We start from the raw sequence: 144179 nt of genomic DNA, 5'->3' as shown, positions 1-144179 counted from the left end.
GACTGTCCCTAAAACTGATGGTACCTCTCCCCACTGGATTACACTTCGTTTTGTTTCCTATCGTAATATAGAAGTCCATCTGCTGCTCATTGTAGCTAGAGAAATATTCTCTAACCCTTCTCATGTGAGCTAGCATTCCACTTTCTATATACTAGACAACCCATGAAGCTGGTCCTGATAGGAAAGTAAATTCGTCCTCTAACTTGGAATACAATTCGGAATCGCTCTGAATATAAATTTTGTCCATGGCCATACTAGAGAAATTACTGAAGACTTCCTGAGTACAAAGCTATGTGTTATTTCTCTTCCATCTGGCACTGATTTTTCTCTAGCAAATTGCTACAAAACCCTTTGTTCCTAGATAAGAAATATGATCTGTGAAAATCTGAGCTATTAGTGCTCCCTCTAGCTACTGGAATCACTCACTCTGGAAAGTCAATTTTTTCTGCAACCCTACACTGAAAAATCGAACTGCCTAGTAATTCGTATTGCTTACATAGGCACAACCCCAGACAATTCGTCGTGTTGCTCCCTCTAAACAACAAATTTTCTATTCTCCTCCTCTGAGCTTTCCATCTATCGAACCTTCTTTGACACCATGTGAAAAATTCACTACTGAAAATTTTATTGGAGCAACTAGAATTAATTATTCTATTTGTAAAATTAATTGTGTAGTTATTGTGACAACAACAAGGAATTAACCACACTGCAATCTTCACAAATAAAATACAACAGAAAATAAAAGCGCTGGAAACTGAGAAATACTAGCACACGCACATAAAAATGAAATTGTTGTTTTTGGACAAAAGCCCCTGGAAAAACCTAATATGGGAAAATTGATGCAACATTGAGGGTTTTTATTATTACGTAGCAACATAATTTATGAGTACAATAAAAATATCACCAAATTGGCGATTCTACCCAAGATAAATAATAGAAAAATTATATTGATGGATTTTATTCTCTCCAAATAATCTCGAAACCTGACTGCCTCTGAAAAGCAAGTTGTCCACCCTGCTCTTTACAGGCCCTATGTCACCCTAGCACAGTCCCTCTCACGCTTAGCCTGAAACTCTTGAAAATCAAATTGTCATGCCTATTGATGACTCAGAAGCTACCTTTTCAACACTTTGAAAATAATTCCTAGCCTCTTGAACTGAAAATGAGCATTTCCTTAGCTAAATTTAACTACTCAATTGAGGCACTACACTGCCCCTACGTGGCTTCCTTGTAGAAAATTCTACAAATCAACCTCTGATACTATGTAGAAAATCCTATAGATTCACAAGCTCCTGCAATTTACTAAAGCACAGGACAAGAATATACTTCTACTTTCAACCAGTGGAAGCCAATGGATCGATGGAAACAATATGAACACGAAGAAGATAGATCAATGGCACATAACACAATAAGTATCCGGGGAAAGCCACAACTCAAAACCCCACTATCCATATTACATTAATTAGAAATACAAGATAATAATACAATGCCTGTTCTCACAAGAACAATCCCAGTACTCAGTAAAACCAATCTCCAACTCACAAGCAAGCTCTTGGCAAACACCTAGCCAATTCTCCAGCTCTCCAAGTCCCTATTTCCTTGCACCCTTGGTCAAAGAATTTGGATGAATAAAGTATGCTCTGCTCAACCTTGAGCTTAACCTGCACAACTATTTCCTATCCTCCTCCTGATGACTTCCTTTGGCCAATACTTAGCCAAATTTCCAAGCCTCCAAGCCTCTAATTCTTTGTACAATTCCTAGGAGGATTAGCCCGTATTTAAACTGAAATTCCTCATCCATAACTACGCAATCCAAAATTAGCTCCTTCTCTGATTACATTCATCGTCTGTACAACTTAGAAAATTATACAACAAATAGTACATTGTCCCTACACTCTAGTATCAACTGGCTCTTTCTCAAAATCGACATGAATGAGTTTCTGATGAGGGAATCTTTAGTTAATTGGAGTAACACTAGTTAATGCATTAGTGTGCCAATTGACTGTTAACTCACTATTAGTTCCTCAAATAGTTTGGAACTAATTTTATTGGAATTAACTCAGTAAACTAAGTTAACTAATTACAACTCATAATTAACTCATCCTGGACCCCTATAATATAGGGAGAACATATACATGACTTCAAAAAGACTTCCAACTTGAAATTCCTAAGTTAACTAAGTCAACTCATGTAGAAAATTTCTACATATCTAGCTCCGATACCATGTAGAAAAACCTGTAGATTCATAAGCTAATGCAATTTACTAAAACAAGAGACAAGAATATACATCTACTCTTTACAGCGAAAGCACATAAATATCGAGCAAAACAATTATCGACAAGAGGAAGAACATCAAAGGTACATAACACAATAAGTATCTAGGGAAACACACAACTCAAAACCCCACTATTTGTATTGCATTAATAAGAAATCTAAGATGATAATACAATGCATGTTCTCACGAGAACAATCCCAACACTCAGTAAAATCAATCTCCAACTTGTTAGGTTCCTATACCAATAGGAGTCATAATTCTTGAATGGCTGAGATTAAACTTGTAATATGCACATACCTTTTCTTTCTCCAAATGTTTTCCATATTCAAAAAAATTAAAAATGTAAAGAGGGTATGTTTGAAAAGAAAAATCAAAGGACAAAAAGAATAAAAAGGTAAAAAAAGATAAAAAAATATGAACCCCAAGAAAAGAAAATACCATGAAAATGAACAAGTCAAAATACCACTCCTAGTTACTTTTATGCAGAAAAAATGATTGTGTGCAGCTTGTAATCTTTGCCACAATCCACGATAGTCAAAATGTTTAAGCTTGGCTATTTCATGTTTTCAATTTCATGTCTATAAATAGAGAATAAAGATCTGACCAAACAATGTAATCTTGGGAAATTATTAGATTAGGTAGAGTGAATAAAATGAGCTCAACTATTTAATCTGAGCCCTTGGATGTAATAAGGTTAGACTTAGTTAAAATACCATTGTAAAAGAAAAGAAAAATGTTTTGACAAGGGTTTGCCAGCTTAAGTGCACCCTAATAAAGAGAAGTAAAAATGGTAGGATGAGTAGATGGGTAAGTAGTAGAAAGGTCGTAGAATTGTGATGATTGTTAAACAAAAGCATATTTATCACCCTCATCATGAAAATTCCAAGTATGAATGAGCAATTGGGCATGCATTAAGCTTACAAAGTCAACTGATTAATTTCCCCATTCATTTCACCCTTAATTTTACTAATTTCCCATAAGCAAAGTCTTAAGTACCCAAAATATTAAGTCAAAGGGGCTCAGAGCATTTCTCTGACTTCTGGAGGGACCGGACCCTCGGCCTAATGATTTATAGATCTTAAGTACTAAAAATACCCTCATAAACATTCCCCCCCCTTCACTTCCCCTCATTTTCCCTAAATAAACCCCTTTTCCTAAAGGATAAAACTCTATTTTCCTTGGAAAAGAAATTACCCCCATGTAAACCCCTTTTTCTAAAAAAAAACCCAAAAAAACACTTTTAGCCTAATTTATAATGTATGTATGCGAAAAGCAAACAAAACACAAAAACACATTATGCTCACTGCAATTCGTTCTCCGCCATTTTCATATTAATTTATAACTTTATATATAGTAATTCCTATAAAATACCCTCTCCTGTATGTATTTATTAAATCCCTTTAATTTAAATATCCCTAGACCTGGTTTGAAATATAAACTATACTATACCTAAACCCCGACAAAGGACACAATTAATCAATCCATGATTAATTAAAGTCAAACCAATCAAATCACGCACGATGCATTAATCCCCACCTTAACCCCTCATTAAACTAAAACCACAATGATTAATTGCCCGCCCCTCAATTACCCTATGTGAAACTCTTGTGCCCGACTAGTGTACGATCTTCCCCCTCTCCATCCGACGACCCACATTGATTTCGGAAGGGCCCGAAACCTGAACATTACCCGCCCGAAATGGGTTGTTTTCCACCGGGCCCCCAAGGCAATGTGGCACTCGATGAGTGGAATCGAGCGGCCTCTCCCCAAAAGCACCCAATGCCCAAAAGTGGTGCGAAGAAAACCACATACCACTGCCCGCTACACGACAAACCATCTACTGTTCACTTTGCGCCAAAATTCAAACAAATCAGACGTTTACTTGTTTAAACACAAAAACCCTAGTGTTGCTCATTTTCGCTTGTTTGTGCAGTAAAACCCTGTGTAACCTTTTGCGCCACCTGAAGCCTCTGCTAACCAATTCAAACATGGTTTACCTCCTGAAATCACTTTGGACTCACTCCATAGACCTATAAAGCTCAATAAAGCCGTTAATGACCCTCCCTGTCAACCCAATGTTTTCCTAACAGTTTGTTTTGTTTTACAGGTGGTCAGAAGACCACAGCCTTGGATAAACAGTCTTAATACTAGTCATAAGGCCTGTTTACTCCAATATTGTTATCAAATCTATTAAAACAAAGATGGAAAATAAAACATACACTTAAAAGAAAAGCAGAGGAAACATGAAATTAAATGATTTACTATTGAAATAGACAGTAAAAACTTAAAATATACAGTGAAGGTAAAAGGACACAGTAAAAAATAGTCAAATTGTATCAAGGTTAAAGAGTATCAGAATGAAGACCAAGTCAAGTAAAGCAGCTAGCATGAAGACAAACAACATGGAAGACAGTTATAAAGCATACTGATTCATGTCAAAGTGAAGATAGATGAAAAACCAGAGCGGTAAAAATAAACATGGAGGCAGTAAGGGTTAAACAGAGATGAAAACACTTTCACCAGCAACAATGAAGTTTATCCAAAGTAAAAGTGAAAAACAGTTAAAAGAAATTTAAGGTTAAAAGATGAAATCAGAGTAGAAATGGTACATTCTTCAGAAATTTCCTGTTTAAGTCATAGTTTTGCAGAAACTATTGTGGCCAATACAAGATTCATTTGGAGAAATAGAAGGATATTTGTGTTCCTAAAAAGCTAATCTACAAAAACCTATCTCACGTTTTACACAGGTATTACCAAAAGTGAGATAAGTGCATGTCTTCACAACCTATTTTTCGGACTGTGTAAAGTCCTATTTTTGACATCTTTTTGCAGAGAATATTGTGAACAACTGGAGCTGCATTTTTGGAAACTGAGAGAGGTTTATCTCAAAAAAATACTTATCTACAATAACCTCTTTCACTTTTTACATATCTATCACGTATTGAGATATACAAAGGTATCAATGGACCCTAATCTTGCAGAATTGCTGGAGCAGAATGCACAAAGAAAGGATGTAGTTAGTGACTGGGATGTCTCATCATGAATTAGGAGTTGCTATCAAATTAGAATTTCTCTTCTTTGTCACCATAAATCCATAAAAATAGTGCCAAATAGATTCATTAGTTTTGAATGTCCTTTATTTAATTTCTATTAATGTAAAACAGTTTGAGATATTTGTAAAACCAATCTTGATATTTTTTCAAGATATTTCATTTTAGAATTTGTATAAATACTTCTTCATTTGAAGTATTTTGGGTGGATTCAAAGACATTTCTGTATACATTTTCCTATCAAGTTAAAGTGTTGTTGTATCAAGACTGGATTGGCTTGCTGGATCAAGGAATAATGTAAAGAGATTTCATAGGATTCTTGTGTAAAGCAGAAATCAAATAAATATTTTCTCTCATGTGTATTATTGTTTTTCTTTATGTTTATAAATAATCATATTTATTTCTATAAAATCTGAATGGTAAACTAGGAATGATATTTCATAGCTTTTTTTAATGCACTCTGTCTTGACTGTTTACATTCTTAATGTTTTCTGCTAAACTATCTTAGTTAGGGAATTCTTAAATGCTCCCTTACTTCCGTAGTTTCCCCCTCGATCTATAGTAAACGATTCTTAGTTGCCCTTTGCTCATGATCACTTCCTGTTCTTCATCTTGATCTCGGTCTAAGGATTCTTCATTGCCCTTTCACCTTGGTTAGGACTATCTCATCCATTGAACCTGAAGATTTGCATTTTGCTTTGCTAGCTTGCCCTGTGAACACTCCCTTTAGTGATCTGGTCCAATTAAGCTATCGTTTTCTTGACTCCATAGCCCAATGGCTTGAAGAAGCTAGCTCTATCCATCTGTTCCTAGAATTCCACCACCCAACTTCAATTTCAAAATCAAAATCCCATGAGCACTAAGAACTAGCCTAAAATCCCATAAAAAACAAAGTTAAATCATAAAGAGAGAGCCCTCTCTAGACTTAGGTTGGCTAGAGCCTAAGCCTAAAATATTGGTTTGTTGTTACCTCAGAAATTTCTTTCTTTAACCTTGAGAAAATTCTGAGTGATAACATAGTGGTGACCATACTAGGGAGAACTAACATTTTCTTTAGAATTGTTTTACCGGTTTAGATCTAATCTATGATGGTGGACAGTGATCAGACAAACAAAGGTTAAAATCATCCACCTGGCGACTCCAAATCAATTCCACAATCAAGACTCCATTGGAGGAATGAACTTGAAAGAACTATGTGAAAAGATCAAGCTTTTAACTTGGATTGTTATCCAAGACATTATGTTCTTTCTCATTAATAAAGTTTTTCGATGTATATTGTATTTTAGAGAAGATTTTAGATTAATTTTTTAATTATTTTCCTTTGAAAATTGTAAATATATATCCTCCTTATCCGTTTAAACAGCATCCTTCTGAATCTTATGATGATCACTTTCCAATCAAGAAGCCTCAAATAATCAAGACTCCACTGGTAAAAGAATCCAGAGTTGTTGAAAACCTATGGTGACTCCATTCTAGCATTGAGTGTTTTCAAGATGAATTCAAGAATACAACACAGGTATGCTCCTTTGGACAGGTCAAAGGTTCCAGGTTTTCCAAATCCTATGCCCAATGTTGATTGGTCAAAGAATATTCCATTGTTTAAAGATGAAATAGGAGATGATGCTGCTTTACATTTATTAAGGTTTCATATGCACATCCGAATGTTTAAAGTCAAATTCCATTAAGATTGTCTTATGAAAATATTTATGGCAACTTTAGAGGAAAAGGATAGATCTTGGTATGAAAATTTAACAGCCTCTAGCATATGTTCTTTAAAGCATTTTCATATTGTATTTCATGAAAAATACAAGGAAAGTTATTCATCTCTATTGCTAATTCAAAACTGCTGTGACAATTTTGAAAGTTTTATTCAATATCTCGAAGATTACTATGATGATGATCAGTTCATGGATGATGAAATATTAGAGGCTTTAGAAGAAAAGTCTTTTAAAAAAGTAGAAGCCTTGCTTGAATTATCTTCTCCTCAGGAAGAACAAGATGATGTATTTTGTTTAGAGGTCCATGAAGTTTCCCCACAGGAAACAATTCTTGCAGCACAACAAACTGATAAAGAAGAAATTCAGTTCCCTGAACTTGCTCAAGTAGAGGACAACAGTGAAAATCAACAATAGTCTGGTGATCTAGAAAGAGAGATGGTAGAGCTTAAAAGTATTGATCCACAAGAGCATCTTCAACAAGTAGTGGTTTCTTCAGAAATTAAAGACCAGTCAAATTTATTTGACGAAAACCATCTCTCAATTTTTTTCTCCTTGGATGTAAATAAAATAAGACAACATACTTTGATAGATCATGATCTTTCATATGAAATTAATGAGAGTTTGCAACTCCCTTGCAAGCTTCTATATGACAAAGATAATGATAAGGACTTCCCTGTTGTATATGATATGGTTGTTATATTTGATGAAGATCAAGAGCATTCAGAACACTTGGTTACAATGGATAACAAGGAGGAGAAACAATTGGCTAATCACTTAAATCAAGCAACAATTTGGAATGAGGTTTGTTTTCCTATTACAAATCATCCAGAAGATCTTATATGGCAGGATTACCATTATCCTTTGGTAAATATATTGTAGTCATCAGTAGAAGAAGAGTTTTCCAAGTTCATCAATAGAGCTATTAAATCTGGTGGAAAAGTTAAAATGCGATTTTCTGAATTTACTTTTCTACCTAGAAAAGTGGAATGCAAACTTTTGTTAAGTATCCATTTAATTGCTTGGTTGCATTGGAAATTTGTTATTACTTGATATGGTAGTACTTTTATCAGACTAGAGTAGGTAGACGAATGCAAATAAGCTCAATATTCTGAGCAAGTGTTAGATTTCAGTTTGTAGAAAAGGGTGTATTTTCAGTTCAAAATTTTTAGTCACAAAGATTATACAACATAGCATATACATGTGTGGGATTGGCCCAATGGATCAGGCTACTAATCGATGGTGTTCTTGACATTTCACAAGGAAATGCCATCCCCAAGTGGAGCCACTGTTAGGTTCCTATACCAATGGGAGTCATAATTTTTAAATGGTTGAGATTAAACCTGTAATATGTACATACCTTTACTTTATGCAAATGTTGTCCATATTCAAAAAATTAAAAAATGTAAAGAGGGTGTGTCCTAAAAGAAAAATCAAAGGACAAAAAGAATAAAAAGGTCAAAAAAGATTAAAAAAAAAAATATCAACCCCAAGAAAAGAAAGGACCATGAAAGTGAGCAAGTAAAAATGCCACTCCTAGTTACCTTTATGCAGAATAAATGATTTGTGCAGCTTGTAATCTTTGCCACAATCCATGATAGTCAAAATTTTTAAGCCTGGCTACTTCAAGTTTTCAATTTCATGTCTATAAATAGAGAATAAATATTTAACCAAATTGTGTAATCGTGGTAGATGATTAGATCAGGTAGAGTGAATAAAATGAGCTCAACTGTTTAATATGGGTCCTTGGATGTAATAAGGTTAGAATTAGTTAGAATACCATTGTAAAAGAAAAGAAAAATGTTTTGATAAGAGTTTTCCAGCTTAAGTGCATCCTAATAAAGAGAAGTAAAAATGGTAGGATGAGTAGATGGGTAAGTAGTAGAAAGGTTGCAGAATTGTGATGATTGTTAAACAAAAGCATATTTATCACCCTCATCATGAAAATTCCAAGTATGAATGAGCAATTGGGCATGCATTAAGCTTACAAAGTCAACTGATTAATTTCCCCATTCATTTCACCCTTAATTTTACTAATTTCCCATAAGAAAAGTCTTAAGTACCCAAAATCATAAGTCAAAGGGGCTCAGAGCATTTTTCTGACTTTTGGAGGGACCAGACCCTCGGCCTAATAACTTATAGATCTTAAGTACTAAAAAGACCCTCATAAACATTTCCCCCCCTTCACTTCCCCTCATTTTCCCTAAATAAACCTTTTTTCCTAAAGGATAAAACTCTATTTTCCTTGGAAAAGCAATTACCCCCATGTAAACCCCTTTTTCTAAAAAAACCCAAAAAAACACTTTTTAGCCTAAGTTATAATGTATGTATGCGAAAAGCAAACAAAACACAAAAACACATTATGCTTAGCGCAATTTTTTCTCCGCCATTTTCATATTAATTTCTAACTTTATATATAGTAATTCCTATAAAATACCCTCTCCCGTATGTATTTATTAAATCCCTTTAATTTAAATATCCCTAAACCTAGTTTGAAATATAAACTATACTATACCTAAACCCCGACAAAAGGACATAATTAATCAATCCGTGATTAATTAAAGTCAAACCAATCAAATCACACCCAATGCATTAATCCCCACCTTAACCCCTCATTAAACTAAAAACATCGTGATTAATCACCCACTGGGCCCCTCCATTACCCTTCATGCAACTCCCACGCTTGACCACCGCACGATCTCGCCCCTCTCCATCCAACGACCCACGTTGATTTCGGAAGGGGCCGAAACTGAACATTAACCGCCCGAAATGGGTTGTTTTTCGTTGGGCCCCCAAGGTGATGTGGTGCTCGATGAGTGGCATTGGGCGGCCTCCCCCCAAAACCACCCATTACCCAAAAGCGGTGCAAAGAAAACCACATACCACCGCCCGCTACACAACAAACCGTTTACTGTTCACATTGTGCAAAAATTCAAACAAATCAAACGTTTACCTGTTTAAACACAAAAACCCCAATGTTGCTCGTTTTCACCTATTTGTGCAGTAAAACCCCGTGTAACCCTTCTGCACCACCTAAAGCCTCTACTAACGAATTCAAACATGGTTTACCTCCCAAAGTCACTTTGGACTCACTCCATAGACCTATAAAGCTCCATAAAGCCATTAATGACCCTCCCTGTCAACCCAACGTTTTCCTAACAGTTTGTTTTGTTTTACAGGCAATCAAAAGACCGCAGCCTTGGATAAACAGTCTTAATCCTAGTCATAAGACCCATTTACTCCAAGATTGTTATCAAATCTATTCAAACAGAGATAGAAAATAAAACATATAGTTAAAAGACAAGTAGAGGGAACATAAAATTAAACGATTTACTGTTGAAATAGACAGTAAAAACCTAAAATATACAGTGAAGGTAAAATGACATAGTAGAGAATAGTCAAAGTGTATTAGGGTTAAAGAGTACCAAATTTAAGACCAAGTCAAGTAAAGAAGCTATCATGAAGACAAACAATAGGGAAGACAGTTACAAATCATACTGATTCATGTCAAAGTGAAGATAGATGAAAAAATAGAGCGTAAAAGTAAACATGGAGGTAGTAAGGTTTAAACAGAGATGAGAACACTTTCACCAGCAACAATGAAGTTTATCCAAAGTAAAATTTGTTAGCCCACTAATTTGCTCCCTTTTGACCATTTTTCCCTTTCCTAAATCATGACCATATACCATTGTTTTACCTCTCTTATACACCCTCATCTTGCACTAGTCCAAGAACGATGACATATTTCACATGAACTTTATATTTCATATTTTTAACTTAACTTAGCATTAATTAATTATTTATTACGTGATTTATTGCTTATAAACACTCTTGTACCTTATCGATATATCCAATGTTGTTTGATAGTCAAGTGCTTACCGTGACTGTTGATCCTAGTGCAGGATCAGATCTTGCACCAATGCCAGCACAACGAATCTTTGCAATAGATTTAGACCTCCTTGATCATCACCTTGTTTTGCGCCGCTTCAGTCATGACAACAGGTTAGATCTGAAGGTAGCTGAGCTCCAGCCACGATAGTAAGGAAATCCAAAGGTAGCTGAGATCATATTTATGAAGAACAGACAGCTGGACATTGGCTATGGCCAGTTTTGTTAAACTGCATAATTTTGAAGGCCGAAAGCTAAATTCTACATATCAATTGTGTAATCAGTTAAACGATCCTTTTGGCCTTCGGCCAAGGATCTATATAACGAGGAATGTAAATAGGACGAGATAGTTCTTGATAAGTTTGCATAGAATAGAGATATAACTAGGAAGGTGGTAACAGGCTTGTATTCTTTTGTTATCGCCCAAATCTGGGCTGGACTATGTAATCACACATGTATTTGCCTCTATGAATTAATAAGAAGGGAGCTCCACCTTATGTATTCATGGAACATATTTTTTTTTGAAAGTTGATGAATTGATAAAGTGTTGAGAAACGTTTCTATTTGAAAGGGAAACGCGCTGGTTGGCTAGGGCCCAGCCAACCCAACATGTTTACAATATTTTATGTTCTTGTAACTTATGTTTATACTGCCAAGTGTGATTTAATGTACAACACATGAATTCCTGTTTGAGTGAAAGCGGATCCACAGTGTGAAGTAGTTAGAATTTATTTTCCTGCATCTGATTTTGGATTGGTTTCCCTGCCTGGTCCAAGCAGGAGAAATAACCTTGCGCCAATGCACGTTGGTGTGCTATTCATTTCCTACAGTTTTGATTGATTTGGTTTTCCCCGCTTGCTCCAAGCAGGAGAAATAAACCTGCACTAGTGCATTTTGGTGTGCTATTCATTTCCTATAGTTTTGTTTGATTTGGTTTTCCCCGCCTGGTCCTAGCAGGAGAAATAACCTTGCACCAGTGCACGTTGATGTGCTATTCATTTCTTGCAGTTCTGTTTTATTTGGTTTTCCCACCTAGTCCAAACAAGAGAAATGAACCTGCACTAGTGCACATTGGTGTGATGCAGCAAGCCTTTTTAGTTTACTTCTAGCAGTTTCTTGCTTTCATTAATGCTTCATGACAGGATAAATTATAAGGATTGTTTCTTTATTTCTGCACTTTTTAAAAATCAGAAACATTCATTTTTATGTGTGCAATTTGATTTCACAACACTTGCAGTAGTTAAGCTCTTATTTCAAGAATTAAATAATAAGTGTAAGAAGCTCTGATTTGGTGCAAGAACTAGTTTCTTGTCACGGGATCTGAGTGCTCTGAACTTGAGAATGTTCAAGCCCTTGCACGAAGGAATTTTTTTTTAGTACATACACTATTTATACCCTCTGCATAAACTTCTATTCTTGCACTAGTGCAAGCAGACTGCACCAGTGTAAGATAGATTAGTGCAAGAAGGAAATCTCTATATAAGCAGGTTTGAAGGGCCCATCTATTGAAACTGCTAAAGTGTCTCTGCTAAAGAAAAACACACACTCAGTAATTAATCAATAGTTAGCTAGAGTGATTGCTCTTTTATTTTTATATCTCTTTTGCAAATGCATTCTTCCTTGTTCCAGTCTTAGATCATTTTGATGGTTCGAGTTGCTTTTTTCTTTCTTTAGTTTGATTATGCAATCTTTCCTTTAAAGAAAGTAGGGATTGACATTAGAAATATTCATACCATCTCTGACATTGACTATGCTTCGTCTCTAATTTTACGAATCCCCTGGATTGACAATTAAGTGTTGAGGAGTTTGCTTAAGTGCAATTCCTGCACCCAACATTTTGGCGCCATTACCGAGGAGGCAATTTGATTTGGTAAGAATTTTCTGATTATACTATAGAGGTAATTTTTCCTTCATTTTTGCAGTATTTTTTTGGAAAATCTTCTTTGAAGGAATTTTACTGGTGTTGATTGATTTTTGACAACATTTTTACTAGAAATTGTTTTTCTTATTTTTCATTCTTTTTTGAAATGAATGCCTAGAAAAGGTAGGGGTTCAAAGCCCACTAAGGGCCAAAGGAATTCTGAAAACCATTCTCATATTGGGTCTCCTTCTGTGAGTAGGAAGGCCAATCCAATTCAAACCCATTACGCAGGAACAATCCACCTGGATTCTGGTGACAACAGCTTAGGTGTGGTTCAGTTTGTTGGGAGCAAAAGGGAAACAATGGCAAATTGTGAAGATCATGGGGAAAGGACTGATGAAAACCAGGTAAGTGAGGAACAATCCACTTTTGTGTTTCCAATTATGGACCCCGATACTGTGGCACAAATGAAGAACATTGCACCATCAGCTCTCCCTCATTTCCATGGTAAAGTTCATGAAGATCCTGACTCTTTTCTATTCTAGTTTGATATTTTGTGTAGAAGTTATGATTATTCAACTGATGCTCAGAAGCTAAGATTCTTTCTTGTTACTCTCAAGGACTCAGCTTTGTGCTGGTTTATGGGGTTAGGAGGAAACATTATAGCTTCTTGGGATCAGATGAAGAGAGTGTTTCTATCTAAATATCAAGAATATTGCAAAACTCAGGACATGCAGGATGAGATTTTTACAATCATACAGGACGATGATGAAACTCTTGAAGACTATCTAGAAAGATTTTTGTATATTTTACAAAGGTCAAAACTTAAGCTTGGTTCCAGTATTATTAGAACCTTGTTCTTAGGAGGACTTACTGATAATGCTAGAAATAATTTAAATCTATTAGGACAAGGTGATATTTCCCACCAAACTTTTGAACAAATTTGTGAATTATGCAAGAAATTTTCCAGGAATCAGTATAGATCCGGTAGAGGAACTGGAAATAGAAATAGAAAAACCGAATCTACTGATGCAACGATTATTGGACTAGAAAATAAAATGGAAATCACGAAATTTGATATAATGAATACTGTTACCAAATAGTTGGACTCTTTAAAATTTCAACAAAAGCTCATGAAGGAACAAGAGTCATTAAGTATTTTTTTTCCTAAATGTAGAGACAAGCATCCTCCTAAAGAATGTCCTCTTAATTTGAAAGAAGCTAATAAGTGTGTTATTTGTGCAGAAGACCATATCATAGAAAAATGTCTCTCTATACCAAGACTTAAAGCTATATTTACAAGGGGATAGCCTGAAGCTGAATACTTGTATGCTATGGGAGAAAAAAGAAATTGGCCTCAGGTAGGTGCAGGTATGGCTCCTGAATTTTCTCCACACTATTTTGGTTATAATTCACATGCATATTCTTATCCTAACAGTAACCAGCAGTTGCAGTATGGAAACCAATATAAGCATGGGCAACCTTCTCAACCATGGCAAAAAGGTTGGAGAGGGCCAACTCATTCTCCATATTCCTACCAGCCACCCATGCAGTCATATCCATCTACACATGCACCTTATCCAATGCCTCAACCTTCGAGTCAGTCTACTCCACCATTACCCTTACCTCCACCTTTTCGACCTCCTCAGTTTCCTGCTTAGCTTATGCCAAATCCTAACAATAATAAAGCAATGCAAATGATCTATGTAACAAACCCACCCTTATTCGAGTACCAATCTATTCTAGTTGGGGTTCATGATATTCAATTAAGATTAGGAAGGATTGTAACATTAGAAAATCATAAGCAACCTAGAGTGATTGTTGAAGAGAAAGAAGAAGAGGAAAATCTTAATCATTCTCCAAAAGTCATCACTAAGCAGCCCTTACCCTCTGAATCCTTGCCACCTTCTTCCAACCAGCCTCCCTTCCCGGAGAGGCTAGTAATGGAAAGAAGTGAGCCTATTTCTGAAACTAGTTTGGCATCAGAGCTTCAGAATCTTTTCATTAAGATACCTTTGCTCCAAGCCATCAAGGAGATCCCTATTTGCACTAAGATTATTAAGGAAATTTGTCTCAAGAAACTTGGGAGGAAGAGATTGGAACCCCAAACCATTCAATTTGTTGGTAGGGTGGCAGAGTTGATGACGGGATGTGTGTCTATGGAAAAATACACTGACCCCAGAAACCTTATTGTCTCAATTCAGATTGGTAATGTCCTTGTCTCTAATGTTCTTATAGACCTGGGGGAAGCCATTAATGCCATGACTAAGCAAACCATGAATCAACTTCGGTTATCTCATCTTTTCCCTACTCCCACTCTGCTTGAATTAGCAAATGGATCTAAAATTAAGCGAGAAGGAGTACTGGATGATGTGATCATATTATTAGATTCTTGGGAATACCAAAGAACCCAATAGGAGGACATCCTTTGATCTTGGGTCGACCATAGCTTGCTATAGTAGATGCATATATTGGATGTCTCTCTGGTGATATGTATATTTCACATGGGGAAGCTAGGAAGAAAGTTACCTTATATCCCCCTGCCAGATCCATTCAGGACCTTCAAGATACTTTATGGTTAGACCAGAGCAGTGACAAGGAGACTCAATCCATTTCCTTTATCCATCAGCATATTGGGTCTTCACAAGAAGATGAGATTCAAGATTTCTTGAATAATCTAGACACTATGCCTAATTTTGAGCTATTGAGCCAAATCTTCAGCCTAGATTTTCAATATAACCATGATTCTCATTCTTCTGTGCAGCTACATCCTGCCACCCCCTTGAGTAATCTTGAGCCTGATACTAGTCTTGTTGAGATTAGCCCTGGTAAATCCTTGTATATTAGTTCATATTTGGACTCATCTCAGCTAGAGTAGCTTGTGAATTTGTTGCAAAACCATCGTAGTGCCTTTGCATGGGGCTATGAAGATATGAAGGGCACCCCCCCAAAACTTGTACACATCACATCTATATTCAGGAAGGAGCCTGACCTATCTGACAACCCCAAAGGCGAATGAATCTAGCTCTAAGAGATATTGTGAAGGAAGAAGTACAAAAACTCTTGGATGCTGGGTTTATCTATCCTATTTCTGACAGTTAGTGGGTCTCTCCATTAGTGCTAGTACCTAAGAAAGATGGAAGATGGTGTATTTGTATTGATTATCGAGAATTAAACAAAGCCACTCTCAAAGATTACTTCCCTCTCCCCTTCATTGACCAGGTTCTTGATACCCTTGCAAGAAAGAAATACTTTTCCTTTTTGGATGGCTTCAATGGTTATAACCAGATACAGATTGCACCTGAAGATCAGGATAAAACTACTTTTACATGTCCATGGGGTACATTTTCTTATAGAGTGCTCCCCTTTGGTTTATGTAATGCCCCGGCTACCTTTCAAAGGGCAGTCCTGGCCATTTTTGCTGATCTAGAATTTGTAGAAATTTATATGGATGACTTTTCTGTGTTTGGTGATTCTTTTCAGGAAGCTCTCGAAAATCTGGAAAAAGTACTACTTCGCTGTCAGGAAGCCCATCTTGCCTTGAGTGACAAGAAATGTAGATTAATGTGCAAAGCGGGAATAGTACTTGGCCATTTGATTTCTGGTAAAGGTATCCAGGTTGATCTAGCAAAGATCGAAATCATTCTGCATCTTCGTGCACCCAAAACTCAAAGGGAAGTAAGAGGTTTTTTAGGACATGCTGGTTATTATAGGAGATTCATTGAAATTTTTTCTAAGATAGTTGCTCCTCTTTTTCAACTTCTAGATAAGGATAGTGAATTTTCTTGGACCACAGCTTGTCAACAGTCTTCTGAAACATTGAAGGAAAAGTTAGTTCATGCACCAGTTTTAAGAGGTCCTAACTGGTCTCTGCCTTTTCGTATTTCCTCTGATGCTTCAGATTTGGCTATTGGTGCAGCTTTAGGACAAGATGAAAATAAGCAATCCTATGCTATTTGTTATATTAGTAAGAATTTGTCTTCCGCTGAATTAAATTATACAGTTACATAGAAAGATTTTTTAGCTGTAATTTTTGCAATTAATAATCTCAGGCACTATATTACAGGATATGAAGTATTTGTACATACTGATCATTCCGCTATTAAATATTTGATGAATTAAACCATTAACTAGCGGTATAGTGACTAGGTGGTTATTATTGTTGTAGGAATTTAATATTACTATTGTTGATAGACTAGGAAAATCTAATGTTGTAGCAGATATTCTTTCTAGATTAGATAATCCTGGTGAAGCAACTCCTGTTAATGATGATTTTCCAGATGAACATCTTTTTGCTATGTCAATAGATTCCCCGTGGTTTGCTGACATTGCTAATTACTTGGTTACTGGGAAGACACCACCCCACTTGTTCGCTTGTGAAAAGTGGAGTATTGTTCAGAAAAGTGCTGCATATTCTTGGAGTCAAGGAGATCTCTTTTACACTAGTCCAAATCTGATTATCCATAGGTGTGTAAGAGAGGAGGAAGTGTTTGACATCTTGAAATTTTCTCATGATGAACCTTGTGGAGGCCACTTCGCTGATAAGTAGACTGCATATAAAGTATTGCGTGCTGGTTACTATTGGCCCTCCTTGTTTAAGGATGCCAAACAGTATGTCAAGCATTGTGATAGCTGTCAGCGAATGGGCCAGCCTAATCAAACCAATGAAATTCCTTTATGCCCTCAAGTTATGATTGAGCCATTTGAAAAATGGGCTATTGATTTTATAGGGCCAATAAATCCAACATCATTAAGTAAAAATCATATCTTGGTTTGTATAGATTTTGTTACAAAATGGGTAGAAGCTAAAGCTGTTTCTTTTGCTACAGAAAAAGTTGTTGTTGATTTTATTTTTACTGAAATATTTACTAGATTTGGTGTGCCTAGAGAAATTGTTTTTAACAATGGTCCGCAATTTATTTCTAATCTGAGAAATACAAGATCTGGCACAGGAAATCCATGCCGTATCACCCACAAGCAAATGGCCAGGTGGAATCCACGAACAAAGTGATCGAGTCCATTCTTACAAAGACAGTCAATATGCATTGGAAGGACTGGGCTGAACGATTACCAGAGGCTTTGTGGGCATACAAAACCACTTGGAGAAATAGCACGGGACATACACCATATGAGCTGGTATATGACAAATAGGTTCTGTTAAAGATTGAATTCCAGATCAAAACTTTCAGAATTGTAGTTCAATTAGGACTAGATCTCTCTGAGGCACAAAAACAAAGTCTTCTCCAATTAAATGAGTTAGATGAATTTCGTAGGGATGTTGTTCAGCAGAACATACTAATTCAGCAACAACGTAAAAGGTGGCACGACAAGTCTATTAAAAAAAAGCAGGTCCAACCCGGTGATTGGGTGCTCCTTTATTATTCTAGATTTAAAATCTTTAAAGGGAAATTCCATACATGTTGGATGGGACCTTATGAAGTGTTTCGAGTATTTGAGAATGGAGCAGTAGAATTTAAAACTATCGATGGAAAAAATTCAGTATTCTTGGTAAATGGACACAGGCTAAAGAAGTGTTTTCAGCCACCTACGAGGAAGGATTTTACACAACAAGTCCAACAACGATTTGGGACGGTAGTGGTGAATGGTACTACCAACCTTTTGAAAACATGAATTCTATTTCTTCTTAAAAATAAAAATAATATATATATATATATATATATAATATATAATAATAATAATAATAATAAGAAAAAAAAGTAAAGAAAAAAATATTTTCTTGTAATTATGAAAATTAGTTCGCTGACATGATTGCAGAAAGATCAACCTGAAAACTAGCTTGCTGGCAGGAAGATCAAAAATCTCTAATAAAAAGAAAATGTTGCTTGATCTTTAGATATGCTAGCCACCACCAAGTAAAAGCAGGTTCAACAGAACCAACTTTTATACAGTTGGGGTAATTAGCATGGATATTTTTACTCAAGTAACGCTTAATTTTCACTATAGTTATTTTTTCTTGCACCAGTGTAGGCAGACCTTCCATAAAATTATTTGCCTTTCGTCATATTCCACTTTCGTAATATTCCCTCAGTTTTCTTCTTCAATCCCAGAATGATTAACCTTCCCAAATTCTTCTAAATTTACCCTATCCGCTTCGAAGAAATCCCACTTTACCCTTGAAATTTTTCTTCCTATCCCACTTCTATTTATTCCCTCTTTTGGTACTATTCCTGGAATCCCTGTAACAGAATTCCTTCCCATTTTGAAAATTCCCCTTTCCCACTTCTTTATTCCCTCATGAATTTATTGTAGGATCTCACACAAAGAGAAAAAGGATATGCTCTGAAGCATCAAGAAAGGGCAAAGCAAATTTTTAGTATAAGTTGAGGAAGTCATGTGAAAATCCAGCCTATATTTTATTTAAATTCTCTATTTTAGATATTATGCTTGCACTAGTGCAAGCATGTTGTCCTATATGATAAAATAAGCAGAAAGGTACCAACAGATTTAAGCGGTGCAAGCAGATCAGTGCAAGCATGCACCTCGTTAGCAACATAGTACAAGTTATTTTTATAGCATACAACATAGGAAAGTGAAATCTATATGAAGTCCTTTCACTTAACCGACAAAGTACTTATGCTATCATACTAACTAGGAGAAAATATTTAAAGTACAAGGTGTTTTTAATTTAGAAATAATGATCTTTTCTAATAAATGCTAAGTTCTTTTCTTGAATTATGAAGGAATGCGGAAATATTTTAACTGTTGCTTGGACATGATTACTCCTCTCCGCCATAATCCTAAATGTCCTTCACTCATAATTATTACCTCACCTAGCCGTTAAACTGCCGCGACAAGTACCAATCTGGCTTGACCTCAAAGATGACATGCAGATATGGTGAATGAACCGGTGATGCGATGGAAAGGATGGTGGACAGTTAGATTTCTATTTATAAGGACAGATTTCCTTGGTATTGCATGTAAAAATTTCAAGACTCGAATGTTCATAGCTGTTAAACAGCAATGCCACATGTTCAGAATGAACCCCTGTCTCTCAGCAAAATAGAGCAGACCGCCAAGTATCGCAATAGTCTTGCACTATTGTGAGACTTGGGTTTTCTTCCATTCTTGTAGAAGTTCGATGGTTATGATAGGGAAGTGGCTTTACAATTTGCAAGGAGTTTTAGAAACAACCGAGTGAGAATTGGGCCTCTCAAATTCAAAGTCGCAGAGGAATTCATAACAACAATGACGGGCTTATAGAACACTAGAGAACAATGGTTTAAGAATCAGATGTTGGAAATAATACTGAGAGGGGGGGTGAATCAGTATTATCTAGCAATTAAATAAATCTTCCTTATTTGATCTTTGAATTATTTTAGCATGTCAGTACCATAAAATAATGAGCATGAAAAACAGATAGTCACACCAAAGAACACAAGATGTAAGGTGGAAACCCAATGTGGGTGAAAACCACCTGCTGCAATATGTCTCTATCTTCTTTCAATTTAGAAACTTCTTTTACAATGATTTTGTACTGGTGTAGTCCTTTACCAGTACGCAGGCTGCAACCTGCAGAGAGCTACAACTCTCTCTCTCTCTCGTTTTCCAGTCTACTCCTGGAAGGGAGCTACAACCCCCTACTTCTTTTCATAAAGCATCAGATAATCAACAAGTACATAACAGATATAGATCACTACAGATATCAGATCAGCAACAACAGAACTAACCCAGAACACCTTATCAATAGAGAAATTCAATCAACAGAACATCTTAAAACAGAGACGCAGTTTTTCTTTCTGTGGCCTGCGACTAGACGCCGTTAACCTTCTGCTACTCTGCGTCCACACGCAGATATCCTTCTGCTCCGCTGCGTGCCCACGCACTGTTCCTTTGACTGCTCTGCGTTCTGTTGCTTCAGGGATGCACCCAAAGATACTATCGCGCCGCGTCTTTCGCTACAGAGACGCACCTGAAAACACTATCGCGCCGCGTCCTTCTGCTTCAGAGACGCACCTGAACCTTGATCGCCCTGCGTCCCCACACAGGTCTCTCTCTACTGTGCTGCGTCTCGGCACACTTGCCCTTTACAGTACCTGCGTCCCGGCGCACTTTCCCTTCACTGAACCTGCGACCCTTTAGATATAAATGATCTGAAGACTTCAGGACAAACCCAAACAATCAGATCTACAGATCTGATCATGCGCCATAGAGATCACAGTCCATTAGAAGATTCGCCTTCTTAGATCTGGACTAGATCTCACCAAATAAGATATACAACCCAAGACAATTGCACAATCCAAATGAACTCCTTTGCTTTATATAGGCAAGCTCCTCCCCAAAACATGGAACAATACCACGAGTCGACACCATAGAAACATAAAACTGTCGGCTAGATACCACACAAGAAACCCCCACGTGCTTTTCTCTGCCTTGAAATGTGTGCACTGGGTAGACGCACCCCCTGAACGGCTGGCCGACGTCCCTGAACGCGGGTTCTGCATGGTATACCTGCGGGGACGCACTTTCTGAACCGATTTCCTGCGTCCTTCTTAATTTTTCAACAAACTGAGAGCCTTACCACTGGAGTTGCCATCAAGTACAACATCTGTAACATACAGTCATACCAGATAACATAATGCCAACAATCTCCCCCTTTGGACTTGATGGCAACCTCAATCTTACAAGCTTCAGCTTCATTCTCCCCCTTTGACATCAAGGGCAAAGGATATGCTCCCCCTTAGCTCATGCTCCTCCAGATCTGCAACAAATAACCAGAAATCCACCATGAAAGAGATAGAGACATATTGCAGCTATTTCCAAGATCTCCTTCTCCATAATGCCAACAATGCATTATGTGCTCCCCCTGAGCCTTGTACCACCAATAAGAAGATGTTCAACAATAAGATGATGCATCAACAACCCCCAGCTTTTGCCTGAGGTATTCAAATGTGTCCCTGGGCAATGGTTTGGTGAAAATATCAGCAACTTGTTCCTTGGAAGGAACATACTCCAACTTGACTTTCTGTTCAAGCACTTGTTCCTGGAGAAAATGGTACTTGATTGGTATGTGCTTGGTTTTTGAATGCATAACCGGATTCTTTGAGATGCTGATTGCACTTGTGTTATCACATAAGATGGGGATAGGTGGTGTACAAGTGATTTGAAAATCCTGCAAAGTCTGCATCATCCAAAGAAGTTGGGTGCAACAAGATGCAGCAGCAACATATTCCGCTTCAGCTGTAGATAAAGCAATCGAACTCTGTTTCTTGCTGAACCAAGATACCAGTCTGGAACCCATAAAGAACGCACCACCACTTGTGCTTTTCCTGTCATCCACGCTTCCGGCCCAATCTGCATCTGTATAAGCATGAAGAGTAAGATCTGTATCTCTAGGATACCATAAGCCATAATTTTGAGTCCCTTGAAGATATTTGAAAATTCTCTTTACTGCCTGAAGATGAGTCTCCTTCGGATTTGCCTGAAATCTTCCAACTATTCCAATTGCATGCATGATGTCTGGTCGGGTACCTGTCAAATATAGTAAACTTCCAATCATAGATCTGTAGGTTGGTTGATGTACTGCTGCAGATTCATCATTTGCACTGAGACTACATCCTGTGACCATGGGTGTACATACTGGTTTTGCATCTTCCATACCATATTTCTTCAAAATCTGCTTGAGATATTTGGTTTGAGATAAAAAGATTCCTCCTTCCTTTTGTTGGATTTGCAAACCAAGGAAATATGTTAGTTCTCCTAGCAAGGACATTTCAAATTCTTTCTGCATGACTGAGGCAAAGCTTTGACTCATAGCTTCTTCATTGCTGCCAAAAATAATGTCATCTACATACACAACAAGTATTAGCAATTTGTCATTTTCAACTTTTATATACAGATTGCTATCTGCTGAACCTTTTGAGAAACCTTGTTGATGAAGATATTTGTCCAACCGGTAGTACCAAGCCCTTGGAGCTTGTTTGAGACCATAGAGAGCCTTTTTCAATCGGCATACAAGATTTGGATCATTTCCAAGAATGAACCCATCTGGCTGTTCAATGTACACTTCTTCTTCCAAGTCTCCATTCAGAAAGGCTGATTTCATGTCCATTTGAAATACTTTGAAGTTTTGAAAACTTGAGAGAGCAAGGAACATTCGGATGGCCTCAAGTCTTGCAACAGGAGCAAAAGTTTCTTCAAAGTCTATTCCTTCTTGCTGCGCATACCCTTTACAAACAAGTCTGGCTTTGTTTCTAATTACTTCTCCATTTTCATTCAATTTATTTTTGAAGACCCATTTTGTTCCGATAACATTCTTATCCTTTGGTCTAGGAACCAGCTCCCAAGTGTTGTTCTTTTCGATTTGCTCAAGTTCTTCATCCATTGCTTTCACCCAACATTCATCTTTGCATGCTTCTTTCACATTTTGTGGTTCAGTAGAGGAGAGTAATGCCAAATAGCTTGAGGCTTCTGCAACTGTTCTTCTTGTTTGTACACCTGCTTCTTTCTGCCCCACAATCTGAGATTCTGGATGATTCTTCTGAACATATCTGGATGGAGTTTTCTCTTCTATTCTTGTCTGCTCCTCTGGTTCTTCTTGAGGTTCTCCTTGGGGTTCTTCTTCTTCATTATTCTGTCTTTGAGGGTAGCCTTCATCTTCTTCTATATCTTCATGATGTACTTGCCTAGGAATATATCCCTTCTCATCAACCACTACATCAATGCTGTCAACAATTCTGCCAAGTCTTTTATTGTAGCATTTGTATGCTTTGCTATGTGGAGAATAGCCAAGAAGAATGCCTTCATCTGCTCTAGGTTCAAGTTTGCCAAGCTGCTCATCAGTATTCTTGATATAGCATTTGCTCCCAAAGATTTTGAAGTGCTTTACCGAAGGAGTCCTGCCACTCCAAAGCTCATGAGGAGTTTGAGTGCTGTTCACCCGGACATTTGTTTTGTTGAGAATAACAACCGCAGCATGTGCAGCTTCACCCCAGAAAGTTGCGGGAGTTCCTGATTCATCAAGCATAGCACGAGCCATTTGTTGGATTGTTCTGTTCATTCTTTCAACAACTCCATTTTGCTGAGGAGTTCTAGCTGTAGAGAATTCTCTCCTTATCCCATGTTCATCACAGAAATCGAAAAATTCATTTGAAGTAAATTCCCCACCTCTGTCGGATCTGAGGCACTTAATTTTGTGACCTGATTCATTTTCAACCAAGGCTTTGAAGGATTTGAATTTTTCGAATGCTTCATCTTTGTGCTTCATAAGTCCTAACCAGACAAACCTGGAGAAATCGTCAATAAATAATATCAAGTATTCCTCTCCTCTAGGTGTTCTTTTCCTGAATGGACCACATGTATCTGTATGTACTAGCTCAAGAGGCATGCTAGCTGATCCTTCTTTCTCTGGAAAGTTAGTCCTGGTTTGTTTTCCAAACTGACATGATCTGCATATGATGTTGTCAGGAATTTTGATATCTGGAAGATCGCGAACTGCCTGATATTTGCATGCTTTCCTTATTTGTGAGAAGCTTAGATGTCCCAACCTTCGATGCCATAACCAGTGCTCTTCATCCTTGCTTAGATAGCATTGTTGTTGTCCTTCTTCAAATATGTACAGATTATTTGGAGTTCTTTTGCCTTTGAGTACTGTTTTACCTGTATCAAGATCACGAACAATACATCCATTTGATCTGAAAATAACCTCGGTTCTTTGATCACACATCTGGCTGACACTTAGAAGATTATGCTTCAATCCATCAACATACAAAACATTTCCAGCTTTGACCTTTCCTTTTAACTGAGCAATGCCTTTTCCTTTTATAGTTGCAGGAGTATCGTTTCCAAAAGAGACTTTCTTTCCTTTTTCTAGAACAGAATAAGATTCAAGTTTTTCTTTATCACCTGTCATATGCTTCGAACATCCACTGTCAATGTACCATAGATTTTCTTGTCCCTCTGCATAAAATGCTATTCCACATCTTTCTGTTTGAGGTTCCTTTATTCTCCATGTTTTGGTGCTTGAGGCTTGCTCCTTTTTCTGCTGAAACCTGCTCCTGCATTCAGATTCTTCATGACCAAAGTTATTGCAAATAGAACATTCGACTTCATTTTCAAGAACCGAAAAGTTGTTATAGGTCCTTTTTGTCATCCCTGTCATACTTCTTTGTTTTTGAGCTTCCCTAGTCATGATTGTTTTATATGCAACACATTGAGCTGCTTTGTGACCAAAATTATGGCAAGAAAAGCATTGTCCATTGAAGAAGCTTCTGCGATTATTGAATCTACCTGCCAACTGATTGTAATTTCTATTTTCATCTATTCTTGAACCAAACTGAGAAGATTTTACCTGTGGCTGGTTGTAGCTTTTGTTCACCCTTAAGATGGATTGCCCCTGATAGTTTATGTTTGTATTTTGTCCCTGCTTTACCTGATTATCTTCATTGTTCTTCTGCTCATTTCTTCTTGCCGCATCAAGATAACTTTTTGAGGTGGATGCTTGAGAGGTTTCTCCATTGTAACCCAAACCTGTCTTGTTTAGAGGAGACCGCTGCACATTGATAATCTCATCCAAAGTTTCAGATCCTTTGACAAACTTAAGATTAATAGCTTTTGTTTTCTCAATTTCTTTTCTGAGACCAACAATTTCACCTTCTAGTTTTTCAAGATGTTTTTCTTTTTCATCAATTTGAAATTGTAGAGTATCAATGATCACATTCTTTTCTTCTATACATCTCTTGAGTCTAGTAATTTCATCATAGAGGTTATTCACATCTACAGCATCCTCATAATCATCATCTTCAAATGCCATTAATAACTTATATTTATTACCTTGTTCATCTTCATCACTGTTTGATAAACCATCACTATCTTCATGGGTGTAGTAGCTTTTCTTATTTGCACTTTGTTTCTTGTTCCATCTAGCAGGTTCCTTTCCTTTATCCTTATAAGGACATTTTGCAGCATAATGACCTACTCTTCCACAAGCAAAGCATTTGAAAGGTAGCTTACCTCTGAACCTTCCAGAACCCCTTTGAAGATTTCTCACAAAATTTGATTCTTCTTCTTCTTCTTCTGGAACATGGCTTGCTTCATAGTAATCTTCTTTGCCTGATGCCTTAAAAGCAGCTTCCCTTCTGTCTGATGGACCTCCCTTTCTCATTTCATAAGCAGTTAGAATTCCATGTAGCTGAGACATAGTGAGAACACAGAGATTTTCCTTTTCTTCTATTGCAGATACTTTAGATTCAAACTTGGGGGATAATGATCTTAGAATCTTTTGAACTACTATAGCCTCTTTTATTTCTTCACCCAAATTTTTCATACAATTAACAATCTCATCTACCCGAAGAAAATAATTAGCAACACTTTCATCATTATACATCTTGAGAGTCTCATATTGAATCCTGAGAGTTTGAAGTTTAGCTTGTTTTACCTGTTCATCTCCTTCATAGCTCGTGACCATTTTGTCCCATATCTCTTTTGCTGATTTGAAGTGCATTACCTTCATGAATTCTGTTTGGGATATACTTCCTAATAGAGTACTGACTGCTTTTGCATTTGTTTCATACTTCTTTTTCTCAGCTGGATCTGTAGGAGTAGCTGAAGGAAAAGCATAGCCTGTTTCTACAATGTCCCAAACTTCTGTACCAAGAGATTGAAGATATGCAGTAACTCTTACCTTCCAATAATTGAAGTTTGTCCCATCAAAAATCGGTGGCCTGATTGATGCTTCTCTCTCGTAGTTGCTCATGATGAACGATCTACCTTCAAGCGATCAAGCTTCTCTGAAGGACCTGCTCTGATACCAATTGTTGGAAATAATACTGAGAGGGGGGGTGAATCAGTATTATCTAGCAATTAAATAAATCTTCCTTATTTGATCTTTGAATTATTTTAGCATGTCAGTACCATAAAATAATGAGCATGAAAAACAGATAGTCACACCAAAGAACACAAGATGTAAGGTGGAAACCCAATGTGGGTGAAAACCACCTGCTGCAATATGTCTCTATCTTCTTTCAATTTAGAAACTTCTTTTACAATGATTTTGTACTGGTGCAGTCCTTTACCAGTACGCAGGCTGCAACCTGCAGAGAGCTACAACTCTCTCTCTCTCTCGTTTTCCAGTCTACTCCTGGAAGGGAGCTACAACCCCCTACTTCTTTTCATAAAGCATCAAATAATCAACAAGTACATAACAGATATAGATCACTACAGATATCAGATCAGCAACAACAGAACTAACCCAGAACACCTTATCAATAGAGAAATTCAATCAACAGAACATCTTAAAACAGAGATGCAGTTTTTCTTTCTGTGGCCTGCGACTAGACGCCGTTAACCTTCTGCTACTCTGCGTCCACACGCAGATATCCTTCTGCTCCGCTGCGTGCCCACGCACTGTTCCTTTGACTGCTCTGCGTTCTGTTGCTTCAGGGACGCACCCAAAGATACTATCGCGCCGCATCTTTCGCTACAGAGACGCACCTGAAAACACTATCGCGCCGCGTCCTTTTGCTTCAGAGACGCACCTGAACCTTGATCGCCCTGCGTCCCCACGCAGGTATCTCTCTACTGTGCTGCGTCTCGGCGCACTTGCCCTTTACAGTACCTGCATCCCGGCGCACTTTCCCTTCACTGAACCTGCAACCCTTTAGATATAAATGATATGAAGGCTTCAGGACAAACCCAAACAGTCAGATCTACAGATCTGATCATGCGCCATAGAGATCACAGTCCATTAGAAGATTCGCCCTCTTAGATCTGGACTAGATCTCACCAAATAAGATATACAACCCAAGACAATTGCACAATCCAAATGAACTCCTTTGCTTTATATAGGCAAGCTCCTCCCCAAAACATGGAACAATACCACGAGTCGACACCATAGAAACATAAAACCGTCGGCTAGATACCACACAAGAAACCCCCACGTGCTTTTCTCTGCCTTGAAATGTGTGCACTGGGTAGACGCACCCCCTGAACGGCTGGCCGGCGTCCCTGAACGCGGGTTCTGCATGGTATACCTGTGGGGACGCACTTTCTAAACCGATTGCCTGCGTCCTTCTTAATTTTTCAACAAACTGAGAGCCTTACCACTGGAGTTGCCATCAAGTACAACATCTGTAACATACAGTCATACCAGATAACATAATGCCAACATCAGAAGCTAGAAAGGAAATGCTGGAAGCGTTTCGTCGTTGATAAAAAGATAGAGGTAGACTAGAAAGTAGCAGTTCCACGTAGCGCCCTGTTGGGTTAGTGGAAAGACCTCCTCTTCATTTTGCAAAAGTTTGTGACCTGCGAAGGAAGATACACCTGCACCTTGGTATATCACTTTAGGATGTTGCAACATTTTGAAGTCGGCCAGCATGTTCGGTGGAGGATGAATTTCCCTTATTTTCTACTCAAAATCTTGGAGAAAATGGCTAAAAGCGTATAGGATGGTAGGGCAGACCAGGCCGACACAAGTTTATATCATCACGGCCTGATAAAAATCTTGGTCCTGAAACAGTTAGAGGTGAAAGGTATGACATGGGAAGCACTGTTAAAATAGCTGCACAAGGGATAGCTGCTGGAAAGGGGATAGAGGACCCCACCAACACAAGAAAGAAGCCGAGCAAAAATGAAAAGGGAAGTCCTTTTTGCACTAGTGAAAAAAGGAAGCGATCTTAACAAGTAGAGAAGGCCTCGCCTTCAAATGAGAGGATGGATAGTGCACCAACTGAAGAGTCCACTTCGACCCCCAAAAATGACAACCTGTCAATCCTTGTAGACACAGCCAAGTTTGCAGAGGTTGAGGATGATGTTCTGTTGGCTGATTTTATCAAGAAGCCCCGAAAAAAGAGTAGAGTCTCTAATGAAGGCAAAGAACCACAGTCCCCATAGGGTGTGGAATCCCCTCTTGCACCAGTACAGGAAGAAGCACCAGTGTGAGAAGAAGAACCATAGAAAGAAGTAGAAAACAAAGAAGCAGAAGAAGAAGAGACAGAGGGAGAAGAACCATACGACGAAGAATCCACAGAAGAAGAAGGAGCAGAATCTGAAGAAGAAAAGGTGAAACCCGGAAAAGAAGAGGCAGACCCTACAGAAGATGAAGCAGAAGAAGAAGAAGAAGAAGAAGAGGTGTAATCTGAAGAAGAAGTAGGAGAAGGAGAGGTAGGAGAGGAAGAATCGGAAAAAGAAGAACTAGAGGAGGAAGAACCGAAAGAAAAGGGACCAGAGGGAGAAGAGTTTCCTGATGTAACCATGGCAGATATGGAGGTCCCTAAGAAAGACACAGCTCCTGCTGAAATAGAAAAAGAGAAGGAATTGGTAACTCCTGCTGCTCAAGTAGTTGAGTTAGAACTTCAAGTACAAAATTTAGAGCAGCTTGTAGCCAAAGCACAGGAGGACAAAGAACAGAGCAGAGGAGAATTGATGGTAGAAATCCAGAAAAAGAAAAAGGAAGTTAAAGTTTGGAAGTACCGAGTTGCACAATGTTTTATGCGACTTAAAAAAGTGACTAAGAAGTTAAAGAGCACCAAAAAGAAGAAGTCTGAAAATTTGTAGGGTGATGACAGTATGCCAGAGCAGGATTGAGCTGGAGTGCTTAAAGTTTTTGAAGTTTTTTGCAGAGGTAAAGAGCTGTGTGAGGACAGACAACAGTTTAGTGATGGGAGGATGTTAGCCCCCTAATTTTCTCCCTTTTGACCATTTTTCCCTTCCTAAATCAAGACCATTTACTGCTGTTTTACCTCCCTTATACACCCTCATCTTGCACTAGTCCAAGAATGATGACATATTTTGCATGAACTTTATATTTCATATTTTTAACTTAACTTAACATTAATTAATTATTTATTACGTGATTTCTTGCTTATAATCACTCTTGTAACTTATCGATATCTCCAATGTTGTTTGATATTCAAGTGCTTACCGTAACCGCTGATGCTAGTGCAGGATCAAATCTCACATCGGTGCCAGCACAACGAATCTTTGCAACAGATCCAGACCTTCTTGATCACCGCCTTGTTTTGTGCTACTTCAGCCACGACAGCAGGTTATATCTGAAGGCAACTGAGCTCCAGCCATGAGAGCAAGGCAATCCAAAGGTAGCTGAGATCGGATTTATGAAGAACAAACAAATAGACATTGGCTACAACCAGTTTTGTTAAACTGCCTAATTTTGAAGGCCGAAAGCTAAATTCTGCATATCAGTTATGTAATTGGTTAGATGATCCTTTTGGCCTTCGACCAAGGATCTATATAACAAGGAATGTAAATAGGACGAGATAGTTCTTGATAAGTTTGTATAGAACAGAGATATAACCAGGAAGGTGGTAACATGGTTTTATTCTTTTGTTATCGACCAAATCTGGGCTGGGCTATGTAATCATGCATGTATTTGCCTCTATGAATTAATAAGAAGGGAGCCCTGCCTTATGTTTTCATGAAACATATTTTTGTTTAAAAGTTGATGAATTGATAAAGTGCTGAGCAGCATTTCTATTTGAAAGGGAAACACGCTGGTTGGCTAGGGCCCAGCCAACCTAGCACATTTACCCTATTTTATGTTCATGTAATTTATGTTTATACTACTAAGTGTGATTTAATGTACAACACATGAATTCCTGTTTGAGTGAAAGCGGATCCGCAGTATGAAGTAGTTAGAATTTATTTTCCTGCTTCTGATTTTGGATTAGTTTCCCTGCTTGGTCCAAGCAGGAGAAGTAACCCTACACCAGTGCACGTTGGTGTGCTATTCATTTCCTGCAATTTTGATTGATTTGGTTTTCCCCGCCTGGTCCAAGCAGGAGAAATAAACCTGCACCAGTGCACGTTGGTGTGCTATTCATTTCCTGCAGTTTTGTTTGATTTGGTTTTCCTCGTCTGGTCCAAGCAAGAGAAATAACCCTGCACCAATGCACGTTGATGTGCTATTCATTTCTTACAGTTCCGTTTGATTTGGTTTTCCCGCCTGCTCCAAGTAGGATAAATGAACCTGCACCAGTGCATGTTGGTGTGATGCAACAAGCCTTTTTAGTTTACTTCCAATAGTTTTCTTGCTTTCATTAATGCTTCATGACAAGATAAATTATAAGGTTTGTTTCTTTATTTTTGCACTTTGTTAAAATCAGAAACATTCATTTTTATGTGTGCAATTTGATTTCACAACACTTGTAGTAGTTAAGCTCTTATTTCAAGAATTAAATAATAAGTGTAAGACGCTTTGATATGGTGCAAGAAATAGTTTCTTGTCACAGGATCTGAGTGCTCCAAACTTGAGAAAGTTCAAGCCCTTGCGCAAAGGAAAACACTTTTAGTACAGACACTATTTATACCCTCTGCATAAACTTCTGTTCTTGCACTAGTGCAAGCAGACTACACTAGTGTAAGATAGATTAGTGCAAGAAGGAAATCTCTATATAAGCATGTTTGAAGGGTCCATCTGTTGAGACTGCTAAAGTGTCTCTGCTAAAGAAAAACACACACTCAGTAGTTAATCAATAGTTAGTTAGAGTGATTGCTCCTTTATTTTTAAATCGCTTTTCCAAACGCATTCTTCCTTGTTCCAGTATTAGATTATTTTGATGGTTCAAGTTGCCTTTTTCTTTCTTTAGTTTGATTCTTCAATCTTTCCTTTAAAGAAAGTAGGGATTGACATTAGAAATATTCATACCATCTCTGGCATTGCCTGTGCTTCATCTCTAAGTTTACGAATCCCCCGGGTTGAAAATTAAGTGTTGAGGAGTTTTCTTAAGTGCAATTCCTACACCCAACAAAAGTGAAAAACAGTTAAAAGAAATTTAAGGTTAAAAGATGAAATCAGAGCAGAAATGGTACATTCTTCAGAAATTTCCTGTTTAATTCATAGTTTTACAGAAACTATTGTGGCCAATACAAGATGCATTTGGATAAATGGAAGGAGGTTTATGTTCCTAAAAATCTAATATACAAAATGCTATCTCACTTTTTACACAGGTATTACCAAAAGTGAGATACGTGCATGTCTTCACAGCCTATTTTTCGGACTGTGTAAAGTCCTGTTTTTGACATCTTTTTGAAGAGAATATTGTGAATAGCTGGAGCTGAATTTTCAGAAAATGAGAGAGGTTTATCTCAAAAACATAATTATCTACAATAACCTTTTTCATGTTTTACATGTCTATCATGGATTGAGATATACAAAGGTCTCAATGGACCCTAATCTTGCATAATTGCTAGAGCAGAATGCACAAAGAATGGATGTAGTTAGTGACTGGGATGTCTCATCATCAATTAGGATTTGCTATCAAATTCGACTTTCTCTTCTTTGTCACCATAAATCCATAAAAATAGTTCCAAATAGATTCATTGGTTTTGAATGTCCTTTATTTAAGTTCTATTAATGTAAAACATTTGAGATATTTGTAAAACCAATCTTGATATTTTTCAAGATATTTCAGTGTAGAATTTGTATAAATACTTCTTCATTTGAAGTATTTTGGGTGGATTCAAAGACATTTCTATAGGCATTTTCCTATCAAGTTAAAGTGCTATTGTATCAAGACTGGATTGGCTTGCTGGATCAAGGAATAAAGTAAAGACATTTCACAAGATTCTTGTGTAAAGCGGAAATCAAATAAGTATTTTCTCTCATGTGTATTATTGTTTTTCTTTATTTTTATAAATAATCATATTTGTTTCTATGAAATCTGAATGGTAAAATAGGAATGATATTTTAGAACTTTCTTTAATGCACTATGTCTTGATTGTTTACATTCTTAATGTTTTCTGCTAATCTATCTTAGTTAGGGAATTCTTAAATGCTCCCTTACTTCCGTTGTTTCCCCCTTGGTCTATAGTAAAGGATTATTAGTTTCCCTTTGCTCATGATCACTTCCTGCTCTTCATCTTGATCTCGTTCTAAGGATTCTTCATTTCCCTTTCACCCTGGTTAGGACTATCTCATCCATTGAACCTGAAGATTTGCCTTCTTCTTTACTAGCCTGCCCTGTGAACACTCCCTTTAGTGATCTGGTCCAGTTAAGCTATCCCTTTCTTGAATCCATAGCCCAATGGCTTTAAGAAGCTAGCTCTATCCATATGTTCCCAAAATTCCACCACCCAACTTCAATTTCAAAATCAAAATCCCATGAGCACTAAGAACTAGCCTAAAATCCCATAAAAAACAAAGTTAAATCATAAAGAGAGGCCCCTCTCTACAATTAGGTTGGCTAGAGCCTAAGCCTAAAAGATTGGTTTGTGGTTACCTCAGAAATTTCTTTCTTTAACCTTGGGAAAATTCTGAGTGATAACACAACTCACAAGCAAGCTCTTGGCCAACACTTAGCTAATTCTCCAGCTCTCCAAGTCCCTATTTCCTTGTGCCCTTGGTCAAAGAATTTGGATGAATAAAATATGCTCTACTCAACCTTGAGCTTAACCTGCACAAGTATTTCATATCCTCTGCCTGATGACTTCCTTTGGCCAATACTTAGCCAAATTTCGAAGCCTCCAAGCTTCTAATTCTTTGCAAAATTCCCGAGAGAATTAGCCCATATTTAAAGGGAAATTCCCCATCCATAACTGTGTAATCCCAAATTAGGTCCTTCTCTGATTTCATGCACCATCTTTACAACTCAGAAAATTATACAACAAATAGTACATTGTCCCTGCACTCTAGTCTCAACTGGGTCTTTCTCAGAATCGACATGCATGAGTTTCTGATGAGGGAATATTCAGTTAACTGGAGTAGCACTATTTAATGCATTAGTGCACCAACTCATTGTTAACTCACTATTAGTTCCTCAAACAATTTGGAACTAATTTAACTAGACTTAACTCAATAAAATGAGTTAACTAATTACAACTCATACTTAACTCATCCTGGACCCCAATAATATAGGGAGAACATATACATGACTTCAAAAAGACTTCCAACTCGAAATTCTTAACTTAACTAAGTCAACTCACTTTAGTTAACTATTACAAGTTGCTATGAGAATGAAATTTGATTTTAATTCTTAGTTCAATTTAAGGACAAACTAAACTAGAATTTCTGGATTCTACTTTTATCATTTCTTGTTGCTAGTTTCAACACTCTTGAAGATAAATTTCGGCCTCTTGACTCCGACTCTTTGAAACTAGAAAATCCTCCAGAATTATTTTATGTTGCCCCTCTTCCACCTACTACTCGATCTACAGACTCGATTTCTCTTGTTGAATTACATGCACTGGAAAATCTAATTGCCTGGATCACTGAATATCTACACTATTGTGTTCTTCATCTGCCCCTCAACCTCTTCTTATAATCTCTAGTTGGGACTCCACCGGCCATGATTAGCACTTAATAGATGGTTGATATCATCTCCAAGTCGATCTGTGTTAGTTTCTAGATTATTCACACCTTTCTCAATTAATTCCTATTGCTTAACCACTTTTCCTAAGTTAGGAATTTTTTTTTTTTTAAATTATGGTCAATTAATTTAATTGAACCATCTCTAGGTGGAGTTTCCAAAACTGATTTCTAGGTTTTGGATAACTCCTATGTTTTAGCCTCTCCACAAAGTCTCGAGACTATAACACCATCAGATGCTACAAAAAATAACATCTTGGTTATATCTAGTGCAAGCCTGATGATGAGAGCTTGCCTTAGTTCTTCCTTTGAAATGCTCACCTCGCTTTGGAGATGACCCACAATCATGATCACTAGAAGGTTGTGATGCACTCTAGACATCTTTCACTATCTAAGACTTGTCGCTTGAAGATTATCTTGTATCTTCGTTTTTGAAATAGCCCAATCCTAAATTTCATGGTAATTACATCACTTGTATGGGATTCATAATTCCTTGGCCATTATCCCCTAGGTCCTTTCCTTCATATCCCATATTCTTCATTAATATCAAAAAAATGTTTGTAGTGTTCTTTCCAAAAGCACCAAATCATCATCATCATGTGAAGTTGACACTAAAGAATTAACAACACTACCGCAGTTGTTGATTCTGAAGTAGGTGAGGATGGCTTTACTAAGCCTTCGTTTCACTTCAACTTTTCCAAGGCCTCTTCTGTGGCTCGTAATTGAAGCTACAATCTTTGCTTCTCCTCTTCTACTTCTTGTAGAATAATCCTCAATTCAACATTCTTTGCTTGAAGCCTTTAGTTGATCTGTTCATTTGAATTATGAGAAGAAATGAAGAAGAAGAATATTCATTTGAATATGCAGATGGAGCATCGTCCTCTGCTCTCTCTTTCTCCTATTCCTCTTTTTCAACTTTCTCCTCATAATTTGAAAATACTATATCTACCATGTTTTACATCATGTAGAAGGCCTTGTAGAGATCTTTGTTCTCCTCCATGTTCCTTCTTGTTGCACGTTCAATCTATGGTAATCATTCACACTCATAATTCTCATCAGCAAGAAGACCGATCTGATACCATCCTTGATCCAGAACTCTCAAATTTACCAACATTAACCAAGATCTTTTCTTTTATGATGTATTCAGAATTGCATGGAAAATTGTATGCATAACCACACATGAAAAATACATAAAAGAAGAGGAAACATAAAGGAGATCATAAAACAATGCACACAAAAAAAATTTGGTAATGGAGTTCATCCAGTGTGGACGACGTCTTTGGGCCTTGGCTCAAGAGAAGGGAGGTACCTTCATTAGTATCTACAAATGAATGATGAGTACATGTAAAAATATTTGTCAACACAAGGATGAAACCCTTATCTCGAGTGGCATGTCTCTCCCAAGAGATGTTCTCATACAAAGAACTCTCACTCACAGGATGTTCTCCTTTAGCATGACAAAAGAATTATCTCTCACAATGTGGCATAAATGGACTCACACATAAGTGGCATAAAATGTACCTCTTGAATCCTCTGATCAGTTTCAAGGCACACTCATCATCATTACATTCATCTCAAAATTATGAGAATAATGGATATAAACATAACTAATTTATGGCAAAATCAATTGAAGTGTCCAAATGCATCAATATACCTCCCATTCTAACGATGGGCTGAAAATTGGCTACTCAAATGAAGAAATAGGTTGCTCCATTGCATTCCTTGCAAAAAATCATGAAATTTAAATATAAATTTGACTCTATACTAAAACTATAAAATATGAGCCTCCAAGGAATCTAAAGGATTCCTTGTAGATTCTCGCGTCAAGGTTCCACCTTCATGGTTCCTATTTTCAATGTTTTGCCTATGGAAAATTGGCTGCTTAGATCAAAAAATCATCTGCACCATTCGATTCCTGGCAAAATTCTGAGCAATTTGAGTATAAAGTTGACATATTTCTGGCACTGGAAAAATTTGTCCCTAAGGAATCTAAAAGATTCCTCACAGGAAATATTCTATGGAATATTCCCCTAGAATATACTCTCCTTGAAAATAATGTCACACGTTCCCGATTCCAGTTTCCTCCAATTCCCCACTTGTGGCTCATATCAGCCTCTGTTGTTAGGAAAATGAAAAAAGTGGGTTTATATATACACTTTTGTTGGTGAATATTTCAAAGCCCCATGGGCTGGTGTATTGGTAAAATACGGAATTTGGTTGGGGATGACCCAAGTTCCAAACCTCATGTCCCACCCATTTACCTTAACATGGAGGGTGGTGATTTTTGTTTTATCATTGGAGGAGTGTTTCATTTGGTTGGCATTGTATTTTATTTGGGTCCACCTGTAGACTGTTTGACGACAAGCTAGGGCAGGTTCGACTCCCACCGGCCCCCGATTTGTGTTGGCCATTGGAAAGTTTTAATATATTTTATATATAATATGACAGTCCATGGGTTGGGAAGGTCCCTGAGGCCCACCCCCTATTTTTTAATATATATATTTTAAATGAAACAAAAAATTGATTGCTAGATTTTGGGGGTCATCAGTAAAATTAAGTAAGCGACATTTTGACCAGTTCTAGATGTCGATAAGTGCCAAATTTTTTGTTTCTTAGTGGCTGCCAAATTTAGCATATTCCTCCATATTTTTTCGAGCTGGTAAATTTAGTGAGCCTCCAAATTTAGCTGGTAACAAAAGTCCTGCTCCTTTTGACTTGAACTTTGACTACTAGTAACTTGCACATACCAAGTCAAATTTGAGTGTTGTATGTTCCACTGGAATCAGGATGACAAGCTCTTTGTTCTCGTCCTAGTTTCAAAAAAATCTAAATAATTCAATTTTTGAGCCTCTCCAGAGCCACATGAATCAATGATTTCCTTCCTTTTAATCCTTCAAATATGGTTTCGAATCACAATTTCTTTAAGCTTATCCAAAGAGACATAGATTAGCTCCTTGCAATGTAGGACTTTGTATTATACTTATGATGTCATAGTTTTAGATCATTCTTTATATTTCAAATACAAATCACTTATGCTTAGATCTCAATAGTAGTTTTGACCATCTGTGGTTTATTAGTAATAGTAGTGCCTCTATTCCAGCTCATATCCTGCCATGGCTTTGGTTATAGATCGACGCGATAAACCGATCATAGATTTATAGCCTAGTACAATCATCATAGATTCATAGGCTATTCCACCTTGGCCAGCATAGATAGGCTGGTAGATCATCACTTTGGTCCCTACATATAGAGATACAAGTAGGGTTACGCTATACACTAAGGACATGTTATCACACCTAGGCTTGATAGCCCATGTTCACTAACCCATAATACAGGGAGGGTATAGAATACCATATATCTATATATATATATATATATATATATATATATATATATATATATATCTCTTCTAAGAGAAACTGAAACACATGGTTAAAATTTTGATAAATTCACGGTATATGTCAATTAACTTCGTTAGGAACACTGAGAACCTATAATCAAATTCATGTGTTAAACTAGGCCTTAACACCATCCATGCCCATGATAAGTCAAGCATCTATTGATTTTTATCCCTATACCACTCTACTATACAGCGCACACCCCTAATTTAGGTGTTACCTACTCATGCTTTAATGCCTACATACTTAGATGGGAAGGAAGTAACCCATAATGTCTTTAGCTACACCACTCACACAACTCCCATAAGAAATCCTAAAGTGGTGCCCCCATTTATTAATGCTAATGTTTTTATTGGTACTCCTTAGGAACAACAAAAGATGGCCCAAATCCTTGCACCTAATCCCAAACGGGATAATATGCAGAAAATGGTACAAAAATGAAGTAATGACATGCTAAACAAAGGAAAGTTCCTTATAACCAACCTCAACATACTACTACTAATCAGAACTAGAAATTCCATTTCCAAAGGACAAATTTACAATGGAATACTAGACCTAATAATTGAGGAAGTGGAGGTTAGATTTAATAAGAACATAATGTCCACTGTCCATATTAAGAAGTCTTAGCAATATTTCATTTTTATCTATCGGCACTTAAGCCAGTCCTGTAGATAGCACACCTTTAGGTAGAGCACTCTACTGACTACAAATACTATCTCCCTCTCCCAATCAATAGGTTGAGTGCGGATCAAATACATGTTAGATACAAAGAAATCTCCCATTCATGTATATTGTAATTCCCTTTGGGAACACATATACATGACTAATTATGAGAGAATATGTAATGGTTCCTTTTTTATTCTAAGCTCATATACTATATTTAATTAACACTAAATTTACATCACATAACAAGCTTCTCAGAATGTCATGGCCTACCAGTATGTAAACTAGACCAATGCAGAATTAACATTAAATTTACATCACACAACAAGCTTCTCAGAATGTCATGGCCTACCAGTATGTAAAATAGACCAATGCCAAATCTTAGGATTGAGCATAGGTCCATCAAAACTATCAAAATATTCATAAGAGGTCTATCAAAACAAAACCAGAGTATGGGCTACTCCACTCTATAGACTAACTTAACAAGAAATGAAAACCAAAGCCCACGGGCTGAGACAAAATGACAACTAGTTAACAAAATTATAACATATATTAGTTTCCAATCCACAACCATTTGTGATTATGGTGACAATTTAAGTACATATGTGTGTGATTTCCATCATGGGATGTTTGAATTATCCTCCTCACATCTCATCAAGGATTATAACCTTGAATTGGCTAGCATTGGTTTGTCATCATCTAAAAATGACCTGGCAAATGAAAATTTTACATGTCTGTCAACATCACTTCACACTATCTCATAGGTGACCCCTTCTATAGATTATATGCATGAACTTATGGCAGGGCATCCCCTTTACCTAGCTTATAATTGATTGTGATAACAAGTGAATAAAGGACAATTAATAAGCATGGGATCACTGTCAATTTGTCCTCCTCCATCCACTCCATAGCGATTTCCTAATTTGCCACTTCCAACATTCTATTTTAGAAATTTGTTTTGGTAGCTAATTCTATTTATAGTCACACCACACCTAGAAGTCAAGGAAATCATAATATATACTATTGAACTCAATGAACTCTATGTTCTTTGTTATTGGACTTTCCAATAAAAAATAACTTAGAGTTAATTGAGTTTAGTAGTGTATATGAAAATTTCCTTGACTTCCAGGTGTGTTGCAACTATCGATAGAATTAGTTGCCTCACCCTCCAATGTTATTTATTTATTTTTAATTTTGTTAATATTTTTTTTAAAGTTTTTTAATATTTTGTTTTAATGATTTTAATATTAATGTTCTAAAATTTTTAATTACTTATGTTTGTTGTTTGTTTTTTTTATGTTTATATATATATATATATATATATATATATATATATATATTTTAATTTAATTTTAGTAGTTTTAAATTTTTGTTAGTTTGTTTCTATTTTTTTTTTTTTTTAAATTAGTTTAAATTGTTTTAATTTTTTTGGTTTTTTTTGTTTAATTTTCTAGTTTTTTTTTTTTTTTTTTTTTTTTTTTTTTTTAATCGGGTTTGTTTTTAATTTTCTTTTTAATAGTTTTTTAAAATTGTTGTATTTTTATAGTTTTTTATAATAAAAAAAATTATCAACCAAAAGAATACATAGAGGCCAATATCTCGTGGAGATCCAAAATTCTTATTGCTCAGTTAAGGACTAATTCTCATCAACTCTGTTGTGAAACAAGGCGCTGGAAAAGGCCAAAAGAAGTGTGGGAGGAAAGAGTATGCATTTTTTGTTCTTCCGGAAAAGTGGAAACAGAAAAACATTTCATTTTAGAATGTGAGGCCTTCAAAGACAACAGGGAAAGTTATGAAAATATGTTGGCAACTAGCTCTTGGGATAATCTATTTAGCGAGGGCTTTGTTGACAACCTGGGAGCATTTACTGTGACGCTTCACAGAAAAAGGGTCAAATACATCAAGCAGATGAAGAAGCAATTTGTCCCATAGGCTATATTTAGCCTCGCGGGCGTTAAAATAATCTCTCTCTCTCTCTCTCTCTTTACATTTTTTATGTTTTTTTTTTTTGTCTTTATATATATATATATATATATATATATATATATATATATATATATATATATATATATATATATATATATATATATATATAATCAACATTTAAAAAAAGAGATATAAGACAACTAGAAAATTTGTTAAGTAATTAACATTTAAAACACAATTGGACATAAAAACCAAAAAAAAAAAAAATTGAAGTGTCAAAAAATGTAACATTTAAAAAAAATATCCATAGTTAATACATTAGAAAATATAAAGTGTCAAAAATAAGCCCTCTAAAAAAGGGTTGATGTTGCATCAACACGTTTCAAAATCAACATGAAAATCACTAACATTTAAAAAAAAATATTTTTATTTGATACATAAGAAAATTTAAAGTGTAAAAAATATACTCCGAAAAAAAAAGTGTATTCTGAATCAACATTTTTCAAAATCGGATGATTTTTTTGCTACCTCAAAAAATGGGTAATCATATCAGTTCATGTTTCAAAGTTTACATTGTTATAAGAGGATCTAGCAACAAACTAGACAAACATGTGCAAACTTTCCTACTTTATATTGGAAAATACAAAGTAGGATAGATGACCTACCTCACTTTGATGCTAAACACCCGTTGATGACGTCCTCGTCTTCTCGCTTCCAAGTTCAATCCTCTTTGCACTGTTGTGGATGAATACCTGCAAGGAAGATCAAACAGAGACAAAAAAAAGCATACATAGCATAATTCATTTTAACATAAATTATATCATAGATCAAGGAGTATCATACTAAATGAGTAATGATTTACACACTTATGGAAAGTAAACACATGATGTATTTATTAATAGAAAATGAGGGAAGCATACAACCACTTAAGCCTTGATGTTGGAAGCCTCCTTTGGATGAGTTTCCAAGTCCTATCCAAGACCTTCAAGCACTCCTTCTCCTTAGCAAAATGGGCATCATTTAGGCATAGTTTCAACATAGGAATGCAACCAAGTAATGACCAACCAGTTGTGGATAGTAGGGATCTCATTTATAGGGAAGGGGAGGGAGTTAACAATCCATAAGAGGATGGAGAGGTTCCACAACTTAAGGGGAATATCCATGAGAGTAGGATCAAGGACAAAGAATGGTAGATCTCGCTCTAATCATCTTCACATGTAACCATCTCATTGTTCTTGAGGCTTATAGTAAGAGAAGCTTCTCCGCCACTTTAGGAAAAACTCCCTGAAGAGGTTCAACACGAGTTTTCCTATAAAAATCCATGTTGGCAATGCTAAGTTAGAAGAGTGCAACAAGTTACTAGCACGGGTCACCAGTGGTGCAAAACACATTGATCCTGAAAACTAGGTTTTTGACAAGTTTTCTTAGGAACTCTTTCAGGGAAACTTTTCTTCTATTCTTTAGGGATGCTTCTATATATGTTTCATGGTGAATACAGTGACAAATTTCATCATTTTGATGCTTCAAGATACGGGATGGGAAGTGTGACAAAATAATGTGTAGTAGATGCCCTGTAAAGCATGAAGGCAGAACAGGGAGTGATGAGTGAAATGCTTTATAAGTCAAGGCAAGGACCCAGAGAAACACTATCAGGAGACTTGAAAATCAAGCATGATACAATATATCTGACATCTCTGATGTAAATTTGCCTAGTAATACATCTCTTAATAGGAATCTAACAATACATGAATCCACGACATGGACACAATCATCCAAATAGAAGGGATCATGTGTATGGATCCACGACATGGACGAAACCATCCGTATAAAAGGAATCATGTGTATAATCATGAATATCTAATAACTCCATGCATCTTGGATTTATCAGATGAAACCCAAGGTCTTCATCTCTATCTCAACCCAACCAAAGTATGAATCCTACCATGTGAATAGACGTGTCAGAGTCGAACATGGTAGAAAACCACTTGATTAACAGTCAATGATGTGAACCGTTAATAGGGACGAGAGGAACCACCAATAATGACAATGGCTCTCAAGGTACAACAACATAATCCATGAGTGTGAATAAGGAAATGAAGTCAAACACTCATAGAATCATCCAATCGAAGACAAATGATGTGAACCTATCGTCGAATGCGAAGAAACTTTCATTGAGGGATGCAAGCTCCAAGGTACTGAAACAGAGTTTCTAGATCATCTTCCTAGATAATGAGTTGAACTAGACAGGAAGTGATCCATCGAAGGAGGTCCATAATGTTTCCCACATCATCGACATGAAACATAGGATTTATCAGAGTTGGTAAGAGTGATTTAAGAATGTTGCAGAAAGTTTAGACAGGGTATAAGTGGTTAGAATTGCAAATGGGACTTCTCTTGAACATATCAGTGACACGAATTCAGATTTTGGCAGCATTGACTCAATCATAAGATTAGAGGTCGTGATGAAAATAGGGTATAATCATATGAAAGGAAAATGGATTCCCAAAACCCAGAAAGGAAAGTGATGAAGTGAGGATAACCTGAACCCGACACGAGCGATATATAAGTGTCATGCTCAAGAGCGACATGTTGTCATTATACAAAATACAAGACATGTTTACTTCCATTTTTCCCCACTATTTCTAGTAAGTACCTCATTATTTTTTATTGCAATCTTGAAGATGATAGCATATTCTTGTCGTATAAGTTCATCTTCCAGATGAATCCATCCCAGTAGTTTTAACGAGCCCTAGGAATCCCAGTGACTCGATCTCATCATGGTGACAAGCCCTGTGTAATTTAAGTTTTACGAGTCTGACGGAGGGCTAACTTGACATCTTTTTCATGTTTACAGAGTTTGAAAAAGAGGCAAAAAAAATCCAAAAGTCCCTTTTCATAGATAGTCTCTCAAATCCAAAAAGGTAGAAAACAATATTCAAGAGAACCTCTTAGCTACACGTGACCAAGGTATTCCTTTTTTGTACAATAGTCTATCTCAGTCTAGAAAAGGGTTAAACTTATACTGAGTAGATGTCATTTCAATTACTTTAATGAGTTTGAAATGACAAGTATTCAACAATATTTTCATATTTCGAGAGTCAGAAAAGAGATGAAAGAAGACTCCAAGGTAGTTCCTTTTTTGTTTATTTTTTACGAGTCCAAAAAAGTGATAAAATAAAACTTGCTAGTTCAGTCAAAATCAATCACCGTCACCATTTATCCATGACCTGTCGCTGCACAAGTGAACACATGTTACCTGTTTCGAGAAAAATATTAAAATATAAGTAAAAATGTGCCCTAAATGGTAAAAATATCTTAAAAAGTTAATATAAACTTAGAAAGTAAAAAAAAAATTCCCATTTGTCAATTGGTAATTTGGAGAGAACTTTTTACCCCAAATTCCCCCGATCTTTAGGCGAGGAGTGCAACCAATCCAGGACACCATTCGATGATCCATTTGTTGCAAGTAAGATAGTTATCCTTCCTCTACATTTCGATTGTGTTTTTAAGTGATTTCATCCGTATAGTAGGTAGTAAGGAGGGCTCAAAAAATTTTTAAGTCGAGGGCGATCAACGTGGGTTTTTCCCATCAGACCCACGCTGCTCTCCCTGAGCTCAATAATGTCATCACACTAGAAGTGCGGAAAAAATTGGAAACAGTCGCGCTAGCGTTGTGGCATAATGTTTTCTTAACTCCAAGATTAATGATTGTTTTTAAAATTTCCTTCCATAGAAGCTAATAAAAACTCTATTTATGGATGTTTCACAGATTATTCACTGAAAAAAATGGTGATTGAATGGAAGGAAAGAGGTCATGAAGAAGAAGACCATCAAGCAGCACAAGATCCAAATTTCATAAGGGCTCTTTAGGCACATGAAATATTCAAACTATTCTGTATCCCTAGGATTAGGAACCAGACTGAATTACTGAAACATTTGGTTGGATGGTTGGATGTAGACTGCCAAGCGTTTATCATAGGATACCAAGAATTGAAGATAGATATTACAAACATCTATTTCATCAAAGTTTTTTCCAAAAGGGGACAACGAGTTTAGTTGTCTGGTTCCCGTAATGGGGGAGAGAGTACAGATATGTTGATAGCTAGACATTTCCCAGGTACTCGAAAAGCAAAGGGTGGGAAAGTACATATAAAAACTATCAAAAATATCCCGTTGAGAATGATTCTTCATACCATGGCTCAAATAGCTAGAGCTCAAGCCCTGCACAAAGTGAGCAAGTCTCACTTCCAGTATGCAGTAGATTGTCTTAGTCCCACAGTATTTAACTGGTGCGAAGGGTTATTGGTCAACATGAAAGACCAACTCACTAAATGTAGGATAGGAAGATTGAAACAATTTGGCTATGGATCGATCTTGGTGACATTCTTCCTAGAACATGTACCATTATTCAGGTATTAGTGGGTAGAGGTAGAGGCTCCAGGACCCAGGGATCCACGACTACTGAGGTGGGGTGAGTTGATGCCTTGTCATGGAGGTGGTCAGCAGATGTCTTTTCCTCCAACATTCTTTAGATGCTTGTGACAATAGCTCAACATGGTAGACGATTGGGCCTATGATGGTATAGATTTTTGGGCATATCCTGACCTCCCACTTCCACCTAGCACACAATGGACTGATTTAAGTAAAAAACTATTTTTAAGTTTTTCCAAGTTTTTTGATGTTTTTGTTTTATGTGAACTGAGATTGAGACTTATGATTTTTATAGATGTTGGACCAGAGAGACCTCCAAGGGTTTCTCCAATAGCGAGGAGGGTGGCACAATAGATTGAGGATGCACCCTATGAGGAGGGAGTTGATCCCATAGTAGAGGTGGAACACAACCTAGAAGCCTTGACAAGAGGCATTCCAGAGTATGTGACTATTGATGAGGTGCCACTGCGGTATCAGAGGCATACCGTAGGATTATCAGCCAGACTGTGTTAGTTATTGAACTGAGTTATCAAATTTGTCTCGTGCTATCATGAACACCATGTCGGTGGATAGCCATATCTATAGCTTTATTTTCTGCACTTATGTAGGCTCAAGAAGCCATGTGTCTCAGAACACAGATTTTGATTTTTTGATGTAATAGACATTTTGAAAACTCTCTCTCTCTCTCTCTCTCTCTCTCTCTCTCTCTCTCTCTCTCTCTATATATATATATATATATATATATATATATATATATACATACATTTTTTACCTATTATATCTAATGTTCCTACTATGTGATGGTTTTCTTTTTACATGCGTCGTCGATGTCTATCTAAAACATGATTTTCCAATGTGTCTATTAATTTATTTAGATATCTCGGAATATGTTGATAGGTAATGTAATAAAAATTTGTTTCCAAGATACGAACATGTAAGTACATCCTTAAAATATTAGGGTTTCTAATGGAATAATGCATGTTTAATTGTAATACAATGATTTGCACGTCATGTTTAACAAATAATGCCCTAATAACAAAGAGCAATAGCTCTCGACAATAGTTCGACAAATGCACTATATTCGAAAATATTGTTAGTTGTACGACCTAGACATATACCCTGTAAACTCGCTAACTCACCATTGAGATTATGGAGTTCCCATGCAGTGGAAGGGAGATTATGTGTACTATGAAAAGTGCCATCAGTGAAACCAACATGAGAAAGAAGGTTTATCGACATCTACAAACCAAGTGGAACATGCGGTAAGTAGGGAAAACATGTTTGCAAAAATGCAAACATACACACCAAAAAATTGCACACTAATGAAACACACACTAATGTGCAAGGCAAACAATGGATTTCAATCATAAAATGTGAAGGTTTTTTACTATCCCTGGTTCAACAGAGATGTCGATGGGCATGGTTGCTGAGATGTTTCCTTCAAACAACACCTCATGATCACTGTGGTAGAAGTTAAAGTATTTAGACAAGTAGGAATCACACCGAGGCTAAGGGGATGATGAGGATGATCATTCCAATGGTTCTTTCCATAGGTCATGATGTCAGTGATTCTTTAGTCGGTAAGGAAAATCTCATCCAAAGGATCATTAGAATCTGAAGAACCAAGCCAAGAAGGTGGTGAATATGAGTCTAGAGCCATACTCAACCGATTATTAATCATAAATAAATCCACGGAAGCCATAAGGACATCTTGGTAGGAATGTTCAATGGGGCTAAGTGGCATGGTATCACCAAAGTTATCAAGTTGATCAGGGTTAGGGATGATCGAAGAGTCATCACTAGATGCGATCATGCTAACTAAGGCAACATTGGAGGGAGGAGGAAGGGAAAAAGTTCCCATTAAGGTAGAGTCTTTGAAAAGACCTGCTCCGACATTTTCGTAAGGAATGTTGGTTTTCCCAACATAAGGCACATTACCTATTGAAGAGTCAAAGGAAAAGAAGGCCAATTGATCAACTGTGACAATTTTCCCTTGGTGGGGAAAACAAAGCACATGGAAAAGGGAAGAAACCACACAAAACATTGCATGAGTCCAACTCTAACCAAGTAGAAGGTTGTAATTGAGATTAGCGTCAACAACCTCTACTTCTAAATTGACCATCTTTCCTTCCAATTGAATGGGTAAGGAGTTGAGAATACCATATGGGCAGAAACCTCGACCATTGAAAGCTTCTAAAGTGTTCGGAGACTAGTTGAGAGGAGGGGAACCAATGGATTTCCAACATGATATGGACATGATGCATGTGGAGGCTCCTTCATCAACAATATTTTGGTGGATAGTCTTGCCCATAACAACAACTTGTATGAGAAAATAAAGTTGAGGTGGTAAGCAAGGAACATGGTTTTCAAGATCAAAAGTAATCAAACTGGAATTTGCAGGATCAATTCCTCCAATAGCGGATAGTAAAGCCTTTTGTTGTGATGGACATGTTTGAAGGACTTCCAAGGCTAAAATCACCGAGGGTGCTTGAGCCAAATCTTCTACGATACTGTAGTCTTGGGTAGCTCATGCATTCAGATTATAGGACGATTTCCGAAGAACACCTTTAGGGGGTGGTCAGTGTTGGAAATAATACTGAGAGGGGGGGCTGAATCAGTATTATCAAATCAATAAAACTTTTTCATTTCCATACTTAGATACATATACGCTACTTTAGTTAATGGAACCCGTGTGTATACGCAACTGTGTCTAATGCAACTAGCGTATATCCAGAATACTTATGATTTAGTTAATCCATTAAATGTTGATCTTTAGTTAGTGCATCAGAACTTCATTAACCATATGTATAGTAAGCAGGTGTAGTAAAACAGAACAGATCATCACACACAAGAAGCACACATGAACACCATGATATAAGGTGGAAACCCAATGTGGGTGAAAACCACCTGCTGCAAGTCATCTCTATCTTCTTTTAATAAGAAACTTCATTTTACAATAGTTCTGTACTGGTGCAGTCTTATACGAGTACACAGGCTTCTACCTGTAGAAGGCTACAACCTTCTCTCGTTCTCCAGACTCTCCTGGATGGGAGCTACAACCCCCTTAGCTCTTGTACTAGCTGATCCATTTACTACTACGTAGGTTCCTGCCTACTGAATGCTCCAATCTTCACTTGTTCTCTAGCTGCTACTGGAAGGGAGCTACCACCCCCTTTGCTCTTGTACTAGCTGATGTACTAGTACGTAGGCGTCGGCCTACAATCTCCTTTCATCCTCTAGGGACCACATTTCATACATTTTCAGACTGGATACTCCTGAAGCACAACACTATAATCTGAAGGCCACGTTTCATCAAATTTTCATACTAGACCCATAAATATCATTGAAGCACAAAACAGTCAATACTAGCATCATCAATTTCTGAATCACTTAAACACTGAAACCCTGTCAACAACACAGTCACCAGAACACAGAGTAGAACACTGAACTCTGCAACAATATTCAGAACCAACTGTATCATCAAAATCATGCATTAGAGTGCATACGCTACTTGGAAGTGCTGAACCAGCGTGTATATGCAACTTCACCAAGGTGAACCAGCGTATAGGTCATCAATTGCTTACTTATAACTTGATTCACTTCCCGTCTTCAGACATATCCAGATTATTACATATACAAGGATAATATGTGTGTTAGCACCAAGATCTAGTCCATTAGATCACATAAATATGAGTCATTATGATCCTGATCCAATATTAGTTCTCATCCATTAATACTGAAGCTAAACACAATCAACCAAACAGGATATGCAGAATACTGACACCTTTAAACTGTCATTAGAACTCATCAACAACCAGAACCACCTGTAAATTCAAACATCATAGCTCAAATGGTATATGCTACTACCATGAACCAAACCCGCGTACATACGCACTTACACCAAAGCCAACCCACGTACAGGTCTGTAAATATTCAATCATGACTTGCAGCGATTTCAAACTTAAGTTATACCCAGTTCAGATCGTTATATGCATCAGAATACAGATTTAGAATAAACATAATCAATCATATAGAGATAGTTCATTTCAAAACATTTGATCCCGATCTATCCTTAGATCTTGTTCTCCATCAACCGGTGAGATCCCTCCTTAGCTCAGATCAAGCAATGCATCATCAACCCGTAACCTGCATACTGGATCTCATCATTCATCAGATATTCAAGACTTTTTCGATGCACTTGCCTAATGATCTTCTTCTCCTTTTATAGTCTTAGGCCTTGCTCAATACCATGGTCCAAAACCATAACAAATCAATACCATGGACCCAATACTTGAGATCAACACATCTGACGAGATACTATGGTTCAAAACCATAGGTTTAAATACCAAGGACTAACTACCATGGACCAAAAGTAAGTTCTCCAACATATACATGCTTTTCCTTGCATGAAAGTGCGTGTATACGCATACGCGCCTTTGTAACGTCTAACCCGCGTGTATACGCAACTCTATCACGATGAACCTGCGTATATATATTTTCTCTTCATTCTTGTAGTCTAATCATCAAATCCTTGCTGCTGAGATGCTGCACTATGATCTATCATCTGTGTGATTTGCCATCAAGGACAACACTTGTCTCATAATACCAACAATCTCCCCCTTTGGACTTGATGGCAAAGCTAACTTGTCACACTTAGAACTATCATCTGATTCCTTTGAGTTGTCCTGCATCCCATGCATTCAGTCACATCTGATATCTCTTCTGAAGATTCTTCTAGTTATAACTGAGTGAGATGTTCTTCTATCAGTGAGTTTCCATCAAGTACAACACATGCATCATGTTAGCCTCCTGTTGCAACAGGTTTCATATTTCATGATTGACATTTTTACATGCCAAATATGTCATCTTTCTTGCAGCAAGGTTCCATATTTCCAGAGAAGAAAACCAGAGAAGAAGTAATAAAGTGTGCCAATTCAAATGCCACTACTGTTTCCAATTTTGATGAGTTGTCCCAGTTTTGAAGAATTTCTTAAAGGGAGGTCCAGACAGTCTAATCCTGGCCTCCCTAGGTTTCAATTTCTTGTTTTAGAATATAGAGAATGACATCTATCCAAACAGTTTAATCTTGGCAGATTTGTAGATAGGTAGAGAATCAAAGGGACCCAACTGTTTAATCTGGGCCCTGGCATAAATAAGTGCAGATCTAGATAGGGAAATTCCAAAAAAAAAATTGTGAATCTGGGTCTGCAAGTCTAAGTGCACCCAAAACAGAAAGAAGAAAAAATGTTAGGATAGTAGGCTAGGTAGGTAGCTGTTCGGTGGCAGAGTGATGACTAGTGATCAATTTTGTATCTCACAATGTCTTATCCTTTCAGATCACAGTTGGCAGGTAGTTTTCATGTGGTGGAAACTCAGGCTGAAATTCTCTAACATCCCCCTTTTCTCATCACCCCAAAGTCACTTACTAACATCCCCCAAGAGGTCAAGATCTGCTTGAGCCTCTTAGTTTCACCATTTCCATGACATGTGCCTTGGTGAGGATCTTCTTCACTCAAGGACTGCTCACTCACCATCTGTGAGCCTTCTTATCCCCAAAATGGCATAAGGTCTCACACCTTAGCGCCCTCTTTTCATCTCCATATTAACTATTAACTTTATTATATAACTCCCTACCATTTTTCCCATTCCCCTACTAAAAAACCATGTATATAAACTCCCCTATGTAAATACCCCTCCCTGGAAATATAGCCATATTCTTTATAAGTCCGGGAAATCTCAGTCCATCTGGGACTGTTTTTAGCCCATCCGAGTCATTAAAGAGCTAGTTTGACATCTGGTCAGCTAGTAACCTCTTCTTTAGCCCAAAAACCCATGTTTTCACCTTCCTCCCAACATTTTCATTGTAAATTTTCACCCCACCACTGTAAAGAAACCCATATTCCGCCCCTAAACCAAAGTTTTGTGCATAAATATTAACCCGCGCATTCTTGAAACCCCATAACCCACTTTCTCTAAGTTTTAACCCACCCGTGCATTATTAAAAAAGGCATATACCACGAATATACCAGCCCCTTATCCCTCCGTCATATCGCATTAACCACCAGCCGTCCAATCCACAACCCCGCAGATCGACGGTGGGCGAGCTGCCCCATCCCCGAACCGCCCGGCCTTTAACGTCCGGGAGTTCGGCGGTTTTGCCGCCGTACTCCCGCCACGCGTCAGGCGCTGGGCTGTGGCGAAGCCCCTCCCTCCAAAACCGCCATCCCTGAAAAGCGGTGCGCCACATACCGCTTACTACCCTGCCCAGTGACGTCACATGCCCATGTCACACCCTACGTCACCTGCTGAGTCACCCCCCTGCCCAGTCACATGTTGCGTCACCTGCCTGCGTGGCCTCCTGCCACGTCACTGCCACGTGTCCCCGCCACCGTACCTGCCATATCATCGTCCGTACATGATGATGTCATGCCGCCACGTCGCCCTGCTGACATCATGCTGACATCACCCGTCGTACAATGCTGACGTCATCAGCGCTTTTTGGATACAGAGGCGCAAAAGTCGCACTTCGGAACCCCGGAATCGAATTCTGAGATTTAGGCCGAAATGGAGAATCTTTAGGGAATCTTTAAGGAATCTTCTCACCATGCGGCCCCAGGAAGCCCGAAAAGGCGCAAAAATGATCTGTTTTCTTCACAGAGCACACCAAAAGGAGCAGAAGATCATTGCAGAAGATACAGAGGCCGAATAACGGCCATTTATTAGTGATTAGACCCGCAGCACATCAGATCCAGCGGTCTAGATTTTGTCAAAGAATATCAGAGAAGGAAAAAACACCAAAGAGTATCAGCCGAAGATATTTTAGTGGCTCGAAGCAGCTAAGAATTAATGAGCCCCCCAGAAAGTCAAATCAAGCAGCTAAAGCCCATACCTGCACTCAAATCACAGCCTAAACTTTAAATGCAGGCAGACATCAAGGAGCAGGAACCCATGCATATTTATTTCAGAAGACACTACAGCAAGCCACCAAGGACCACATCATTCACTTATTTTTGATACGGCGACCCTCAGCGCCGCTCAAGAGATTTTTTTGCATTTAATTCCAAATAGAGTTAGGTCATTAAATTATTTTTTATGACCTGATTAGGTCAAGATGTAATAAAAGCAGTAGATAGAAAGTTTTGCCCTATATATACCACCCTCTGTATAGTTTTAAGGGTTGGTCAATTGAGAATTTTCATTAGAGACTCGCATTGTATACCTGAGTTTTTCCATAATCAAAGATTGCTTAAAGCTTGGAGAGCGAATTGTCCATTGTTGATGAATGTTCTGAAGAGTTGAAGATGGAATTCCTGCGCTGCGGCCTGAAGCAATAAGTGCCTCTTATCTCTGTTTATGTGTTTGCCATTATCTAAATAGCAGAAAAAAGGAATAGCCTAGAATTAGTTTAAATACTCTCTATGCTCAATTTCTGTTGTTTCTTGATGTTTTCCTCTAAAAGAATTGGTTATGAACATTGAATTCCTCCCGGCTCATGTTTACCCCAATTCACCTGTGTTGGCCAATTATCTAGGGATTCTTAACTGCCCCTAGGTAGCGCCCTGTTATTTTCTCTGCTAATCTGTTGGAGAGATTCTTAACTGCCTCTCTTTCTTTAGCATTTAGTTCATCCCTTAAATCTGAAGATTGCTTCAAACCTCAGTTATCTTGCTCCATGTTCCCTCACTATTATTAAGGAAACTTAACAGCATTTCTCTCCTCGACTCCACGCCCAATGGTTCGAGACCCTTAGACTATACTCTGCCTCTCTACCTAAAAGTGTCAGTTTTCCCACCAAAACAAAACAAAGAACCCCCTGAACCCAAGACCTAGCCTAAAATCCTTTCAAACAAAGCTAAATCTAAAAGAGAGAGCCCTCTCTGACAGCGGGTTGGCTAGAACCTGCAGTCAAAAGTTGGTTTGTGGTTACCTCGGCCGTATCCCTTTCTTAACCTTCAGGGACAACCTGAGTGATAACATAATGGCAACTCCGCTGGGGACCATCCTCAGTTAATTTTATAAAGTTTCACGAAGAAGGTTAAAAATCCCTTGTAGAAATTGATTTTCTAATTGCTGTATATTTCCTAAAGATACAGATGAAGCCTGAATGTCAGCCAGGAAGCCTTTGAAACCGTTTTTGTCTTACATTAACAGGTTTAGATAAAAGCTGCTTTAGTCAATCTTCATGCTAGTTTTAAGATATATACAGCCATTCCAAAATCTTATCTGGCCCTTGTGAATACAAAAATATTCCAAAAGATATACCCAAAAAACAAGTTCGGAAGCTGGCTCCCAAGAAAAATCCGCGATATACAAGGTTAAACCCAGACCCAGATCCTCCAGCTGTTTTTGAAAACCCTAACATAATCCCTAAAATCCTTAGGAAGCAACAAAGACAGGAAAATTTTGCTGATTTGAGTCCTGAAACAACTTACCCTAGCTCTGTTCCAACTCCTATCAAGGTTTTATTCCGGTCTACCCCTGCTTCCCCTAGTTCATCATCTACGTCTCAAAGCCCTCCCTTCACACCTTCATTCATAGCACATATTCCCATTACCACTACTGTTGTTTCTACTGTTGCAGTTACTCCTGTTGTCCCTGTAATCCCTGTTGTTCCTGTTATCCCCGCAAATATGGCTAATAGATATGCACCCCTGCAATTACCTGCTAACGCTGCAGCTTTACCCCAAGATTACCAATCCAAAATCACATATTTTGATTCCACTGGTCCCTTCACAGCCATTCAGCATGCCAAAAAAATGCAAGACTATTTTGAAAACTATGAAATAGATGATGACAGCGTGAGAATGAGAATTTTTGTTCAGAGTCTGACAGGTGATGTAAGAACTTGGTTCAGATCACTTGCTGCAAATTCCATAACCACTCCTGATGAGCTTTACCTATCCTTTACTAACAGATGGGAGAAAAAGAAAGATCCCTTGCACATATTAGCTGAATATGATACAATCAAACGAGGTCCTCAAGAAACTGTTTCAGAGTACTGTGCAAGATTCAATAATGTATATAACTCAATACCACAGAATTTAAGACCTCCACCCGACCTTGCCTTGTACAAATTTCCCGATGGTTTTGACCCAGATATGGCGTATCAGTTAAAGGAAAGAGCTCCTGCAACCCTTGAAGACGCGCAAAAGGTTGCTGTTACCGTAGAAGCCAACTTAATTGCCAAAAGAAACAGAGCGAGAATGGAAAAGAGAACCACCTTTAAGGAAGAACCCTCAGCCTTTGACCAGAAGCTTGACGCTATCATTAATGGCCTGCAAAGACTAGGGGAAAGAGTAGAACATGTTGAGAGAAAAGAATCATGGGAAGGACAGCAGTCCAACACGATAAGAAACCCTAATTTTAGGAAAACACAGAACATAAATGTTGGTAGGCCTAACCAAGACCAGGATATTAGACCCCCTTTTCAAGATAACTATGTAGAAGGATCTACTTCTAGTCAACCCATAGAAGACGATCACATAAATGTAATGGATCTAAAGGGTGAGCATCAAACTTTCCTGACACAAGAAGACCAAAACAAACATGATTGCAGTCAATTTCAAACTAAAACTGGTGAGTCTTTTGATTTCAAGCAGGGTTATGATACTACTGTGTATGAAGTACACAAACAATATAAACTGAGAACTAGGACAATTGATATTTCTGAGCCTAGCAAGACAAAGGAAACCAAACAGCCCAACAAGATTAAAAACAAAGCTGCCATAACAGAACCGGCTGATATAACTGCCTCAAACTCAAGTCAAGTGACTATAGAAGACATAACAGACAGGCAACCTTCCAAGGATCAGCCTTTGCCGCCTCCTTTCTCAAAAGAATGTTCAAACAACATCCCAAAAAGTACTCCTGAAGTTGCCAAACCGCAAGCAAATACTTCCCATAGCATTGATAAACAAGAGCAAGTCATTGAGAATTCAAATGAAAGGGAAAAAACTGCCAATGCCAATACCAAGACTCCCCTGGATAAGCCATTTAATTTGGAGACAGAAATAGGAAAACTCAAGATAGCTATTCCTCTCTCAGAACTGGCTAAACACGATGTGTATAGGCAACAAATTCAAAGGTCACTGCAAATGCCAGAAAACAAAGATGATGTAAATGTTTTGGATGATTCCCCTGAACTGCTGTTTGGACCAGAAGTTAATGGAAAATCCACCTATGGACCTGTCCCACCCTTTTATATCAGTGTGCATATACATGACAAAGTTTTGCACAACGCTATGTTTGACTCAGGGGCATCACACAATCTTATGCCCAAAGCAGTGATGGAAAAACTGAACCTTGATGTTACAAGACCATACAAAGATCTGTACTCATTTGACTCAAGTCAAGTGAAATGTTTAGGCCTCATCAAAGACCTCTGTGTCTCCTTAGTCCAATATCCTAACAAGACCATCCTCATGGATGTAGTGGTCGCTGACATTCCTCCCAAGTACGGTATGCTCCTGTCAAGATCATGGGGAGCGAAGCTTCAAGGATCCCTTCAACTAGACCTTTCCTATGCTACCATTTCAGTCTTTGGGCAACCGAAGAGATTGTACAGAGAAACGCTGATGAAATATGTAGTAAGTAGTGAAAGCAAGCCTGAAAATTTTCCCATTTATTCAATTCACTCCGATATGGATTCTTTCATTTTATTCAATGATGAAATAAATTTACCCACTGAGGGTAAACTGCTAGCTCTAGAACAACAAGTGCACATCAGTGAAGAAACGGTTACCCATGATAAAGAGATGGTCAAAACAGTAAATGCAACCAGCATGTTACAAGAACCTCCCCAAATAGAAATTTTAAATCTGCCCAATCCTAAAACAGCTCAATCTCTTGATATTGTCAACAAGCAAGAAATCACATGGTTCTTAGAGTTTGATGGCTCTGTTAACAAGTTAGGAGCAGGGGCAGGTGTCTGGATTCACAATACATATGATAATCATGCAGAAGGACATGCCTATAGACTGAATTTCAAATGCACAAATAACATGGCAGAGTATGAGGCTCTGCTTTTAGGCCTTAAACTGTTAAAAACTCTAGGTGCTTTAAAAGTGTTTATCTTAGGTGACTCTGATCTAGTTATACAACAGATGAAAGGTAATTTTGTTACCAATGACAAAAGAATGAGAGCCTACAGAACAGCTGCTACTCACATACTCCAGTCATTCGCCGAATTCAAGCTTGACAAGATTTCCAGAAATCACAACATTCATGCACACAGCCTAGCCACCTTCGCAAGTACATGCAAGCTTCCTTTTGACCTGAATCATCGCTTCACAGCCGAAATAAAACATAGGCCCACCATCCCAAATAATGTCAGAGATTGGCAAGTATTCGAGAATGATGCCCAGATCAATAATCTCCTTACCCTTGCGCACGAATTTTCAAATATTCACATTGACACGGATGCCATGACAGATTCTGAACAGCAGAGAAATGAAAGTTGGCAAGCTCTAGATACTGCAACAGCCAAACTGATTCTGAAGCCAACCGTTTTTGACAATGAAAACATTGAATAGCTGAAACAAACACAGGCAGAAGAAATAGACAAAACAGAGGTAGAAATCATTGACCTAAAAGATAATTTTTTGCCTGCTGGACTAACTCCACTAGAAGACATGTTTGACTCTAATGACGTTCCCAGAAAACCAAAATTGCAACCAATAAACACGGAAATTGAAGAACACAACATTGGGACACCAGAGAATCCAAAAATGATCAAACTGTCCAAAAATCTGCCACCCGATCAAAAGCCCAAGTACATTGACTTGTTCAAAGAATTTCAAGATGTATTTGCTTGGAGCTATGAGGATTTGAAGTCTTATGATACATCAGTGATTCAGCACACAATCCCATTGAAACCCAATCATAAGCCCTTCAAACAGAAATTGAGAAGAATCGACCCTGCGCTGCTTCCCCCGATTGAAAAAGAGGTAAAAAGGATGTGGGAAGCAGGCATAATAGCCCCTATCAGATTCTTTGAGTGGGTGTCCAATCTTGTTCCTACAAGAAAAAAGACAGGTGAAATCAGACTTTGTGTAGACCTCAGAAACTTAAACCAAGTCTCCTTAAAAGACCACTATCCTTTGCCCAAAATGGACCACATATTGCAAAGAGTAGTGGGATCATCTAGAATCTCTTTATTAGATGGATTTTCAGGTTTTAACCAGATACTTGTTCACCCAGATGACCAAGAAAAAATAGCTTTTACCACACCCTGGGGAACATTTAAGTATGTAAAGATGCCATTTGGACTCAAAAACGCTGGTGCTACTTTTCAACGAGAAATGGATATTGCTTTCGCCAAAGAAATACATGACTTCCTGGTTGTGTACCTTGATGATTTAACCCCATTTTCCAAATCTGATGAAGAACATCTCAAGCACCTCAGGCAAATTTTCATGACATGCAGAAAATATGGAATTTCCTTGAATCCTAAGAAGTCCCTATTTGGCCTTGAAGAAGGAAAATTACTTGGCCACATCATATCAAAAGATGGGATCAGAATTGACCCTGAGAGAATACAGGCCATCCTCCAAATTCCATACCCCAGAAACATAAAAGAGCTACAAGCATTCCTTGGGAAAATCAACTTTTTGAGAAGATTCATTCCAAATCTGGCTGAATTAATAAGACTGTTGAGCAACATGTTAAAGAAAGATGCCAAGGTAAGATGGTCCCTGGAAGCTAAGCAAGCATTTGAGAGTATCAAATCTGCCTTAACTCAAACCCCTGTCCCAACTAGTCCACAATTCGATAAAGATTTTATCATATTTTCGTTTGCATCCGAGCATACGATAGCTGTTGTCCTGCTGCAGAAGGATGAACAGGGAGCTGAAAAGCCAATTTCTTTTTTCAGCCGAGCCTTAAGAGATGCCCCATTGAAGTACCCAATAATGGAAAAACAAGCCTACGCACTTGTCAAGGCCATCAAGGATTTTAGAGTGTATATACTGTATTCACACGTGATTGCCTACGTCCCACACGCTGCTGTAAAAGACATACTGACTCAAGACGGATTAGAAGGCAAAAGAGGAAAGTGGATCGCAAGTATCCTCGAATACAACATTGAAATAAAACCAACCAAGCTGATAAAGGGACAAGGTTTAGCTAAACTGATGTCCGAAACAAATTTTCAAGCCTTAGACATTAACCAGCTGGACAATGAACTGGAGCTGGCGACTCCACAGATCAGTGAAATATTTCTGCAATGCCCCTGGTACACCGATATTTGCTATGTATTGTTAAACCTGTGTGCTCCCCCAGGATTGTCCAGGACAAAGAAAAGATTTTTGAAAATGAAGGCTTTGAGATTTTGTGTTATTGATGGTGCATTATTTTGGAGAAATCATGAAGGTATATTGTTAAATTGTTTAACCATGCATGAAACTAACAATGTCATGAAAGAATTCCATGTAGGTGATTGTGGAGGACATCTCTACTGGAAGTCCACAGCAGATAAAATCTTGAGGGCTGGTTTCTACTGGCCCACTCTGTTTGCAGATGTTAAAAAGTTTTCCACGACGTGCCACAAGTGCCAAATTTTTGAAGGCAAGAGAAAATTGTTGCCACTGCCGCTTAAACCAATCTCCACCAAAAAATCTTTTCAACAATGGGGTCTTGACTTCATTGGAGAAATCCATCCCTCTTCCTCAGGCCAGCACAAATGGATCCTAACAGCCATCGATTATTTCACCAAGTGGGTTGAAGCCATTCCCTGTAGACAAGCCAATGATACCATCATTATCCAATTCCTTGAATGCAACATCCTTTCCAGATTTGGCTGCCCTGAGAAAATCATCACTGACAATGCCGCTACCTTTAAGTCCAAAAAGATGATCACATTTTGTCACAAGTTTCATATCACCCTGGGCCACTCTACAGCATATTACCCTCAAGGCAATGGATTGGCCGAATCATCTAACAAGAGCCTCATCAACATCATAAAGAAAATGCTAGAAGAAAACAAGAAAAACTGGCACAAAAAGCTGGTGAACGCCCTATGGGCAGACAGAATTTCAAGCAAAAGATCAATTGGAATGAGCCCTTATGAGCTGGTATATGGCATGGAGGCTAGATTCCCTTCATCCCTGGGCATTCCCACCATCAAGTTGTTACAAGAGATTCGGGCTGAACCAAATGACATTCAAAGAAGAATTAATCAGACAATTCATCTTCAGCAAACCAGAGAACAAGTCTATGACAGAGCACAAATCTTACAAGAAAAGCTCAAACAGATGTTTGATAAGAGGGCTAAAGTTGAAAATTTCAGTATTGGTGACAAAGTTTTGAAGTGGGACTCAAGAAGAGAAGACAAGGGCAAGCATGCAAAGTTTGATTTCCTATGGAAAGGCCCATTTATTATTTCTGTTGTTCAAGGAAACAACACCTATTTTCTCAGATCTATGGAAGGCAACACTGTTGAAGAAGGTCCTGTGAATGGCAGGATGTTGAAACATTATCACGATCCTTGTTGTTAAAACAATGCAAGTTCTGTAAATATCTTTGTATAGTTATATTGTGTATATATGAGCACTATTTTTAATTCCTTTTGATAAGTAGGCCGATTATTGAAGGAACAACAGTAAATTCATGGAGGCACAACCGGTGTCGATTGTCCAGTTTTCAAAGACCTATCTCTGTATCAATCTCAGCAAAGCAGCAAGAGTAACAATGTCATAACAGCAATTCGGGCCAAAGAGAAGCTGTTTTGCACTTACAATTTTTAGACAAGAAAAGGTTAACAGAAGAGGAAAAATTTTAGCAAATTATTTCACACCAAAGCTGAAGGAAGTACATCAATTTGCAATCCATGTTTTCAAAGATATATTCTCAGGCAACATTGTACATAATAATCCAGCACGCAGAAGAAAGCAGGCGTTGCTGAGTAGTTCACAGAGATTCACTTAAGGAGAAGGTTGTTTTGTCACAGACTTTCATATTTCTAACAGCCAGAGCGAACAAGTTTTTCAATTTACGGTGACCACAGAGATCAAGGCAGTCTGACCTGTTGTTCTTGACTTTTCACAAGCAAAAGCCATCCCCAAGTGGAGCCACTGTTAGCCTCCTGTTGCAACAGGTTTCATATTTCATGATTGACATTTTTACATGCCAAATATGTCATCTTTCTTGCAGCAAGGTTCCATATTTCCAGAGAAGAAAACCAGAGAAGAAGTAATAAAGTGTGCCAATTCAAATGCCACTGCTGTTTCCAATTTTGATGAGTTGTCCCAGTTTTGAAGAATTTCTTAAAGGGAGGTCCAGACAGTCTAATCCTGGCCTCCCTAGGTTTCAATTTCCTGTTTTAGAATATAGAGAATGACATCTGTCCAAACAGTTTAATCTTGGTAAATTTGTAGATAGGTAGAGAATCAAAGGGACCCAACTGTTTAATCTGGGCCCTGGCAGAAATAAGTGCAGATCTAGATAGGGAAATTCAAAAAAAAAAAAAAAATTGTGAATCTGGGTCTGCAAGTCTAAGTGCACCCAAAACAGAAAGAAGAAAAAATGTTAGGATAGTAGGCTGGGTAGGTAGCTGTTCGGTGGCAGAGTGATGACTAGTGATCAATTTTGTATCTCACAATGTCTTATCCTTTCAGATCACAGTTGGCAGGCAGTTTTCATGAGGTGGAAACTCAGGCTGAAATTCTCTAACATCCCCCTTTTCTCATCACCCCAAAGTCACTTACTAACATCCCCCAAGAGGTCAAGATCTTCTTGAGCCTCTCAGTTTCACCATTTCCATGACATGTGCCTTGGTGAGGATCTTCTTCACTCAAGGACTGCTCACTCACCATCTGTGAGCCTTCTTATCCCCAAAATGGCATAAGGTCTCACACCTTAGCGCTCTCTTTTCATCTCCATATTAACTATTAACTTTATTATATAACTCCCTACCATTTTTCCCATTCCCCTACTAAAAAACCATGTATATAAACTCCCCTATGTAAATACCCCTCCCTGGCAATATAGCCATATTCTTTATAAGTCCGAGAAATCTCAGTCCATCTGGGACTGTTTTTAGCCCATCCGAGTCATTAAGGAGCTAGTTTGACATCTGGTCAGCTAGTAACCTCTTATTTAGCCCAAAAACCCATGTTTTCACCTTCCTCCCAACATTTTCATTATAAATTTTCACCCCACCGCTGTAAAGAAACCCATATTCCACCCCTAAACCAAAGTTTTGTGCATAAATATTAACCCGCGCATTCTTGAAACCCCATAACCCACTTTCTCTAAGTTTTAACCCACCCGTGCATTATTAAAAAAGGCATATACCGCGAATATACCAGCCCCTTATCCCTCCGTCATATCGCATTAACCGCCAGCCGTCCGATCCACAGCCCCGCAGATCGATGGTGGGCGGGCCGCCCCATCCCCGAACCGCCCGGCCTTTAACGTCCGGGAGTTCGGCGGTTTTGCCGCCGTACTCCTGCCACGCATCAGGCGCTGGGCTGTGGCGGAGCCCCTCCCTCCAAAACCGCCATCCCCGAAAAGCGGTGCGCCACATACTGCTTACCGCCCTGCCCAGTGACGTCACATGCCCACGTCACACCCTACGTCACCTGCTGAATCACCCCCCTGCCCAGTCACATTTCGCGTCACCTGCCTGCGTGGCCTCCTGCCACATCACCGCCACGTGTCCCCGCCACCGTACCTACCACGTCATCGTCCGTACGTGACGACGTCATGCTGACGTCATCCCGCCACGTCACCTGCCGTACAATGCTGACGTCATCAACACTTTTTGGATGTAGAGGCGCAAAAGTCGCACTTCGGAGCCCCGGAATCCAATTCTGAGATTTAGGCCGAAATGGAGAATCTTCAGGGAATCTTTAAGGAATCTTCTCACCATGCAGCCCCAGGAAGCCCGAAAAGGCGCAAAAATGATCCGTTTTCTTCACAGAGCACACCAAAAGGAGCAGAAGATCATTGCAGAAGATACAGAGGCCGAACATCGGCCATTTATTAGTGATTAGACCCGCAGCACATCAGATCCAACGGTCCAGATTTTGTCAAAGAATATCAGAGAAGGAAAAAACGCCAAAGAGTATCAGCCGAAGATATTTTAGTGGCTTGAAGCAGCTAAGAATTAATGAGCCCCCCAGAAAGTCAAATCAAGCAGCTAAAGCCCATACCTGCACTCAAATCACAGCCTAAACTTTAAATGTAGGCAGACATCGAGGAGCAGGAACCCATGCATATTTATTTCAGAAGACAGTACAGCAAGCCACCAAGGACCACATCATTCACTTATTTCTGATACGGCGACCCTCAGCGCCGCTCAAGAGATTTTTTTGCATTTAATTCAAGATAGAGTTAGGTCATTAAATTATTTTTTATGACCTGATTAGGTCAAGATGTAATAAAAGCAGTAGATAGAAAATTTTGCCCTATATATACCACCCTCTGTATAGTTTTAAGGGTTGGTCAATTGAGAATTTTCATTAGAGACTCGCATTGTATACCTGAGTTTTTCCATAATCAAATATTGCTTAAAGCTTGGAGAGCGAACTGTCTATTGTTGATGAATGTTCTGAAGAGTTGAAGATGGAATTCCTGCACTGCGGCCTGAAGCAATAAGTGCCTCTTATCTCTGTTTATGTGTTTGCCATTATCTAAATAGAAGAAAAAAGGAATAGCCTAGAATTAGTTTAAATACTCTCTATGCTCATTTTCTGTTGTTTCTTGATGTTTTCCTCTAAAAGAATTGGTTATGAACATTGAATTCCTCCCGGCTCATGTTTACCCCAATTCACCTGTGTTGGCCAATTATCTAGGGATTCTTAACTGCCCCTAGGTAGCGCCTTGTTATTTTCTATGCTAATCTGTTGGAGAGATTCTTAACTGCCTCTCTTTCTTTAGAATTCAGTTCATCCCTTAAATTTGAAGATTGCTTCAAACCTCAGTTATCTTGCTCCATGTTCCCTCACTATTATTAAGGAAACTTAACAGCATTTCTCTCCTCGACTCCACGCCCAATGGTTCGAGACCCTTAGACTATACTCTGCCTCTCTACCTGAAAGTGTCAGTTTTCCCACCAAAACAAAACAAAGAACCCCTTGAAACCAAGACCTAGCCTAAAATCCTTTCAAACAAAGCTAAATCTAAAAGAGAGAGCCCTCTCTCACAGCGGGTTGGCTAGAACCTGCAGTCAAAAGTTGGTTTGTGGTTGCCTCGGCCGTATCCCTTTCTTAACCTTCAGGGGCAACCTGAGTGATAACACATCATAATGCCAACAATCTCCCCCTTTGGACTTGATGGCAATAACACCAAATCACTCTCCCCCTTTGACATCAAGGGCAAAGGGCGGACCAAGATATTCTCTTTCCTTGATAAACATTCCGCTGTCCATACTCCCCCTGAGTACCTGCTGAAATCTCTGAATGTGCTCCCCCTTTGTATATGCCAAGGTGTACCAATCTGTCCATGCTCCCTCTGAGTACATGCTGAAAGCTCTGCTCTTGCTGAAGTGTGCCATTCTTGCTCCCCCTGTCTGTAAGCAAGGTCTGCAAACAGATGTTCTACAAGAAAGAACATGACTCTATACATCATAAGTGACCTTCCTAGCACCAAAGACTCATACATACATCCATCTCCCAACCAAGTGGGGATACATCAGAAATTTACATATGACAACCAAGTACATTACATCATTCATCCCAGGCATAGTGGGGAAACCAAAATAGGCCGTTACATGACCTTGACACCATAAAATACATGACTGAAATATTTCATCATCCTTCTTATGCAAAGAGGGGTTACAAATTACATCTTGTGACTAGAAGAGATTTCATCAAATGACTACAATAGATAGAGACACACTATTACATCATGAGTCTTGATATGACCTTTTCATGAGACCAACCATCTAAATAAGACCATGATAGTCATTAGCAACTATCATACACAATGTATGATCTGCTCCATAAGCATCTGTCAACAACATCTAGACCAACAATCATGTTCTCCCTCTGTACCTGTTCCATCTGTGCCAGATGGTCTCTGTTAGACCCATATCAGACTTTCTTCAACCAGAGCTTGGCCCCACTAATTTCCTTCAAATCAACATATACGCGACTGTATCCACAGAAACAGGCGTATATACGCGGATCCTCCTCATGAAACTAGCGTACAACCACTTCCAGATCAGCAACCTGTAAATGTCCTATGACAAGGTATGTCTGCATATAGATATCAACTCATCCTTTTGAACATCATCATAAAATCATTCACATTATATCATATGTGTAAAACACCATAGCCATCCAGATCTGCATGAACCAAGTATCATCAATTGGGAATATCTGCATCAATCAACATATGTACAAAACAACCTATCATCATATAGGTAAGAACTCATCATCATCATGTCTCCAACAATGCAACTTTGAATAATCATCCATGTATCCAGCCAACAATCCTCATCCATATATGTGCCAAGAACAATAGGAACCTGCATCATAACTGTAATATATGATCTTTATGCATATGACGACAATAGCATATGAGTGACTCATCATCAAGTAAAGAAGATGTGAATTCAAGCTATGTACTTCTCCTTATCCTTATGAAGATCACCATGTAAGCACCATTAGAGAATCAACCACAAATCTAATCTAAATATCAACTATGTAACCCCAAGAATCATCTAAACAACTCATAGAAAGATGAATCATTTATCCATATAATCATTATCACCAAGGACTATTAACCATAATGCCAACAATGCATTAAAAGCATATACTCCCCCTAAACATGTGCCATCTTGTTTACTATCAAATCTGATCATGCATATCAGCAAGAAGTATCAAGACATCCTCATTATCAAGTTAGAAACAAAACACTTCTAACCATCAAGTCATTTCCACACATCATCAACAAATTGTAACCATTATCAAACAACGCAAATAATAAACCAAATCATAACTGATCCTTTTCCTGAACCTATCCCTATTGCCTTTCCTCAAACAAACATATACGCGACTATTCCATAACCAACTCGCGTATATACATGACTTCTCTTTAAGAAATTTGCGTATGAGATTTAGGACACTGAAGTTTTACACTTACAGCTCCCTCTGATTCTGTTATGTATGTATGTTGTGCTGTCCCGCTTCTTTCTGACTGTACTTCTTTCTTCTTCCACATCTTCAAGTGTGATGATGATGTTTTCTCCTTTTGGTATGGTGCCCATACTTTGTTCCTGCATTCCTTAGCTATATGTCCAAGCTTGTTACATGTGTAACATCTTACATGTCTCATATTTCTTCTATAGCCATCAACAGCTCTGTGACCAAACATATTGAAAGAAAAAAAATATCCATTAAAGTACCTTGAATGTGATGATCTTTCTGCATGATGGTCTTGAACCCTTCTTCTTCTACATCTGGCTGCAACATGTCCAAGATTATGACATACATAACATTCAACATTATTCATAGGAGGAGTAAAAGATTTTCTTTGAAGAATTTCTTTCCTTGGTTGATGATGAGATTGACCTTTCATCTCCTTATTGAGAATTTCAGATTTTGCAGTAGAGTCCCTTGTCTTACTTTGTGAACTAGATTCACCTTCAATAGATTCATGAAAAACAAGACCAATTTTGATAGCAGGAGACCTTTGACTATTAAGAATATTATCCAAAATCCTAGTACTATCTTGAAATCATAAGATCTTATCTTTTTCTTCTAATTTATCCTTTAGAATAGTTGCCTCAACCTGAAGATGCTCTTCCTTTTCACGATGCTGCTTCTTCATGTTTTCTTCAACTTTTCTTTCTTCTTCCAACTGATGTCTTAGATTGAGGACTTCATTTTCTTGTTTTTCATGAGCTTGGAGAAGTTCGTTATTCTGATTCTTTGATTCTTCAAGATCTTCCTTCAGTAAGAGGATCGTAGCTTCAAGACTTTCATAGTAACTGGATCTATCTCTGAGTTTCATAATTGTTGTGCTCTTCTCACTGAATTCATCTCTTAGAGATGTTACTTCATCCTGCAAATTTTGATATTTGTCCTTGAATAACTTCCTTACCTTGTTTCCTTCGTCTAGTTGAGCTTTTAGTTTGGTAGCTTCTTCTTTGAAGGCACATTTCCTTTTGTTCAATAGATCTTGTTGATTTCTAATTTTGTCTGTAAGCCTTTTGAATTCTGCCTCTATTTGATATCTTTCTTGCTCACCCATAAGAAAAAATTCAGTTGTTTCGTTATCACTTCATCTTTTCCAAATGGATAGATACCTGTATCACCAAAGGATAACAAATTCATACCTAATAGATCTTGTTCATTTTCATTCTGAAGTGATTCTGAACCTGAAGTGCTTCTTCCACATAATCCCTAATCGATGCTCCCACTATCATAGACTTTCTGAGATGTCTTCTTCTTCTTAGGTGCTTTCTTCTTAAGATTCTTTCCCATTGTTCCACGGATCTCCTTCAAGCGATCAAGCTTCTACCAAAGGACTTGCTCTGATACCAATTGTTGGAAATAATACTGAGGGGGGGGGGGGTGAATCAGTATTATCAAATCAATAAAACTTTTTCATTTCCATACTTAGATACATATACGCTACTTCAGTTAATGGAACCCGCATGTATACGCAACTGTGTTTAATGCAACTAGCATATATCCATAATACTTATGATTCAGTTAATCCATTAAATGTTGATCTTTAGTTAGTGCATCAGAACTTCATTAACCATAGGTATAGTAAGTAGGTGCAGTGAAACAGAACAGATCATCACACACAAGAAGCACACATGAACACCATGATATAAGGTGGAAACCCAATGTGGGTGAAAACCACCTGCTGCAAGTCGTCTCTATCTTCTTTTAATAAGAAACTTCATTTTACAATAGTTTTGTACTGGTGTAGTCTTATACCAGTACACAGGCTTCTACTTGCAGAAGGCTACAACCTTCTCTCGTTCTCCAGACTCTCCTGGATGGGAGCTACAACCCCCTTAGCTCTTGTACTAGCTAATCCATTTACTAGTACGTAGGTGCCTGTCTACTAAATGCTCCAATCTTCACTTGTTCTCTAGCTACTACTGGAAGGGAGCTGCCACCCCCTTTGCTCTTGTACTAGCTGATGTACTAGTACATAGGCACCGGCCTACAATCTCCTTTCATCCTCTAGGGACCACATTTCATACATTTTCAGACTGGATACTCCTGAAGCACAACACTATAATCCGAAGGCCACGTTTCATAAAATTTTCATTCTGGACCCATAAATATCATTGAAGCACAAAACAATCAATACTAGCATCATCAATTTTTGAATCACTTAAACATTGAAACCCTGTCAACAACACAGTCACCGGAACATAGAGTAGAACACTAAACTCTGCAACAATATTCAGAACCAACTGTATCATCAAAATCATGCATCAGAATGCATACGTTACTTGGAAGTGCTGAAACAACGTTTATACACAACTTCACCAAGGTGAACCAGCGTATATGTCATCAATTGCTTACTTATAACTTGATGCACTTCCTGTCTTCAGACATATCCAGATTATTACATATACAAGGATAATATGTGTGTTAGCACCCAGATCTAGTCCATTAGATCACATAAATATGAGTCATTATGATCCTGATCCAATATTAGTTCTCATCCATCAATACTGAAGCTAAACACAATCAACCAAACAGGATATGCAGAATATTGACACCTTTAAACTGTCATCAGAACTCATCAACAACCAGAGCCACCTGTAACTTCAAACATCATAGCTCAAATGGTATGTGCTACTACCATGAACCAAACCCGCGTACATACGCGCTTACACCAAAGCCAACCCGCGTACAGATCTATAAATATTCAATCATGACTTGCAGCGATTTCAAACTTAAGTTATACCCAGTTCAAATCATTACATGCGTCAGAATACAGATCTAGAATAAACATAATCAATCATATAGAGATAGTTCATTTCAAACCATTTGATCCCGATCTATCCTTAGATCTTGTTCTCCATCAACCGGTGAGATCCCTCCTTAGCTCAGATCAAGCAATGCATCATCAACCCATAACCTGCATACTGGATCTCATCATTCATCAGATATTCAAGACTTTTTCGATGCTCTTGCCTAATGATCTTCTTCTCCTTTTATAGTCTTAGGCCTTGCTCAATACCATGGTCCAAAACCATAACAAACCAATACCATGGACCCAATACTTGAGATCAACACATCTGACGAGATACTATGGTCCAAAACCATAGGTTCAAATACCAAGGACTAACTACCATGGACCAAAAGTAAGTTCTCCAACATATACATGATTTTCCTTGCATGAAAGTGCGTGTATACGCATATGCGCCTTTGTAACGTCTAACCCGTGTGTATACGCGGCTCTATCACGATGAACCTGCATATATATATTTTCTCTTCATTCTTGTAGTCTGATCATCAAATCCTTGCTGCTGACCTGTTGCACTATGATCTATCACCTGTGTGATTTGCCATCAAGGACAACACTTGTCTCATAATACCAACAGCCAGATTATGGAATCAGTGCTAGGTTTCTCAATATGGAGAGGACTAGAACTGGGTAAAGTGGAGGAAAAGGGTACATCAATGGTATCTTTCTCCACCACAGGGTTCAGAGGAGGTGGATAATATTTTGACCTCATGGCTACGAAAATCTATTATGAGCCACTCATGAACACTTGAGAGCTTTCGAAGGTTTGAGCATGGGGTTGGTCTACCAATTGCATCTGTTGAGATGGGAAAGGTTCCTTCAGCACAGTTGGCATCCCCATGGTGCCTTTTAGAAGATGACTTTCTTTATCACGTCGAGGGAAATCCTTAGTGTAATGTTCTTCCTTGCAGATAAGGCAAGGATACTTAGGCTTTCGTTTAGATGAATCATCAGTTGACACTTTTGGGGAATCCTATTTAGGAGTATGTTGTTTAGATTTTCCTTTACCCTTCTTCTTGCCTCTCGAGGATTTATATGCTGTGGTAGACTGGAAAATATTTACCTCTAAGGCTTTACTAGGATTCTTAGGATTATCAATAGTATTGGAAGTTGCTACGGCTAGAGTATATTTAGATCTCGGAGTGGCCAGAGTACCACTAGACCACTGAGCCACATATCTAATGATGTAATTGATAGGTGGTGAATATGAGATTTTGGAAGATGCAGGGCCATTCGAAGGTCGTTGGGCACTAGGCAAGAGTTCATATAATGTGCTAGATTGTGAATAAACCAAATCCAAATACGGGGCATACGCAATGGCTTGTTCCTCAGTTACAAAACCACCCACGACCATGTCTTTAGTGATAGGAGGGATGAATGATTTAGTAAACCATTCATCCAAAATCTACTCTGGGATATTGAATTTGATGAGACGATGCCTATGCCTTCATTCATGGATATGATCAAAGATATGAGTATAAGTCATCTATTGTAAAGGCGTTAAGAGATGGGTTTTAGTCTCATACCACACAGGAAATTGGAAATGGGCGAGGAAAGCCATGGCCAAATTATTGAAATCTTGGAAAGCACCATGAGGGAGCTTGATGTACCATTTAGCGACAACGCCTATTAAAATGTGTTGGAAAAGTGGTAATTAGATAGAATCATCAACCCAAGAGTTAGAGGAACACCAAAGGTGGTAAGTCATAACGTGTGCTTGGGGGTCTTCTCCAGATTTACCTTCGAATTTGGGGCAATCACTAGGTATTTTAGTTGGTACCAGAGGCCAATACAATGAGTGAAGTATTGGGTCATTCGTAAGCCTTGACACATCCGTAACTCCAATGTTGACAAAAATGGCAGTTGTGTATTGTATTACATATAGGGTCTCTGGTATGTACCAAACTGAGTATTCCAACCTTGTTGAGTTTGGGTATGCCCCCACTATGGTGGATTTTGTCCATAAGGCGGTTGACCATAAGGAGGTTGACCATATGGAGGTTGACCATATGGAGGTTGACTATATGGAGGTTGACCATAAGGAGGTTGACCATAAAGAGGTTAACCATAATGAGTCTGGTAACCATATTAGATGTATGGAGTTTACGAAGCAAACTATCCATACTATTGTTGGTGAGGTCCTTGTTGCATCTGTTGCGACTGTGGCAATGGTTGTTGGTAAGGTCCCTGTTGGGATTGGTAGAAAATTTGTTGTTGTGGTTATGAGTAAGGTCCCTACTAGGGTTGAATAGGAACTTGTTGCCATGGTTATTGGTAAGGTACCTGTTGGGATTGGTAGGAAACCTGCATTTGTGGCTACGGGTAAGACACCTGCAGCTATGGTTGCGGGTAGGAAAGCTGCGGTTGTGGTTGCGAGTAGGAAACCTACGGTTGTGGCTGTGGGTAGGGTCCCTGCTGAGATTGAATAGGAATTTTTGGATGTAGAGGAGGATTACCAATCCCATAAGTATATTGCATTTGAAGACCATACTACGTTTGAGGACCTGCCTGCTAATAAGAATTTTGGACCTGTTGAGAGCCTGTAGGAGTATAAGGTTGCTGGTAGGAACGTTGAGTCAAACAGACTTGCTAACCTTGTAAATGGTTCCCTATGATGTTACCTGATACATATGGAATTGGTGTTCCACCTGGGTTAGAAACAACACCAATAGGTTGACTTGCCCTCGATATGGGAGGAGGGGGTGGATAGTTTCCACTAGAAGCAAGAGGTATGTAGGGTGGAGGAAGTTGCCCCCCAAACATTGGAACAGATGAATTTGTAGGTTTTCCACTCACATTGGGGACCGTAGTTACTGTGGCTATAGTAGGAGGAGCAGAAATATTAAGAGGAACATGTGTTTCACTTACCGACATTGTAGGTTGGGTAGGGGGTATGTGTAGTTACCGACATGTTTCGAACAAACAAGCTGGTAGTAGGAGTGACACCAGAGGACCAAATGGGATTGTGAAACAATGAATTTGCACCAGAATTTTCTGAAAAAGAATCACCGAGAGAGTTATAGCCTGGTGGAACCAAGGGTGTATTTTAGTAGGAGGTGTACTTAGCCCTATAGTCATTTAGGGAACAACAACATAAGGAAAGCCTTCGGGAGGAAGAAGTTCAAAGGATCAATCTCCATACTGGGAATATGAGTTCCAGAAGTTTCCATTGGAATACCTTGGGGTGTTGACCTTACAGGTGGATTATCACCTTCTATTTCCATGATTGGGAATAGCTCTCGGTTGGGAACCCGAGTCATTCTGGGTGATCCGAGTTGACTCAATTCCTGAATTTCACCAAGATATTTTGCATTGGTGATTTGATTATAATTGCATTTAAAATAGCATAAAGGAACATATATCATGTTGTAAAGAAGAAGGAACATAACAATCATCAACAACATAAAACTCAAGACATTGATAACAGAGTTCATCCAAGAGGGACTACATCTCCAGGCCCCGGTGTCAAGATGGTGTAGGCCACTGCATTAAGTGCTAGAAAGAGTGATGATGTACATGCATGTGTTTTATCTATCATACAAGGAATATGCCCTCACATAGGAGTGGCTCCAAGAGATGTTCTACTGCAGGAACTCTCATTCAAAAAAGGACTCCTATCAGTATGACATAATTTCACATATGAAAATAATGAGCATCCTGCCAATCATGGCATCAAAGGGATCTCAATTGAGACATACATGACTACAACATGAATATCCCATCAACAAGATGACAAAGGGATCTCAATCACAACATGACAAGAAGTACATCTCATAGATGATTCCGCGTCACATCAAGCAGGAACCATGAAACAAGTATGAAAACAAGATCCCACATCAAACATCAAACATGGATCTATGCATCACAATGCATCTCATAGCAAAAAGAAGTACATGAACACCTTGCATATATCTCACACCCTGGGGCCATCTGAAGAAAAGGATGTCAAACTATTGAAGCTGGCCGTACCATCAATATCGTGGCGTCGAATCTCATGGAAATGATTGCTCATGCATGAATGTTGACACTTGCCCTCAACTTTGAAAATCGGGTGAAAATTGAAATGATCAAATGGAAAATCTGATTGAACCATCAGATTTGTGGTGTCGAATAGTGTAAAATCAACTGTCAAATTTCTAAATTCTAAGAAGGTGAAAATCTGGGGCTACAGGAATCTTTTAGATTCCCCCTAAATTCCTCAAAAATTCCCTCCTCTGGTTCATCTGAAGATCTGGTGCTCAGATCAAACTTATGTTTGCGTCATTAGGTTTGTGTCGCTGAGAGGTGCAGGATCAACATAAATTTTGTCCAATTTGGACACTGGCAAAATTTTTCCCTCCTGAAAATTTGGCTCAATCATGGTTCCGCCTGTTCTTTTCCTAGGTTTATGGTTCCACCTACAAAATAATAATAAAATTATATGTCTCAATTTCGTGCCTATTCTCCTTGGCCTCTGTGCATTGAGAAAATGAGTTTGTATCAAATTTACCAGGTGAACTTTACCACATGAGTTGGTTGGGCGCAGTGGTAAAGTTAGTGTTTGGTTGGAGAGAGGTCAGGGGATCAAATCCTGACCCTCTCGAATTAGGCGTGAAACTATATATATAATTTTTTTTGGTATATGGTTTGTAATCGTGGCATATGGGCATGATTTTAATTCTTGGTATATGGTTTGTTGTTATAACCGTTTAATTAAAATGGGTGCTTTTTGGTTGTATACCATATGGTCGGAGGTTTGAGTATTAAATGTGGGTTTGTTGTTTGGTTGGGCTGCCCGTGGTGCGGGTTGGCCACGTGGCTTGGTGGGTTCGATTCCCACTGGCCCAAAGATATTATGGCACATGGTAATGGGTTTGGGTGTTGGGGTGTGGGTTGGGTCCATCAGAGGTGGCCCGCCCACCCCGTATTAACGTTTTTTTATGACTTTGGTTGGGGGCCGACGGGGGTCATGGACTATCGGACATATTTAAATAACTCGTTATGTGTTGGTCCGATGTGGGTGGCAGGGCTCATGGCCCACCACCCAAATTAATATATATTTTTAATTTTTTATAACCATAAACAAATTTTTTGATTTTGTCTAATATAGGGGATATTATACAAATTAATGATCGAACAAACTCGCTCACTTTTGGGAGCTAGTTTTCATGCCTTGGGGTTGGTCAAATTGTAGGACACTTCAACTTGGCCCATAGCCCAACTTTGACCAAAAATTTTACTAGCTCGTTCTCCCTCATACAAGCTCGGATTTGAGTGTCGTTCGCATTGTTGGAATTAGGGCAACGAGCACTTTGATCTGGTGTTGGTTTGGGACCAATCTGACCATTTTGAATTTTTGCCCTTTGTGAGTCCTCTAGGACTTCTGCCTATGTCTGGGTCCACCTGGATCAATCCTCCCCACTGAGGAGCTTTTGGTCCTCCAAAAGCATGAAAAATAATTTTCAACTTCTCTGTACCTTGTTTGCATGACAAGCATCCTGAAAAGTTCTCGCTTCCATCTCCTTCACCTTGTTCTTTAGAGCCTTAAGCGATGAGATGACACCTACAACCTCTGCGAACCTGTAGTACAATTATGAAAATTACATGCTAAATTTACATGACCAACTAATGACCCAAGCATCCCATACTTGCCACGAGTTTATAACACATACTCAGTGGTCAAGTTTACATCAAAATGGAAACAATACCCCAGCTACGAAAACAAGGCCAACATATCATTGTTGCTTCAATAAGTGATCGAAAACACATCATCACTGCAACACATGATTTACAAAAATAAGGCCAAACACTATTGTTGCTTTAACAAGTGATGGTAACACAACATCACTTCCAAAGTTTATAATGCAACACAAAATAAGACCAGACATCATTGTTGCTTGACAGGTGATGGAAAACACATCATCAATTTTACATTTTCAAATGCAACAAATGATTTACAAAAGCACAACCATGACAAGATAACATATCTAGAAACCATATCTCACTTATCAAGGTGAATGGGTCGACTCCTTGTGGTGCATTCGTTGGTCAAACAATTGTTTCATCTGGTTCATGCACCGATGCTTTGTCTTTAAGGCACTACTCTGGATGGAGCCTCCAACAAGTGGCTCTTTGATGTCCACCTCTATTGCAATGACTGAAATACATCTTCTTCCTCTAGATCTGCTTAACATGTTTCTTTACCTAATGTTTAGAGGGTTTTTCATGCCTCCTCCTTTTGGGTGCTGCTATTCTTTTCCAACACTTAGAAAATGTATGGTTATGTAATCCAAGAAAGGTACATCTTTTCCGATGCCATGTTTTATGTTCATCATTAAAAACATGATTATAATAGAAATGAACATCCAAATATTGAAACTGGTTATACCTTTCCTTGCTACCTCTAGTGTCATTATGGCGATGAGAGCTTGCCTCAGCTCTTTCCCTGCAATGGATATTTCCATGGGATGATGGGAATGTGTTCCCATCATTCTCTTTCCTTGACGATTTCGACGATGTATCGAAAGAATCTGACACCTTCGAGCATTCTCCTTCAATGTATCCCAAGCTTGAAAATCGAGGTCTCTACACAACCTCCAATGGTTGAGTTATGCCTTGGTTATTAACACCAAGTTATTCTCCTTCCTTGTACCTCATCCTAGTAAGGAGCCTCATGTTTGTCCCTATAAATGGTATCTCCACATCTCCAATAGAAATCATACTATGTGAAGATGAAACTGAAGGGAAATCAACATCTTTTACCTTTCCTGTCGAGTTGAAAAGAACTTATGAGGGCCTCTCATCATCTGTTGTTAGTGGTTCGCTCGTTGTCTTGGTGGATTCCCCAACTTCCTTTTTGACATACCCAAGTCCTGCCTGATAGGGTAATTCCTCTACTTAGATGGGGTTGACAATGCCTTGGCCATTAATGCCCAAGACTTTTCCTTCATACCCCATTTTCTTCAACAGTTTGGAGCCAATTCTTGTGGTATCATTTTAAAAAATAGTGAAATCATCATCAGGACACATACATGAATTCAGAGAATTAATTTTTACGTCACATGGGTCACACTGCAACTTTTTCAAGGCCTCATCCTTAGCTTGCAGCTATTCTAGAAAAATCTGTTTCTCCTCTTTCTCTTCACGTAAAAGCATCTTCAATTCAGTGTTCTTTGTTTGAATATTCTGGTTGTTGTGCTTTAGTTCTTCCAGAGCCTCTTCCGTGGCTCGCAACTCAAGCTGCAATCACTCCTTTTCCTTTGTCTCTTTTTGTAGAGCCTCATACATTATTTCCACCTTTTGGGAAATTTTGAGCATGGTCTCGTACATCGTTTTTCATCCTCTGTTGTTGCACATTCCATTTTTCACGCTTGCAATTCATCCATGCAAAGACCGCTCTAATACCAAACTTGATCCGAGTTTACTCAACTCCCAGACTTCACCAAGATCTTTTGCTTTCGTGATTTGTTTATAATTGCATTTAAAATAGAATAAAGGAACAAATATGCATGCTATAAAGAAGAAGGAACATAACAATCATCAGCAACATAAAACTCAAGACGTTGATAGCGTAGTTAGTCCAGGAGGGACTACATCTCTAGGCCCCAGTGTCAAGATGGTGTAGGTCGCTGCATTAAGTGTTGGAAAGAGTGATGATGTACATGCATGTGTTTTCTCTATCATACAAGGAATATGGCCTCACTCAGGAGTGGCTCCAAGAGATGTTCTGTTGTAGGAACTCTCATTCAAAAAAAGGACTCCTATCAGTATGACATAATTTCACATAACAATAATGAGCATCCTGCCAATAATGACATAACATGGATCTCAATTGAGACATACATGACTACAACATGAGTATCCTGTCAACATGACAAGAAGTACATCTCACAAATGATTCTATGTCACATCAAGCAAGAATCATGAAACAAGTAAGAAAACAAGATCCCACATCAAACATCAAACAGGGATCTATGCAGCACAATGCATCTCATAGAAAAAAGAAGTGATGAACACCCTGAATATACTTCACACCCTGGGGCCATCTGAAGAAAAGGATGTCAAACTATTGAAGCTGGTCGTACCATCAATCTCGTGACATTAAATCTCATGGAAATGGTTGTTCACACATGAATGCTGACACATGCACTCTACTTTGAAAAGTGGCTGAAAAATGAAATGATCAAATGGAAAATCTGATTGCACCATCAGATTTGTGATGTTCAATAGTGTAAAATCAACTGTCAAATTTCTAAATTTCGAGAAAGTGAAAATTTGGGGCTACATGATTCTTTTAGATTCCCCCTAAATTCCTCAAAGATTCCCTCCTCCAGGTCATCTGAAGATCTCCTGCTCAGATCAAAATTCTATTTGCGCCATCAGGTTCATGTCGCTGAGAGGTGTATGATCGACATAAAGTTTGTCCAATTTGGACATTGGCAAAATTTTTCCCTCCTGAAAAATTGGCTCAATCATGGTTCTACCTATTCTTTTTCCAGGTTCATGGTTCCACTTGCAAAATAATAAAAAAACTATATGTCTTGATTTCCGTGCCCGTCCTCCTTGGTCTCCGCGCACTGAGAAAATGAGTTTATATCAAATTTACTGGGTAGAATTTACCACATGAGTTGGTTGGGCGCAGTGGTAAAGTTAGTGTTTGGTTGGACAGAGGTTGGGGGATCAAATCCCGACCCTCTCGAATTAGGCGTGCAGTTAGATATATATATATATATATATATATATATATATATATATATATATATATATATATATATTTGGTGTATGGTTTGTAACCGTGGCATATGGGCATGATTTTAATGCTTGGTATATGGTTTTTTGTTATAACTGTTTAATTAAAATGGGCGTGTTTTGGTTGTATACCATATGGATGGAGGTTTGAGTATTAAATGTGAGTTGGTTGTTTGGTTGGGCCGCCTGTGGTGCAGGGCGGCCACGTGGCTGCGCGGGTTCGATTTCTATAGGCCCAACAATATTATGGCACATGGTAATGGGTTGGGATGTTGGGGTGTGGGCCCTGTATTAACTTTTGTTTATGAAGTTGGTTGAGGGCCGACAAGGGTCATGGCTTGTTGGCCATATTTAAATAACTCGTTATGTGTTGGTCGAATGGGGGTGGTGGGGGTCATGGCCAGCCACCCAAATTAATATAGTTTTTTAATTTTTTATAACCATAAACACATTTTTTGATTCTGTCTAATATAGGGGATATTAGAAAAATTAACGATCCAATAAATTCACCTGCTTTTGGGAGCTAGGTTTCATGCCTCGGGGTAACTCAAAATGTAGGACACTTAAACCTAGCCCACAATGCAACTTTGACCAAAACTTTGACTGGCTCGTTCTCCCTCATACGAGCTCGGATTTGAGTGCCATTCACACTGTTGGAATTAGGGTGACGAGCACTTCGATCTGGTGCTAGTTTGGGAACAATATGAACACTTTTAATTTTAGTCCATTCTGAGTCCTTTGGGATTTTTGCCTGTGCTTGGAGCCACCTGGATCACTGGGAGAAGGAATCAAAGATATGTTGGGAGTATCAAAAGGAATATACAGATGTGGAGGCAATAAATACACAGGAGAATCTGATTCAAAGAGTGGATTAGGAGGAAAAGGTAAGAAATCTGAAATAGGTTGAGGACTAGCCGTAGGAGAGTCCTGGGAGGATCGTACTGACTTTGGAGGTGGTCGAGAAGCAAGGGGTTGGGTGCTTATGACAATACCAAGTTCAGCTGCTTGGTTTTCAACGGATTCAAGCTCAATGGTATCGAAACCTACAACTCTAGATGAATCGAGTGCATTAGTATCTCCATAGATATCTAGGGTCTTGTTGGGGACTCTTGGTGGTTCTGCCATGATGTATTTTAAGAAAATGAATCAAAAATGTGTGTTGAATGTTTTGGGCTTAAATCAATTTTACAATAAACCAGTAATGTTTAGGACAAAAGAAGTTTTTCGTTTCATGGGTGATTTGTGATTCTGTGGTTGATTGATTTTATTAACCAAAAATAAATAAATCAAAAAAGGGTTAAACTAGGCATGAGGGTTTACCACGAAACCATGAACTGCTATATACACCTCGACGGAACTAAGGACTTAACGTACAGAAACCAATCTCCCTTAATGTTGTGTTCGATGTATCATGGTATACAAAGTGGTAGACTTGGTTACCTGTGGCTGGATAACAACCTATAGGGGTCTCCCGATATATACACGATAGTATGTGGGAGTGATCTGAAAATGGGGCACTTTGGCTTCTTGTCTAACTTACAAGAACCTCTCCCACTTCCAAAGCTTAATTATTCCCAAGTCTTTTTGATTAACCAATGCAGAATTAAATGTGTGGTTGACAATATAGGTGTATGCTTATGTCTGTTTCTGAACTGTTTATGTACTGTGAATTCATTTTGTTTAAAATAATATAAAGCATATAACAGTGGACAATGCAGCAACAAGCATCACACATAAGACATCAAATTAATGTGGAGTTCACCCAAAACTCTTGGGCTACATCTCCTTGAGCTCTAGTCAACTCAACTAGTCTCTCTGGGATTATGGCAAAGTCCTTTTACAAGCTCTTGGCTCAACTCCACTGGTTTACACAAAAACATTGGGTTTAGACACCATTTTTCCCTGGCTCTTGAAGCTCTCGGCTTTCTGGCCCTCGGCTCTGGCTCTGGCCCTTGGTTCTGGCTCTTGGCTTTAGCTCTAGGTCTCTGCAAATGACAGCTCTCGGGCTTTTCACTTGACTTCCAAGTGACTCCTCTCGATTGTTCTATGCATTAGCTCTGCATTCTCTTTGCCTTCCCTTTCTGTGCTTCTCTCTTTCACCTTAGCTTCCTGCTTTGGTTTAGCCTCCTGCTAGCTTCTTCCTCCTCTGCTCTCAATTGTGCTCTCTGGCTCTTTTGAGGCATCTTTCTCAGCTTTTTGGCTTCCCTAGCTATTTCTTTGCTATTCATTGTCCCTTTGCGGCTCCGTCGCTTCACAATGAATCATTTCCTGTAAAAACACTTACTATAGTGTGGCATGATGATTAGGAGAAGTTACAGAAGGAATCGGGGCCATTTCATAGGTGAAAATTGAAAAATGGAGAAAATCCCATTACACAGGGAAGGCCCGCAAGATACACTATCAGGCGTGACTTTCGGACGTGAAATCCCTTCAATTGCCCCTAAATCCTTATCAGGTCCGCCAATAGGTGTTATATCGCATCGCACTAGTGTATTGGGAAAAATCTCAAATACACAGGAAAACCTTCAAAAATCCAACAAAATCCACTTTATCGGACTTCAAAATACTATCGCAATCGCCCTAAAATCACATCAGGTCTGCCTTTGGCTGTTGTCGCAATCTCCACCATTGATCTGCGGGATCCCTAATCCAACGGTCAATATCCCATTTCGGGCAGCTTAGGAGCACGGAGGTTACCTGCCTGAAAAGGTGGTTTTCCTCTCTCCTCAGCCAGCCACGTGTCGACCAGTGTGTGGAATTGAGCGGAGCCAGTCCAAAACCATTTTCCGCTTGAGGCCCGCCCGAAACCTGCCTTTATGGAACTCAAATTATATATATTTTCATGTATAAAACCTTTCGAGTCCGTTATATATCGCATCGGGCGCATTCCTTTGTGTTTCGTTTATTTAACGAAAATTCCAATTTACATAGGAAAAACCCCTTTTTTGGATCTCAAAATATATATATTCATGCTTATAAGACCCATCAGGTCCAACTTTATCGCAAGTCGCACGACTCGAGTTTCTGCCTTAAGTCCCATGCCATCGCCGACGCCGATCTACCGATTTCGGTGATCGCAACGTCGCTTGGCCCGGGGTCCACCCTTTGCCTTATGTCGTCACCGACTGCGATCCGCCGATATCACATCGGCCCAGGTCTTGCCCTAGGTTATTGTTGTGCCCTACAAGAACCCCCCATTTCATAATATTTTTATCACAAACAATTAACATATGAAATGGGTCCCTTTTAAAAATTTTAATTGGCATTAATGAATTTGTTCGAAAAAGGTATGATAATCAAATGAATTTGTTAACAAAAGCCTTTTTGAACAAATAATAAGCAATTTTTGGTTAAGTCCGAAAAGGCAATCGCAAGACCGTTTGCTACCTTGGTTCTTTCCGATGCGATATCGCTATCGGCCATCGGCGATAGCCAATGCACACACAGAAAAAGCACACATCTTTTCCCCGATGCGATATCGCTATCGGTAGTCGGCAGAATCCCATACATCTTCATAAGACGTTCAGATCTTTTTCCCGATGCGATGTGATATCGCTATCGGTAGTCGGTAAATCAATTGATATGTATTTAGGGATTATGTTCGCGCGCTAATATGATACAATGTCGCAATCGGCATTCGCCAAGATCTCTCCCAAATGATAATGTCACTCACACTCCCGATGCGATGCGATGATGCTTAATGATGACCAGAACTCCTAATAAAAGGATGATTATTTCAAAGCATTAAAGTTATATTTAAATCCGATTTGACAAAAGCACAAATTTCAAAATGCCGTTAAGTAAAGGGATAAGGTAATGCATGCGTAATTAAAGCTTTGCCCCTTCGAATTAACGAGCAATTACGATTAGACCTTTGAAGAAATCTATTGCACGCTTTAAGGGGTCATTCGGTTTAATAACTTAAGTAAAGGTCATTTATGAAGCTGCAGGCCGTAAAATCACCATCATTGCATCTGCGGTGTCCTCTCAAATCATTAGATCCACAGCCACTCTTAGAATTAATCTCACCACGCTTCAAGTTATATATCTATCCCGTTATGGATCGTCATTGTTATTTCTTTGTTACGATTTCTCTTGCATTTGTGTAGAATTCAACCGAGAGGAGTCTGAATATGATGGGAAAGAAGTTCAAAAAGGTGGCAGGTTCTACTCCAACACCTGTCTCAGGCCAAGCTGCTATGGTTTCAAAGAAAGGCTTAATCTCAGATACTACATGCACTGGTCTTCCTGGTACTACATGGCAAGGTACATACAATTTGCTAGAAGCAGAACAACCAGAACAGACAGTAACGGAGGCTAGTGTGGATGAACTAAGAAAGTCTGAGGCAACTCTTAAAGATTTGGCTGACTCCTTTCTGCATAGAATAGCAGCCAGAGAACAAGTCTTGCCTTATACTGATGTGGTACGTTGGGCAATTGAAGAAATTACTCTCACTGATAGAACCTTCCATACTAAGGATGGAAGGATTTTCGGTTCCTTCAAGCCTGATGACTTGAGACGGATGTATCATTTGCCTCAACCCGAGCTAGTCTATAATAGAGCCTTTTTGGAGAAATTCGCGAAGGAGAATGAATCGCCATCCGAACCTCTCCGAGAGTGGAGACAGAATCCAGCTAAACACAAGCATGATATGTCGGGTAAGTACTCCAATGCTTCTTTGGCTTCACCTTATTGCTACGCCGGGATTATGATGTGTAGATTGTGGGGATTTCATGACTCTGCAAATATTCATATTGATATGGTTCCTTTAATGGAAGCAGCCGTCAATAGTATAATCATGGATTGGGCCACTATTTTGTCTGATAAATTGGTCATGGCTATTCGTGAGTTTAGGGCCAAAACCAGAGTCACTGAGAGAAAAATCCCACCCTTCTATTACTCTGCTTACATTATGGATACCCTTTGTTTTAATTATGAGTTTCCTGTCCTTGGTTGGAGATGGACAACCCATGACCCAACACCCATTCACTTGTACCATCGGAAATTGTGGAAACCCTCTCACAAAGACCATTTATATCAAATCTGCAATGGTTTTATGGTTCCCGTTCACTATTCTATTTTTGACAGACCTATCCCTAGAATTTCCTATGAAGCTTCTTTTGATCTCCCAGCCGTAGCCCATTGGTTCGGCGAAGAACATTTTACCTATATTAGAGTTTTTGGAAGCAAAGCTAAGCCACATGTCCTCCCCCTGTACGTCCCAGATAAATTGTTAGCCCGGGAAATCTCCTACCAGATTATGTCTGAGGGTGTCACACAAACTCTCAAAGAGGAGAAAAAGAGAGGATGGCCCTCTTTTCCTTTAAGAATTGGAGTTTATACGCTGCTGAATTACAAGCATGCAGAGAAGGAAGCAGCAAAACTCCAATTGATATCCCTGGCTTCTATTCCAAATAGACTCTATGATCCAAAAAAGACTGCTTTCATTGCCTTGGAACAGGCCAAACTGTCAAAGGTTGTTCATCAAGAAGACCAGTTTGACGACCTGTTCATGAGTGCCGATTCAATAAGCCAAGTCAGACAACTTGCTAAATTGAGTTATGAAGATGAGGAGTTAACTGAATTCAATAAACTTAGAAAGCAAAGGTTGCAAACTTTGCCTCTAGATTTATTATCCACAGCCCAAACATCCTCCTCAAGCGAGCCTGGTCAGCAGCAAATACACCTATCTCCTGTTACAACTAAAGAATATGATAGACAACAGGAGGAAAGGCAAAACAAGCTGCAAGCAGAGAAGCAAAGAAGAGAGCAGATAGAAAGGCAGCAAAAAGCACAAATTGAACAAGAACAAAGAAAGCAAAAGGAGTTAGAAGAACAGAGGAAAAGAGAAGAAGAAGAGAAAGCAAAGAAGGAACTGGAAGATAGGCAGAAAAGGGAATTGGAGAAACAGCAGCAAAGAGCACATGATGAGCAACGGCGGAAGGCACTGGAGGAACAGCAGAGGATTGAACGGGAGAAAGAACAAAGTAAAGCTCAAACAGAACAAAGTGAGCAAGTCTCTACTGATCCTGAATTAATTAAAGAATGGAACCAATTCGATTCCATCATAAGTGGTAAGGAAGCCTCCAAAGACTCAGACGCCTCTAAGACTCCCAATACTACTTCTTCTCCGGTTCTAGAGGGAACCAGCGGCTCACCCATGGTACAGAATGTAGAGGTAATCACTCAGGACCCATCCGATCAAATTGATCTTCAGGTGGAGGAAATTCCTCCTCTAGACATTTTCTACAGCCCAAAGCATAGAGCCGTTGTAAGGCGCTCGAGCAAAAGGCGAAGGCTTGATCAACCTTCTATTGTGCCTGAGCAAACAATCACGGGCAATGTGGTCTGGAAGGGAGAATTGGATCCCTCTGAAGATCTGACAAAGCTATCGCAATTTGCGGGAGCTTATTCAGCGGCAACTATTGACAAAGCATCCGAAGTAAGTCTTCTTTTGAAGACTAAAGAGCATGAGATATACGCATTGCAAGCAGAAGTGATAGAGGCAAGGAATAAGGCAGCACAGGCAGAGGAACAATTGCTGGCCCAACAACAAGAGAATCATTTGTTAACCCAGCAAATTGAACAACTGAGGATAGACCAAAGTGACATTCAGAAAGCAAAAGAATTGTCAGAGGCATTATCCCAGTTGAAGGCATCGAATGAGCTGATGATACAAGCTAAAGACGAGCAAATAATTCAGCTATCAGCTCAGCTTGAAGGTATTAAGAGCGCCAAGAGTATCAATGATTTCAGAGCAGAGGCAACTCGAATAAACAGCGCACTGATATCTCAAATCAGGATCTTATGCCAACAACTTGTGGAAGCTGAGTCACTATGTGAAACATCTACAGCAGTGTGTCAACAAATCGAGAAAGCCAGAAGTAAGTTGGATCAGGCTGAAGACGATATAACAGAATATATTGAATGGCAAGACTCTCCAGAAGGGCAAGCCGCAAATTTCTCCCGAATCTGTGTAACATACAAGGACATACTCTTCATGGAATGGAACACACAGATGATGAAAGCAGAAAGAGCAGCCTCCAGATGCAAAATGATTGCCAGTAACATGATCAATCTAGTCAATGATACATTGTATCTGGCAAACATGATTTCACAATGCACACCTGGAAACATAACAACGGCAAATATGCTGGAACTCAGGAATTACCCTGATCTGGAGAAACAAGGGCGGTTAATTACTAGAGTAAATACCTTGACCGCCGATTCATACTGGCTTTTCCTGATTAAACCACATTCTCAAAGGTCGGCTCTTAATTGTCTAACAGATGCTCTCCGATACCTGATTGCCGATATTCGAGATGCCACATATGATGCACAGCTGACTTCACGCCTCAATACTCCACCAGAAGTAGAGCCAATGCTGGCGATATGTCAGCAAAGGAGTAAAGGCAAAGAGACCTCTGACTGAAACATCGACGCCGACTGCCGAATCACCAAAATACAAAATGATATTTGTTAATGCCGATTTAGTTGCTTTTCAGTTTTAGATATTTAGATATTTTAGATTAGCATAGTATTTATAGACCCTTTCATTGTTTTGGAAAGGGTCGTAAAATTTTGTAAAAGACTTAAAGACTGAAGTTTGCACTATTGTGCTTCAGTCTATATTCTTTTTTGAAACTCGACCACTGGTTCTTAATTTTACTTGGAAGGTTGTTTTAAGTAAATTGTGCACTATTGTCGTTTGCTTGGAATGCTTTCTGGTCTGAAGGAGGAACCGCGACATAGCGATTAATATATTGGATTGATCAAACAGCTTGCATGGTACTATTATCTGTATCTGTTCTCTTTTCTATTATATGAATTGCTGTGTTATTACTTTTGCTATTGTTGATTACATGTATGCAATATAACAGCAAGTCTGCATTTCATATCACTATTGAATGTTTTGTGATTTGTTATCTCTTTTAATCATGCGCGTAACAATGATATAAATGACTGAGTACAGTAATTCGCTATTATCGCTCTGCATAACTACTTATGCAGAGCAATCTCAAATGATTTAAACATTTATGCTTATTGTTAGTGTCATCTATATGCCTGTCAGTAAGCCTAAATTATCAAACGCTGTATTCAAATGAATCGATAAGTCCCGGGATTAGCTCATAGTTATTATATTTCTTTTGTAGTTTAGTTATTTATTTATTATCACCTTACATCGTAAATCATTCATCCATCCCGTTTACTTATAATCTTTGGGAAACTGGTCCCATTATCCCCAGTCGGAGCCACTATTCCAAACGGAAAAGGAGCTGCACTAAGTTCCGGACCGGGTGGTTTCCCCGATGTTGTTGCAACGAATTTCGGGGCATCAACATTTTTGGCGCTAGAAGGAGGGCCATCGACTGTGAATGGCAAGTAGGTCCAAATCTGCAAACCATTCTAAGAGTAATTCTCCCTCCAAATCCTCTTCACCTTCTCAATCACATGCTGGTTCTCCGGCACACAATCGAGAAAAAGAGGAATCAACCACCACTGCTCATACCCATCATATTTCAGAACATTTAAGTCTTGAATCCCCTGAAGTTCAGTCTCTTATCCATAAACTTCAGAGCTTCTCGATTTCACCTCAGAAATCTGAAGTATCACAAAGCAGTGTGACCTCGCAGTTAAACTTATCCCATCCACTTACCAGACTTCAGAGCGAAAAACTCGGTATAGAACCTACTGAGTTCCCTTTACCGAAAAGATAAAAGGCTAAGAAGATTACTGAAGTATCTGATAGTGAAGATCTCTCTTCCATATCTTCCATCTCAAGTCCTCCTCTGCGAAGTCAACCATCCACTCCTCCGTTACACATTGTTGTTCATCAGGGAATAAGTACTACAGCATCTCAAGCTACTCTCGCTCCAACAACTTCTTCTCCTCAGTCATCTGGAATACCAATAGTAGTAACAACTATTATCGCCAGCATAATGGCAGATCCATGGACTACGCCAGGTGCGGTCAATATGCCCGGACCATTACATGATCTACCTGATGCTCCCGAAAAATGGTTGCCTAAATTTAATCCAGATAACGGAACACAAGCTGAAGAACACATTAACAATTTCATGTTAGCAGTTAACTTAAAAGGAGTGACAGAACAAGATGTTGTTGTCAGACTTTTCCCTTATACCCTGCAAGGATCGGCAGGATCCTGGTACTTCTCATTACCTTCTGGTTCTATTACCAGCTGGACCACATGCCAAGAGCAGTTCCTTACCAAATATGGAGATGACAGGTCTCTAGCGACTTTAATAAACGACCTCTCCAATTTGAGAATAGAGCATAGGGAACCAATAAAGGATTTTAATGCTCGATTCAACAAACTCCTAAATAAAATCCCCACCGCTTCGAAACCAAGTGAACAAATTAGGAGCGAATGGTACATTACTGCCCTCCCTTCCAATATAGCTATTTTTGTTGACAGGGCTGGCAAACCTACCTTAACTGAAAACATGAAGGAAGCACTTGCAGTTGAAAAGCGTATTAATGCTCTAGAGAAGAAAGCTGCCTTGGAGGATAGAAAATCCAAAAAAGTTTCATTTAAAGAAGATTCTAAGAAAAAGACCCCAAAGGACCCATACGACATGGAAGGTTTACAAAAGGTCCTTAAAACATTGTCTAATGAAATGGTTGAAATTAAAAAACAGGTGGCCGAAACTTCGAACAAAAGACCATTTAGAACTTTCAAGAAAACTGAAACAAAGCCACCCAATGTTATATCTAATGCAGACTCTGAACAGGAAGAAGAAGAAGAGGAATCAACCTCTCAAACGGATGATGAAGAAGAAGTAGTTGAGTGTCACGGCATGTGGGATTTCATACTCCCAAATTCTGACACCGAGAATCAAGAAGAAGCTTTTCCTGTTACTACAAGAAGTAAAATCGCTTCTGAACCTACTCAAACAACTACAAAAAAGAGGAGTGCAGGTGCTGCCACACCAAAAGAAAAAGTTCTTCCAAAGAAGTCTTCGGTAGCAGCCCCTCAAAACCAGCCTCCAATTTCTAACTCTCCTTCAACATCCAAGACACTAGTGGTATCCGACTCCATGGAGTATAATATTGTTGATGATATGAAAAAGACTAAGGCAAACATAACCATGTTTGAACTAAGTAAGTTAAAACATCAGCAGAAATTGCTCCTAAGAGAATTTAACGCTGTCCCCTCTTCTCCTCTTCCCAGTTCAAAAGCTGCTAATGATTCAGGACAACCCCCTCCAGATATGGTCGAAGCTACCGATTCGGTTCTGATCGGAGATAGATCCAATTCTCATACCCCACCTTTCTTGCTCACCTATGAAATCTATAATCGAAATCTGCATAATTGTTTAATTGATTCAGGGGCTTCATCTAATATTATGCCAGCTTCAGTTTGTTCTAAACTGAACATAGAACCCCAGAAGTCCGCAATCCATATTGTACAGTTAGACAGAACCAAAGTACAGGTTATTGGAGAAATTAATTCTGTGACTATCAGGTTGTCTGCTGATCCCAGAATAGTACAGAGAATAGATATTTTGATTGCTGACATACCTGAATTCTATGGTTTAATTTTGAGCAGAGATTGGTCTGAGAAACTGCATGGATACATTTCCACAGATTGGTCACATATGTGGCTCCCCTATAAGGGTAAGCCAAATCAAATAAGGATCGACCGTGAGAAACACATGACTCACACAGTAACCGACTTCGAACAAGAAAACCAGCCTGTGGCCTTCAACAACAACATTTTGGGAAATTATTCCTCAGAATCATTCTTTGGCAACTTTGTTGCCCAACCTTCCCCTTTTTTAGTTAACCATTGTACATCTCAAGTAGAAAATTTTTCACAAACCAATTTATCCAAATGCTTCAACGAAAATCAAAAAGATGTAAATACTTTTGATGATTCTCTTTTATTTTGGTCTTTGTATTTTGATGGCTCTAAGTCCAGTGAGGGATCAGGAGCAGGTTGCATCTTGGTTAGTCCGCAAGGCGAAAAAACAATGCTATCCTGTCGATTAGAATTTGAATGCACCAATAACACGGCCGAATACGAAGCTCTAGTGCAGGGACTATATAAGGCAATTGACCTTAAAGTCCAATATATAAAAGTATTCGGTGATAGTGAGATCATTGTTAAACAGGTAAGAAATACAATTCATTGCCTTTCAAGCCACCTTAAGCATTATCAATCGCTAGTGCAAGATCTTACTTTGCATTTCTCAGCATTCAACATTTCTTCAATTCCAAGATCACAAAACTCGGCAGCTGATTTACTAGCCAACGTAGCTTCCAAACTCCTCCCTTCCGAAGACTATAGCCTTGATAGATTTTCTATAGAATTAATTTTCAGACCTTCAGTTCCCGATAACATCACTAACTGGAGGGTTTTCAACCATGACGAGGACATCCTGCAATTCTTAACCTCTGAAAAGTCTTATGACAATCAAATCATTGAAGAACATGACCATGATTCTCAAATGAAAGAAACATCTCAAGATAACGCGATTCCTAAGCCTGTAGTAAAGCTCGAAGACCTTTATGACATTAAAGATAGGTTTAAACCTGTAATTAATGCAAAACTCCAAAGCTCTACTCTTAGGTTTGAATCAATCAATTTGGGAACAGATCAAGCTCCTCAAAATATCAACTTAGGACTAGGACTCTCTATAGAAGAAAAGGAAGCATTCATCAAACTCTTAAGGAAAAACAAGCAAGTTTTTGCTTGGAAGTATGACGACCTCAAGACATATGATACATCTATCATACAACATACTATTCCTATGCTTCCCGATCAAAAACCTATCCAGCAGAAGTTAAGAAAAATACACCCGAATTTGGAGAGCCAAATAAAGTCGGAACTTAATAAGCTCCTAAAAGCTAAGATTATCTTCCCTGTCCGACACTCAAACTGGGTCTCCAATATGGTCCCAGTTAGGAAGAAAAACGGCGACATTCGAATCTGTATTGATTTCAGAAACTTGAATAAGGCAAGCTTGAAAGATAATTTCCCACTGCCTACCATGGAACAAATCCTCCAATCGGTAGCAGGATCTGAATTAATGTCCTTTCTCGACGGTTTCTCAGGATATAATCAAGTGTTGGTCCATCCTGATGACCAACTAAAGACTACATTCAGGACAAAATGGGGAACTTATGCATATCAAAAGATGCCTTTTGGACTCATAAATGCAGGAGCGACATTCCAAAGAGCCATGGATATAGCCTTTAGAGGGTTAATTAATCGCACAGTAGTCGTCTACCTCGATGATATTACTGTGTATTCTAAAAAGAGATATAACCACTTGCATGATTTAAAACAGATTTTTCAACGATGCAAAACATATGGTATCTCTCTCAACCCGAAAAAGTCTTTCTTTGCTCTCAACCAGGGTAAGCTTCTAGGGTTTATTGTATCTAAAGATGGCATTTATGTAGATCCTGATCGAATTAAGGAAATTTCTGAAATTCCTTTTCCGCACAACAAAAAATCGATGCAGTCGTTTCTAGGGCAGATTAATTTCGTTAAACGATTCGTTCCAGATTTTTCACAGATTGTATTACCACTACAAACGATGATTAAAAAGAATTCAACCTTCAGATGGGGAATAGAGGAAAAGCAAGCTTTTAATGATATTAAGCAATCAATAATCAATGTCCCAGCCCTGAATACTCCAAATCTTTCTAATCATTTTATATTATATACCATTGCATCCGACTTATCTTACGCAGCAGTGCTCACCCAGTTGAATGATGACAATTTGGAAGCGCCCATCTCGTTCTTCAGTTCAAACTTTCAAGGCGCCGAATTAAAATATTCCGATATTGAGAAACAAGCTTTTGCTGTCTTTAAAGCAGTCAAACATTATCGACCCTTTCTTTTAAAAACCCATACTAAAGTGATAGTTCCTTTCTCAGCAGTTAGGCAACTATTAATCCAAAAGGAATTGGGAGAAAAGAGGGCAAATTGGGTCGCAGCTCTCCAAGAATATGATCTAGAAATAAAGCCAGCAAAGTTTGTTAAAGGTCAAGGTTTTTGCAGGATATTAGCAGGAGCATCAAACATTCCGGAATCAAGTGATACAGAGCAAACCCAAGAAGTTAATCAGCTAAGTATTCCTGAATCCGAATCTCAATATGCAGATCTGATCTTTTATTTAAAGAATGGTTATGCACCTACCAATTTGTCCTACAAAAACAAAAGAGCCATTAGATTGAAAGCTAAGAATTTTTCCATTATTGGCAATGTGCTCTTCAGAAGAAACTATGATTCTGTCCTATTAAGATGCCTTGAGAAACCTGAAGCTCAAAAGGTTTTGCAGGAGCTACACGACGGACCAGAAGGAGGACATTTCGGAGCTGATACAACAGCTCATAAAATCATTCATGCTGGATACTATTGGCCTACTTTGTTTAAGGACGCTCACGAATATGTAAGGAAATGCATCAAATGCCAAACTGCCAGTGGAAGACAACAAAAACCAGCTTTCCCTTTGCAACCAATCAACATTGAGCAGCCTTTTGAACAATGGGGATTGGACATCATTGGAGAAATTCATCCTTCTTCTTCCAAGCAGCACAAATATATTCTTACAGCAACTGATTACTTTACAAAGTGGGTAGAAGCAGTTCCGTTAAAAACAACAAACTCTGAGGCGATCATTGAATTTATAGATCAGTTCATCATTACCAGGTTTGGTGTTCCAAACGCTCTCGTCTTTGATAATGCTTCTTACTTCTCAGGTAATGCAATGATTGATTTCGCTATCAAAAGGGGATTTAAATTAAAGTATTCTGCTAATTACTATCCTCAGGGTAATGGCCTAGCAGAATCAACAAATAAAAACCTAATCAAAATCATTAAGCGAACAATCGAAGAGAATCATAAGAATTGGCATAAATCCTTGGTATTTGCATTATGGGCTAATAGGATAACACAGAAAGCTTCCATAGGGACCTCTCCGTTTAATCTTGTCTATGGAAAAGAAGCAATCGTACCAACCAATCTTCTTTTTCCATCCCTAGCCCTAGTGCAATTTATTGACGAAACTCCTTCTTCCTCTATCCAGTTTAGATATGATCAAATTCTTAAACTTGAAGAAGAAAGGGAAAAAGCCAAGGTTACACACGCTAAACATCAGCAAGTCATTAAAGCAGCTTTTGATCTGGCCTCATCTAGTCCTAAACAATTCAAAGTCGGAGATCTAGTCCTAAAATGGGACAAAGCCCATGAAGACAAAGGTAAACATTCCAAATTTCAAAAGATGTGGCTCGGACCATTTCAGATCTGTGAAAAAGTAGGCCATTCCACTTTTATACTGCAAAATCTATCAGGGGTGAGGGATTCTCTCCCTGTCAATGGTCTGATCTTGAAGAAATTCTTTAATTGAGGAGGTAACCCCTTCTCTATGTAGTTTGATAGTTTTTATATAGTTTGTAGGATTTGTAGAAATAAGGACGTGGGACATCTTCCATTCACCTTTCGCTGTAATTAAAAGTTGTCTTGCCACTACACTATTAATATTTACTTTTAGATAATAGCGTCTTAAACTAAGAAAGATCATTTCTAGGAAATTAGACATCTTTTTATTCTGAACATCACAGTCTAACTTTTGTAAACTTCACTCTGAACGAAGTTCTATGAGTCATCTTGAGGTTCCAAAATAAGTCTCCAAAGGTTATCTATATTAAAAGAGGGGCTAATCCATCTTCAGCATCTTTAACTCTTAAAACCTGTCATCCGTTTACTCTTAAGAAGATAGTTGTTCATCCCATTCACTAAAAGTTTATGATTTCTTAGAGTGTAATTCTAAAATATAAAAGATCAAAGATAAGAGGTCTTATTACAAGCCTGCTTACCATGTTCATAGGAAAATAATTTAGCTGACATTACCAAAACTGCATACCAAACAGGGTAATGGCTTGAAATTTCAAGACAAGGGGTCTCATCATGAGCCAGCTTGTTCAGTTTGATTACCACCCGTGAATGGCATTGTCGTTATCTGGCCACCAAACCAGGACAATGGCTTTTATCTTAAGCAAAGAAGAAAGTGAAATTCAAAAATACAAAAATATCTTTTGAATTCATTCTGTTTAGTCACACTCTTAAGTGAATGGAACAATGGACAATGACATGGTTAAAAGGTAACCCTGCCGAGACTATGAACGTTTGCTGGCAGCAGAGGCTCTACCTGTGACAGAGGAGTTTATTTTAAAAGGCTGATATGGAGAAGTTTTCTATTTTACTTTTATGAACCAATAAGGACTTGTTTCAAAACTCAAAGTGTGTTTATAAAAAGAGGAAGTCAAATGAAGAAACCTGTTTTATTCAGAATCAATAGACATCTAGTTATATTAGAAGTTTCCTTTCTTTATAAAGATTCTATTTGAAAAGGTGTAAGTATATTTATTAGTACAGAGATAACTGGTTCTACCAGCGAATCGCCAATTGTTGTGCCCTACAACAACCCCCCATTTCATAATATTTTTATCACAAACAATTAACATATGAAATGGGTCCCTTTTAAAAATTTTAATTGGCATTAATGAATTTGTTCGAAAAAGGTATGATAATCAAATGAATTTGTTAACAAAAGCCTTTTTGAACAAATAATAAGCAATTTTTGGTTAAGTCCGAAAAGGCAATCGCAAGACCGTTTGCTACCTTGGTTCTTTCCGATGCGATATCGCTATCGGCCATCGGCGATAGCCAATGCACACACAGAAAAAGCACACATCTTTTCCCCGATGCGATATCGCTATCGGTAGTCGGCAGAATCCCATACATCTTCATAAGACGTTCAGATCTTTTTCCCGATGCGATGTGATATCGCTATCGGTAGTCGGTAAATCAATTGATATGTATTTAGGGATTATGTTCGCGCGCTAATATGATACAATGTCGCAATCGGCATTCGCCAAGATCTCTCCCAAATGATAATGTCACTCACACTCCCGATGCGATGCGATGACGCTTAATGATGACCAGAACTCCTAATAAAAGGATGATTATTTCAAAGCATTAAAGTTATATTTAAATCCGATTTGACAAAAGCACAAATTTCAAAATGCCGTTAAGTAAAGGGATAAGGTAATGCATGCGTAATTAAAGCTTTGCCCCTTCGAATTAACGAGCAATTACGATTAGACCTTTGAAGAAATCTATTGCACGCTTTAAGGGGTCATTCGGTTTAATAACTTAAGTAATGGTCATTTATGAAGCTGCAGGCCGTAAAATCACCATCATTGCATCTGCGGTGCCCTCTCAAATCATTAGATCCGCAGCCACTCTTAGAATTAATCTCACCACGCTTCAAGTTATATATCTATCCCGTTATGGATCGTCATTGTTATTTCTTTGTTACGATTTCTCTTGCATTTGTGTAGAATTCAACCGAGAGGAGTCTGAATATGATGGGAAAGAAGTTCAAAAAGGTGGCAGGTTCTACTCCAACACCTGTCTCAGGCCAAGCTGCTATGGTTTCAAAGAAAGGCTTAATCTCAGATACTACATGCACTGGTCTTCCTGGTACTACATGGCAAGGTACATACAATTTGCTAGAAGCAGAACAACCAGAACAGACAGTAACGAAGGCTAGTGTGGATGAACTAAGAAAGTCTGAGGCAACTCTTAAAGATTTGGCTGACTCCTTTCTGCACAGAATAGCAGCCAGAGAACAAGTCTTGCCTTATACTGATGTGGTACGTTGGGCAATTGAAGAAATTACTCTCACTGATAGAACCTTCCATACTAAGGATGGAAGGATTTTCGGTTCCTTCAAGCCTGATGACTTGAGACGGATGTATCATTTGCCTCAACCCGAGCTAGTCTATAATAGAGCCTTTTTGGAGAAATTCGCGAAGGAGAATGAATCGCCATCCGAACCTCTCCGAGAGTGGAGACAGAATCCAGCTAAACACAAGCATGATATGTCGGGTAAGTACTCCAATGCTTCTTTGGCTTCACCTTATTGCTACGCCGGGATTATGATGTGTAGATTGTGGGGATTTCATGACTCTGCAAATATTCATATTGATATGGTTCCTTTAATGGAAGCAGCCGTCAATAGTATAATCATGGATTGGGCCACTATTTTGTCTGATAAATTGGTCATGGCTATTCGTGAGTTTAGGGCCAAAACCAGAGTCACTGAGAGAAAAATCCCACCCTTCTATTACTCTGCTTACATTATGGATACCCTTTGTTTTAATTCTGAGTTTCCTGTCCTTGGTTGGAGATGGACAACCCATGACCCAACACCCATTCACTTGTACCATCGGAAATTGTGGAAACCCTCTCACAAAGACCATTTATATCAAATCTGCAATGGTTTTATGGTTCCCGTTCACTATTCTATTTTTGACAGACCTATCCCTAGAATTTCCTATGAAGCTTCTTTTGATCTCCCAGCCGTAGCCCATTGGTTCGGCGAAGAACATTTTACCTATATTAGAGTTTTTGGAAGCAAAGCTAAGCCACATGTCCTCCCCCTGTACGTCCCAGATAAATTGTTAGCCCGGGAAATCTCCTACCAGATTATGTCTGAGGGTGTCACACAAACTCTCAAAGAGGAGAAAAAGAGAGGATGGCCCTCTTTTCCTTTAAGAATTGGAGTTTATACGCTGCTGAATTACAAGCATGCAGAGAAGGAAGCAGCAAAACTCCAATTGATATCCCTGGCTTCTATTCCAAATAGACTCTATGATCCAAAAAAGACTGCTTTCATTGCCTTGGAACAGGCCAAACTGTCAAAGGTTGTTCATCAAGAAGACCAGTTTGACGACCTGTTCATGAGTGCCGATTCAATAAGCCAAGTCAGACAACTTGCTAAATTGAGTTATGAAGATGAGGAGTTAACTGAATTCAATAAACTTAGAAAGCAAAGGTTGCAAACTTTGCCTCTAGATTTATTATCCACAGCCCAAACATCCTCCTCAAGCGAGCCTGGTCAGCAGCAAATACACCTATCTCCTGTTACAACTAAAGGATATGATAGACAACAGGAGGAAAGGCAAAACAAGCTGCAAGCAGAGAAGCAAAGAAGAGAGCAGATAGAAAGGCAGCAAAAAGCACAAATTGAACAAGAACAAAGAAAGCAAAAGGAGTTAGAAGAACAGAGGAAAAGAGAAGAAGAAGAGAAAGCAAAGAAGGAACTGGAAGATAGGCAGAAAAGGGAATTGGAGAAACAGCAGCAAAGAGCACATGATGAGCAACGGCGGAAGGCACTGGAGGAACAGCAGAGGATTGAACGGGAGAAAGAACAAAGTAAAGCTCAAACAGAACAAAGTGAGCAAGTCTCTACTGATCCTGAATTAATTAAAGAATGGAACCAATTCGATTCCATCATAAGTGGTAAGGAAGCCTCCAAAGACTCAGACGCCTCTAAGACTCCCAATACTACTTCTTCTCCGGTTCTAGAGGGAACCAGCGGCTCACCCATGGTACAGAATGTAGAGGTAATCACTCAGGACCCATCCGATCAAATTGATCTTCAGGTGGAGGAAATTCCTCCTCTAGACATTTTCTACAGCCCAAAGCATAGAGCCGTTGTAAGGCGCTCGAGCAAAAGGCGAAGGCTTGATCAACCTTCTATTGTGCCTGAGCAAACAATCACGGGCAATGTGGTCTGGAAGGGAGAATTGGATCCCTCTGAAGATCTGACAAAGCTATCGCAATTTGCGGGAGCTTATTCAGCGGCAACTATTGACAAAGCATCCGAAGTAAGTCTTCTTTTGAAGACTAAAGAGCATGAGATATACGCATTGCAAGCAGAAGTGATAGAGGCAAGGAATAAGGCAGCACAGGCAGAGGAACAATTGCTGGCCCAACAACAAGAGAATCATTTGTTAACCCAGCAAATTGAACAACTGAGGATAGACCAAAGTGACATTCAGAAAGCAAAAGAATTGTCAGAGGCATTATCCCAGTTGAAGGCATCGAATGAGCTGATGATACAAGCTAAAGACGAGCAAATAATTCAGCTATCAGCTCAGCTTGAAGGTATTAAGAGCGCCAAGAGTATCAATGATTTCAGAGCAGAGGCAACTCGAATAAACAGCGCACTGATATCTCAAATCAGGATCTTATGCCAACAACTTGTGGAAGCTGAGTCACTATGTGAAACATCTACAGCAGTGTGTCAACAAATCGAGAAAGCCAGAAGTAAGTTGGATCAGGCTGAAGACGATATAACAGAATATATTGAATGGCAAGACTCTCCAAAAGGGCAAGCCGCAAATTTCTCCCGAATCTGTGTAACATACAAGGACATACTCTTCATGGAATGGAACACACAGATGATGAAAGCAGAAAGAGCAGCCTCCAGATGCAAAATGATTGCCAGTAACATGATCAATCTAGTCAATGATACATTGTATCTGGCAAACATGATTTCACAATGCACACCTGGAAACATAACAACGGCAAATATGCTGGAACTCAGGAATTACCCTGATCTGGAGAAACAAGGGCGGTTAATTACTAGAGTAAATACCTTGACCGCCGATTCATACTGGCTTTTCCTGATTAAACCACATTCTCAAAGGTCGGCTCTTAATTGTCTAACAGATGCTCTCCGATACCTGATTGCCGATATTCGAGATGCCACATATGATGCACAGCTGACTTCACGCCTCAATACTCCGCCAGAAGTAGAGCCAATGCTAGCGATATGTCAGCAAAGGAGTAAAGGCAAAGAGACCTCTGACTGAAACATCGCCGCCGACTGCCGAATCACCAAAATACAAAATGATATTTGTTAATGCCGATTTAGTTGCTTTTCAGTTTTAGATATTTAGATATTTTAGATTAGCATAGTATTTATAGACCCTTTCATTGTTTTGGAAAGGGTCGTAAAATTTTGTAAAAGACTTAAAGACTGAAGTTTGCACTATTGTGCTTCAGTCTATATTCTTTTTTGAAACTCGACCACTGGTTCTTAATTTTACTTGGAAGGCTATTTTAAGTAAATTGTGCACTATTGTCGTTTGCTTGGAATGCTTTCTGGTCTGAAGGAGGAACCGCGACATAGCGATTAATATATTGGATTGATCAAACAGCTTGCATGGTACTATTATCTGTATCTGTTCTCTTTTCTATTATATGAATTGCTGTGTTATTACTTTTGCTATTGTTGATTACATGTATGCAATATAACAGCAAGTCTGCATTTCATATCACTATTGAATGTTTTGTGATTTGTTATCTCTTTTAATCATGCGCGTAACAATGATATAAATGACTGAGTACAGTAATTCGCTATTATCGCTCTGCATAACTACTTATGCAGAGCAATCTCAAATGATTTAAACATTTATGCTTATTGTTAGTGTCATCTATATGCCTGTCAGTAAGCCTAAATTATCAAACGCTGTATTCAAATGAATCGATAAGTCCCGGGATTAGCTCATAGTTATTATATTTCTTTTGTAGTTTAGTTATTTATTTATTATCACCTTACATCGTAAATCATTCATCCATCCCGTTTACTTATAATCTTTGGGAAACTGGTCCCATTATCCCCAGTCGGAGCCACTATTCCAAACGGAAAAGGAGCTGCACTAAGTTCCGGACCGGGTGGTTTCCCCGATGTTGTTGCAACGAATTTCGGGGCATCAACAGTTATATACACACAAGCCCGCCTCCGACCCGATATGTCAGAGATCGGCGATCAGGGGCACTTCCCCTTTCCGCTTAAGTCTGCCTTTGACCTCCTCTGATGCGATTTTTTTCTTCATAAAGCCTTTTAGGTGATTTGTTTGAAGATTTTCCTCTTTTTCCAAGGAACAAAGGGCATCTTCTTTCTACCATAACTTTTGCATCCTAAGTCCATTTTTGCCCATTCAAGTTGCATCAAATTTAGAACGAGATGATATCTGCAATGGGGCTATTTCCAGGGACTTCCTTGGACTTTCATTTTTCCTCTGTGAGGAACACATAGACTTAGGAGTCTATCCAAAATCCATTTTGGATCACACCTTCCCACTAAAAGAACTTTTGGTCTCCAAAATACTGATATACTGATCTGAATAGTACCTGAGAGTAACAACACCCTCTTCTTTCAGCCTCCACACACTTGTCTTGCATAGTGCCTTTGAACCAAAGCCTCTGACCACTTCCCTTCCTGGATGGGCTGGTCTTCTTGGGAAGAACTGTCTTCCTCCTTACCTTTCTGCAGAACTTCTGCTGAAATGGTCATAGAAGGTGGTTTGAACTTCTTTGCCTTGATCATTGATCCAAGGTGGCTCAAACTTTTCTCCACAAAACTTTCATTTGTATTTGTTTGAAAATCTGTCAACAACAATAGAAATACAGACAACAATTGGAACTCCTGCTTCAACAAAAGAAACAGATTTCACAATTTGTGAACACCTCCATGTCTTACATCTGCATACAAATGATGGACTAGATAACAAGCCCACAAAACATGCCTTTAACCAAATGACCCTTCAAGTCAAGCATATAGAAAAGTGCCATTAGGACTCCTTTCAAAAGATGAACATTTCATCACTATCTCCATATTGGAGACCAAATCAACTTTCCTCAAGTCAACATTGCATCACATGCATGTCAAAGCAATCAACCCTACAAGTTAATTACACATACATGCTCAAAACAAGGAAAACATCAACATCCCTATGTCCATGCACATAATGCTCATGCATGCATTTCATCCTTCAACTTTCACTTAAGTACACCGTACTTTCGAAGCTGAAATGAGATATAAAGTTGCAGCAATAAGGTGAGTCTCCTACTCAACTTTTCCATTCACCTTCTTGGTAAGAACTTGCAACTTGCATCTCATTAACAAAGAAATGAAAATACATGCATCAATAGACATGCAACTTTAATTGGATAAGAACTCTAGCCATTTCTCACCAATCCCTTTCAAAGGTACTACCTTTGTTTGCACATCAGCATCAACATGTGAATCATCCTGAGACACATCAGTCATGGAATCTTCCTTTCCATTTCTGCCATCTTCTCTTTCCACTTTCTTCAACTTTTGTGGAATCATTGCTGAATTCAGAGTCCAACATTTTGTAGCAAGATGTCCTTGTTTATGGCAGTAAGTGCACTACATGTGCATCCTCTTAACAACATGATTTGCCTTGTCCAATGGACCTTTGGCTTTTTGCTTCTTTTCCTTCAAAATTTTCCTATATGTGGCCATTCTCTTCCAACATCTAGAAACATGATGGTTATCCAAACCACAAAGGGAACATGCAATTATTTTCCCATGCTTATGTGGAAATTTATCATGCTTTGCAAAATCAAAAGGAAGATGATTAGAACTAGATTTATACCTTTCTCTTTCACCTTTATTGCCTTCATGAGGAGGTGAAGCAAATGAAGAAGTGGCTCCCTTTGGAACCCCATCAATCTCTTCAAGGCTGTTAGAGTCTCCCCAACTCTCTGGTTCAAGTGTGTGCTTCTGAAAACCTGCATCCTACAAATAATGTTTCAAGCTATTGCATTCCTCCTGAATACAATCATTACACTGTTAGCTACTCAAGTAGTGCTAAAAAGAAAAAAAATGAAATTATGAAAGAATTTAACAAAAGATTCAATCAAATAGTGCAAATGATTCATTGAAATATCCAGGTTTGACCCTATTAAATATTGTAATTATTTATTTTTGCATTTAATATAAAAATGACCAAGGCCAACGGAGCAAAAGCACTTAAAGGGGCTATGATGCCACAAGAGAGGAAACATGAGGGGGTCTAAGGGGATTTAAGACTAAATACATATATCTTATGTTGCTTTGAATCTTTACTTATTAATAACATAGTTTGTTAAGTTGAAAGAGGTTATGATGAGTGGAGGAAATAAATCCTTTGATTTATGCTATCACTTCCTACAATTTTGTAAATTATATTCCCTACATTCTTGGAATATGAATTTAGAGGAGGCTATGAGAAAAATTGAAAGAATTTTTTTTTGAAAGAAAGGAAAGTAGAAAAGTAGAGATACTATATCAGAGAACCAACCAACGATGAAAAAGGATCCATTAGACCTAGTAAAAGAACTAAGAAACCAACAAAATTCTATAGCAGTTGCGAGAGTCTACCTGGAATTTTCTATGCACACACTAAAGAACACTAGAGGGAGGAATTACTTGGGTATTGTGTAGCCAAGAAGGAAATACTTGTGTTGTGTGGTGCAGGTAATGTGGGTATCTAAAGATGTTAGGGAGGAATTCCTTAACTACCATGTAGCAAAAGAAGGAAATATTTGTGTTGTGTGGGGTAGGTAATATGGGTACCTAACATATGTTATCCTCAAGAAACTTAGCAATGAAAGTGTCTTGGTTTGGACTTGTTTAGTTTGAATTCATAATCTTATATTTCTACTTTACCCAAGTGGTATCATATTTTAGCTAGGGGGTTGTGTCCATAATGGATGACCTATGGTTGGGTCAAAAATCACTTCATCTTAGTTGCTTTCCTAGTTTGCATATTTCAACACAAATAAGTTCTTCATCTTTCTCTAGGAGGTTGTTATTATGTTAGGTTTTGGTTGTTTTACCCAAATGATAATGATCAACAACATGTTTGCTTTTATTTATTGAACCACAAATGATGGTATCAATATATGAATTGATATTTTAAAATTAGCTCTAATTTTCAATGGTGTTCATTCTATGAAAATGATGAAATTTTTAAAGAAATTTGTAATGTCATTAGCAATTTGTTGCTTGGAATTTATTATTTGAGTTTACCCTTGTAGAGAGAAGCCATGGCTTTCCAAATCCATGTTTACTTTACACAATCAACGAATCTCATTGAATTTATTATTACCCTTCCATGTAAGGTCAATATCTCAATGTTCTAAACCTGAGCTTCTTTGGCGATAACAATAACTTTAATGTCTAGGCCCTTCAAAGGAAAATCAGCCAAGGTTAGCACAATGAGGAGGACAACTCAAACTAGGAGAGGTGAGGGTAACCTTAAATAACTTCTTGTTCGCTCCACCTTCTACATCATTGAGAAGGTTAGTTCCAATTGCCAAAGGATTGAAAGAGATACAAAAAGGGGAAACACAATTAGTACAAACATTTTCAAACCGACACAAAGAGAGACATCATTTTGATTACTTGTCCCTTTAATGGATCAACAAATTGTTTCTAGACTTTTATGCAAGTCAATCGCTATATCTACCAACAAAGTTGAGTCAATCTAGCAATGGTTAGGGTAAAATATCTAGAATTGCAAAGTGAACCTAAAGATTCATTGTGTTTTGAATATTTAGGAACTGATTCATTACGTTTTGAATATTTAGGAACTAACACCTATATTTTTTATCTAAGTCACCAAAATGTGGATTCTAATTTTTAGTCACCACGTATCAGTTTAGATGCAATTATTTTGAAATTTGTGGCTTTAACAACGTTGTAACGATCATGGTCCACTCATCACTCATCTGCGAGCAAGGACCTCTAGGGAAATATGTCATTTTTATACCAAGTTGGCATATGTTATTTTTTGTCTCATATTTTGTATCTAGGTATTGTGAATGTTTGAACATATCTCGGTGCCATAAAATGTCTATAAGCAATGATGTTTTTTAACAAAGGCCATCCTTGGTGTTTCACAACAACTATAAATTTAGTGGAAGAATGAATCAGGTTGACTAGTGTTGCTATTTGTAGGAATTTACAGGATAAATTCCTCGGACAGAACCCCAAAGGACACCACTCACAAACAGATCACAGATCAATACACTAGTATTGTTGACGTGGTTAAAACCCTCAAAGAGGGAAACGGTCCACGGCCTAAGCCAACGCGACCACTTCAGGCAATTTATTAATAAAAGAATGAAATTTTACATAAGCTTCTCTCATGAATGGTTACCCTACAAATGACCCTCCATGCTCTTTAAATAGAGATCATGGACCAATCGGGTGTTAAGCCATGGATCAAGTGTCGGTAATACCAAGGAGAGAATGAACCGTCGGATCACTACATATCGTGACCATTGGATTGTAAGTTACAAAAGTACATAGTAAAGAAACACACTTTACCTAATGCTACACTAGACCAAGTTATACTTAACTATTTCCTGTGTGTCGGAATATCCTAACATCCCCCCTTAAGAACAACTTGGGATAGGATTGAAGGATGTAAAAATATGACACAATAGGATAAGGAAGGATGCATTAGAACCTATCCCCCCTTAGTGACAACTTCTTGAACTCCAACCATAAATCGAAGTTTAGTAAACTTTGCCTCTGTGAGAGCCTTTGTAAAGATGTCTGCAACTTGATCATCTGTTGAACAATATTGCACTTCAAGAACATGGTCATGAATGAGCTTTCTGATGAAGTGCATGTGTAGTTCAATGTGTTTGTTGCGCTAATGTTGGACTGGATCTTTGCATAGTTGAATGGCACTTTGATTATCACACCAAAGTGTTGTCAGATGTTGCTGCTGAAAGCCAAACTTTGATAGGATTTGACGAGGCCACAGGGCTTCGTTACTAGCTTCTATGGCACCACGATACTTTGCTTCTGCTGAAGAAAGAGAAATGGAACTTTGTTTCTTGCAAGCCCATGTAATAGGTCCTGAACCAAGAGTGAACACATAACCTGCAGTAGACTTCTGATCATCAGGGTCACCAGCCTAATCAGAATCAGTGAAACCAACCAATAGATGAGATGTTTCTGCATTGTAATGAATCCCAAACTGAACTCTACCCTGAACATAACGAAGTATTCTTTTAGCTGCTTTCCAATGACTTTCATGTGGGTTTTGCATAAACCGAGAAATAAGGCCAACAACAAAGGAAAGGTTAGGACGAGTATGGGTTAGATACAAAGTTTTCCTACAAGTTGACAGTATAAGGTAGCATCAACTTTAGGGGAATTACAAGTGACTAAAAGTTTGGCTCCATATTGAAGGGGAGAAGGGGCTGGATTACAGTCTTCCATGTGAAAATGGCATAGAAGATCACATGTATACTTGTACTAGGAAAGGGAAATACCTTCCTTGGATTGCAAGACTTGAAGACCAAGAAAATAATGCAAGTGTCCTATGTCTATCATTTCAAACTTATTTTTAAGGCTGGACTTCACATGGTTTATAAGGTTGGGATCACTACCAATAAGGATAAGATCATCAACATAAAGAACAAGAATGATAAGAGACTTGCCCACTTTCTTGGTGTAGATAGTATTGTCAGAATGACACCTAGAAAATCTAGTTTCTAAAAGAAAGCTATCCATTTTGGCATACCAAGCCCGAGAGGCTTGCTTGAGACCATAAAGGGATTTCTTAAGTTGACATACGAGGCTAGAGTCTGCTTGTATAAATCCAGTAGGTTGTTCCATATAGATTTCTTCATGCAAGTCCCCATGCAAGAAGGCAGATTTAACATCCATTTGATGGACTTCCCATTTGAAAGAGGCAGCAAGGGAAAGAACAAGGCAGATAGAGTTCATTTTGGCAACAGGGGAGAATGTTTCAGTATAGTCAATGCCTTCAACTTGTGAAAAACCCTTAGCAACAAGATGAGATTTATGTTTATCAACGTTTCCATCTGGTCCATACTTGGTTCTATAAACCCATTTGCATCTAACAATTTTTTGTCCCTTTGGAAGAGGAACAAGATCCCATGTATCATTTGCCAATAATGAACGATATTCTTCATTCATAGTTGTGTCCCAATCTGGATGGCCTGAAGCTTCTGCAAAGGTTTCAGGATCATAATTATCTAAAGCTTGAGCTAGTAAAGAAGAGGCTCTATCAAACTAAGAACGTGTACATCGCTAATCTGTAGGATCACCGGTAACAGCACTTGCTACATCCTGAGTAGCATGGACCCATTTTGGAAGCTGAGGAGCTGAAGGACGATCCTGAGAAGGTGGGGGAGGATTCTCATCCTCACTGTCATCATCTGAGGAAGAAATATTTTCAGAAATGGAAGGGATAGAGAGAGGTGGCACATCGACCAAACTAGGCTCGTAGGCCAATATATTTTTAGCAAACTTTACATCTCTTCTAATGATAAAATTTTTGGACTTAAGTGGAATAAGTCTATATCCTTTGACATCTTCAGAATATCCAACAAAAATACATTTTTCACTCTTAGGTTCTAAAGCTTTATGTTTCTCATCTGGAATATGGGCCCATGCTTCACTTCCAAAAACATGAAAGTGACTTACATCTAGTTTAATTGAGCTCCATGCTTCTTCCGGAGTGATATTCTTTAAAACCTTAGTAGGAGTGTGATTTATTATGTAATTTTCATAGTTAATTGCTTCTGCCCAAAAATTAAGACTAAGTCCTTTAGATTGAAGCATACAATTAGCCATTTCCTTTAAGGTGTGATTCTTCCTTTCAGCTACACCATTTTGTTGTGGAGTATATGGAACAGTATGTTGCATTTGAACTCCATTCTCAGTGCAAAAGTTGATGAATTTGTTGTTAACATATTCTCCACCATTATCAGATCTTATCTTAAGAATTTGATGTCCAAATTGTTTTTCAACAAAGGCCTTAAAGGCCAAGAACATGTTAAATACTTCACTCTTGAGTTTTAAGAAGTATACCCAAGTGCGTCTGGAGAAATCATCAATGAAAGTTAAGAAATACTTGTAGCCAGAGAATGAAACAACTGGAAGTGGACCACATAAATCACTATGCACAAGATGTAAAGGGGTTGAGGAGTGCCAAGAGGCACGTTTTTCAAAATTATACTGATGATGTTTTTCGAGTACACATCCAGAACAAACACCATCTCTGCAAGATACCATTGGAAGACCTATCACCATATTTTCTTTACATAGATTCTGAAGGGAGCGATAGTTTAAGTGACCAAATCACTCATGCCAAAGTTTGCTCACTTCATCATTATGAGCAAAAATACCGAGGGAAGACTTGATGACCCAAAGTTGTTAAACTTATACAAACTTGTAGAATCATCAGCAATGCCAGTAGCTAAAATCTGTCTAGGATCTCTTAGGTCCTTAATTACAACATCGTGAGGTGAAAATTCAACGATTTTACCTTCACTTGAATGAGTTATCTCATATACAGATAGAAGGTTGCAGGATAAGGTTGGAACACATAATACATCATTGAATTGACCATTGTCTAAATGAACAGTTCCAGTCCCCACAACACTAAGAGATCTATAATCACCAACATATATATTTTAGTGTTAAAATCATTTAAAGAAGAAAAAATGGCTTTGTTTTTGGCCATGTGATAAGAAGCTCCAGAATCAATGAGCCACTCATGAGAATGAGAAGAAGAAGATACATTTTAGTGCATATACAGACCGAGATGCTTGACAACCACATACAGAAAGTGCTATTCCTAAAGATGAAGTTGAAGTTGTTGAGTGCTCCAAATGGATGTTATGCTTCTTCATTGCTACTTCCAAGGCTTCCATCTTCTTAAAGCATTTGGATTCTAAGTGGCCATCTCGATTACAACAGTGGCAATGTCTATTTGTCTTCTTCCCTTTGTTTTTATTTGCCTTATCATTTTGTTGAAATGATTTTTCATTTTGAGACTGAAATGGATTAGGACCCTTGTTTGGTTTAGGACCATTCTTTTTAGGATACGGCTTGTTAGGATTCTTTGAATTCGGTTGGAGCTGGGTGGCTAAGGCTTTCTTAGAAGAGTTTCCAAGATTAAGAAGACCAAGATGTAAGAGTTTTTCTTGTTCTCTTATTAAAGAATCACAAAAGGCATCAAAGGAAGGGGACTTGTAGTCTTGTCCTTGAGAAATGAAGGCTTCTCTTGTAGAATGGAAGGTGGAAACGAACATAGAGTAGGCTAGTCCCAACTTAGTAAGAATGGAATAGATAAGGTTACCATCCTCTTTCTTAACCTTAACACCTACCAAGAGAAGTCTAAGGGTCTTGAACTTGGACAAAAAATATTTAATGGAAGAAAAATTATTGGGGTCCAATATAAGCAACTCATTTTCGAGTTGATGGGCTCTAAGTTCATTTTTAATTCCAAAAACTTTAGTGATCTGTTTCATTGCTTCATTAGGAGTATCAAGCTCTACGATATGGAATCTAAGGTCTAGAGAAATAAACATCCCTATCAACCCACGTGCTTGATCTTGCCTATTTTCCCATTTGGCTACCTTTTCTTCATCTTTTAGTTTAGTTTCTTGGCCTGAGGCTATTCTGTAAAGACCTTTACTTCTAAGTAAATCCACAATGTAGGACCACCATTGGAAGTAGTTGGTGCTGTCAAGAATAACTTGGCATAGACTTCCCATTTTAATAGAAACTAAAGCTATAGATGCTGAAACTAAGTGTTCCAATAGAATGATCTCGAAAAATTAGGCCGATTAAAAAAAAACGGCTTTGAAAACGACTTTCGGATGAAGAATTATGGCTTTTTGAAGAAAATTTGAAGATGCCGACAAAGTGCGGGAATGTGCGGAAATGAATGATAATGCTATATTTAAAAAAAACCGCCCCCTTTCCAAACTTAATCTAATTAGCTCAACAAAAATAAATACTTGAACTCAAAACATCTATTCTCATAAAGTAGCTTTGGACCAAGTGAGCTAGATTAAAAGGTTAGTAATTTTTGGAAAAGAGGAAGGGGTTGCTTTTGTTTTTTTTAAGTCACTAAAGCTTTGGGGTGCATGCTTACTTGAGAAAGCTCTTTTTTGCCTACAAAACAAAAAACACAAAATCCAACATGGACATACAAAAAAAAAAAACTTACGGTTTGAAGTTAGCTTTAGCCGGAAACTAAATATTTTCCTTAATGTTTCTGATTTTCCAAGATCACACTAAGGCATGGTGGAAAAGAGCATATGCATGAGAAAATTTTTTCCTTTTTGATTCTGATTTGCCCAGATTGACAAAGTCGCGGGGAAAAGAGCATATGCAGAAATGAAAGGTATATATCTGGTAATAAAAAACAAAGAGATAAATAAACCGAAATAAACAGAGAGAAAATAACTAAAAACTGCAAATAAACACTATATACCTCCAGATCTTAGAAATGACGTAGCTAGGGCTACCAAAAACCTTTTCGCGTGAAACGAAAGGGGTTCCTCAATGGAATAGATGCTCCTAACACAATAGAGCAGTCCTCTCGACCCGAAAGCAGTTAGAAACAATAGATATAGGAAACAACAGTCAGATGTAGTTCTACTAGCTTCAGATTTGGATCACCAACAGATGCAGCCCTCAAATAGCTCTAATACCATGTAGGAATTTACAGGATAAGTTCCTCAGACAGAACACCAAAGGACACCTCTCACAAACAGATCACAGATCAATACACTAGTATTGTTGACGTGGTTAAAACCCTCAAAGAGGGAAACAGTCCACGGCCTGAGCCAACGCGGCCACTTTAGGCAATTTATTAATAAAAGAATGAAAATTTACATAAGCTTCTCTCATGAATGGTTACCCTACAAATGATCGTCCATGCTCTTTAAATAGAGATCATGGACCAATCGGGTGCTAAGCCATGGATCAAGTGTCGATAATACTGAGGAGAGAATGAACCATCAGATCACTACATATCATGACCGTCGGATTGTAAGTTACAAAAGTACATAGTAAAGAAACACGCTTTACCTAACTCTACACTAGACCAAGTTATACTTAACTATTTCCTATGTGTCGGAATATCCTAACACTATCACTTGGACAAACACAAAAAATAACAACTAGAGATATTGAATCAACGCCATGATGGTGTGAAAAATAAAGAAAAATAAATTTTGGTTTAGAGTATCATGTAATTTTGAGGCCATGTTTATGGTTTTTGGAAAAACACAGTATAAGCATATTAGATGCTAACACCCATTTTTTCTTAAACATCAATAAGAGTACCTTGGGTGTAATTTGGATGTAATTTGTACCATGTAGCCATGCATGTCTATAGTAAGGGTTGATTCTTTTGCAAGTTTTCTTTTTACACCAAAATAAATTATCCTAGTCAAGTTTAGGGAGAAATGAAGATTTTAAAAATCAATAAAGAAAATGCCATGCAATAACATAGAGTTTTCAAGTCATAGGGAGTTTCAAAATCTCCAAGAGCTTGTTAAACATATTGTTGTCATTGATGTGAAAGGGCTTATATCATGGATATTACATATAAGTATCCAAATATATTAAAAAAAGTTTTTTTTGTGAAAAAGGAGAAGTCAAAGTGAAATGGTGGTTTCAAAACCATGGTATATGAAAAGGTGAAATAAAAAGGGGAACTATTTTTTTTTATATCTCAGAGGAACCCAATAGCTTGCTTGACCTGTAACTACTAGTAAACATTTGGGGGTGTACGACTTGTCCTCACCTCAAATTAGGTCACTTTAGGGGGTTTTTGAACCCGGTCTGCCTTGTTTCAACGATTTCATAAAATTCGAATTAACCAATTGAGATGCACCCCTCTAAGACAAAAGGGGAACTAATTATTTAATTAATGAATTGATGTGACTTTTCAGATTAGGATTAATTTTCATGAATGGTTTTAATAATGTAAAAAATGAGAAAGCATTAGAAGGAATGTGTGTGTGAGCAAAAATGTAATTTGTGGGGTGAACAAATCATATTATTAGAATTTTCACTATCTTATTTTTATGGGTTGCTTCAAATGGTAAAACTTCAAGCATATTGAGGAGAGATAAATGATAACATATCTTGGTTTTCATATACTTTTAGAGATATACACTATGGAAGTTAGGGTTAGTGGTTGGTCCTAAAATATACTTCAAACAAGTCATCTCAGATTTTCACTATAACTTATTTTTTGGGATGTTTCAGATTGTAAATTTTGGAGGAGATGGAGGAAAAATATCTGGGCACATGTGATCATAATTTTAGACATGGGTTCATTATAATTTCATATGTGCTCCTTATTGAATTTAGGGTTCCTAAATTCTCTTGAAATCAAGTTAAAACATGCTAGTTTGTCATTTTCACTAAATATAGTTTGCTGGAAGTTTTAGACAATGAAATTTTGAGGAGATGGAGGTGACACCTTTAGTTACCCATGGTAAAAAAATTAGAATTTATTTTCAAAGATATGGTTTAAGGAATTTAGCGTTCCTAAATTCTCCTAGAATTAGTTTCAAACATGCCAATTTAACATTTTCGGTATAACTTATTTTTTAAGATGTTTTAGATCGTGAAATTTTGAGGACATAGAGAATTGATCCCTAGGAACCTATAGTTAAAATTTCAAAATTTGGTTCACTACAATTCTAGAGATATTCCCCCTAGAATATAGGGTTTTTAAATGATCTTGAAATCAATTTCAAACAAGTCAACTTAGAATTTTACTATAACTTGTTTTGGGACTTTTCATACTGTGAAATTTTGAAATATTTGAGGAAACACACAAAATTTATTCAGGAAAAAATTTCATAGTCATATTTACAAAATTGGATATGTGTCATGCTATAAAAATTCGCTCTTGGGAAGATGCTAGAAACAACAAGTCTTGGGAGAGTTACCTTAGATTTCATTTGGAGATTTAAATTTTGGTCAATGTTCATAAAGATAAAAATAGTGAGAATACCTAGTGAAGACATAAGCAACAAGCAAACTTGGTGAAGGTATAAGAAATGAAGAAACCTATTGAAGGAAAAAATAGCAAGAAAACTTAATGAATTTGGTGCTTAGCAGTGCGGATTGGTGCCTCCAGTAGGTTGGTACCTACAAATATTTGTAGCGGTGGGTAGTGATGTTTCCAGTAGGTTTATTCCTATGAATATTTACAACCTTGGTAATTCATGTATCTAGTAGGTTGGGGCATATGAATATTTGTACTGGTGGGGATTGGTGTCTCCAATAGGATGGTGTCTACAAAAATTGCAACAATGGGGATTAGTGTCTCCAATTGGTTGGTGCGTATGAATATTTGCAACAGTGGGGATTAGTGTCTCAAGTAGAATGTCTACAAAGATATATAAGAGTAGATTGGTACCTAAAAATATTTGTACTAGTGGGGATTGGTGTCTCTAGTAGCTTGGCATCTACAAATATTTCTAACAATAGGTGGGTGCCTACAATTAATTATAAAAATAAATTTTGTGATTTTATCTCGAAAGGGTTTCAACATAAATATTGTGTTCCATGTTGATGGTCCACACTTGTTTTCCCAAAACATCAACTTAAAACTCTTCTATGATAGATATGGAAGACTCTTCTCACCATATGTATTCTTGTAGAAGCCTCAATTCAAAGGGGTTTCTGCCTAAGGTGAGCATACGACTATTCCTACTTGAAGAGGCTTGACCATCAGAGTTTTGTGCAAGTAGGCTTGATAGAGTGTTGTGCAAGTAGCGATGATCGAAGTTAGACACTTGCTTGTGAAATTCTCTAGAAAGGTGTTGTTGTGAACTTTTTAACAGTTAAAGTTTAAAAAAGCTATGTGTTGGTTATGGATCCTGATTATCTTCATGGTTCAAATTTCTTGTTTTAGCCACATTTGTATCTTGATTCCTAATGAGGTGGTGTAGGGGCTTCCTCCCCATTATTCTCACCTACGAGTACATGGTGGCAGCAAAAGTTTTTGGAGACCTCCATGGAGGGGTTTCAAGATAATGACCCTATAGATAATTATTTGGAAAAATACTTTATTAAATATTATAATTTTGTAGTCACTTTGGACCATTCTTCATTCGGTTATATATTTGACTATAACATTTATTTCCCTAGAAGAAAACCTTTCTTATGAGGGAATTGTATTACAATTGTGTATTGTGAAAGAGCATTATGACTAGGAGAGGAGACTGTGAGAAAGTGAAGTAAAGGATGTATTGTAGATTTTCCCTTCATTTTGTTGGATAGAATAAAGGAAGGACTAATAATTTCTCCATGGTCATAGCCCATATTGGGTGAACCACATATATTGGAGTCTCTCTTGTATTTTGTTACTTGTATTCTATTTCCACATTCAATTTTTTTTATTGCTCTATGATCCTATTCCTAATTCTTTGGCATATCACATATATCACACAATTCTAAACTTTAACAAGTGTCCCAAGTGGATTTTCAAGGATTATTTCAATAAATGCAAGGATGAAAATTATGAAAGATGTGTATTGTCACATAGTCTAGTGAGTTCACAATTTGAATGGTCTATGCAATGCTGTAGTAAAACAAACCTTGAGGACATATGAAAATTTTCAAAAACTACAATGAACTCAAATTGTTAATGTTATGAAACCAGTTCACAAAAACATAGAAAAGATAGATCAACGACTTAAAAATCAGCCTCTTAGAGGGGGAAACATCCTTTACATTACACAAATGAACAATTCTTGGATGATACAAATGACAAGACCTCCTTTCTATATAGAGGAGTCTAAGGGGTCCCAATACAATCAGAGCCTACATAACAATAATATTGTAGGGGCACAACAATAACAATAGTGGGCTTCTATGGGGCATAATAATAACAACTTGGGGACTATATGGACACAATAATACAATAATGAGGTTGCACTATTAACAATAAGGGGTTACACTAGTAGTATAGGGACTTAACATGCCCCTATCATTCAAAAAATGTTGTCCTCCATGCTTGAGTAGTTTTGGATGCTTCTTTATAAAATTCTCATCCTCCCACATGGAATCTTCAGCGAGTAAGTTCTTCCACTTGATGATATACTCTAAAATTGATCAATTTTGTACTTGTCAATTTATTGTTTTTGTGACTGCTTCTGGTTCCAATATGATTTTTCCTCCCTTGTCAAGTTCTGGAAATATTGTTTGAACTGGGACCTTCTCACCTATAACCTTCATTAAGCATGAAACATGGAAAAGTGGGTGCACTCAAGAAGATGCAGGAAGCTCCAATTTGTATGCCATAGTACCAATCTTTTGTAACACCTTGTACAAACCATAATACTTTGGTGATAATTTATTATTCTTCTTAGCCTGCTTGAGGGACATTTGTTTGTATGGTTGTAGTCATAGAAATACCCAGTCACCTAGATCAAAACTTCTTCCGCTGCAATGTTGATATGCCTGTTGTTTCATTCTATTCTGCGCCAAAGTGATGTTATCCTTTAAGAGTTTGAGAAATTTTTGTTGATGCTCGATGTGATCTTCCATTGCTTGAACATTAGAATTTTCTTTTCAAGATGATGTGATGGATGGTGGATGATATCCATAAAGTGCCATAAATGGGGTCATTTTTCCTGCAGTATGGAAGGAAGTGTTATACCACCATTCAGCCAAAGGAAACCATTTGACCCATTGTGTCTATTTATCAGATACAAAGAAACGAAGATATCCTTCCAAAAAAATTTTCACAATCTCAGTTTTCCCATAAGATTGAGGATGATAAGATGAGCTATGAGCTAACTAAGTACCCAAATATTCCACCTCTTGTACTCCAAAGAAACATTTGGAGCTTTTTGCATATAATTGTTTCTCTTCCAATAGTTTGAGCATCCTGTCAACATGTTGAACATGATCCTTACAAGACTTTTTGTAGACTAGTATATCATCAAAAATACTAACACAAATTTCTCAGGAAGGGTTTGAAAATGGAATTCATCAAACTTTGAAATGTAGAAGGTGCATTGGTAAGGCCAAAAGGCATGACCAAAAATTCATAATGACCCTCATGAGTTCTAAATGTTGTTTTTGGAATGTCTTCATTCTTCATTCTAATTTGGTGATATCCTGAATGAAGATCCAACTTGGTGAAGTAAATTGCTCCATGTAATTCATCCAATAATTCATTAATGACAACAATGGGAAATTTATCTTTAATAGTAATCTTGTTGAGCTCCCTATAATCCAAACACATGCGCCATGATCCATCCTTCTTATGTACCAATACCACTAAAGAAGAGAAAGAACTTTGACTAGGTTGAATTATACCAACCTCTAGCATTTCTGCAACCATACATTCAATTTCACTCTTTTGGGCATATGGATATCTATAAGGCCTGATGTTTGGGGGAAAAAATCCTGGAATCAAGTGAATAGCATGATCATGATCACGAATAGGTGGGAGGCCTTTGGGACTCTCAAATACCTTGGAATGATTGTCCAAAACATTTTGGAGATTTGGAGAAACAGATGATTTTGATGTGGGAACCTTTAGTGAACATAATTGTGCAATTATGCCTCGTTGTTCTTTCTTTATAAGATTTGTCATGTTGTTAGAGTTGATTATCTTTCCTGGTTTCCCTTCGATACCCCTTAATTCGACTTCCTTTCCTTCCCAATTTTTTTTAAAGAAAAGTTCTTGAAAATTAAAAGTTATTGTACCCAAAGATTGTAGCAATTGGACTCCTAGTACAACATCTGCACCACCCATTGAAATGGACAACATTGGACTATTAAATACATATTATCCCATGGATAGATTGATATTATGTCAATTTCCAGAGCAATTTATGGTTCCTCCATTTGCAACCATTACTTGACACTCTGGTGCTCGATATAAGAAGCAATTCAATTCCTTAGCTATCTTACAATGAATAAAATTATGGGTACTACCCCAATCAATCAACACTATTACCTTTTTCTTCTTGATATGCCCTTCTATATTGAGAGTTTGAGGAGTGATAATTATTTTCAATGCATTACAAGATATGGTCAGATTCATTTCTTCTTTCTCTAGGATTGGTTCCTAGTGTATATCCTCTTCTTTTGATGTTTCTTGTTCCTTTTCTTGCTCCTCTTCCCCATATATGTAAATTAATTTCTTCTCAGCACACTTATAACCTTTAGTGTATTTTCTATCGCAATTGTAACAAAGCCCTTTTTCTCCTTTTTCTTCCAATTGTTGTGGTGTCAACCTTGTAGGTGGTGAAAAGCTAGGAGAAACAACACTTCCATCTTTATAGTTATGAGTGGTAGGTTTCCTTGTTGCCATAATTTTTCTTTCCACTTTTCTTTCCAACCTAAATGCATTCTCCAATGAATCAGGTTCCCAAAGGCGAACCTCATGTTGGATGTTATCCTTTAAAGTCCCTATGAACACATCAATCCTATGCTCCTATGGAATATCTTTTACCCTTATATTCAATTTTTGGAAGTCCTCAATGTGCTCCATCATTGAACCTTTTTGTTTGAGATTTATCAATTGGCTAAAAAGGGTGTTGATTTTTGTGTCATCATAATGTGCTATCATTGCTTCCGTAAAAATTGCCCAAGTGACAAATTATTTACGAGAGCAAAGCCATCAATACGATACAAGCTGATTTGGTTCCAAATATAAAGTTGCAATGCGTACCTTTTTTGTGTGTTTTGCACATTATGGAGATCGAAATATTGTTGCATCTGTAGTATCCATGTTACAAGATCCTTGCCATCAAACTTCCTCATATCGATCTTTGGAACATGGTGGGTCTTCAATCCAACGTCAAAGTCTATGAAATCATGATTAACATTTCTTTTGTTCTCATCATGAGTTTCCTTTACTACCCTTTCGACATTAGTAAGCATTTCTTGTAGAAACTTTGTCAAATATGTCTTCAAATCTTCCATGTTGCCTTTAATTTTTTCTTCTATACCATCCATCTTAGCTTCCATGCCCTTTGAATTCCTTCAAACTATTTTTTCAACCAAAATTATGCAAAACTTTAAAAAAACTACACACCATTTTTCACTTTGTAGGATCTCGATATTTAATCTGTTGTATCTCTATAATTTCAGATCTCCAAGGTCTGAAATTGCGTTCTGCAGTAGCCCTTCGAGTCCTATTTCCAACCCCGCAAATCTGATCAAGGTTGGATTCTCCAAGGAAGAGTTATGCTAAATCTCTCACGATGACCTGATTATAGATTGGTTCAGTAGAGCGAACTTGTACAAAGTGCCACGTGTCATTGTTTCGACCTTAGGACCTAAAACCGATATAACGAAAACTATAGGCCATCCTATTTCTGTAACCTTTTATGAAATTTCAATCTGATGCTCAGAGAGAAAGTTATGATGATTTTCCCGAGGTCACCTATTTGGGATGTAATTCGAGAGCCTGCAAAAACCCTAAATTCCTTGGACCATATCTCTAAAAATATATCGAAACAAGATGTGAACTTCGGGCCTGAGCTTCATCACGATTTTGAATCAAATGGGTTTTAATTTCATAGTCTGAACCTTCGTATAAAAACAATTATAGCGAAAATTCTACGATGACATGTTTGCAATGGAATTTCGGAGCTTGCAAAAACCCTAACTTCCGCAGATCATATCTCCGAAAATATATCAGGAAAAGATCTGAAATTCAGACTCGAGGTTCAGAGCAACTTTGGCTCAAATGGGTTTTTATTTAGCTTCTGAAGCTTCGCAGAGAAAAATTTATATCAAAACTACCATGATGACTTGTTTGGAGTAGTGAAACCCTAGAATCCAAAGCTCTGATACCAAATATTATGAAACCAACTCACAAAAAGATAGAAAATATATATCAACGACTTAAAAATTAGCCTCTTCTAGGGGGAGACCTCCTTTACATTACACAAATGAACAATTCTTGGATGATACAAATGACAAGACCTCCTTTCTATATATAGGAGTCTAAGGGGTCTCAATACAATCAGAGCCTAGATAACAATAATATTGTAGGGGCACAACAATACCAATAGTGGGCTTCTATGGGGCATAATAATAACAACATGGGGACTATATGGGCACAATAATACAATAAGGGGGTTGCACTAATAACAATATGGGGTTACACTAGTAGTATAGGGACCTAACAGTTAATAAAATATGGTTTCCAATGGAAAATCGAAACTTAGGAAAACTTTCAAATTCATGAGTAAGAAAACAAAGAATCTCAAGCCATCCAAACTGAAGATTAAATGAAGGCAAGGGACATGCGAGAAAGTGAAGTAGTTTCAAGGTATATATTCAATCAAAGATAAAATTGCAACTAAGGTTTATACCTTAGGAACCATAAATTAAAGAGGGTTACTTGTAACGAACAAAGTTCGTATACGTAGCAGAATACGCAGAAGATTTGGTATATATAAATATCCATTATAGGATAGTAATATTTATATATAGAAATGTAAAGAAGATATTGCTATCCTATAATGGATATTTACATATACCAAACCTTTTGAGTATTCTACTACATATATGAACTTTGTTTGTTACATTGGTATCAGAACATTCCTCTAAGTATACGAAACTTGTTTGTTACATTCTCAAATTTTTGTGTAAGTTTTGTAACAAGAGGAAAAGCTTGGGGGAGTTGTTGCTATCTCCACAGAATGGTTATTACTCTAATTTTATTTACCTACTTTTTCTTGAGTATTTTCAAATATAAGCATCACTTATTTACCGAATTTGTCATGAGTATTTTCAACTATAAGCATCACTTTGGTATCCTTAGCCATCACTTCAGTAATACTCATAATCATGTGACCTCATTCTTCTCATCACGAGTTGATTCAAACCTCAAGCTTGAAAATAAATATTTAGCACAGTGCCACATAATCCTTGAATACCCTAGTGATTCACTACACTCCAAGTAGTTCCTTTCATGATCCAAAAATAGAGTGAGGACTAGGCATCTCATCCTCTTTATAGTCAACTAAATCTAGTGCTAGGTCCATCGTTTTATTAGCCTATAGATCTTGTGACATAAAATATCTATAAAGGAGGTATGATGTACTAATTTGTTTTTTTTGGTCAAGTAAGAGTGGAACCATCAATTAACCAAAAAACAAGATTACATATGGTACACGTCTTTACAAGTGTAAAGACCAGTAATAGGTAGACCCGTTGATGAGAAAAAACAACAAGGTCAAACAAACTCAAAACATTACATACAAAAACCCATTTAGACACTTCAATCCCTTCTCGGCATATCGCCCATCATAGTTTCCGCAAACCACCAACACTTTATTCCTGTGAAATGCGAGAGTTATCCTTTTGCTGTTTGATCCACCCTTTGATCTGATGGTCCAAAGTCCATCGCAAAATCGCTAACCTCGACACATCACATATCGCAAAACTGGGTTTATCTCTGACCAAACTCATTTACCGAATGCAATTCGCGATTAAATCTCCCCCATCAATCTAGTTCTTGATCCGATGGTTGTCGCAACATGGCATTGGGACCTTGTGCACCCCGTAACTGCTCCCTGAAGCCGATAAAAAAAATGAACCATGGTCTAAAAAATTTCAGGTTCGCAAGCCTCCAACGCTTGATATCTGCGAAAAGCAAGAGTTGACTGCCACTATTTGATCAACCCTTTGATCTGACGATCCATAATCCATCGTATCATCACAACCTTGGCACATCGCACCTCGCAATATCGTAATATCGTAGTATCGCAACCTTGGCACATTGCAATATTGCAATATTGCAATATCACAATATTGCAATATCGCAATATTGCAATATCGCAAAACTAGGTATAATGCTGACCTGACTCTTTGACGGAATGCGATTTGTGATTAAATCTCTACTGTCGATCTAGTTCTTGATCTGACGGTTGTCGCAACATCACATTTGGAACTTGCTCGCCACTTAACCGCTTCCCGAAGCCGAAATAGATTATGAACCTTGGTCCATAAAACTTCGGGTCCGCTCTTAGACTTAACCTCCAAACACTTTAGCACCTGATATCCAATCAATGGAAGAAGAATTAAAAGCCTACGGTCTGTAGCCATTCAACTTAGCATGTAGGTTACAAATAGCCGAACCCCTGTAGTTACATGTGACATCATCGTTTGGAATTAAGATCGACGGTCAAGATTTAATGCAGCACTTAAACAAGGCTTAAGGCCTTTTGCTCTCTCCTAGTCCTGCTAATCTTTTCCACCATATATGTCCATTGATCTTACATGATCTAATGCCTCCTATGCATTGATCTTTCATCGCTTAGTCCTTCTCTTCATTGCGGGTTTATGCCATTCCTTCAACTCCCGCTAGTCTTCCTCCTGCTCATTATTCATGGTTTGGAGATACGCCATGTCTTTGGCTTCCTGTCATTGACAATCATCACGCAGTTTACCAGAGGGTAAAGACTCCCAGTCGTACTGAATATAGCTTTCCTTACATAGCACCCCTTCATTTGCCAGACGATTAGCTAACATATTGGCTTTTCTTCTCACATGAACGAAGCTAATGGTTCTCAGGGTTTGCAAGTGGGAATGAATACGCTGAAAGACCTGTGAGAGCCTCCAGTGTTTCGACACTTTTCCAGGGGTCGTTCCATTACACATTTTCTTGGCCGCATTAATAACCAATTCAGAGTCAGCTTCAATGATGGTGTTATGTAAATTTGACTCCATCAGGATTTCCAGGCACTGCTCTAAGGCCATGAGCTCCGCCATGTTATTAGTGGCAGTCCCCAAATGACTATGAAAGCTATCCTTTATGCACTCCTGCTCATCTCTTATGACACTGCCAAATCCAGCCATCCCTGGGTTACCCTTAGAGGCCCCGTCTATATTGATTTTCCAAAAAACATGAGGAGGAGGTTGCCAGATATCTTTACCAACAATTGTTTTGCTCACACCCTTGCCAGTGCCTTGTGGAACCAGAGAATGGAGACCCAACTGCAGTAGTATGCGAGCATCCTGGGGTGAAGGAGGGTCCTCAGGAATTTTCCACATAAGGGCTCCTACTATATATTTGAGCTGTCGTAAAATTTGGACAATGATGTTCTAGGTCAAGCCTGTTTTGTTCTTGAAAATCGTGCCATTGCGTTCTTTCCAGACATCTCAGATGATAAATCTTGGAACCAGAGTCCAAGCCTTGTTAATGATTGCATTACCTGAGAAGTATTTCCTCTAATTCTTCAAAGTGTTGGTAATGCTGAGTCTGTCCTTGTCAGTTTTCCTGAAGACTGAGGCTGCCCAATCCCACAGAGTACAGGTGAAGGGGCAGAGGTTTAGTAAATGTTCCATCGTCTCCTCCTATAGGCCACATAGATGGAATTTGGATGGGGCCAACAAAGCCCCTTTTAAGAAGATTCTCCCATGTGAGAATTTTCTTTTGGTGAACTAAGCACATAAACAACTTGATTTTCATCCATTGTGAGTTCTTCTAAAGGTCATTCCAAACCTGATCAGGGTTTGGATAATCGAAACCTAGGGCCATGCGATTAGCTTCTTTGAGGTTGAAGGTGCCTTCGGTGTTTTGACCCCATCTCAGTTGGTCAGACAAGGAGGACACCAAAATCTTCCTCTACTCCAAGTCAAGAGCAAGAGACTCCACCTAGGCCTTCAAAGGTCTCTCTTCACTATAACCAAGATCCTTCCACATTCTCCATTTACCATTGTTCCTTTTCTAATCCTAAAAGTCACTTACCATAAGTAAACCTTTGTTGTCAGTGTCATTTTTGAGAGCAGTTAATCCTTCCCTAAACAAATTTGGTTCCTGCTGCCAGTTGTCCTCCCAAAAACGTGCAAGATTCCCATCTTGGATCTCCCATAAACTATGCTTCTGTACAATGGCTCTATTCTCCCAAGTAAGGTTCCAAATTTGGGAGCCCTTGATGAGCCCAAACATTCGGATATGATCTCTCTCCTGCCAATTATTTGCATATTTCTGCTTCCAAAGTTTGGCCCAAGGGGTGGCCAATTCCTTGACCCACCTCCACTCAAGTTTGGCTCCCAAGACTCTGTTGAGGATTTCAGGATCATGTAGCCCCAGACCACCATGGGCCTTAGGTTTACAGAGCTTGTCCCAATCTACCAAAGCCCACTTGTTTTCTCTCTTCCCCCTTGCCCCAAAGAAAATCTCGTTGAATACTTCGGATTTGTTGCATAACTCCTTTAGGAGCAGGAAGAGCTGAAAAAATGAAAATGGGTATAGCCTACAGGACAGCCCTAGTAAGCACAAGATGCCCCGCCATATTCAAAGACCTGCAGGTCCATTTCCTGACTTTGTCCTGAAGTTTATTAGTTACCGGCTCCCACTGTCCCTTGCTTAGAGGTTTGTTAGTAAGAGGCATTCCAAGGTACTTAGAAGGTAACTAATCCCTTTGAAACCGAAGAATTATAGTAAGGTTCCTCTGAATAGCAATCTCAGTGTTAAAAAAGAACACCTTTGATTTGTCAAGGCTTACCTCTATACCAGCGACCAATGCAAAGTTGTTCAGGATTTCTTTGAAGGCTCTGGCTTCCTTGATCGTAGGAATGCCCTGCAGCATTGTGTCATCAACAAATTGTTGATGAGTAGAAGTAGCACCATCTGGAGTAAGTTTCAGACCCTGGATTTTTCCTTCAGAATTTTCCCTATTGATCGCTTTGCCTAGCCCTTCCATCATGAGAACAAAGAGGAAGGGGGAGAGCAGATCCCCTTGTCTGAGACCCCTAGAAGGCATAAAGGTTCTAGAGGGGGAGCCATTAAGCAGAATGGAGAAGCTGGCCGTGGATACAAGGGCCATAACCCATCTTATCTAGTTGTGGTTAAAGCCATAAGCTCTTAGCACTACCTTGATGTAATACCAGCTTAGCTTATCATAAGCTTTCGCTAGGTCAAGTTGCATGATCATACCAACTTGCTTATTACTCTTTAGAGAGTGTACCACCTCGCGAGCTTGTATGATGTTGTTGAGAATCTGTCTTCCTTCCACAAATCTAGTTTGCTCCTCTGAGACAAGAGCAGGAAGAAGAGGCTTGAGCCTATTAGCAATCACTTTGGAAATTATATTTTACACCACATTACATAAGACTATGGGTCTGAATCTGTCCAATGTCATAGCTTTTTCCTGCTTTGGAATCAAATCTATGAAAGAGGTATGAAGAGCTTTCAAAACAGTTTTGGATCTTCTAGAGTCTTCCACAACATCAAGGATATCTTGTTTGACAGTTTTCCAGTAAGCTTTGAAGAATTCCATGTTAAAGCTGTCAGGGCTAGGAGCCTTCCCATTTTTCATCTCATTGATAACTTCACTAACCTTCTCTTCAGACACTGGTCTGTTAAGATTGTGGTTGTCTTCCCTGGTTACAAGCTTAGGAATAAACTTGGTGAATTTGTTAATGAACCGAGATCTGTCAACGAGAAGCTCCTCTGCAATGCTAAGGAAGTGTTGAACCAGGACAGATTCCATTTCCTTGTGAGAGATGAGCTCTTTCCCTTGAGAATCTTTAAGTTTTTAAATTATGTTATGAGATCTGTGATCTAAAGTTGATCTATGAAAAACTTTGTGTTTCTTTCTCCTTCCCTAACCCACTACACCCTCGATTTCTGTCTCCAAAAAATCTCCTCTTGCTTGCACCGATTGTCCCATTCATTCTGAAGAGAGTCAGCTTGAATTTTCCATTCCTCAGTAAAACCTTCTGAGATGATGATCTGATTAATCTCCTAGAGTTTCTGCTCAACTTCCCTTTTGGCTTTAAAGATATTCCCAAACTCCTTTTTGTTTCATCTTTAAGCCTATATTTGACGTGTTTAAGTCTCTACTGTAGCATGAACATTTTAGTGCCTTGAACAGGAATATCTTCCTCCCACCATTTGTCAATATTGCTAGTGAAGTCAGGGTGAGAGAGCCAGACATTTTCAAACCTAAAAGGTTTGTTCCTTAGTATACCCATGAAAGTAGCTTCAAGCTGGATAGGCCAGTGGTCCGAGCCTCCAAAGGGGAGGATTGAAGCTGACATATCAAGGCCTTTGAGAAAGAGGTCCTCTGAGATTATGAATCTATCAAGTTTATAGGTGACTTGAAAAGCCCCTCCCCTCTTATTATTCCAAGTAAAAGTGCCATTTACTGTTTTGGTGTCTACTAGCCTCATGTTATTCATGAAGTTCTGGAAGGCAATGGAATCTCTGCCTAGTTTTCTGGTACCGCCTTTTTTCTATGTAAGAGATCTGATCATATTGAAATCCCCCGCCAGAATCCAGGGCATATCAGGATATCTCTCTCTCAGCTTCTCAAGGGAGGTGAGAAGCTTAAGTTTGTCTTCTAGTTTTTGAGGGTTGTAGACATTAGTTATCATGTAGATCTCCTTATCACCCAAAGGCTGAATCACCAGCGATAGAGAGTTCCTAGAAGTTTCAGCATATAAGATTCCAAGTTTTTGAGGATCCCATAGAGTAAGAATCCCCCCCACCGAGATATCTGCTTTAACCTCTAGATACTCATACTTGATTAACCATTTGTTGTGTATCTCTCTGATCTTGTCCATCGAACATTTTGTTTCCTGAATGAAAACCATATCTGATTTTTCTTCTTTTATTCTACTGCTAAGTGTTCTTTATTTCCTTTTACTTCCTAGACCCCTAATGTTCCAGGTTGTAAGCTTCATTAAGAAAGGTTTGTAAAGGAGTAACTGGTAAGATCCCTCATCTTATCTGAGTTAATCATAAGTTTTCCACGTTCGGTCAGAAGCTCATTCTGTTTTTTTCTTCCTCTTTTCCTACCCGGGTTCTTGGAAGAATGCATTGGTGTATCCCCCATCGTTTTCACTCCCCTATTCTCCTGGCTATCATGGTTTATTTTGACTCAAGAACACTTCGTTTGTGATCTCCATAGGAAGAGCTGTTGAACCCTATCAAACTCCTATTTTGGCATAGAGTCTACTCCTTTAGTGATTCCCTACTCTAGAAACATTTCTAGGTCTAAATTCTCCCTCTCTAGAATTTCCTGTAGTTCATGGTCTTCTGTTCCAACCTCACTTGGGGTCATCTCATGGTCTCTACTGAGCTCCATAATGCTCAGCATATCATCCTTTTGTTTGTTATTTTCTGGTATATCCTCCATATTAGCATCCCTTTCCTTCTCAGTGGGAATATTCTCTAATTCCTGGTTTGTCCCGTTGTTTTTGACTTCTTCTTCTAAGATCTTGAAACTATTGTGGCTCAGTTGTCCGTCTTCATTAATTTTCTTTTGGTACCGCTTGCCTCCTTTTCCTTTACCCCCAACCTTAGTAAAACCTTCGGGATCCTTGCCTGTAGTGGCTTTCATATTGCTCTCTAGCTTGTTCAATGGGCAATCCCTGTATAGGTGCCTGTGTTCATGGCACTTACGGAACCTAAATGGGATGTGTTCATAGTCCACTGCCTACACCCATTCCTCATCATACACTTCTAAAATGATTGCATTCAGAAGTGCCCCAGATTTCTAATATGTTATTTTTTCTTCTTTACTTATTAAGGTTATGGATTTTTTTCCCTTTATCTTGAATTTTGTGATTACACTATTCTTTCAATCTTATTTCATTACACAATCTTTAAGATTGTCTATATGTTTTGGTGTTACACCAATTTACAAAGATGCATGAATCCAATGTTATGAATATGAGTTTTGTTGATTTCCAACTTGAGTGTAATTTGTTTTGTAGATAATATAAGGTTTTTATGCCTTCTATTACACTTCTCCACTCAAAAGTTTCAATTATGATTGGAATCAAATTTAAGGCCTAGATACTTGTAATTAAATTCAATTTGTCACATTATGCTTATCTTTATCCTGAAGACTTATAACCATTACCTTTATTTAGTTTCCATAACTAAGTTTCAATTATAATTGCAATCAAATTTAAAGCCTAGATACTTGTAATTAAATCCAATTTGTCACAATTATCCTTATCTTTATCCTAAATGCTCATAACCATTACATTTATTTAGCTTCCATAATTTTCATGAGTAGAAATTCATTGAGTAGTTAGGAGAAAATGCACAAGAGTACTATCTTGGGATTCATAAATGGTATACAAAATGGAAGTCCTAAGTTTTATGCTATATATCTATGATGGTTTTTTTTGCCACTCTCTGATAAGATGTTTTTTGTTATAAAGGCATATTGTATAATGACCGACGTGTTTTTTTTGTGATAATGGGGTTTTTCCTAGGCCTGATTTATTAGCTTTTGGATATTGTCATATGGACAAGCAAAATGCATGATGAGACATCAACAAAATATACTTTACTGTTTTTCTAGAAAAAAAAAGTACAAAATTCTTTTAAAACATTAAATTAGTTTTATATCCACTATTAATTCTATGAAAAACTTCCCATATAAATTAAAACTTTTTTTCTCTTTTATTACTAACCTTCCTATTTTTATCATCATTTTCTCAAATATTATATCAAATAGCTTAACCAAATAATTATATATTTTAAATTTAAAACATTAAATTAATTTTATATCGGCTATTAATTATATTTAAAACTTTCCATATAAATTGAAACTTATTTTATCTTTTATTACTGACATTCTTATTTTTATCATCATTTTCTCAAATATTATATCAAATAAATTAAAAAAAGTCATCACACCTCATCTAAATAAAATTAGGACATAAAAATAGTTTTTAGAAATTTAAGAGACTGAATTACAAACACAATGATGTAAATGGTCTTGTTAGTTATAAACTTTATCAAGAAACTTAATTGACTTCAAGGATTTATAGCGTGCAACCTTTCCAAACTTTATCAGAATATGTTTAGTACAAAAGCTTATGATGTTATGAGCCTCCAACTTTGAGAAACCTGTGACCTCATAATCATGACCTCACGTTCATGGCATCATTGTTTTCAAAATTCAAGTTGTGCTAAATTCATTTGTTAATGTCTAAATTTGTTTCAACTATGCCTTGACATTAACTCCAAGCATCGTGGAACAAAGTGTTAGCCAATCCAAATCGAACTAGAGATTATACATCCATTCTCCCTATCCAAATTCATCTGAGTCATTATACATCCATTCTCCTTATCCAAATTCATCTGAGTCATGATCTTAAATCTTGATTCAGGTATTTAAATTCATGGAGGGCCATAATGTTAACTGTTCAGTCTTTTTTATTTTGACTTGCTCTTTGGACTCTTTCACGCAATGCAGTAAGCCCATCAGCATCTGCTTTACCTCCACTTCTATTAACCATGAAGTTTCTGAAAATAGAGGTCTTCTTTGGAGACTCACTCTTTATTTTGACTTTATCATCTTCATTTTCATGTTCATCCTCAGATTCAGATATATTGAATTCTATTGTTCTCTGAGAGGGTTCACGTCCAAGAAAGTCTCTAATTTTAGAAGTTGTTTTGATCTCCTCTTGGATACTAGGTTTTACAGAGCTTATAACTTTATTTGTCTCAGGGGTTTGGCTCTGGTTATCAGGTAATAATTTTTTGGGACGAGCTAGTGCTTTTGGAGTCCAAACTCGTTTTAAGTCTGGAGCTCTGCTTGCAAAATGTGAGAATCTTTTTGAACGCTCTCTTTTCATTTGGGCTCTCCTCAATTTCCTCTCATATTCGTCCCCGCCGTCACGTTGTTTCTTTTCACGTCTTTTCGTCGTCAACCTGAGGAGAATGTTTTCTTGATCTTGATCGTTGCTTATCAACTCATTTGCAGAAGATGTTGATGCATCCGGCTCAAGGAAATCCATGTTCTCGTACACTTTATCAATTATCTCTGGGACACGTTCCGCATACCTGCGTGGCATGGCATGTACGACAATTGGTAGAGGAGATTTTGTTTGTTTGTAAGATAAGAGATCCATTTTTATATAACCATTTGATTATTAAATCTAAAAAAAAATACATACTCTATCCCTCTTATTTTAAATTAATATATATATATATATATATATATATATTATTATTCCAAATTCATCTTACATCAAACATAAATTTTAATATAATATTTATCAAATTTTGATAAAATTTATTATTTAAATTTTTTATGTAAAAACATTTTTTTTCCTTCTGTTTACATTTTTATTATGAAATTTCAAATAATAATAATTATTTTAAATATTATTTTTTAACGTAAATATTATGTACTAAATTATATATTCAAATTAATAACAAATTTGATTATGCCTATGATGGTTTTAGTGCTAAACTATATGAAGTAGCTTGAAATATTATTTTAGTATTTTAAATGAATACCTTATTTATTATTAAGAATTAAAAAAAGTTTTTATATTTTAATATTTTAGGTGGACACTTTATTTATTATTAAGAATTGAAAACAGATTTTATAAAAGACATATGTTTATTTATTTTCTTTATAGATGTGTTTATTTATCTTTTTGATAATGTGTAGAGTGTTTATTTTAAAGGTAAAGACATTTCATATTATTTCATACATTCTAGTTTTAAAAACATGATAAGCATTATGAATGAACTGAAAATGTGAAAATTTACATTCTCAAATTTAATGATAATCAATTAATCTAAATTAATATTGTTTTAGTTATTGAACTTAAAGTAATTAAAAATAGAAAATTGTAATTTTTTTTATTTTTAATATAAATTTAACAAATAATATTAAAAAACACAAAAAAATATATAGTTAAAACATTTTAATAGTATAATTAAGGTGTGTAATTCTTTTTTATTCAATATAAATTAACATTATTATATATTAAGTAACTTAAACTTATATTAACTTAAAATCTATAACATCTCAAGAAAGAATGTCTTAAAAAAACATTAGAATAATTTCAGTAAATATTTACTATTTTATGGATAAATTTAGATTTAGTTAAGACATCTTAACAGTGTGGTTTTAACAATATAAATCAAATAAATATAATTTAAGTGGCTGATATGAATGTTTTTCAATAAATAAAAAAATAAAAGCTGATAGAAATGTCTTCAATAAATTAAAAATAAAAAATCTAGTTAATATGAAAATGATTTTTTTGTCATTTTTCTAAGTAATTTTGTTTAGAAATAAATAGTGATTTTTAAGAATAATAAATTTAAATTATTTAATTTGCAAAATTTAAACATTTTAAAAATTGATTTAAGATGTTGAATTCAATTATACATTCAAAATACATTTTAAATAACAAAAGTTCACAATCTTATTCTGGAATTCTAACTAAAACCCACTCTTATACTACCTAATAGAATATATAGATAACTTTAAATTAGAGTCTGTTTTAAATCAAAGTATAATTATGAGAAATAAAATTATTTTTTAAATCCTCTCCAAACGAATTTACACTAATATCCTAAAATACTAAGGAAATAAGCGAAAAAAAAATCCAGACTCCAGAGAGAATTCAAAAATAAAGAAACACAGGAATGAGTAAGTAACCTGGATTTAATGACTGCGTCTGCGAATTCAATAAGACTGTCTCCATTAGTACTTTCGGACAGGTTGAATTGTATATTTTCCAAAAGCATGCAAATGTCTTCTGTGCAATTCTCCTTTACAGCCTCTTCCATTCCTTCTGTAATATTCGTTGCAGAAAGTATCTCCATACGAAACAGAATTTGCAATTCATGTCTATTGTCAAAGTTAAGGATGATAATTAAATTTGAATGCAAGAAATCCGAACTAATGGTGATGAGTACAAAAACAGAAAGGGATACTCTCTAACTTTGTCTTTAGAGGTGTAAGCAGAAGACGAACGAGGAAGCAGGCAATCCTTGTACTTGTCTACTAATTGATTCGGCTCCTTCAAGAGCGTGTTCATGACTTGTTCACAGATTGATAGATTTTCTCCATCACTGGACTCAGAATTCTTCTCCATGGTTTGAAGTTTTAGATTACAGATCTGCTGTTGCACAAGGCGTTTGGCTATGGTACCCAAATCAATGTTGTCATGGCAAAGTGCATATTGAATTTTTTCATCAAGAGACCCAATGATTAGTGTCTCTGCAGTATCTGAACTAGGAGGAGCCACAGAATCTGAAGCTGGGTCAGTGGAAAATGTGCTGTTAAGAATAGAATCAGAACCTTCCTGGACTGATGCAGACTCCATTGTACTTTTCTCAAGAACTGTAGTAGCCTCCTCATTCTCATTTAGCTGGCTAACTTTGAGCTGAACATCGTGATCCACATCCAATTTTTTGGAATTTTCAGCAAACCAACAACTTAGGAACCTTGAAATTTTGGATTGGGTCCCCTTGGTTTTCTTATATCTGCTTTCCAATTTTACTGTTGGATCAACAGTAGTTTTATTAGGATCTGCCTTGCACAAACTACAGACAATGGCTGTATACAATGGATCCCATGTATTGTATTTTATAAGCTGAAGATCAGATTTACTGGGTGTCGCACTCACTTTTGAGCTTTTTGTGGGTGTCTGTGCACTCACTTCTGAGCTTTTTAATCTCTTGGAACTCACATCAGAAGGTGTGGTCCTTTTTCTCTTACACAAGGTTGATTGCTCGTCATTTTTCTCTGAACCAACTTCTATTTTAATTTGTTGCTGTACATTTGTTAATCCGCTGGTTTCTTGAGAAACCTGTAGAACATCAACACGATCAGGATTTTCTTGAGAATCTTGTACAACTTCACAATTTTCTTGAGAAACTTGTACAACATCTCCATGATTAGGATTTTCTTGAGAAACTTGTACAACATCTCCATGACTAGGATTTTCTTGAGAAACTTGTACAACATCTCCATGACTAGGGTTTTCTTGAGAAACTTGTACAACATCTCCATGACTAGGATTTTCTTGAGAAACTTGTAAAACATCAGGATTTTCTTGAGAAACTTGCACAACATGAGGATTTTCTTGAGAAACTTGTACAACATCTCCATGACTAGGGTTTTCTTGAGAAACTTGTACAACATCTCCATGACTAGGATTTTCTTGAGAAACTTGCACAACATCACTATGATCAAGATTTTCTTGAGAAACTTGTTCAACATCAACATGCTCATGATTTTCCTGAGAAAGATCCCCAACAGCTTCTTTGAATGGAGAAGTTCTAGTAATTCTAAGGTCTACAGTTGAATCCAATATATAAAGCATGCCTACATGGACAGTAAAAGGCTCCAGAACAGCAGATAATGGAAGACAACTATGCCTGCTATCAAAAACAGTAACCAAAGCCATGCATTTCTTACTTGATAAAAACCCTAAAACCAGCTGCCATGCAGGTTTTCCCTTCCAAAATTCACCATTTTCTTGCTGAAGCCTATCAAGAATTTCATCTCCAATTCTATCCATATCTTCATCTTCATTCCCTGCCTTTTCTGAAATGGAACTCCTAAGCAAAACACGTTGAGACACAACACAACTCAAATCAGGGCATTTTTCCCTTTTAAAAACCTCAGCAATATGAATCTTAACATTGTCCCAGTTGATCAGACTCTTAGGATCTGCTTTGTTTTTGGAAATAATCTCAGAAAAATCCAATGATCCAGCAATTGGGTTGCAGGTGCTTGAGTCTTCAATCAAATCCAAATTATCTACAATGCATTGCAGCTTACAGATTCTACCCTTAACAGACCTCCCATCAATACCTTCAACTTCCATGCTCAAGCCCCCAGGGATCTTCTTACATCTCTTACTTGTAAACATACTACTGGAATAAGCAATAGTGGGCCAAATTAGTTCAAAGGGCAGAGATTTGGAGGCCACCAGAAGCATATCCAGAGATACAAAGCTCCAGTTCATTGCCTTGAAAGTTTCAACGACCCGTTCTCTGCTTATTTCACATTCTATGATATCATGGGAAGGAAATATTGGAGGAATATCAATCCAGCAAAAATGTATATCTTTATCCCTAAATGATTCTGTCAGAGACTTATTTTTCAGACTAAATTTGCTCAACAAATCCTCATCTGAACTTGAAGGAAAATTCACAGAATTCCCTGATCCTGGTGTTTCTTCCATCAGAAAGTCATTGAATCCATTCCTTGTCCATGGGAATGAGGAGAACAAAACAACCAAGTTGGTATAATTTTTATCAATATTTTGTGGGCATATACCATCTTCAATTACCAGAGGATCCCAAATATAGTCATTGAGAAGCTCCTGCATTGAGCGTATAATGAAATCCAGGCGACCACCATGGAAAAAATCAGAACTACGAGGTTGGGAATTAGGTTTTGCATTAGCCAAATGTTGGAGTGCAGAAACAAATGCTTCAGTCCGTGTTGTGGATTCGAAACTGACATGACCAGCCCATTTCCCCAAAGTTTTTTCAATCACTGATCTCGACCGGTATGGAGATACGGAGGAATCAAAAATCTTGAATGCCCACACAGTATTACTAATTTCATTTTTCTCTGGGTATTGATTGTTCGACAGGAGTAGAAGAATCTTGAGGACACAGTCTCGAATCGCAGCCAGGTATGGTTTGGTGTCGATCAAGCGGCGAATGTACTTCAGATCACGTATATCCACCATCACAATCAATCTCTGAACAGGTTTTCCTATTCTCCACGACGCCATTGTTGGCTTCACAAGGCGTTACCGGGTTTGATAAGACTCTCGTCCGACTCAATTTGTGACACATTGAAATATTGGTGTGCATATCTATGTCTACGTACAGAGATTATCTCTACGTATAGAGACTTTGCGAGATTGTTGAGGCCGCATCGAAGAGCTACGTGCCTTTCAATTTAATTTGTTGACTTAAACACACTTAACCTTTTATAATGCCTTGTGCACAAACATGCTCTTCGTTGTTTCCATAATTTTGACCAGCCTTCAGATAATATGTACGTTCCTCCAAACCATGGAAAATTGAACTTAGGGATATATTAAAATTCTACTAGTATTTTTTTTTGTATAAATGAAATGACAGTAAATGTTTATAAACCTAACAAAGTATAAGTATATTTATGAATAGAAATTATAAAAAATAATTAAATTATAATTTTATTATTATTTATAAAAATAATTAAGGATAGGTGTTATTTAATAATAGTTTTTAGTTACACATGAGCGATAATGTAAATTTGAAAAAATAGTAATATATTAATTTGGATAAATAAATTTGGAAAAACAACAATATGTAGGGTTAAATAGATAAACCTAAAAAAATAATGATTTGTTAATTTGGAGGGATAATTAAACATAACTAAACAGCGATTTGGAAAAATAGTAATATGCTAACTTGGATAAATAGATTTGGAAAAACAACAATATGTAAGGTTAAATAGATAAACCTAGAAAAACAATGATTTGTTAACTTGGAGGGATAATTAAACATACCTAAACAGTGAATGTCGGAAAATGAGTTGGTTTTGAAAAAAAATATTTATAAAATTTTTGTCTAACTATGAGAATTTTGAGTTTTCCTTTCATTGATATGTTATTTTCATGCAAAAGAGTACCTAAATGATAGAATCTTGCTACAAAAATTTGTGGAGTTTTAGATATCACAGTGTTCTTGTGCACAACTATTTTTTCAAAAATTTTTATCTTAATCTTATACCTTTTTTTTAAATTATGAAAGTCATTATATCCTTGAAATTACAAGGTCTTCCCTTTTTATTGCAACCTAAAAGCGTCTTAATATTACTATTTTTTTTTTTTTTTTAAGATTGTAGGTCTTAATGTCGTGTGGTGCATCATATGATTTTTTCACAAAGGATGTATTTTAAGATTATGATATATGTGAAGAGAAAAATGAATTAAAATTAGTATACATTGTATATATATATATATATATATATATATATATAACCTACACATTCAACACTCTCTCTGTATGTAGTTTCATGGACAATGGATTTTCCTAGCTTATAGAAAGATAGCATCAAAGATCGAGATATATATAGTTTTTCTCAAAAATTCATGTTTTCATGTATTGGAAGCCCAAACCACCAAGTTCATGATCATGTTGTGCTATAAAGATGCTAAGTAAGAAATAGGTCCCCTTTAGGATATAAAAAGCAATAAAACTTTTGAATAAAATAGATTTTCCAAATTTTCCATATAAAAGTTGCTTTATGGGAATTTGGAACCACTCATCGCAAATCACAATTGTTTAAGACCAATAAACATCCATTTGAAAAGTTGTGATGCGATTAAAGTCATCGCAAAACCCTCATCGCGAAGTTTTAATCGAAATAATCCATTTATAAAAATACGATGTGATATAACTATCACATTTTGCATATCATTAATCCCAAGGAATAACTCACGGCATTTCGTTGAAACCTTGCAATGCAATAAGGTTATCACAATTGCATATCGCCGATCCATAGGAAAACATTGGAACCACTCAATTGAAACTTTGTGATGCGATATCACTATCGCATATCGTGCTTTCAATAAAAACAAGTAATATAAACTATGAACACCCACGATATAGGGATAAATCAATTATAAAGAAAAAAACGTGATTTGCCAAGTTTGAAAAGAAAATCCACCATCTCCACATGCCATCTCACCACTCATCGCAATCGCAACAATACGAAGAATTCTTTTGAGCAGGTGCTTGTAACTCCCGATTTGCGATATGCGATAGTTCCACAAATATTAAAATAATGCAATCCCTAATCACAAATCACAGAGTCACGGCGCCTGTTCTAAAAGGACCATTGGAAAACTTGCAACGCGACATATATTACTTCGGCTTTAAAGTTTCACATTATGAAGTTATGGTAAAGCATTAAGGGGCAGTTATGGTTACAGCCTTTAAAGATTTCATTCATGAGGACTACGTACAATGTGAGATCTTTTGCATCTAATGTGCATAACTGTTTTTAGTCTGCAATTTGTTGTATTATATCCTCTTGAAGTTTTTCGCCTATCATGCTCCTCTTTCTCATTTTGCAGTGTTAATCCAGAATCACATAGTTGTTAAGATGTCTAAGAAATATCGAAAGACAAAGGTTCACATTACAGTGGAAGAAGGACAAGTAAAATTGGTGTTAATTTCAAATACTACCTATCAAGGCCTTGGTAAGATCTCATGGGAAGGCATATATGCTTTGCTTGAAGGTGAAAATCCAAAGGAGATAGAAGAAGAAGCAACAACTGATGGAATTGATGAAACAGAAAACACGCTCAGTGATTTGGCCAGCTCTTTCCTCCATAGAATAGTAGCCCATGAAAATTTTTTACCATATAATGATCTAGTGAGATAGGTAATCGAGAGCATTAATATAACGGACAGAGCTTTCTTCATAGCTTATGGAAGGATGTTCGGATCATTCAAATCTGAAGATGTCAAGAGAATGTATCACTTGCCTAATCCCCAGCGACACCACAACAAAGCATTCCTGGAAGCTTTCACCAAGGAAAATGACATTGAATCAGACCCTATCAAGCAATGGAGACATTTTCCTAACAAGCACAAACATGAATCATCTGGTATGTATTCCGTGGACTCCTTGGCATCTCCATATTGTTATGTTGCTGTTATGATGTGTAGACTCTTCGAAAGCCCCGATTCTGCTAGATTTTCCATTGAGATGGTTCCATTGATAGAAGCAGCGATAAACTCCTTTGTCATGGACTAGGAAACTATCCTATCAGAAAAAATAGCTAGTCAAATACTGGATTATAGAAAGAATAGATTTGTCACTACCCAAGTCGTGCCCCCATTCCATATGAGTTCTTACATAATGGACACAATTTGTTTTAATTCCGACTTTCCCATCCTAGGTTGGAAATGGACTGTTCAAGATCCAACCTCCATTCATATTTATCATAAGTACTTATGGAAGTCTGAATACAAGAATCATTTATACAGGATTTTCCATGGTTTCATTTTACCCGTCCATCAAGCTATCTTTAATAAACCTGCTCCTCAGTTGTCTGATGAGGCTAGCATCAATTTAACCTCAATCAGAAGTTGGTTTGGAGAGGAGAAGTTCACCTATATTAGGGTTTTTGGCAGTATTACAAATCCTCATGTCCTTCTACTTTACATTCTAGATAAGCTATTAGCTAGGGAAGTAGCCTACAAGATAGTGGAAAAAGGGATGTCTAGAAACCTTAAAGAATCCAAGAAACAGTTGTCACCTCTCTTTCCCCTTCGTTGTGGCACCTAAACATTGCATGATTTTAAACATGCCAAGAAAGAATCAGAGAAAACAAGGGATCTGAGTCTAGCGATTATACCTAAAAGACAATATGATCCAAATAAGGTTGTTTTCAATTTCACCACTCAGGTGAAAATTAGTAAATTCATACATGAGAATGATGAGTTTGATGACTTATTTGCTTCAGTAGAGTTATTCTCAGCAGTAATTCATCTGGAAAAATTCAAATTGGGAGTTGAGAAAATGGACAAATTCATGGAATACAGGACACAGAGGTTACTGACAGTACCTCTAGATTTGTTAAGTACTACACCAATCATTCAGCAGACAGAACATAACGGAGAGTAGGTAATTGAGAAGGTTTCTGAAGAAGTAGAGACAAGTGATAAGGCCAGTGAACCACTAAGCATTGATGTACATATCGATCCCATACTGATTAAAGAATGGGAGCAATTTGATCAACAGATCAAAAGCGAGAATGACCCTCAAAACATTATCACATCAGCATCTCCCGAAACACAACGGCCCATTATTCATGATAGTGTAATTGAAGGGACACCCAACAAAGACACAACTCAAAAAGAGATAGAAATAATCCCTGAAAATCATTCAGGAGAGATTACATTGAATATCGAGGAGATTCCACCCTTGGATGTGTTTTACAGCCCAAAACACAAGGTTTTAGTCAAGAGGCAGAGGAAAAAGAGGAAAATATATTAAACATCATCCACAGCTCCTCAATTTGAATTTATGAATGTCATATGGAAAGATTCAGAGATCAATCCTTCTGAGGATTTGACTAAGTTATCTCAATTTGCAGGCACATACACAGCTGCTACAATTGATAAGGCAACTGAAGTGAATCAATTGATCAAAGAAAAGGATCAAAAGATTAATCAGCTTGAAGAATAGTTGGCAGCAGAGCAGCAAAAGGTTAATTGGCTTGAGGAACAAATAACAGCAGAAAAACAGAAAATTGACCAGCATGCCATTCAGAGACAACACCAGCTGTCTCAAGAGCTCGAGCAGCTTAAAATTACGTGTCAGCAAGAAATTAAGTCTAAAGAAGAGAAAATCACACAACTAAAATTCTCATTGGGACAATTCAAAGATTATCCCAAGATTGAAGAGTTCAAAAAGCAAGCCTTAGAGGCAAATAAGGTTTTATCTCAACAACTGAATCTACTTTGCCAGAAGATATCTTTTATTGATCCATTATGCATCATAACGACATCACTGATTGACCAAGCAGTTAATACTAGGTTAGAATTTGAAGATGCGAATGATAAAGTCACAAATTTTCTCTCCTGGAAAAGCACAAAAGATGGAAGAGCTGCTAACTTACCTAAGATTGAAGAGTATCATAAAGAGATATTGTTTTTAGAATGGGAAACACAGTTGATAAAAGCAAAAAGAGCTACCTCCAGGGCCAGGGCTATAATGAATAATGTTATTGAGTTGATAAATGATAACTTATATTGTGCCAATTTAATTTCTGATTGTTCCCCGGGAAAACTTCCGAAGGCGAAAGTTTTATAGAATCAATGGAAGCAAGATTTGGACACCAAGGAAGAGTGGCTTAACAGAATACAAGGTCTTAACTGGGATGCACATTGGTCCTTTCTGGTCAAGCTGCACAGCCAACATATGACTATCAAGTGCCTTATTGATGCCAATGATCGCATGATGCCCAAGCTCTCATATGCCACATACAAAGGACAGTTACACTCTAAGATGAGTCATCCTCCAGAGATCCAAAGCATGCTCTCAATTTTTCGGTTAAAGATGAAAGAGAAAGCCTAGATGCGATGAATCTCTTCAAAGCTTATCGCAATTCTATTTTTGAAATAGAATCCCATATTTTGATAAAGGTAGTTCCAACAACTATCAAAATTTTTTATGGACAGTTTGTTTTTAATTTTACTATAAATACCCTTTCATGTCACTTGAGAAAAGGTCCTCAATTTGTATAAAACTAGATTTGAGAATTTTGCACTTCTACACTTCTTAATTTATTTTTTATAAGTCGTGGATCAAGGTTCGGACTTTTTGTGAAATAGCTTCATAAAGACTCGCATTTTTGTATCTCCTTGGATTTTCCAGAATAAGAAGATTGAACCAGAGTGTTACTTGCATAAATGAGATTCAAATGCAATTGGTACTTCTATCACTGTTCTTTTGTCTTGTTTTGTGTAATTAACATTCCATTAATTTTCTATTGTTGATGTATTCACATGTTCTCAAACAACTCTGTATTATTTCACTGCTAAATGATTTAGAATTGTTATATTATATACATATGTCAGCAATAAATATTAATATGTTATGGGATATGTTTTCATATTACTTTTTTTAATTTCTTAAACATAGTAATCATTATTTAAATGTATTTTTTTGTAGATAAAAAAATAATCTATATTATTATTTGTCTGCTAGGAATCATCAAGAATCGCATTATTATGAGATTTCTTGGGTTATATAGATATATCTGTATATTTTAGAGCTTATATATTAAACCACCTATCATCTATTTACATATTCAAAACACCCATTCATCAAATCATACTTTATTGGGAAATTGGTCCCATAATATCAAGTTGGAGCCACCATACCAAACGGATAAGGAGTTGTACTAAGGTTCGGACCGGGTGGTTATCCCCCAATGTTGGTGCTACAATTTTAGAGGCATCAACAAATCCCACACCTATATCCAAAGAAACCAAGTCATTGTGCATGTAAGCTTCCCACTAGGAAAAAATTTATTTAAAAAAATCACACGTGCATTCCTAGCACTAAAAACATGTGTTTATATCTTGCACAAAAACACATGCATGTTCCTACATATAGTGACTTTAACACATGGGGAATGGTTGAAGTGGGATTGGGAGGTGGGAAGAGAGGGCTAGAGAGGCCAAGGAAGATTAAGAGAGAGAGAGAGAAGGGGGCTAGGTAAGAATTAGTTGGTGAGTAGGGCGAGAGAGTGAGTGGGAGTCGAAAAGTGAGAGAGATAAAGAAAGAGGGTGGGGAAGGGAGATAGATAGAGATATTTGTGATTGACACAAGGAGGAAGAAAGAGCAAAAGTTGGAGGGCAGTTGTTGTGAAGGAGGGACAAAGAGAGAGAGAGGGGGGGGGAGGAGAGGGGGAAGAGAGAGTGTATGAGAGAGAGAAAGGGACTTGTGGGGGGGAAGGAGAGGGGGAAGAGAGAGAGTGTGTGAGAGAGAAAGGGACTTGTGTGGGGGGGAGAGAGTGGAGGGGGAATATAAAGGAAGAGCGAGAGATAGAGAAATGATGTAGGGAGTGGGGGAGAGAGAGAGAGAGAGTTGGAGCAGGAATGTTGTGAAGCAGTGATTGAGGAAGGAGGGAGGAGTAGAGAAATAATGGAAGGGGAGGGAAGAGGGAGAGAATGAGAAATAGAGGGAGTAAGGGGGGGGAGGGAGGGAGATAGAGGTAGAGTTGGAGGGGGGAGAAAAGGTAGGGGAGAGAGAGAGATATGGACGGTAGAGAGAGAGTGAGAGAGAGAGAGAGAGAGAGACTACAACAAAACCCTGTGATTAGCATCCCTTTTTGCTTAATTTTTTGCGTCTAGAGCCCATTTTTGGTGCTATTTGTGTCCATTTATCAAATATGGTGCAAAACTTGATGCAAAGTTTGCACCAATTTTTGCACCAAGTCTTACATCAAGTTTAGCACCAAGTATTGTGATAGGTTTTGCACCAAATTTTACGCCAAGTTTTATGAAAATTTTTGTGCCATCCTTTACACCATGTTTTGCATCAAGTTTGACACCTAATTTTGTTTCACCAACTTTTGCATCCTCTATTGCATCCACTTTTTGCGCCTACACTTGCATCAACTTTTGCATCATCTCTTGCATCCTCTTTTGCATCATTTTTTAAATCATTTTTTGCATCTCCTTTGTGCCAAGTTTTTCATCAAGGTTTGTGTCTAGTTTTGCATCTAATTTTGCATCTACTTTTGTTGCATTGAATTTTACATCTTGTTTTGCATCCATATTTACATCATCTTTTTCATCTGTTATTGTGTCCACTATTGCATCCATTTTTCTTGTGCCATAATTTTCACCTAGTTTGACACCTCCCTTTGCACCCTTTTTTGTTTCTAAATTTGCATCCACGATTGCGTCCTCATATACATCTAGGTTTTCATTGAATTTTACATCTATTTTTGCATCCCTTTTTATATCCACTTTTGCGTCAATATTTGCATCAGGTTTTGTGTCTCATATTGCATCTACTTTTGCATCGAATTTTGTTGCATCAACTTTTGCATCCTATTTTACATCCATTGTTGCACCCATGTTTATGCCCACTTTTACATCCCTTTTTGCATCTATCATTACATCCATTTTTGTTGTGACACAATTTGTGCCATGTTTTGTACTTACTGTTGTACCCACGTTTGCTTCCAATTTTGCATCCATCTTCGCATCCTCTTTTGCATAAAATATTGCATCTATTTTTGCATCCACTTTTGTGTTGGGTTTTGCATCTCATTTTGTATCTTCTTTTGCATGTACTTCCATTGCATCCATATTTTGCATCCAATTTTGTTTCTCCTATTGCACCCGTGTTTGCATCCACTTTTACATCCTTTATAGCATCTTGTCTTGCATCTAAGTTTGCATCTTTTTTGTGTCTATTATTACATCCACTTTCTCATCCACTTTTTTTGTGCTATGATTTGTGCCATATCTTATGCCTATCGTTGAAACCCACATTTTCTTCCACTATTGCATCCACATTTGCATCATCTTTTGTGTCCAAGTTTGCATCAAATATTGTTTATGTTTTTTGCATCCCATTTTGAATCTACTTTTACATCCACTTTTGATTTGTCCAATTTTGAAACTAATTTTGTGTCCACTATTGCACCCATGTTTGGCCCATGTTTACATCCCTTTTTGCATCCAAGTTTTCCTCCTTTTTGCATTCAAGTTTGTGTCTTTTTTTTTACATTCATTGTTGTATCCACATTTGTTTCACCACAATTCATGCTAAGTTTTATGCCTACTATTGTTCCCATGTTTTCTTCCACTTTTTCATCCATGTTTGAATCCTATTTTGTGTTCAGGTTTGCATCAACTATTACATCTACTTTTTCATCCACTTGTGTCAATTTTTCTATCTTTTTTTGCATCTACTTATGTTGTGTTCACTCTTCATCCAATTTTACGTCTATTTTTACCCCCATTTTTTTGGTTCACTTTTGCATCCCTTTTCCAACACACATCATATTTTTTACATTGATGATTTTTCTTATGACATTGAAAATTATGAACAACTGATGACAATGTCAATAATTATGATGATGATGATAATGAAGATGATGATGATGACATGAATTGCGATTGTTATGATAATGACAATGATGATAAAGACGATGGGGGTTACAATGAGAATGATGATGACGATGCTAATGACCTTGGCCATTCTTCCCAATTTTTAAATGTTGTCATGGTCATAATCATAATAATTATCTTTGGTGTCGTCTTCCAAGTCATCATCATCTGATCATCATTATCATTATTTTCATCTTGGTCATCATCAACAACAATAATTACATGAATGGTGATTATGATGTTCATGATGAAGATGACAACAATTATGATAAAAATTATATTAGTTATGATGATGGGGATGATGACAATTATAATGATGATGATAATGGTAGTGATGATGATGATCATCGATCATCTCTAGAAAATAAAGTTGTTATTTCTCTTGAATATATCATGTGTCCTAACAACCCTTTTCGAGCACTCGTAACATTTTTTGGGTTGATGATATTTCTTATGATACCTCTAATTATGAACAATTGATGACAATGTCCATAATCATGATGATGATGATGATGAAGACATGAATGTTGATTATGACGATAATGAAATGATGACAATAATGATGATGATGATGGTAGTGATGATGACGATAATGAAGATGATGACCCTCCCTCTAAACTAGGGAGGTACTCATAATGAGACAAAAAAGTACTCTCAAGTTGAAATATTCATATAAGAAGGGATATGGATTGATAAGCATCAATGATGATTTACATCATCATAGCCAACATTGTCAAAAAAGCAAGGCCTTGAATAACAAGTTTATCTCTCCATTAGATCAGGGCACAATGTTGGGAGGCATAAATATGGACACCACTACCTCTCTAGGCACTTACCCCACCAGGATTTTCACCAGGTATGTCCTCACATGATCATTTCCTAATCCACTATCATAATATTTGACACCAGGAAATGTCAATCCTCATGACTATTCTTATCTTGGATTAATGCACTTGACTTATGGCAGTTAGTCCTAGTCAAAGTACAAATTCTCAAAGAATATTGGTCCCAGATGTTTATCCAATCCACCATTCTCCCTATCGGTGTCTTTACTAGGCCTACGACTATTAGTCCTGGCCATAGTACATGACACATGGATTATATGGTGTCTACCCTCACTCCCTCTCAACCAGAGAGGAGACATCCATAAGCATAAGATTTTCTCAAGAATACCCATCATTTTCATAGAGAATAACATCATTAATTTGTTTTCATCACATGATGCCTTTATGATTAAGCATTCATATATTTGTGGAAAAATATTTCCCATTTTGTCATTTGTGATGAAATAAAATCAAAAGTGAAAGCCAAAAACATTAAAGATACACTATAATGATTTATCTAAGTCTAAACTCTAAGGTTGAGGTGAAAATTCATGTAAATGTTATATCTATGAGTTGTGCCAAACTTATGAAAAACTTATTCCCTAAGTCCTATATATAAGAAAAAGAAAAAGAAAAAGAAAGAAAAATAAGGCCCAATGAATGGTAACTCATGTATTCACTCCCTCTTTGGAAAATATACACTCCTAGTCACACTTGATCACATGTTTTTGATGGTTAAATCATGAAATCCTCTTTTCCCCTTGCATTTTCACTTCATCATTTAAGCACCTAATTGAGGATCTAGGGAATGTTTGTTGCCTAAGGGTTTAATGTTTACTCTTGGTTTATTTATGTCACACTAGCTACTATCAATTTATGTGACGGAGTGAAATACATAAGTTTGTGGAGTTATTAGAACAGTGTATTAAGTTAGTCACCACACACACATGTATTACATCTCATTGATCCACATGTGTGGGTTGGAGACTCATTGCTTGACAACTTTAATGGAGACTACTTTATGGCTTTAATGGTATAGCTTACAAAATATCTTGTTAAACATTGTGATTCATCCTTTCTTTTCCTCGAGACACTTGATAATATTGAATTCACTCCCAATAATCCATGGAGATGGGGAGTATAAACTACTTGTGCTAGAAATAGAATTGAGAAATAGAGGTTTTCCATTTGCGATATTGGAGTCATAGACATTGGATACATGGTAGTAGTCCTCGATGTCAATTAACTAAAATTGCATTCTCATAATGCAAAAAGAGGTAAGCATATTGGTAACCTTGATGTCGTGATCATTTCAAATAATAACCATTCCACCCAAGTATCTCTAAGCATCAATCACTACTACTTGGAAATTCCTCCCCCATTTTCTAATGATATGAGTTAGAACCTCACTTAATATTTTTGTTTCTTATATCAACATTATTGATGGGTGCTTTGCGTACCATTTTTCTTTTAGGAGTCTTTGTTTTCCTTTACTATTGAGGCCCCTCATGTTCCATGAGACTATTTTCATTGAGAATTTACACAGAAAGGAAGTATAATGTGACTAAAAAAAAGATGTCTCAAGATTTAAGTGCTTGGACAATTCCACTTCATGACTCCTATATTTCCTTAACCTGGGACCGAATGGTGAACATGATGGCCTTAAGGGAAATTGACCAATGAAAATCTAAAAAAGAGGTGACTTTTGACTTTATCACATAAAATTTAATATACTAAAAAAAATATCCATAACAATTTCATCAATCAATGAATCATTAAAAAAATTTATCCAAAACAATTTCATCAATCAATGAATCATTGCATTATAAAATACAATCGATAAACCTTTTGGGAACGTTTTTCTAAACCATGCTAAAAAACCAACATATTTAATATTAATATTTAACAATAATATGGACAATAACAACATTTTGATAAATTAAATAACATATTATAAGGCCTAAAAAATGTCACTAACAGAAAACTATAAAGCATGCAACTAATGAAAGTGACCACTCAAGGCCACCATAAGACAATTAATCTATTAAGACCAAGATTAATGGGGACAAAGATCAGAAAAGGACAAAGGAAAACCTATTTTAACCTTATTGTTTTATTAGGTTCAAGATGAACATTTCAAGATATAATGAAGAACATAATTAGTTTTATTGCATTAAGAAAACCCAAGAACATTCTATAACTTAGCAAGGAAGAGATGTATAATACTCATCTCAGCGACACAACACATGGCATTAAGTTACTTTTTTTATATATATAATTTAAACTCCTATCATAAAATCACAAATTTAGCATGAATGGAATGTTTAAAATCCATTTTTATAAAAAAAATATAATTTTTCTCATAGAAAAAAAAAACTAAAAAAACAAAAACAAAAAAAAAAAACTAAATATTGTTTTTAGAAAATAGAAAAATACTAAAACTAAATATATATTAAAAAAAAAACTAAAACATAAGCAAACTAGAATTTGAATTTGACACTCTTGTTCACTTTCAGAAACTCATATGGTGGAATGTGATCTCTTTATCCTCATCTTTAGCTTTTTCCTAAAAAATAAAAGCATACAAAAGCGGGAAAGAGCCATAAAGCATGGGGAAGCTTTTTCCTAAGCACAAAAGCATCTAAAAAGTGGAAAAGGCCATTTTTATATGAGGAAACATTATTCACCCAAAAGATTTTGCCCAAATTGAACTAATGAGGAATTTGGGAAATCTTCATAGCCTTCACTTTCCTATATATTGGAGGCTTGGCCATTAAGAAAATGATGGGAATTCTTGTATTGTCACGCTGCTGAGATCTATCTTGAGAGGGAGAGTTTTGGAGCTAGGAGTTGGGGGAGGTGCTACTGCAACTACATCTGATTGTTGTAACTTTCCTCCAACTCCTTTATTAATATAGATCAGTTGTTCTTCCTTCCATATGTTTCTATTCATTCTTTACTTATTCTATTTAACTAATGAATGTATGGGATTTTGGTTTATATTTATTTATTCAATAATATTTATATGTTTCTGATAGCTTTGGTTATCAAGAAATTATGTTGTGAAGGTTGCTTTATTCTCTCTCTTATGTGTAGGACCAAGATTTGGAGCTAGCTAGGAGTGCTTCCTAGCTATAATAAAAACTCCAAGAAGACCTACATGCGAGGACTTAGAAGAATTCCTTCTCTTTTTCTTAATCTATACTCTACATCTTGATCTACTAAGAATCTTGAGCCTTAGAACAACCTTTCTCTTAATTGGTCTATCCTAGGTTTCTGGGATAAACTGAGAGGGTTTTATGTTCTTCTAACCATGCATTAAATCATACAACAAAATGATATGCAAAAACTTTAATATATTTCACTATGTAAATGAAATTAGTAAAATGAACCCATAGAGGGGGTCATAAATGGAAATAAAAGCAAAACTCTAAACAAGAAGCCAAAAGTGGATGTAACCATTGGATGCAAAATTGGGAGTAGAATTGGATGTTAAACTAGCCATCAAAACAAGACGCAAACAATGACACAAAAAGGGTTTTAAAGTAAAATTAAAAAAGGATGCAACACTAGACACAAAGAAGGGAACAAAATAGGGCATATGAAAGGATACCAAATTGGGCGCAAATAGGGATGCAAAAATGGAAACCAAAACGAGGATGCAAAGAATGGTGTAAAATTAGGATGAAAAATTGGGTGCAAAAAAGATGTAAAAAAAGACAAAAAAAAGATGCAAAATGGGACTAAAAAGGGTGAAACCAAGGATGTCAAAAATTATGCATAACTAGATGAAAGTTCAAACTAAAATCTAGGTGCAAAATGAGATGCAAATGTGGACACAAAATGTGGTAGAAGAAAAGGATGCAAATTTGGATGCCAAAAAGGATGCAAATTTGGATGCCAAAAATGATGCAAAATTAGATACCAAAAAGGATGCAAATTTGGACATAAAAAATGGTGCAAAATTGGACACAAAAGAAGAAAAAATGGTGCAACAATGGGCATAAAAATGGCTCAAATTTGGATGCAAATTGAGATGCAACATTGGATGTAAAATGAGGTGCAACAAATCATTCAAAACTTGTTGCAAAAACAAATGCAAAAGTAGATGAAAAAATGGCTCAAAATTGAATGTAAAAATAGACACAAAATGATATGCAATGGTGGATGCAACACATGGTTCAACATAGGATGAAAATTTAGATGTTCAAAAGGATGAAAAATTGGATGCAAGAAATGGTGTTAAAACTGATGCTAAATTGGATGCAACAAATGATGCAAAATTGGATGCAAAATATGGTGCAAAATAGGATGCAAAAAAGGGAGATAAATAAAATGCAAAAATGGTGCAAAAATGCATGCAAAATTTGGCACTAAATCAGATTCAACATATGGTGCAAAATTGGATGGAAAAAATGGTGTAAAAAAAGACAGAAAAACTGGCGCAAAAATATATGTAAAAATAAGTACCAAATTAGAAGCAAAAAATGGCATAAGAGTAGATGCAAAAATTGGCACAAAATGGATGTAAAAAAATGCACTAAATCAGATGCCAAAGATGGTGTAAAACTTGATACAAATTACGACACAAAACTAGAAGCAAAGAATGCCCAAAAGGAGGAATTAAAAAATGATGCAAAAATAGATGCAAAAAATGGCACAAAACTAGAAGCAAAACCTGTTGTAAAACCAAATGAAAATCTTGGTGCAAAATATAATGAAAAAAATGATGGAAAATTTGGTGCATAAAAGGACGCTTTAAAAATTGTACAATAGAGCCAGATTTAGCGCCAAGCTGCTCATCCCAATTGAGAAAAAAATGCACTAAAATTTGGTGCTAAATCTGGCGCAGATTGCCTGTTTTGTTGTAGTGAGAGAGAGATGGAGGTGAGAGAGAGAGGGAGAACAAAGAGAGATAGAGAGTTGGGGGAAAGGTAGATTGAGGGAGGAAGATAGAGATGGATCTAGGGGGAGAGGGAAAGACAAAGTTGAAATGAGAGATTGAGTAGCGAGGGAGAGATAGAGAAAGAGAGGAAGAAAGAGAGTGGGGTGGTAGTTAGGGAGGGAGGGAGATAAGGAGATCTGGATCAAGACAAAGCTAGAATTGGATGGGGGAGAGAGGGAGTGATAGAGGGGAGAAAGAAGAGAGGGAGAAGGAGAGAGAGGATGGAGAGTTAGAGGAAGAAAGAGGAGGATGGACGAAAGGAAAAATAGATAGTTGTAGAGAGAGACGGGAGGGGAGATAGAAATAGAGCTGGAGGGAGGAGATAGAGGGAGAGAGG

The sequence above is a fragment of the Pinus tabuliformis genome, chromosome 2_2 (assembly GCF_031772625.1).
Source record: "Pinus tabuliformis cultivar Carrire ecotype Pingquan chromosome 2_2, CPIR1, whole genome shotgun sequence".
NCBI classification, from domain to species: Eukaryota; Viridiplantae; Streptophyta; class Pinopsida; order Pinales; family Pinaceae; genus Pinus; species Pinus tabuliformis.
Note: the sequence above shows the minus strand (reverse complement) of the source record.